Below are 118,193 nucleotides of genomic sequence, written 5' to 3' on the forward strand. Positions count from 1 at the left end.
GGTGAGTTACATGTCACAGGATTCCTAGGCTCTGACCTGCTTTTGTAGCCACAGTATTTATATGGCTAGTCCAGTTCAGTTTCTGGTCAATGGTAACCCCCAGGATGTTGATACTGGGGGCTTCAGTGATGATGATAATGCCATTGAACATCAAGGGGCGATGGTTGGATTCCCTCTTGTTGGAGATGGTCATTGCCTGACACTTGTGTGGTGCGAATGTTACTTGCTACTTGTCAGCCCAAGCCTGGATATTGTCCAGGTCTTGCTGCATTTGGACATGGACTGCTTCAGTATCTGAGGAGTCGCGAATGGTGCTGAACATTGTGCAATCATCAGCAGCGAACATCCCCACTGACCTCCTGAGGTGAGGTGAGAGTGACTGCCCTTGACATCAAGGCGGCATTTGACAGAGTGTGACATCAAGGAGCCCTAGCAAAACTGGACTAAATGGGAATCAGGGGAAAAACTCACCGCTGGTTGGAGTCATACCTAGCACAAAGGAAGATGGTTGTGGTTGGTGGAGGTCAGTCATCTCAGCTCCAGGATACCACTGCAAGAGGTCCTCAGGGTAGTGTCCTCGGCCCAACCATCTTCAGCTGCTTCATCAATGACCTTCCTTCCTTCCATCATAAGGTCAGAAGTGGGGATGTTCGCTGCTGATGATTGCACAATGTTCAGCACCATTCGCGACTCCTCAGATACTGAAGCAGTCCATGTCCAAATGCAGCAAGACCTGGACAATATCCAGGCTTGGGCTGACAAGTAGCAAGTAACATTCGCACCACACAAGTGTCAGGCAATGACCATCTCCAACAAGAGGGAATCCAACCATCGCCCCTTGATGTTCAATGGCATTATCATCATCACTGAAGCCCCCAGTATCAACATCCTGGGGGTTACCATTGACCAGAAACTGAACTGGACTAGCCATATAAATACTGTGGCTACAAAAGCAGGTCAGAGCCTAGGAATCCTGTGACATGTAACTCACCTCCTGACTCCCCAAAGCCTGTCCACCATCTACAAGGTACAAGTCAGGAATGTGATGGAATACTCCTCACTTGCCTGGATGAGTGCAGCTCCTACAACACTGAAGATGCTGGACACTGTCCAGGACAAAGCAGTCTGCTTGATTGGCACCACATTCACAAACAAACATTCACTCCCTCCACCACCGACGCACAGTAGCAGCAGTGTGTACCATCTACAAGATGCACTGCAGGAATTCACCAAGGCTTCTTAGGCAGCACCTTCCAAACCCACAACCACTACCATCTAGAAGGACAAAGTTAGCAGGCACATGGGAACACCACCACCTGGAAGTTCCCCTCCAAGTCACTCACCATCCTGACTTGGAAATCTACCGCCATTCCTTCACTGTCACTGGGTCAAAATCCTGTAACTACCTACACCACATGGTCTGCAGCGGCTCAAGAACACAGCTCACCAGCACCTTCTTAAGAGCAACTAGGGATGAGCAATAAATGCAGGCCCAGCCAGTGAAGCCCACATCCAGTGAATGAATAAAAAAAGACTGTTTCTTGTCTCAGTCAACTTCATATTCATGCTACAAGATTCCATTTTAATCCATGGTCTTAAACTTTGTTGGCAAGTTTGTTAGGTGGGCACTTTATCAATTACCTTTTGAAAGTACATATACACCACATCAATTGCATTATCTTCAATTATTTCTGTCACCTCATTAAAAAAACTCAAATCAAGTTAGTTAAGCACTTTTTGTCTTTAACAAATCTGTGCTGTCTTTCCCTATTTAATCTACACTGATCTGAGAAACTAATTTTATCCCAGCTTATCCTCTCTAAAGGTTTTCCCACCACTGAGGTTAAATTGACTTGTTTGTAATTGCTGGGTTTATCCTTGCACCCTTTTTGAACAATGATGCAATATTTGCAATTCTCTATTTCTCTGGCACCAACTCTGTATTTATGGACTGGAAGATTTTGGCCAGTGCCTCCGCAATTTCCACCCTTACTTTCTTCAGCACCTTCTGATGCATCCCATCCGATCCTTTTGACTTATCAGCTTTAAGTGCAGCCTGCCTTTCTAACACTTCAAATTTCAAGATATAATGAAGTTTGAATTTGTATTAAAATGCTTGACAGTTACATTGTTTGACAAAGGTGTTTTAAAAGAATTCCAGGATAGTGCTTTAGTGTTGTCTGAAAGGACTGTTGCCAATGGACTTATCCGCTCATCTATATCCACGGAAAGGCAAAAGTAGAAATATATGGACCACCCATGCCAAATTTCCAGCATTGCATTTGTTATCAGGATCCCATTTTATTTTCTTGGTTGTTGTTAGGACAGATTTCTTCAGAAACCTTCCAACCATTTGTAAAATTCCAAAATAGTGTGTGCATTAGGCTGCCATTCAAATTATTTATGCACAATCTTCCCAACACAAACAAATTCTATTTGCAGGTTGAATATTACCATTGCTGTTGTATTATCTTTGTGAAAAGGACAAAACCACGATTCTGGAGCGGGTCTGTCACCTTTAAACCCCCTTCGAGTAGCTGCTACTTACTTTCCATGTAACCTAACTCCCGCCTAAATCAATGTATCACTATTGTTATCATATCACAAAATATATTTAGACAGCTTTGTAAAACACTAGCGGTTAAGCAATTCAGAATTCTGTCCTTTTAAATTTAGTCTTACTTAGTAATACATAAACAACATTGTACTAGGTCAAAACAAAAAGCTAAAAGCTACTGCGGATGCTGGAAATCCAAAACAAAAACAGAATTAACTGGAAAATCTCAGCAGGTCTGGCAGCATCGGTGGAGAAGAAATCAGTTGACGTTTCGAGTCCTCACGGCCCTTCGGCAGAACTGAGTATAGTTAGGAGAGAGGTGAGAACCTCTCACCCCTCTCCTAACTATACTCAGTTCTGCCGAAACATTGTACTAGGTCAGCCTTTTAAAATTTTTAAAAATTCATTCATGGGATGTAGGCTTCGCTGGCTGGGCCAGCATTTATTGTCCATCCCCAATTGCCCTTGATAGGTGGTAGTGAGTTGCCTTCTTCAACCGCTGCAGTCCCTGTGGTGTAGCTACACCCACAGTGCTGTTAGGAAGGTAGTTTCAGGATTTTGACCCAACAACAGTGATGGAACGGCGATATATATCAAGTCAGGATGGTGAGTGACTTGGAGGGGAACTTCCAGGTGGTGGTGTTCCCATGTATCTGCTGCCCTTGTCCTTTCAGATGGTATTGGTCATGGGTTTGGAAGGTGCTGTCTCAGGAGCCTTGGTGAATTCCTGCAGTGCATCTTGTAGATGGTACACACTGCTGCTAATGTGCGTTGGTGGTGGAGGGAGTGAATGTTTGTGGATGTGGCGCCAATCAAATGGGCTGCTTTGCCCTGTATAGTGTCAAGCTTCTGAGTGTTGTGCAAGCTGCACTCATCCAGGCAAGTGAGGAGTATTCCATCACACTCCTGACTTGTGCCTTGTAGATGGTGGACAGGCTGTGGGGAATCAGGAGGCGAGTTACTTGTCGCACGATTCCTAGCCTCTGACCTGCTCTTATAGCTACAGTATTTATATGGCTAGTCCAGTTCAGTTTCTGGTCAATGGTAAGCCCCAGGATGTTGATACTGGGGGATTCAGTGATGGTAATGCCATTGAACATCAAGAGACAATGGTTGGGTTCTCTCTTGTTGGAGATGGTCATTGCCTGACACTTGTGTTGTGCAAATGTTACTTGCCAATTGTCAGCCCAAGCCTGGATATTGTCCAGGTCTTGCTGCATTTGGACATGGACTGCTTCAGTATCTGAGGAGTCGCGAATGGTGCTGAACATTGTGCAATCATCAGCAGCGAACATCCCCACTTCTGACCTTATGATGGAAGGAAGGAAGGTCATTGATGAAGCAGCTGAAGATGGTTGGGCCGAGGACACTACCCTGAGGAACTCCTGCAGTGAAGTCCTGGAGCTGAGATGACTGACCTCCACCAACCATAACCATTTTCCTTTGTGCTGGGTATGACTCCAACTAGTGGAGAGTTTCCCACCCCCCCACCCCCCACCCGCCTCCCCAATTCCCATTTAGTCCAGTTTTGCTAGGGCTCCTTGATGCCACACTCTGTCAAATGCAGACTTGATGTCAAGGGCAGTCTCACCTCACCTCGGGAGTTCAGCTCTTTTGTCCATGTATGAACCAAGGCTGTAATGAGGTCAGGAGCCGAGTGGCCCTGGTGGAACCCAAACTGGGCGTCAGTGAACAAGTTATTGCTGAGCAAGGCTGAATGGCCCACTCCTGCTCTCAAGTCCTATGTTCCTATGTAAATCTCAAAGTTATTAATTTACGAGATGTGGGTGTCGCTGGCTAGGCCAGCTTTTATTGCCCATCCCTAATTGCTCTTAAAAGGGGTGGTGAGTTGTCTTCTTGAACTGCTGCAATCCCAGTGCTGTAGGTACACCCATTGCGCTTTTAGGAAAAGAACTCCAGGATTTTGACCCAGCGACAATGAAGGAACGACGATATATTTCCAAGTCAGGATGGTGAGTGGCTTGGAGGGAAACTTCCAGGTGTTGGTGTTCCATGTATCTGCTGCCCTTGTCTTTCTAGCTGGTAGCAGTTATGGGTTTGGAAGATGCTGCCCAAGGAGCCTTGGAGAGTTTCTGCAGTGCATCTTGTAAGTGGTACACACTGCTGCCACTGTTCTTCGGTGGTCGAGGGAGTGAATGTTTGTGGAAGGGGTGTCAATCAAGTCCGACAACAAAGCACTATCCTGGAATTCTTTTAAAACCCATTCCCAGCCACCTCAGATCACCCAATTCTCCTTCCTGTCCCCTCCACGTTAGCTTACATTGTCAAAAGATCGAGCTCCCAAGGAACAATTCCCTTCAAAACCATCATCATTAAGCTCCTCCTGAAAATTTCTACCCTGGACCAAGGGTGGATTTACAAATGGGTCCCAAACTAATATGGTGCACCCATTCGGTCTCAGGATCACAATATTCCAGTATTTTAAAGTAGTCAGAAAGGGACAGAGTTTTTATATGAACAGATTAGGTGGTGGGTGTGAAGGGGCCCCAGAATGTTCTTGTTGTCTCTGCCCTTAACTCTTCCATCCTCAACAACTATTGCTCATTTCCAAACTCCAGTTTTGCGATCCTCCAATGCCTTGCCACTTGCCAGCTCTATGCCTATTGCTCCTGTAAAACCCTGTTGAAATCTCTCCATTCCAGTTTCTGCATTTTGCAGAATTAAGATCAGCACTATCCAGTTATAAAAGTTGTTACATCGTTGCCTTGTTGCATTATCCCTCATCTTCATTAATCTCTCTCCTAACATTTCTTCCATCGTCCAGCTACAAAATTCTAACCAGTGCATCATCATCATCATCATCATAGCTTCCTTCCCTGCTCTGAAAAGTTCCCTGGAGTACCTCAAAAATCTATTGTTGACCCCCTTCTCTTCCTCATCTACATACTACCCCTCAACATCATCCATATGAACTGGGTCAAGCTGTTCTGATAACATCAAACTCTACATTTCTACCACATTGCCTGACACACCAAGGCATTCAGTTTTTTTGAGTCATAACTTCCTTCACCTCAACATCAAAGAACAAAGCCATCATCTTCAGCTTCTATCACAAAGTCCAATCTGCATCTTTTAGAAATTCCATTAACACTCATTTCATCCACCTGCACAGCCATCATCGCAGATTGGACGCGAGTGTTCAATAAATTGGAAATCTGTTCATCCAGAGCTGAACTTCGGACTCTGTATTACAAAAACAGCTTGCTTCCACCTCCTCAATATTATCCACTTCCACTTCTACAGCAGACATTTTGCTGCTGAAACTCTCAATACATATATTCATCATCTTTAGGTTCAACTACTCCAATGTTCTCCTTGCTAGGTTCATATTCTCCATGAATTTAACTTCCAAAATTCTGCTGCATGTAACTTGTCCTGCAATAGTTCCCTAACCACTTAAAAAGGTACAGACATGCTCAGTCTTCAATTAGAATAAAAAAAGCGTAGTCACTTTCCATTTACATATGATATTATATCAGCTAGATAAGACAAATGATACAGTAAAATCTCAATTTATCATTTCTACAGTCTTTATATGCCTTAAAGACTTGGATGAAGGGACCGAATGCAAGGTAGCTAAATTTGCTGATGACACCAAGATAGGTAGGAAAGTAAGTTATCAAGAGGAAATAAAGTCTGCAAAGGGATATAGACAGGTTGAGTGAGTGGGCAAAAAATTGGCAGATGGTGTATAACATGGGTAAATGTGAACTTGTCCATTTTGCTAGGAGGGATAGAACAACAGTATATTGTTTAAATGGAGAAAGATTGCAGGACTCGGTGGTACAAAGGGATCTGGGTGTCCTGGTATATGACTCTCAAAGTTAGTGTGCAGGTATAGCAAGTGATTAGGAAGGTAAAAGGAATTTTAGCTTTTATTGCAAGAGGAACAGAATATAAAAGTGGGGATGTTTTACTGCAGCTATACATGGCCTTGGTGAGATCATATCTGTAGCCTGTGTACAGTTTTGGTCTTCTTATTAGAAAAAAGATATAATTGCTTTAGAAATAGTTCAGAGCAGGTTCACTCGACTCATTCCTGGGATGAAGGGCTTATTTTAAGAAGGTTGAACAGATTAGGCCTATGCATACTGGAGTTTAGAAGAATGAGGGGTGATCTTATTGAAACATACAAAATCTTGAGGGGATTGCATGGGGTGGGGGAGAAAGTGTGGGGGAAACTAGAACACAGGGAGATAGTTTAAGAATAAGAGGCCTCCCTTTTAAGACAGAGAAAGAAAAGAATTTTTTCTCTCCTAGGGTCGTTAAGGTAGAGTGTGAAGGTAGAGGAGGTTGAGTTTAAAATTCATTCAAGGCCAAGTTAGATTTTTGTTAGGTAAGTGCAGCTGAGACGACAACCCGATCAGCCATCGTCTTATTGAATGGTGGAACAGGCTCAAAGGACTGAATGGCCTACTCCTGCTCCTAAGTCCTATGTAAATCACACACCATAACCTAATGACATTCAAAAGTTTTGCTTCTAATGCACCCCTCCAGTTGGCTGACATTCCCTCTGATGGTTCGACTTCTGCACATTATGAGTTTGGAAAAATTGAACTAACGCGGAAAATTCTGCCCAAATATAGAGTAACAACTGATTATGCCATGCGTGTGTGTGTGTGTGTGTGTGAGGCGTTGGGGGGTCAGAAAGAGAAAGAGAGAGAGAACAACACTGTATCACTTTACTTCTTAGGGCCCTTCTCTTTCTCACATCATCAATGCTATCACAATTGTATTATGGACTTCAAACTCTTGGATGAATTATTTTATTATATAAGGATTCAAAAATGTCTCACTTTTTCAGTTTTGCTGAGGTCAGAAATCCAAGATTAGAGTTCTTTAGATTTTTTTAATATATAGATTCAGTTTTAGAGAGAGATTCAATTTTAATAATTGTTTAACATAAAGATTCTACATTTGGTAGCAGCTAGGAATGATTTCTTTCTAACAATTTAATTGTCTAACTGAAGAACATGAGATTGGTATTTTTCAATGAAGTATGCATTACCATCTTGATTACTTCAATAATATTAATAGCGGTGTTTTTTCCTCCTCAAAAGATAAATAAATTATTCATTTAAATGGGGCATAAAACAACTCATCTGACTTTTGTAATTAGTTTATCACACTTGTGTTAATATGACTATAGATGTTATATTGTAGATTCTCTTCAAGATCAATATTATTTAACAGTCTCTCATGCTGTTGATTGCGTGGGTATAAAAGTTGCCCTTCTCAAGGGCAATTCAGGATGTACAATAAAAGCTGCCCTGGCCAGCAACACCCACATCCCGTGAACAGAAAAAACCTAAAAACTGGTACATTAAATTGAAGAAAGTTTTTACATTTTAATGGGTTTTTAAATGAGTCAAGTTCTAGAAAGGCTAGTGATAGCAATCTCTCAGTAATTTAAGTTGCAAGCTTTGAATGCAACCACAGTATGAACATATAAAGTTTCTTGGCTGAACAATTGGAATTAGAATTCATGTAGGTCATCAGAACAGCTCTGTCAGCACAGTCTCTGTGTCTGTGCAGGCAGTGACAATACTTAGATCAGAGTGCAGCTTCATTTAAACAGCCCACAAAAGATTGCATTATATATTCAAAGAAGAAGGTTTACTAGGCTAATACCAGGAATGGGCTGATTGTTTTATGAGGAAAGGTTGGACAGGTTAGGCTCATATCCACTGGAGTTTAGAAGAGTAAGAGACAACTTGATTGAAACCTTTAAGATCCTGAGTTGTCTTGATAGAGTGGATGTGGAGAGGATGTTTTGTCTTGTGGGAGAATCTAGAACTAGGAGGGGTCACTGTTTAAAAATAAAAGGGCTGCTCATTTAAGACAGAGATGAGGAGAACTTTTTTTCTGAGGGTCATGAGTCTTTGAAAACCCTCTTCCTCAAAAAGACAGTGGAAGCAGAGTCTTTTAATATTTTTAAAGCAGAGCTAGATAGACTACTGATTAACAAGGGGGTGAAAGGTTAGTGGGGTAAGGCAGAAGGTTACAATCAGGTCAGCCATGATCTTATTGAATGGCGGAGCAAATTTGACGGGCCAAGTAGCCTACTCCTGCTCCTAGTTCATTTGTAGGCTGAACAAACAGATAACCTAAACTGGGCTTCAGAAAAAAAAATAAAGAATTTGGATCAACACCTTCTCAAGAGATCATTCTTTTCAAAGTCTTATCCCTTCTCTTTGGAACACCAATGCCTTACTTTCTGTGATTGCTGTATGTATATGTTCCCAAATAAGGTTTGCATAGTTTTTTCTAGTACATGGATTTTAGAATTTTATGCAAGTCCATTGGTTTCCCCTCAACTTCAAGGACTAAAAGTTTACTGTTTAAAAAAAACATTACTGCCCTACGCTAGCATTCTTCCCATCATCCTTGACTTGTGCAACTCGAGAGCTACAATGGAGCCACTCTGCTCCCATTGAACGAGAGTACCTTTCTGGATGTCATCTCAGAGATTGGAAGTCCTCCATTTGTATTACAGTACCAGGAATAATTGACAAATTTAAGTGTCCAATTAATGTCACAATTCATCAGTTGGAATTCCAATACATATGCTTTATCAAGCAGGTGAAAGCCATGTTCTTTGCCATCTCTTAATCCTTTATTCCCAGTTCACTTTTTGGAAATTTGTTTATGTAATTTCATCTGCAAGAAAGATGGTTTTCTGCAGGTCTTCCATGGTGATCTTATTCCTTAGGTTATGGACTTCTCTCATGTCGCTCTGGGACACTTTGGTAAATTACTTGTCATTACCTTAGTCACCCCAAAGCCTTGAAGGGTATGCAATAGCACAACCTTATGCAGTTATATGATGTTAACTCTCACTAAGACTACATTCAAGAATCAATAGATCTCTGCATCAAATCTAAAGTGCAATCCACTATCCTTACTAGTCTATGATCAATTAGTTTTCTTTTGCATCAAAAAGGCAGTATTCAGACACGCCCACAGTGAAACCAATGTATCAGGAATGGAACTGTATGCACTGAAAACAAAAAGGAAAACATTACAAAGTTGTAGAACATAGTGCTTCGGCTTATAAGTAAGAAAAGTAGAAACCAGTGTAAGCATCAAGCAGAAGAGTCACAGCCATATGAATTTCCAAAATGAGGATAATGGCAGTTAGATTGAATAAATTGTGGCTGCCAACAATATAAAAAAAAAAATCACCATAGGTGTACAGTCAATGTCCTATCACAGAAGCAATACAATAGAATAGGGGTCAAGAACATTAACTATTAAACTAGCATCTTTCATGAAACAAAGGAAGGCCAGATGAACAGAAGAACCTGGCTGTCACCCACTGAGAAAAGCATGTTTTGAAATTCCAATTGTTGAATTGTGACATCAATATGACCCAAATTTATTTCAACTATTTCTAGTTCTGTAATATAAAGTCAGGATTTCCAATCTTTGAATACAGAGATGAAATCCAGAAGGGTACACTCATTCAGTGAGAGTAAAGCTCTATTGTAGCACTGCAAGCAGGGCTTCCCCTCCCCAGGAATCAAACATAGCACTGTCAAAGTAACATTCAACAGCTTCTAGTTCAGGTAGAATGGAAAACAACAGTCTATATTCAACTTCCACTATACTGGACCTCCCTCTGCTCCCAAGAAGAAATTCAAGTCTTTTCTACACTTGGTGTTACATCTTTCTATACATTAGCTTTCCTGCTATGGAACACTCATAACTTGACAGGTATTCTTTTTCAAGCAACTGTAATTATGACTTCAAAGGCTCCACAGAATACATATTGCTGACTAAAGAATGGCACAGATTTTGCCATCAAAATAACTTGAGGTTAATGCCACTCACCAACATTTATGTGCAAACAGCATAGCACCTTTAAATGCACATCTGCCCTGAACCTAAAGTCAAATACCTAAAGGTCACTGTCCAAGATGTGTGAGTCACCATTAACTTCAGAAAAACAGCATCTTGCTACCTGCCTCAACAGACAACAGAAATGCATTGATTTGTGCTGCTGTATTTATGCAGTAGATACAAACTAAGCTTGCCACAGAAAGTTAAGCTTTGTCCATTCCAGTCAAAGTACCCTTCCCATGCAACCACAGAAGGTGCAACACCTGCCCCTTTACTTCCCCCCTCCTCACTCTCCAAGGGCCCAAACACTCCTTTCAAGTGAAGCAGCATTTCAATTGCACTTCCCTTAACTTAGTCTACTGCATTTGTTGCTCCCAATGCGGTCTCCTCCACATTGGAGAGACCAAACGCAGACTGGGTGACCGCTTTGCGGAACACCTTCGATCTGTCCGCAAGCATAACCCAGACCTTCCTGTCACTTGCCATTTCAACACACCACCCTGCTCTCATGCCCACATGAACATCCATGGCCTATTGCAACGTTCCAGTGAAGCTCAACGCAAACTGGAGGAACAGCACCTCATCTTCCGAATAGGCACTTTACAGCTTTCTGGACTTAACATTGAGTTCAACAACTTCAGATCATGAACTTCTCCTCCATCCCCTTTCCGATAATTTATTATTTCTTATATATATTTATATTTTCTTATATATATTTTTCTTTTCCCACCTATTTCCATTGTTTTCAAATGTATTTTCATCCATTGTTTAATCTCTACCTTTTAGCCCATTTCGATCCCTTCCCCCCACCCCACCCCCATTAGGGCTATCTGTCACTTGCTCATCCTGCTTTCTACCCTTAATGTCACCATTAACACATTCCTCAGCTAATATCACCACCGTCAACACTCCTTTGTCCTTTTGTCTATGACATCTTTGGCAACCTCTTCTTTGCCTCCACCTATCACTGGCCCTCTATCCAGCTCTACCTGTCCCAACAACCTCAAACAGCTTATATTTCACCTCATTTCTATATTTCTTAGTTCTGATGAAGAGTCATACAGTCTCGAAACGTTAACTGTATTCTTCTCCGCAGATGCTGTCAGACCTGCTGAGTTTTTCCAGCTATTTTTGTTTTTGTTTCAGATTTCCAGCATCCACAGTATTTTGCTTTTACCCTTTTAATGTTGTTATAAATATTAAATTACTGTCAACTAACCTCTCTGGCACAAAATTAATTATTTCAAGTGTGGAGTTTCATTCCTTCAAGTTTGAATTGCTGTTGAAAAATTTTGAAAATGTAACATTAATTAGTTTTATATTTAATTTATTTTCTTTTCTCCTTGCCATCTTAATCTAATCTCTGTCCTTCTCTTTCTGTAGCTGATTTGACATTGAATTCACACACTCTGGTTTACATTTCCTTCTCAGTCCTGCACTCTAATTTCACAACCCTTTAATTTGATTAAGGACAAAGACAACTGCTTGCCCTGTTTCACTTGCTGTGCCACTATCTGTTCACATTTTCACCAACTTGCCATACAGAAAATGAAAACCCTGGATATTCAATGAGATTTAACTACAGAAATTATTAGATATCCTCCTACTGTAAAACCAGGCCTATTTTGTTTGAAGCAAGGTCAGTACGAGTTTGTTGATTTTTAACGGTACCTTGTTGCAGGTAGGCATATAAAAATCAAATATGCAAAATAGACAATTCTGAAAGGAACACTATAAAATTCAGCCACAACTTTTTGATTAAAACAAAGATCAATAATATTGTAATTGAGGATTCCGATTTTTAAAAAAAATTAGGCCTTAACCAGCCACAGAAATGGAAACAAAAGTGAATTTACGGAATTTGCAACAGGAATAAAGGTGTTTTTTTTTTAAAAAAGGCCCTAAAATAAAAAAAAAAATGTCTCAAGTCATACTCATCCTTTCAGTCCCCTTTCCCTAGTTCCCATCTTAGAAGCAACTTGTTTCTGGTTCCTTTTGTTTTACCCCAAATTCTCTCCAGAAACATATACAGAACTTCTACATTTCACCAGGTATGGTCCATGGAAACCAACACAAGGAACAATTCAAGCAAATTAGCTGTACACTGTCTCCTTCATTTTTCAAGAAGTGTTTCCTGTGCAGTGTTATATAAACAGATCCAACTCAACCAGTCAATAAGCAGCATCCAGAAAATAAATCCCATAACCATCTATCATGTTATCCATCTACTTCCATTTAAGAAAAAAAAATCAGTCCAGGAATTTCTCACATTCAGAGTGCAAACTCAAACAAAAGATCCTTAGCAATATCACCAATTTACACAGAAGAGATTAGTTTAGTGCTATTTTATTGGCCAATACCAACTGTTACATGCACTAAATCAACCGCATCTATAATAAAATAAAGCAAAAGAGTGTCAGCATATAATTTACTGTCAACATAAATCTTTATAAGATTCTGTAATAGCCTACCATTGTTAATAACCACATACAGTAGTATATAACAATTGTCACATTAATGTCACTAATTTAGTACAGAGCCATCTGGCGGTATCAGGTTTTAAGCCATGAATTGTCTAATATGTGGGAGTACACAATGAAGATGCATTGACATTTTGTCTTGTTTAATAATAATGTTTTTCTATGTATTTACTCTTTCTGACATCTCTCTTCAGGAGAAAATTGGCCAGCTTGTTCTCAAAGTAGTAATCTGAAAAATAATTCCATTGGTTAGTATTTCACAAAATAGATTGTTCAAAATAATTAACTGCTTAGAAAGAAAGTTATGAACATTTATTGTGGTTAACATATCCATCAGCAGAGTTCCTCAGATGCAAAACATAGTCCAAATATATGCAAGATATTACTTCAGAGCAAGTTTATTTCAAGAATTATATGCAATAACATACAGTAGCCATCTGAATAAAAAAATAGTTCAGACTATTTTTGAACTTCAACCCCACACTTGCTGCACTTTGCAAAATCCAATAATTTTGAGAATTTTATATCCTAGTCATTTTGTGCATCACTCTCTCCTTTGGCCTCTTGACCAGACTTGATTCTACTCCTCTCAGCAGGAGTAACACTGCCTTTGATAAAAGCTTTGATGATTTTTTAAAAAAAATTATTCGTTCATGGGGTGTGGGGGGGGTCACTGGCCAGGCCAGCACTTATTAACCATCCTTAGTTGCCCCCTAGTTGCGAGGGCTTTTAAGAGTCAACCACATTGCTGTGGGTCTGGAGTCACATGTAGGCCAGACCAGGTAAGGATGACAGATTTCCTTCCCTAAAGGACATTAGTGAACCAGATGGGTTTTTTTTACAACAATCGACAATGGTTTCATGGTTATCATTAGACTTTTAATTTTTATTGAATTCAAATTCCATCATCTGCCGTGGTGTGATTCAAACCTGGGTCTCCAGAGCATCACTCTGGGTTTCTGGATTATTAGTCCAGTGACAATACCACTACGCCTCCTTTTTAAAAAAAATATATAAAAAAAGCAAAATTTCTGAGAAGTCTGAAATACTGAAGTCCCCTCAATTATTAAGAGATAGCATTTAGCAAAGCTCCCATTCGATTCACAGCTTCTACTGACTTAGCCAATCTCAACACTGCAAGAGGGCTGCAATTGGCTTCGGTGCCTTTGGCAAGGTGGTGAAAAAGCAAGGGTTTTCATCTTATTGCTATCCCTTGATCCTCCAAGCTACAAACGGCATTAACTTTGAGGAGACATAATTAGTCTCATGTAATACCAGTTGAATAACTCAATGGGCTCATATGAAGAATGGTTAATTCAGCAAAGAAACAACAACTATATCCTAATAGGCATCAGTACCTTTGGGATAGTGGGGGGTAGCAGGGTAGAAGAGAAAATTGAAACAATGAGATCAAGTGCACAGTTATTCATGCATTTTACATATTGAAAAAGACTAATAAAAGCAAAGAAAAACAAACATAAACTCAGGGTAAAAACATCACAACATTGAAGTACAGAATTGCTTGCTGCCCAAGTCATAGTGAAAGAGGAGGTAGTGAGACACTTGGTGGGCTAGAAAATGATAAGAATTATTATATAGGCTGGTTGTACTTAAAGTTGATAAGTCACCAGGACTGCATGAGCTGCATCTAAGGATACTGAGGGAAGAAAGAAAGGAAATTGGGGAGGCACTGGTCATAATTTTCTAATCCTCCTTAGATACAGGGGTGGTGCCAGAGGACTGCAGAATTGCAAATGTTACATTTAAGGGTGTAAGGATAAGCCCAGCAACTACAGGCCAGTCAGTGAAACCTCAGTGGTGGAGACACTTTTAGAAATGATAATTTGGAACAAATTATCACTGGAGCAAATGCAGATTGTTTAATAGTGCCATGAAAGTATAACAATTTTCAGAATATTTGTCTGGTTTATTGTGAAGTAGGTTTATGGGGTAAGTAGAGCTGTGTCTGTGTGTGGGTTAATTACTTTTGCAGTCAAGTAGACTGCAAGTTCAAATCATCAAAAGAAGCTAGGCACTTGACATGCTAATGAGGAAACATGGATGATGGCTTAGCAACAGAAGTGTGAAGGGAATTTGCATTTTTAGATAAATGAAGGAATATTTGGATTTCAAAGGGATCTCAGTCTGTTTACAATTATCTAGATAAGCAAGGCTAAGGAATGTGTTTATTTTTCCCCCAAAGGTTACTGGCAATATTGGCATCATGAAAGTTATGTTATGATGAAGATACAGTTTCAAAGGCAATAGAAGCAATAGAATTCACTTATTAAAAAAGAGATACATACATAAAAGGAGAATGAAGGGCTATGTGAAAGGAGGTGACCATGCAAGATCTAACAGTAATGTGTGAAAAGCCTTAATGAAGCCTCCAACATAATTCTGCTGGCTAACTAAAATGAAGCTGGGAGAAAAGCCATTTAGAATTCCACTGTCCAGGGTAGTGTTAGCTTTCTCAGTTTGTTTTAAATCTAAAATCTATTTCAGACTGTTGCCTTAAAGGGAATGTAACTGGAGGTCAGGTTAATTAGGAATTTTAGGAATTATTAAAGTAGTAATTGTAGTCTTATGTATATGCTTGACATCTTTTATTTTGTTAATAAATATATTAAATTAATTTAAAAAAAATTTTTTTAAAAAAGGTCTTGGCAGACTCATTACTTCTGAATTCAGTGCACACATCTTGTAAGAAATACAAATTACAAAACCGTTGTGATAGCGCAACCAAGTTTCCTTCATGGATTTGGTCTGCCTGGCACATATCATCTGCTGCGTCATAACAAAAGCCAGCACGGATTTGTTAAGGACAAGCTGTGTTTGACTAAGTTTAACACACTAGTTCAGCCTCAACTGGAGCAGTGTGTCTAGTTCTGGGCACCACGCTTTAGGAAGGATGTGAAGGCAATTGAGAGGGTGTAGAAAAGATTCACGCGAATGATTTGGGGGTTGAGGAACTTCAGTTACGTGGATAGATTGACGAAGTTGGAGCTTGGAGAAGATTAAAAGGAAGATTTGAGAGGAGGTGTTTAAAATCATGAGGGGTCTGGTCAAAGTAGACAGGAAGAAGCTTTTTCCATTGGTGGAAGGATCAAGAACCAGAGGATACAGATTTAAGCTGATTGACAAAAGAAGCAACAGCCACATGAGGATTTTAAAAAAACACAGCAAGTGGTTAGAATCTAGAATGCACTGTACTAAGTGTGAGGTGGAGGCAGATTCAACTGAGGTCTTCAAAAGAGAATTGGATAACTATCTGAAGTGAAAACTTCAGAGCTATTTAGGCAAGGCAGGGGAGTGGGACTAAGTGAGATGCTCTTGCAGAGAGCTACCATGGACATGACAGGCCAAACAGCCTCCTTCTGTGCTGTAACCATTCTATGAATTCTAATTTCATTACTTAGTGTGCAAAAACTATGCATCTTTTGTTCCTGAAACAGGCAATTTAATAAACTGCACTCCAAAAACACTCACTTAAAATTTCAAATGTTTCAATATAATCTAAATTTCCATCAAACATTTTCTATTTTCAGTATTTAAAATTAATGGTTCAGGAAGATAAAGTATTCTTGTTTTGGCAGTTAGCAGAGGAGACAACTTTCTAGTAGCAATTACATTTCATTCTTCTAATATCTAGAATACCAGAAAGTAATTGTCACATTTACAACAATCCAACTACAAATAAAATCATGATCACCAATCTTTGTACTATATTTAATCATTTACAGCTTAAGCAACTATTGTGTTAAGTTACTGAATATGGAAATAATTGTGCTTTCCAAATAAGATCTATACAACTCACCTTTACCCACAACTTAAGCGAAAGGTTAGCATGAAATTTAACTTGCAGGACAGTAGGCACTAGCAGGCACACTTTTCTTTGATTTTGCCATGGTTAGGTCAGATTTCCATAGGACCCAAAAAAACACAACCTGCTTAGGTACGAGTGGAATTCTTGTGCAATAATTTTGTGACTCCCATAAACACAGTTTGAGACAAGACAGTCCAAGAAAGATTATGCACAGTGAAATGTCTGAAGTTGAACACGTGCACTGCCACTCCAAGACTGACAAATGACAGCTGCGCAGACTTCACTTTTACTTTAGCATTCCCATTGGCAGCCTGTGTCATCTTCAGATGTCAGGCTAAATGAAATGGAATGCATTTGGACACTACCCATTATATTTCTACTGTTTGACGAATTTCACACTACATGTAACTAGACTGAAGCATGGTAAAACCACTACCAGCCCTCCAACCCCCACCCCACCCCCCCAAGCAAAGTAATCAAGTTATCAGTCATCAGTCTTCACTGCTGTGTCCAAATCGCAAGACTTCATGCTTTGTGGAGGAGAAGACTCTCTGCGCTATAGAATCATAGAGTTGTACAACATGAGACCATTCAGCCCATCGTGCCTGTGCTAGCTCTTTGAAAGAGCTATCCAATTAATTTCACTCCCCACCTCTGCCCGCATAGCCCTTCAAGTATTTACCCAATTCAGGTTTGAAAATTATTATTAAATCTGCTTCCTTTCAGGCAGTGTGTTATTGTCAATCACATTAAATCTGTGCCTTCTGGTTACCGACTTTTGCTACCAGTAGAGGCAGTTTCTCCTTACTTACTCCAACCAGACCATTCAATACATTGTGAGTTACTCCATTTATATCTGAAGCCTTTCAGCAGGAAATGTTGCCTCCTGTAGCCACTGACTGCAAGAAAAGGACCACACGACCTCTGATGGCCACCACAAACTAAAGAATTCACGGTTCAGACACTCCGGTTTCAGTCAATTTACAGATGGATAACCCAGCTGAGAGCTTTAACTCGAAAGCGCGTGCGCACACACCGTATACAGCAGTGTGACTATCCCAGGGAGGCGCCAGCCTGATATTATGGGCTGGGGTTACCCATGGCAACACGCTCACCCCGCCCCTGAGAGCGGCCGTCACACACGCGCTGACCGCCCACTCACGTGACTCCGGTTCCAAACCCTCCCTCCCTCTCCACGCACCAACCGTCACCGCGAGCGGACAGCCCCGCCCCCTCCCTCCGTCACGTCCCGCTTGCTCATCCCCACGCACCAACCGTCACCGCGCGCGACCAGCCCCGTCACTCCCCCCTCCCAACCCCTCTCCATCTTGCCTCCACGCATCAACCGTCACCGCGAGCGCACAGCCCCGTCCATTTCTCCAATCAGCATCTTCCTTATCGACATCCGAACCCTGACCTACGACCTGTGAAACCCACTTCCTGTTTTTTTAACAGGCTTCAGACGCTGTGAATTATTTTGTGTGGAATCTTATCTGTTAACATTTACAATGGTACGTATCAAATCACTAATTAAAATGGTACTAGAGAGGAGGTGGAACATGTTTCTCTTCCCCCCACCCCCCCCCCCGATTCTGCTCTCTGGTTGGAAGATGTGTACGAATCTTCCACATGTGCCTTTGGGTTGAAGTAATCGCGACATTGCTGCTGTACTTCTCTGCATGGCTACTGCTGACCTCCCCGCCCCCCCCCAATCAATTGTATCCGCCAATTTTCAGTTTCTAGGTTGGCTATGGAACATTTATTCACAGACCTAATGAATAAAGGTGGTAAAACCCCCACTACAATATATTATATTGCAATAATTATTGCGATATTTATTGTACTAAGCTGTTTACGTGAATTAGGGTTTAGCACATATTTGAGGTGATATATCGATGTAGAAAAAAATTGCATGTTCAAGCACACATTGTATAATTTGCAGGTTAGAAATTGGTCCATCATGCTAACATTCCAAGTGCAACTATCAGTTCTAATCCCATTTTCCTGGCCTTTCCAAGTTTTTGTTTCCCCGGTAGGAAGAGCCTAGACCACTTTCTCCCTCTTCCCACTTGTCCCCCCACCATACCCTCTGAAGTTGTGGGTGATTGTAACAGCACTAACACCAAGATGAGCTAGTTTAGCTCAGATAGGGATTAATCTGGGTCCTTCCTGGTCTGTATTGTTCAGGTGCTCACTTGGTGAACTTGGGAGAGCTTGACAAAGAAAGGTGGACATTTAAAATGAAACACTTCTTCAGATATAATGAAGAGACCAAGATGTTTTCTTTCAATTTTTATATTTATGAAGATTAATATGTTTAACACAGTACTGGTTTTGTACTGCATGTTCTTTAGTGAATTGTGGAAGATTAATGTAGAAATGTTTACACATTCTGCATATTTTTGTAATGTCCTTAATGTGTGAATATAATCCTGCTTCCGAGTTATATGGTAAAAGTTTGACACTTTAATATCCGAGATGATAATGTGAATTTATTTAGGGTGGCTATACACAACATCTAGGAGCTCAGCATGAAGTGCATCCATCATGTATTCTATTCATATATCCTCCTTGTGAACAATTGACTTATTAATACTTTATTTTAATAAAATCACGTTACAGAAAACCTCCCATTCTCCTGTTACAGAAGTGGATTAATGACTTCATGATAATTGTGATTTCAATGCATGTTTTCAATAAACTACACTGTCGGCTTGATGTGTGCATTTGCTAATTGGTTGAAATGGGTTTATAAAACTGTTGCCATTTTAAGTAGACCTCTGGTACTTTTTCTATAGGTTCGTAGTGAATTAAATAATGATGCAAAATTCATTATGCCTATTTCCTCATACAGGCTCGAAATGCAGAAAAGGCGATGTAAGTACATATTCTCACTAACATTTAATGACAAAAATGAAATACATCTTTCAACAAAGTAATACTGCTCTTGTGAATTTATGGATTTGCTGTGGTCACTTTTTCATCTGATTGGGCTTATGGTATCCAATTTAAATTTGGTTGTTTGAAGTATTTTGAGAACAGGATCAAGTCATAAGCGCAATAAGCAAATTATTTGGCCAAATTGCAATTTATAGTGTCAGGAAAATTAATTTTAACTCTTAATTCAGTACTTTACTCATTGCCAGCAGTATTTTGGCTTTGTTAATACTTGCAATGACAGTGATAGAATAGGATTGTCTTGAGGATGATTTGTAGTTGCCTTCATTTTCATATGATTGCAAACAATATTTCTAGGATATGTTCAGGCATAGATGTCATCACACTTTTCTAACAGCATGCATCTAGGATGGTGTGGGAAGTAATCAGTCAATAAAACATACTAATTGTGGATTGCCCTTTAGAAAGTACTCTTGGGCTATGCTTGATTCAGGTCACACTGAACTAAATAGTGTTTGAGTCTTTTAATTCAGTTCCTTGATATTTGAATCCATTGCATGAAAGTGGCCTTTGACAATTTGTCAATTTTTCTGAAGAAAAAATCCATAGATGTGAGGTGTAAAGTTTAGAACTTGCAATAGGACTGCTATTTTGAAATCCGAGTTAAGGAACATTGATGGGTGAGTGCAGTTGGAGCTTAACCCAGTATCTATTCCATGTTACACTTGATGCTCATGCCAGGTGGAAAATATTTTATTTTTTGTATTTTTAACCCCAGCTTTGAAGATTAACATTTTGTAGATTTGACATCTGAGATTTTGAGCTACTTTTGGTTTTCAAAATTCAATTTACGATCCCTTGTATCTCTTTCTAACTTGCTGTGTGGTGTGGTTTCAGTACCCAGATGTTGGGGTTGGTGTTTCTCGTTTTGGAAAAGTAATAAGCCACCTTCATTCTCCATGCTTTGAACTCTGTACTTTAAGCTCCATAAGAGCCAACGTGGAATTATACTTCCTGATGAGGTGATCTCAGACTTGTGTAACTTATTTATTGTCAAGTACAAAAGCAAAATACTGCAGATGCTGGAATTTTGAAATGAAAACAAAATGCTGGAAATACCCTCCTGGGAGACCACTGGGAAACCTGACAGGCTTTGCTGGATGGCCTTCCAAAGGTGCAGGAGATCCTTGTGGTCTGTGTTTAATCCCTGAGTCACCATTAAATTGCAGTTGCTCAGGGATATTGTGTGTCAGTTGGCTCACCAATGACCCTAATTGACAACCCCAGGACAGGCATCCGAGGTCCCCCGTTAGTCCCTACTGCCCTCTGATTTAATCGGGGAGGCTTACCAACTACTGGAAGACTGAAGTGGGACCCCTTACACAATTGAGTGAGTTTGGCTGCCATGGTTGCCGCCGCACCGGGCTGCACTAAATCCAGCTCAGAGTTAATGTTCCGGACCATGTTAACTCTGTTTCTATTCACAGATGCTGCCCGATCTGGGCTTGAGTATTTTTTGGACTCCAATGCAACATCCTCGTGGATTTTTGAGAGGTTGATTAGTAACTTATAGTAATTGTTTTGTTTTAGGACTGCTCTGGCAAGATTTCGCCAGGCCCAGCTAGAAGATGGAAAGGTTAAGGTTGGTAAATTGTGTAATTGTTTTCAAGCAAGATGCAGTAAAGGGGATCATTTTGCCTAACAAAATAATTAATATAAATTCAGTATACAAGTTGTTCCAGTATATAAATTGCTCCTTTTATATTTACAAGACATAGAAACATGCACAAATGTGCAGCTTATGCACCAGATTTTTCAACAATTGACCTGTTAAATTATGCTGCAGTGGGAGTTGCCTGGCTAGCAGATCACTTTCTAGCAAAATAAGCTCTTAGTGCAACAGACTTATTCCAATATCTTCATTGTTTGCAGTTGAATATTGAAGTGCTGATCTCTTCATTATTTTGGTTGCTTCGCAATAAAATTGATGTTAATGTGGTTTTGGTGTTGACTTTGTGTTGATTACTGTGTCTCTATTCAGTAGGAGAGGAGACCATTCCTTGCATCAGAGTGTAATGATTTGCATAAAGCAGAGAAATGGAGGAGACAGGTAAGCAAAGCCTTCTGTTTAAATGTAAGATTCTGTAATTCTCTTCAGCTCCTGTAAGGATTTAGCAAAAGAATATTTTGATTTCATTATTAAAGCCTTAACTATATATCAAACTTTCTTACCCAGTGCTCAAATTTATTTTAACCAGAATTTCAGGTTGGTTGGAAGAGAAAGGGAAAGGGCATGGGCAATCTGCACAGCTTCTAACTCCGTCCCTAAAAATGTGCCAGTGTTAAACTAAAAGATAACACTGAGGAAACAGCAAAGCCACAGTGAATAACGTAGATGTTTGTGGAAATAACTAACATCCACACTGTTGTAGCTTTACAGCATGAAGATGAGGTTCCTTAGTCTGCTGGATGGCATTTTAAAATCTAGTAGCTGATTTCCTACAAACTGAAAATAATGGTCAAGGTTTTTTACCCATTCCTTTAACTGAGAGGAATATTATGGATTGGTAATAGACCACAATTCCTATGAGTTAACTACAGTTCTGCATTGTCTGACCCAATTTAATTTTAATAACCATTTTGCTTAAATCTCTGACCATTTAGTGATTTATTACATATTTGATAGTAACATTTGCATTATAGATATACACCGCATGGGGGTACATTATTAATAAATATAATAAATTAATTTTTAAAATAGAACTTTGGGTACTGTATTTGTATTAATTATTGTAATTAAAATGTGCAATTTTTACAATGCTAATTATATACACATACATATTTACTCTTTTGTTTCTCTAGAAATTCTGTGACTATTTCCTACTTTAAGTGGATACAGAAAGATGAATGCTAAAATGGCACATAATTGAGTGCAGCCACAACAAAACTAGTTAGATCATTGAGCACAAATGAGTAGTCCATAAAAGTTGCTTTGGGGCTAAGAATAATTGCATTGACCATGATTGTCAATATAGACACTGTGCCACTTTGGTTAAAAAATGAGCAAATTGTATCAAGTAATGAAGCCTTAGTTAATTATTGCTCAAATGTTTTGCATTATTTCACAAGCTTTTCGTAAAGCACAATTATTTTTGTCAAATAGCACTAATGAACATTTTGTGAATTGACAAATAATTGTGTGATCCTATTCAGTGTTTTTTATTTCTTCATGCTCTGATCAACATTAGCCAAATCACAGAAGCATTAGAATTGCAGATTTTAGCATTAATTTGACCTTCGTTTTACTGGAATTCCACAATGTAGCTGGTATAATGTGTCCTTCAATGAAATGACAGTGAACATCCTTACATTTTTCTTCAATTTTTAAAAAACTATATCAAGTAGTAGTTGCAACTATAAGCTTTCATTCACATATGGAAAAGCAAAAAAAATCAAGTCTTTTAAAAACCAAATTATAGCCTTGCAGTGCAGGGAAGTAAATAGCGTAATGAATTCTAATGCTGTCTAATACTTGCAGCATTTGTTTCAATAATACACTATTTACTATAGAATGAATTCTCACTAATATGTTTGTTAGGGAGAAAGTTTTGTATTTTGATTAATGAAAAATAACATTGTTTTATTTATTTAAGTGTATTGTTATAAATTGCTGAATTTCAAGTCAGCAGTGTACTGCACCAGTGTAGCATTTGAAACAATTCTGAGTATTGTATAAGTAGCTTCACTGATCACTTGCACGGTTCTGCCAGTGTAATCTCCATTATTAGAAAGTGCAGTTTTAGGGTTTAGTTTAAGGGATATAGATGCTTGAATATGTTAATCTGTTTAAACTTGAGGGCATCTCTTCCATGTGATCTTGCCTCTTTACTGATTCTAGAAATAAAAGCATCTAGTTGTGCTTTGTAAGGATATACTCATTGTGTAAGCGAATAGTATTCATAGTATCTGTAGTTTGTGAGCGTTTAATTACTAAAGCTTTATGTTGTTTTGTAGATCATAAGTGAAATTTCAAAAAAAGTGGCACAGATACAAAATGGTAAGTTTCTGAAATTCTTCCAACTTTAAATATTTATTTTTACAGTATGCATTCATATAATGCAAATACATTTTTTTCACTTAAAGCTGGTTTGGGAGAATTTCGGATACGTGACCTAAATGATGAAATCAATAAGTTGCTACGAGAGAAAGGCCACTGGGAAGTTAGAATAAAGGAGTTAGGAGGCCCTGACTATGGAGTAAGTAACATAGAAAGCTTTGTTAATATCCATTCCTGTCTTCTGAATAATGGCAGCAGTAGTTGTTAGAAAATTTACATTTTCATATTTTGATTGAAGATTTGAAGCTCACTACATCTATTAGCAACTCTTTCAGCTGTCAGTGTGAGGTGAGTGAATATTTGGCACCCCACCCACAAACATTCATTCCCTCCACCACCAACACACATTGGCAGCAGTGTGTACTATCTACAAGATGCACGGTAGGAACTCACCAAGCCTCCTTAGGCAGCACCTTTCAAACCCATGATTACTACCATCTGGAAGAACAAGGGCAGCAGATACAAGGGAACAGCACCACTTGCAAGTTCATCTCTAAGTCACACACCATCCTGACTTGGAACTATATCACCATTCCTTCACTGTCGCTGGGTCAAAATCCTGGAACTCCCTCCTTACAGCACTGTGGGTGTACCTACACCACATGGACTACAGCACTTCAAGAAGGCAGCTCACCACCACCTTCTCAAGGGCAACTAGGGATGGGCAATTAATGCTGGCTTAGCCAGCAACACCCACATCCCATGGAATGAATTTTTAAAAATTAAACAAGCTTAGAAAACCTCAGCTTATTAGATGCAACTCCACCAGTCTATGTATATATGTCTTTGTTTGAATCCTTTTAGCTTCTGTCTCCAAGGTAGGCAAAACTTTCTTAAAAGCAATTAAGGTGCTTAACTATAAAAAGCTGGTTTCTGTCAGTACAAGGAACATCACCTTTCTAACTTTCTAAATAGGTTACTTGTGTTGGCTGGGGGCCCCTTGTTATCCTATTTAAATAATTTGATTTTCCAGTTAATTACTGAAACAGCAATTTTCCATTTTTTAAATCTTCAAGGGGAGGGAAAATAAGGAATCTCTTTCACCCTTGAGCCCTGTTCCTGCTGCAAGCAATATACCTGCCCCTTGCTCCTTTCTTCCTCTATCTGCCTTGCTCCACCGCTTCTGTGTTCATTACTTCATCAGTCATTCTGCTACCCACCCACCCCAAGTACTTTTACTTCCTATGTTTCTTCCTGCCACACATCACTGCTGTTGCTTCCCCACCCTATATCAAACACCAGTGCTTTTTCCCCCACTTGCCATTGCTGACTACCCCAGCCAGCCTCCAATATTGCGCTTTTCTGCACAGCATCCTACAAGTTCCTTCCTGCTGTTGACAGTCACTAGGATTCACATCCCAACATTTCTGCACCTAACTACCAGTGTCCCTCATCGTGATATATTGTATAGTACATGGCATTGAACAGCCTATCCCTCAACTCAAAAATGTTGTACAGGTGTAATATCGAATTTATATTTTGATTTTCATTTTATGAATTTAATTTAGCGATTCCTTCTGTTGCATTTCATATGGCACACTCTAAATGGCACACAATCTCCAGCATAGAAGATGAGTGGCCTCCTCTCAGGCTTTTACCATTGCTATTCTAAAACTGGTCACTATGAAGAATTCAAAAAAATGGGAGTTGACCCCCTGCCCTTCACTGAAGCAGCTAAAATCAGGAAGTCAACACTGCTATGGGTACATATGCAACTGACTTGCATTTTCTCCAGCTCTGGCACTGTGCATTGATTATCCAGTATCCTGTGGTGTTGTACCTGTTAACTTTAATGCAACATTTTAACCAATATGAGCTGATGGTTAGTTAATTGAAAAGTTTGGGCAAACCCATGATGTAGATGTACTTTTTTCAACTGTTGAGAATTTCTTTTCCTTGCTGTATATTTGTTCTTTATGCCATTTTTATAAGATGCAGTTTTTTAACATTTAGAAAATTGGACCAAAAATGTTGGATCATGAGGGAAAAGAAGTTCCAGGCAACAGAGGATACAAATATTTTGGAGCAGCTAAAGATTTGCCAGGAGTCAGAGAACTGTTTGAAAAAGAACGTATGTTTTTAAAAAAAAAATCTTTTCATTTTCTCACCATGTTTTCTCCACCTCTTATGCTGAAAACATTAACCTATTGGAAAGTTTACTGGGCCTCAGTCACTCATGATGCCCTGCTCGTGTTCCCATCTTTCACGTATGAGCCTTGATGGTGATTGTTACCATGCTATTTAATCATAGGGACCACACAAATGAATCCAAATCTTATTCTCACCTAATATTCATGCGCACTTCTGCAACCTGTTAGTTATGTTGCTTGATAACAATCAGATCTGCTGGTCGATTTCATCCATCTCCATGGTGAGACCAGTTGTCACACTCCTACTAATTGCTCTGGTTAAGATGCACTCATTCAAGTAATGAATGTTAAATCTTTTTTCAGGATTATACTGATATTGTTTAGTAAGCTGATCAAAATTATTCAATAAGTAATATGGTGAGACCACACCTGGAGTATTATGTACAGTTTTGGTCTCCTTACCTAAGAAAGGATATACTTGCCATAGAGGGAGTGCAGCGAAGGTACACCAGACTGATTCCTGGGATGGCAAGATTGTTGTATGAGGAGAGATTAAGTTGACTATGCTTGTATTCACTGGAGTTTAGAAAAATGAGAGGGGATCTTATTGAAATGTAAAAAATTCTGACAGGGCTGGACAGACTGGATGCAGGGATGATGTTTCCTCTGGCTGGGGGGGTGCGTCTAGAACAAGGGGTCACAGTCTCAGGATATGGGGTAGGTCATTTAGGATCTTATGCTGAGATAAGGAGAAACTTCTTCACTCAGAGCGTGGTGAACCTGTGAAATTCTCTACCACAGAAAGCTGTGGAGGCCAAGCCACTGAATATATTTAAGAAGGAAATAGGTAGATTTCTAGACTCTAAAGGTATCAAGGGTTTTTTTTTTAAAGAAAAGTCATGCTCCTTAGATCCATCTTTGGGATGTGTCTGTTCTGCCTTGCTGGTAGATCTCTGCACCCTTGTGTTGGGTTCTCCAGTTGGCTGGCAGGTGACATTCATCAACTTGTGGTTGTACAGTCAAAGGTGCTTGAGTCATTGGCATGTTAAAGTAATATACCTGCACAGTAGCCCCTCAGTTCTGATGTGAACAACCTGTTACTCCAGGCTGTTGCTGCCATCAGGACTTTGCTGCTGTGTGGACACGTTTATCAAAATCCATCTGGTTTAAATATTGCAATGAAGTGTGAGAGAGCCGGAGTATGGCATTGAGATAGAGGATCAGCCATGATCAAATTGAATGGCGGAGTAGGCTCCAGGGGCTGAATTGCCTACTCTTCCTATTTTCTATGTTTCTATGAAACATAATTTGTCTTTTTTATAGTATACTAGCTTCCAATTTGCTGTTATCTGTATTCTTGATTCACACATCTCATAGAACCAAGTGTATAGGAGCCCTGCTGTCAGGCTTCTACATCCCCAATAGATGGCACCAGCCATATGACTGATTTCAGGAACAAACTATGGCGCTGCATGTTTTGTGCTCTGATACAGTGTCCCATTGTGCTAATGCACATTATCGTATTAGACCTTAAGCAGTATTACCTACACCATGTCACTGCATTTTTATAGTGTTGGTAAAATAAGTTAACAATGAACAATTTAAATGCAAATTTAAAACTAAGTGTATAATTATAGGTAGTGTAATATAGAAGAGAATTTTCTCCCCGTCGGGCGGGCTGGTTGGGCACGGGAGCCAATCGCCGCCCGCAATCAGCTGCACGCCACCATTTTACCTGGGCAGGCCAATTAAGGGATACCCAGTAGTGCTCAGCACGGAGCTGCCTAAGGGAGATTCATTTCATATTGAGAATTGTAAATAAAAAAGGAATAAATCATTTACACATGTCTCCTCATGTGACAGTGTTCGAAATGTTTGAAAAATATTTATTAATTTAATAAACCCTTCATGAAACCTCATCCCGCCCATGGATGAGGTTTCAGTGCAAAATGCAAAGGCCGCCTGGGCTCTTCGCCTGCCTGCCAACCTTAAGGTTGGACGGCAGCCGTGTCAACTTCTTTAATTGGTTTGTTAATGGACTTAACAGGCCTTTGACAGTTTGGCAGGCGCGCAGCCGACTCTGGTGCGCGCCCGCCGAACGGAAGATCGGAATGACGCACGGTGACATCGGGGGACACACCTGATGTCACTGCGCATCATTTTACGCGTCAGCATGTGGGGCCCGCCCCTGCACGCCGAAGAGAAAATTCTCCCCATAGAATCTATACTTTATTATTCTAAGAAATTACAACATGGCTTTTAATCATGTGTTTGCTTGCAGCACCTGCCCCACCACGGAAAACTCGTGCTGAGCTAATGAAAGACATTGATGCAGACTATTATGGTTACAGAGATGAAGATGATGGGGTCCTTTTACCTCTGGAACAAGAGCTTGAGAAGCAAGGTACATAAATCTTAAGAGCAATCCTGTTATGGTTTGGAAGCTATAACATATCGATAGAATTAGGTAATAGTAGTATGTATCACTTAATTTTCTGTTTTGAAATTACAAATGCAAATTATTGGCATAATGAGCAAATATCTTAAATTAGAATAGTGTTTTCACACATATATCCAATTCCAATGTATTTTTATTTTGTAGTATTTCATTGTTTTTCAAAAGAAAAATGCATAGTAACACGACTATCTTAAATTAATACATTCTCCATGTTGCTGTTACTAGATGGTACATCAAAAATATATTAACTGAATAAATGAAGTCCCTGTTTATAAATATGAAGTGAGTCTTCAAAACAATGTGTATTTGTTCTTGCTTATCATCCTCTATACCACTTTACTTTCTGCCTCAATTTGGGGTGGTCATTACTGCTCTTGTAGAGACTAGACTGGCTAGGTAAAAGCAAAATACTGCGTATGCTGGAAATCTGAAACAAAAACAAAAATAGCTGGGAAAACTCAGCAGGTCTGACAGCATCTGTGGAGAGGAATACAGTTAACGTTTCGAGTCTATCACCAGAAATTGAGACTAAGAGGTCAAGGAAGGGGAGGGAAGTGTCAGTGATGGACCATGTGAAAAGGTGTGGCTATGGGTACCCATATGGGCCCCAGTTATGCCTGCGTCTTTATGGGGTATGTGGAACATTCCTTGTTCCAGTCCTACTCAGGCCCCTTCCCACAACTCTTTCTTCGTTACATCAATGACTGCTTCGGTGCTGCTTCATGCTCTCGTCTGGACCTGGAAAAATTTATTAATTTTGCTTCCAGTTTCCACCCCTCCATCATTTTCACATGGTCCGTCACTGACACTTCCCTCCCCTTCCTTGACCTCTCAGTCTCAATTTCTGGTGATAGACTGTCCACCAATATTCATTACAAGCCTACCAACTCCCACAGCTACCTCGATTACAGCTCCTCACACCCCGCTTCCTGTAAGGACTCCATCCCATTCTCTCAGTTCCTTCACCTCCGTCGCATCTGTTCTGATGATGCCACTTTCCAAAACAGTTCCTCTGACATGTCTTCCTTCTTCCTTAACCGAGGTTTTCCACCTACGGTGGTTGATAGGGCCCTCAACCGTGTCCGGCCCATCTCCCACGCATCCGCCCTCACACCCTCCTCTCCCTCCCAGAACCATGATAGGGTCCCCCTTGTCCTCACTTATCACCCCACCAGCCTCCGCATTCAAAGGATCATCCTCCGCCATTTCCGCCAACTCCAGCATGATGCCACCACCAAACACATCTTCCCTTCACCCCCTGGCGGCATTCCACAGGGATCGTTCCCTCCAGAACACCCTGGTCCACTCCTCCTTCACCCCCTACACCTCAACCCCCCTCCCACGGCACCTTCCCATGCAGCCGCAGAAATTGTAACCCCTGCCCCTTTACTTCCCCTGTCCTCACTGTCCAGGGCCCAAACACTCCTTTCAAGTGAAGCAGCATTTCACTTGCACTTCCCTCAATTTAGCCTACTGCATTCGCTGCTCCCAATGCGGTCTCCTCTACATTGGAGAGACCAAACGCAGACTGGGTGACCGCTTTGCGGAACACCATCGGTCTGTCCGCAAGCATGACCTCCCTGCCGTTTGCCATTTCAACACACCACCCTGCTCTCATGCCCACATGTCCGTCCTTGGCCTGCTGCAATGTTCCGGTGAAGCTCAACGCAAACTGGAGGAACAGCACCTCATCTTACTACTAAGCACTCTACAGCCTTCTGGACTTAACATTGAGTTCAACCACTTCAGATCATGAACTCTCTCCTCCATCCCCACCCCCTTACCGATCCCCCTTTTTCCAATAATTTATAATTTTTAAAATATATTTTTATTTTCCCACCTATTTTTAAATTTATTTCAATCTTTCGTTTTATCTCCACCTTTTAGCCCATTTTGATCCCTTCCCCCCCACCCCACCAGGGCTATCTGTCACTTGCTTGTCCTGCTTTCTACCCTTAATGTCACCATTAGCACATTCCTTAGATAATATCACCACCGTCAACACCCCTTTGTCCTTTTGTCTATGACATCTTCGGCAATCTCTTCTTTGCCTCCACCTATCACTGGCCCTCTATCCAGCTCTACCTGTCCCACCCCCCTCAACCAGCTTATATTTCACCACATTTCTATATTTCCTTAGTTCTGATGAAGAGTCATACGGACTCGAAACGTTAACTGTATTCCTCTCCACAAATGCTGTCAGACTTGCTGAATTTTTCCAGCTATTTTTGTTTTTGTTCCAGACTGGCTAGATGTAGGTTATATATTCTTCTGGTGAGGATGCTTGGTACAAGAATATTATCTTACTGGTGTGAAGTTCATAATTTATAGTGACATGGATACAATACTGGAGACTTTTCTTCTTTGAGCATAAATGACCAACTGTTGTATTTGCAATTTCCTCTATCATGAGGATGTTACAATGCTGTCGTTATTTTCTGTGTACCGACTATGATGAGCTTATTGGAGGAAAAGGTAAAGTTCTGTGGTGAACTAGATGAGCCGATAGCTGCAGCCATGTTCCTGATGAGCTAATAATTATGGGAGATTTTAGTACACATATGAAAGGCTGCTTTGATCCGATGGTATCTTTTAGGTAGGCATGGCACTGATGGAGTAAATTGGGGAGCTTCCCTGCTCCTTGGTTTGCATGCTACGGAGTAGACTGGTCACCGCAAACACAATGTTGTGGGTAAGTAAAAGGCATTGTGGGTGCAGCCAAAATCCTGACAATAGCACCAGATGGCCTTATGTCATTGTGCGTCCGGGGAATTCTCACAATGTCAGGGTAGCATCTTCCATGCTTGGTGCTGACTGCAGGACAGATCACTGAATGATACTCTTTAGGATGTCCTTTGTTAGTGATGCCAAGGCACCATGTTTTAGCTGCAAAACTTCTGAGACAATAGTCCAAAGGATGGTGATGTTCGAGCTGTATTGTGGAAGGTATCAGAAGCCTGACTATAGTAATCTTTGGGGCATCTAAGTTCTATCTAGAGCTAGGAAGACTCTTAGTCATCTTGATCACCTGCTGCTGAATATAATGCACAGAATACTTTCAAAATCACACTGCGCTTTAGGGACAGCCACTAGAACCACAGACTTGATCATTGTTATTCAGCAAGTTCATGAAGTTAAGCGACTAAAATTTGTGGCATTTATTGATGACCGAAAGCTTCTCATATGTCAGTCAAATTTGAGAGATTTTTGAAGAAATTAGGTTGTTTGGAAAAGCTCATGTCAATCCTGAAACAACTCCATGATAAGTTGCAAGGCAGAGTGCGTATTGATGGTGTTCTGCCTGAACTAGTCCTTATCTCGAATAATGTGAAGCTGTTTTATTCACCCTTTTTTATGTGGTTATGCTGGATGGTGCAATGAGAGAACTTCAGATAGAAATTGGTATACAAAGCTGCACAATTGGGAAATGTTTGTTATATCAAGACTGCGAGCTTTGATTTAAAAACTCCCAAATTATGCAAGAACTGTTACATGCTGGCGACTGCCAATATGATGCATTATAAAGAGGGCCTTCAACTGATGATGGATAGACTCACAGCTTCCTGGTAGATCTAGGCTTATGGCTTCCCAGGACCTGGCTGTATGTTTGACCATCGTTCAGTATTTGGAAAACTGAATTGATGCAGTCAAAGAGTTCACTGATCTTGGAAGTATACTAAATGACTATGCAAGCATTGATAAAAGCAGTTTCAAGTATTCCATTCCATTATTCTTTGTATGTCTAGGACTGCTGCTCATCTCTGATTTCTTTAGCAAATAAAGCAGATATTGAGGCCTTCCCAAAAGAATATTTAAAAATATATTCTTGCCAGAACATAACAGCCATTTGATAGCCTTGGTGAGAAAAACAATTGTGTAATAAAATAGAAATTTATGCATTTTTTAAAACTAGATTTACTACAAATATTTGCATCTAATACTGCTAAATCACAGAAAATGTGAAAAAGCCAGAAAACAACAAGCTCTAGCAACGATGACCCAGATTTTATGGTCAGTGGCAAAAAATAGCACTTGCCGCTGCACTCAAAGAAAGCTGCCTGCAAAGATCTGATGATCTCTGTGGCATGGATTTCATTTTTCCTGACATCAATTTGATTCTGGCACCCAGTATAGGGGATCTCCAACATCCAGCAATAGCAATGTCATCAAACAGGCTGAGTAACCAATCACATTGAAGAGGTCTCGGATGGCAAACCAGGAAATAAAATGTACTGATTATCCTTCACTTTTAATCATTTTACATAGAGCAAAAATAAAGAATAGAACATTGACATAGGATTAAGATGGAACCTGAAATATAAAGAAACATTTAAAAAAATTATAAACCTATGGAATTTTTTTAATAAAGAGATTAACATTTTAAAAAATAATTTTTTCAGGGCCAGAGAGGTTGTTCAGTAAATATGATTTATTATGCTGCTTAAAAAACCCAATTGCATCTCATTGAACAGGGGGTAACTTTTTCATTGGCTTTTGTAGTGAAGTTAGAGCTTAAAAAATAATGGAAGGTCATGCAAGTTCAAATGATTTCTAAAGATTTCCATCTGCAGGACTTCAGCAGTGCACTCTGTGGAGGAGCAGGAAATCACTGACGGAAACTTCTGGATTTCTGCATTTAACCACGAATGTGCAGTCGCCAGAAGTCACTGTCAGTTTCACAATTGTAATGACTGTTTCACTGTCATTGACTCGTATTTTGGGCTTGTAATGTGTTGCGTATACGCCACTTAATAAGATTTACTACCTGTGCGCTTTTGAATTGAGCAGACTTGTTTTGTGGTGACACAGTCCAATAATTTGATAAACAAATGGATAATCTTCTCCTGCCCAAGAGTGATTTTTTTTTAAACATACATGGTTCTAGCCATTCCCATAAGCAGTCTGAGTGTCTTACATTTAGGCAAATGATCATGTTGCCAAATAATGGTAATAATGACATTGGGGGGTGCAACAATAAGAATCCCCTGAGATCTTGAGTAACATTTGCATGTGCTTTTGTGCATCTCTCCAGCCTTTCCGAAAGTAGACTTAAATATTCAGTGAGACAAAGCCAAATATGAATCATTAATCTGATTTAATCATTAAAGTTCCAAAATGTAAACCAACACCTTCCAGTCTTTTTTTAAATCTGACTGCCTGTGTGCATCTTTTCCCCTTTATTGCTCTGTTACCAGCTAGAAATGGGACTGTGATGCTGACTTACTCTCTGGTCACTGATTTACCAGTAGGCCTGCCAATAAAACCAGTTTTTCACACCTCTTGGTGTGTGGCTTGAAAGAGAACATTTCCTACTATTCTCAAAAGTGAATGTGAGCTAATGGGCTTGGGAGGGAATTATTGACTCTCCTTGTAGAAATTTGTAGCTGACTGTGGGCATTCAGGAACAACTTCTGTCTTTATCCATTGTCCATACTAATTGGGAGACAGTGCCATAGTGGTAATGCAGAGGCCCAAGCCTCTGGGGACATGGACTCAAATCCCACCACGGCAGCTGGTGGAATTTGAATTCAATTAATAAATCTGCAGTATAAAGCTAGTCTCAGTTATGGTGATGATGAAGCTATCATCAATTGTTGTAAAAACCCATCTGGCTCATTAGTGTCCTTTAGAGAAGGAAATCTGGCATTTTTACCTGGCCTACATGTGACTCCCGGACCCACATCAGTGTGCCCTCTGAAATGGACTCACAAGCCATTCAGTTCAAGGGCAATTAGAGATAGGCAACAACTGCTGGTCTTGTCAGCAAAGCCCACATCCCAAGAAAGAATAATGAAAAAAAAACACATGGGCACTCACACACCACTCTTCCAGCCAAAGTTGCTGGGAGTGAATAGAAGTGGAAATGGAAACATTATATAATTTGAGCTCCATCAAATGAGCATTGAGATCAGTTATAGCACCTGTACCATCATCTTGGCTGAGATTGAATCACAGGGACAGATCTGCAACTTTCATGTTCTACGTGGCTCAGCTAGTTACTGTATTGCTGAGCTGAATTTTATTAAGTTTGTTTTTCAGTTTTGATCAGTAGACTTAACATTCTATGTTATTTGAATCTTTACAGCTTGTTCTATTCCTACTAGAGTTTTTTTGACTCTGCCAGACTAATCAAATTTTTGTTTATTTTGATTGTATTGGGTTCTAGAAAATAACTTTTTATTATACATTTCGAGTCCATATGACTCTTTTCAGAGCCATACAAACTCGAAAGGTTAACTTGTTTCTCTCTCCACAAATGCTGTCAGACCTGCTGACCTCCGGCATTTTCTGTTTTTATTTCAGATTTCCAGCATCCGCAGTATTTTGCTTTTATTTTATTATAACCTTTTATTAGCTGTTTTAAATGACTACATTCAAGAATATAGTTTAGTATGTTAAATAGGAAAATAATTTATTAATGCCATTTATGAATGGTTTTCTTTTATCTTTTGCATGCTCTGATTTTAAAAATAGTTGTCTTCCAGTCACTTTGTAGATCATGTGATTCTCCTTCAGTCCCAAATCAATGGCTCAATCAGTTAAATTCCACGTGCTTACAGCATTGGCAGCTTGTTTAGCGTTTCTGAATCAGCCTCATTTATTCAGACCCAAAATAACCTCTTACAAACTTCATGGTAAATGCAGATTAAAAAAAGAACAACAGGGCTATCTCATTTAGGATGAAGTTATTGCATTGATTTATTCTTTCAGTACAGTAGTACGATTTTTTTATTGGGCATTCATTCCGATCAGTGTCCTCCTTAAGAGCCACTCTTACAAATGTTCTATTGTGTAGCACATTGAGGAGGGGTGGGGGGGGGCAAGCCGACATGCAAAATTAGCTGCTGACTTCAGCTGAGATGCTTTGGGAAATGTTTAGTGGCCATGAGTGTTTGATTAAGGTGATGTTAAGTGAATGAATTCTGTAGTAAGTATGTATTTGAGTGTGGGAAATGTGTTTTTACAATGCTCCCTGTATTTTACATGATATTACAGTAATGCTCTCAACTGACCACACCTAAATTCTGAGGCTACATTCCCATCTTCTCTCGCAGATGGAAGGATGTCGTTCAGACTAAATCCCAAATTAGTTTCTCTAATGTTGCTATTTTTTAAACTGGATACATTGCTTCTGTCAACTTTTGATCTTCTGTATGGTGCCTATGCAATCATAATCCTTAGAGTCTTGCTTAATGAGCTTCTGCAGCAAAATGCATGATTGCAATATGTCAAAGGTTTAGATTTTAATGAAGCGTATAAGTGACTTCCTCTCATCAGACATTGGATTAGTTTAGTTAATGTAGTAAGAAATTTCTATTTATGTGCATGTGATTGCCAGTGTAATTTCATTAATTTTGATAATTTGTGCCATGACAGATTCCCAAAAGCTAAATGCATGTTTAAAAAATACCCTACAAAGTACAACGGCAGTACTCACACAGTACATGCAAGAAAAAATACTAAACATTTTGCATGCTGATACCATAGGAGCAGGAGTAGGACCTTTTAGTCCCTCGAGCTTGTTCTGCCATTCAATGAGATTGTGGTTGATTCTGCAATCTCCATATACCTGACCTTGCTCCATATCTCTTAGTATATTTTAGTTAACACAAATCTATCAATCTTAGATTTAAAATGAATAATTGTTCTAGCATTAACTTGAGTTTGCAGAAGAGTTCCAAACTGCTACAATCCTTTGCAAGTAGAAGTGCTTCTTAATTTCACACTTGCAAGGTCTGGCTCTAATTTTTAGACTATGACCCTAGTTCTAGATTTTCTGATCAGTGGAAATAGTTTCTCTTTTTGCCTTATCTGTTCCCCTTAATCTCTTGAAAACCCTGATAAGTCAACACTCAGCCATCCAAATTCCGTGGAATACAACTCTAGTTTGTATAATCTCACCTCATAATTTATCCTTGGTGTCCAGGTATCATTCTAGTAAATCTAAGCTGCACTCCCTTCAAGCAATATATGTTTCCTATGGTGAGGTGCTCAGAACTGCTCACAATACTTCAAATGTTGTCTAATCAGTGCTTTGAATAACCAAAGCATGACTTCTACTCCCTTGTATTCTAGTCCTCTAGATAAAAGGCCCGCATTCCATTAGCCTTTTTGATTATTTTCTGTACCTGTTCGTGACGGTTTAATGATCTCTATACCAAGACTCCCAAGTCCCTTTGGACCTCCAGTGTTTCTCGCTTCTTGCCCTTTAGAAAGTATCCCATTGTATCCTTTTTTTAAGTCCAAAGTGATTGACCTCACACTTCTTTACATTGAAATCCATTTGCCATAGTTTTACCGATTCACTTACTCTATCAATATCTCTCTCTAATTTTATGCTTCCATCTGCAATGCTTACATTGCCTATATTTGTGTTACCAGTAAATTTGGATATGTGGCTTTCTATTTCATTATCTAAGTAGTTAATAAATATGCTGAATAGCTGAGGCCCCTGTAACGATCCTTGTAGGACACTACATCTTGCCAAATAAAGTTTATCCCTACTCTCCGCCTCCTGTCACTTGGCCAATTTTCTGACCAGTCAATAATTTGCCTTCAATTTCATGAGCTTCAACTTTAGCTAATAGTCCCTCTTATGAGGGATTTCATCATGTGCTTTGGACTTGCCATTCATAAACTTTCATAAACTGCAGTGCAGACATGCAACCTGCTGTGCCACATCTTAATGTAGATGATTTATATTATTTATATCTACTTTTTAGATTATTGTAAGTTCTTTTTATTTTTATACACACTATCTTGCACTAAGCACTAAAATACTAAAAATTTTAAATACTGCCTCAAGCTTATACCAACCACTGCAGGTATTTTAGGCAAAAAGCAGCACCTCTTTCTCCCTCTGCACTGAATTCCCAATCTCACCTAATTGCCAACTTTTACACGTTGTTTATGATTCAAACTGTTTTATGAACACTTTGTATGTCAACAGATATCAAAGTCTTAGACAATCGTCATGTATGAATGCATTTAAAACTGAGATCCAAAGTCCTAGGTCAGAAGTGAATTATAGTGTTACGATAGTTTGTTTCATAAATGTAACATACCAGCATTGGATTCCACACTTCCCAGATGCTGAATCCTGGAAGTCTTCATTTATCATCAGTTATATCTGTCCTGGTTTCTCAGCTTTCCAGGCATGTAATCAAAGTGAAACATGCTAATACACTGAGAGGAAACTGTGACCGAGAGATCTGCATCTCAAGATGAGCATGAGCATTTATATTTTGAGCGTAGGCAAATAAACTGGGAATAAAATTTGCATTTGAATTGAATATTGCAAATATTTCAACTTTCTTTCCACTTTTTAGTCATAATGGAAGCTGTGCAAAAATGGAAGGCAGATAAAGAGGCCAGACTTGAGAGTGGAGGTGACAAAGAGGAGGAGGAAGAAGAAGTAAACATTTATGCAGTGAAGGATGATGAGGTAAATGCTGTCTCAGAAATTTTAATCAAACTAGTAATTGTCTATTTTTGGGACAATTTCTGTCGCAGGGTAAAAGTGAAGAAACAGTGCCTTAGTTATAATGTTGCTCTTTCATCACTCTTGTTTCTCCTGTACACAGATATACAGTTTTCCAAATTTAAAATAATTTACCTAAATCACAGCAGGTGTTAACACCTGGCTAAAACAGTTGTAAATCCTTGAAAGAATAGGTGCTTACTGCAATGTAATTACAATTTGTTTGTTTTTATAACCAAACCTCACATTGTCAAAATCAGGAAGGTAAAAATTCAAAGGAAAATTTCAGGATTTCTAATGAATGTAACATAAGAAACAGGAGCACCAGTTGGCCATACAATCCCACAAGCCTGTTCTGCCATGTAATAAGATCATGGCTGATCTTTTACCTTAACCCCACTTTTCCAGTACAGCTACAACACTGGCATCTACATGACAATGTGGAAAATTGCCACAGTATATCCCCTCCACATAAACGAGGGCAAGTCCAATCTGGCCAATTCTTGCTCCATCAGCCTCTTTCGATCATCAGTAAAGTGATCGGAGGTGTCATTAACAAAGCTATCAAGTTGCACCTAGACAGCTATAACCTGCTCACTGTTGCTCATTTTGGGTTCCGCCAGGGCAACTCGACTCCTGATCTCATTACACCCTTGGTCCAAACATGGACAAAGGGCCGAATTCCATAGGTGAGATTGACTGACCTTCAAATCAAGGCAGTATTTGACTGAGTGTGGTTTCCGTGAAGCCTAGCAAAATTGAAGTCAATGAGGGGAAGCTCTCAACTGGTTGGAGTCATACCGAGCACCAAGGAAAATGGTTGTGGTTGTTGGACGCCAGTCATCTCAGTCCCAGATCATTACTGAATGAGTTCCTCAGTGTAGCGTCCTAGGCCCAACCATCTTCAGCTCCATCATGAGGTCAGAAGTGGGGATGTTTGCTGATGATTGCATAATGTCCAGTACCATTTATGACTCTTCAGAAACTAAAGCAGTCCGTGTCCATATGCAGCAAGACACGTACAACATTCAGGCTTAGGCTGGTAAGTTACATTCGCAGCACAAGTGCCAGGCAGTGGCTGTCTCCAACATGAGAGAATCTAACCATCTCCTCTTGACATTCAGTGGTATTAACATCACTGAATCCTTCACTATCAAAATCCTGGGATTACCAGCTATATAAATACTTGGGCTACAAGAGCAGGTCAGAGGCTAGGAATTCTGAGGCAAGTAACTCACCTCCTGACTCACCAAAGCCTGTCCACCATCTACAAGGAGTCTGATGGAATACTCTCCACTTACCTGGTTGAGTGCGGCTCCAACAATACTCAAGAAGCTCGACACCATCCAGAACAAAGCAACCTGCTTGATTGGCAACCCATCCACCAATCTAAACATTCACAGCCTCCACCACTGACGCATAGTGGCAGCAGTGCATACTACATAGAAGAGCACTGCGGAAAGGCTCCTTCAACAACATCTTCCAAACCCCAACCTCTTCTACTTAAAAGGACATGGGAAGCAGATGCCTGGGAACATCACCTGCAAGTTCCCCTCCAAACCACACACCATCTTGACTTGGAACTATATCACTATTCCTTCATCCTCACTGGGTCAAAATCCTGGAACTCCCTTCCTAACAGCACTGTGGGTGAACCTACAACACATGGACTCTAGCAGTTCAAGAAGGTGGCTCACCACCGCATTCTCAAGGCCAATTAAGGATGGGTAACAAATGCTGGCCTTGCCAGTGATGACCACATCCAAAAAAAATTTTTTTTAAAAACCTTTCTGCCCTATTCCCATATCCCTTAATTCTCAGGTTCCATAAATCTATTGATCTCGGTCTTGAATGTACTCATTAACTGAGCATCTTCAACCCTCTTGGTTAGGGAATTCCAAAGACCCACAAATGCTCTGAGTGAAGACATTTCTCCTCATCTCAATCTTAAATGGTCTACTCATCCTTAGACTTATGAACTCCTAGTTCTAGACTTTGCAGCCTGGGATAACAGGCTCTCAGCATCTACCCAGTCAAGCCCTTTAAGAATTTTATACATTTCAATGAAATCACCTCTCATTCTTCTAAACTCCAGAGAATATAGGCCCATTCTACTCAATGAGCCTGTACACCAGTTAACATTTTTGGGCAAAGTACATCCCCCGACATTTTAAAATTCATTTCTCAAGTTACAAACTATAGAAATGTTTTCTATATTATGTATGGATTTTGACCTGTAAGATATGATTATGCATATATTGTTTTGATTTATGTATTATTGATAAAATATATATTACTTTCATTTTTACTATTTGCGCTTATTGCTTATTTTGGATTTCCAGAGAACTGGGCATACAAAAGTGTAAGACATATGAACATATGAACAAGGAGCAGGAGTAGGCCATTCAGCCCCTTGAGCCTGCTCCACCATTTAATAAGATCGTGGTTGATCTGATAGTAACCTGAAATCTGCATCCCATCTACCACCGATAACCTATCACAAACATGCTTACCAAGAACCTATCCACCTCTACCTTAAAAATATTCAAGGACTCTGCTTCCACCACCTTTTCAGGAATAGAGTTCCAAAGACACTCAACCTTCTGAGTGAAAACATTTCTCCTCATCTATCTTAAATGGGTGACCCCTTATTTTTAAACAGTGACCCCTAGCTCTAGATTCTCCCACAAGCGGAAACATTCTCTCCACATCCACCGTGTCAAGGCCCCTCAGGATCTTATGTTTCAATCAAGTTGCCTCTTACTCTTCTAAACTCCAGCGGACACAAGCCTAGTCTGTCCAACCTTTCCTCATAAGACAACCCACCCATTCCAGGTATTATTCTGGTAAACCTTCTCTGAATTGCTTCAAAAGCGTTTACATCCTTCCTTAAATAAGGTGACCAGTGCTGTACATGGTACTCCAAATGTGGTCTCACCAATGCCCTGTGCAACTGAAGCATAGTCTCCCTACTTTTATATTCAATTCCCCTCACAATAAATGATAACATTCTATTAGCTTTCCTAATTACTTGCTGTATTTGCATATTAGCCTTTTGTGATTCATGCATTAGAACACCCAGATCCCCCTACACCTCAGAGCTCTGCAATCTCTCACCATTTAGATAATATGCTTCTCTTTTATTCTTCCTGCCAAAATGGACAATTTCACATTTTCCCACATTAAACTCCATCTGCCAGATCTTGCCCACTCACTGAACCTATCTATATATGTTGGTAGCCTCCCTATGTCTTCTTCGCAACTTTCTTTCCTTACCTATCTTTGTGTCATCAGCAAATCTGGCAACCATCCCTTCAATCTGTTCATCCAAGTCATTTATATAAATTGTAAACAGTTGAGGTCCCAGCACTGATCCCTGTGGCAGACCACTCATTACATCTTGCCAACCTGAAATAACCCATTTATGCCTACTCTCTGCTTCCTGTTAGTCAGCCGATCTACTATCCGTGCCAATATGTTCCCTCCTATACCATGAGCTTTTATTTTCCGCAATAACCTTTGATGTGGCACTTTATCAGATGCCTTACGGAAATGTAAGTACAGTACATCCACTGGTTCCCCTTTATCCACAGCACATGTTACTTCCTCAAGAACTCCAATAAGTTGATTAAACATGATTTCCCTTTCACAAAACCATGTTGACACTGCCTGATGACCTTGAGCTTATCCAAGTGCCCTGTTATAACTTCTTTAATAACAGCTTCTAACATTTTCCCTATGACAGATGTTAAGCTAACTGGCCTGTAGTTTCCCGCTTTCTGTCTCCCTCCCTTTTTGAATAATGGAGTTGCATTTGCCAGCTTCCAATCTAATGGGACCTTCTCTGAATCTAAGCAGTTTTGGAAAATTAAAACCAATGCATCAACTATCTCACTAGACACTTCTTTTAAGAAAGACCCTAGGATAAAGTCCATCAGGACCAGGGCTCTTGCAGCCCACAGCTCCAACAATTTATTCAGCACCTCTTCTCTGGTGACTGTAATTTTCCTGACTTCCTTCCCCACTTCCATTATCTGGTTTATAGTTGCTTCTGGGATTTTACTTTTATCCTCTATAGTGAAAACTGATGCAACATACCTGTTTAATTCATCTGTCATCTCTTTGTTTTCCACTTATCAATTCTCCAGACTCGCTTCCTATAGGACCAACACTTACTTTGTTAACTCTTTTTTAAATATAAAAACTCTAATATCTATTTTTATATTTCTGGCTAGCTTTCTCCCATACTCATTTTTCTCTCCTTATTAATCTTTTAGTCATTCTTTGCTGTTCCTTATATTCTTTCCAATCATCTGGCCTTCCACCTATCTTTGCACAATTATATGCTTTTCCTTTAAGTTTGATACTATCTTTAACCTATCTAGTTTGAGATTGAGAGAGTGCAGAGAAGATTTACTAGGATGTTGCCAGGTCTTAAGGAGTTGAGTTACAGGGAAAGATTAAACAGGTTAGGACTTTATTCCTTGGAGCATAGAAGAATGAGGGGAGATTTGATAGAAGTTTACAAAATTATGAGGGGTATAGACAGAGTAAATGCGAGTAGGCTCTTTCCACTTAGCTTAGGAGAAATAAACATGAGAGGACATGGCTTTAGGGTGAAAGGGGAAAGGTTTAGGGGGAACACTAGGGGGAACTTCTTCACTCAGAGAGTGGTGAGAGTGTGGAACGAGCTACCATCTGACGTGGTAAATGCGGGCTCACTCTTAAGTTTTAAGAATAAATTAGATAGATACATGGATGGGAGAGGTTATGGAATAGGTGCAGATCAATGGGACTAGCGGAATAATATTTCGGCACAGACTAGAAGGGCCGAATGGCCTGTTTTCTGTGCTGTAGTGTTCTATGGTTCTAGTTAACCACGGATGATGATGTCCGTCCATTGGACTTTTTCGTACTCGTTGGAATGTATCTATTCTGTGCATTCTGAAATATCCCCTTAAATATTAGCCACTGCATCTCTACTGATCATGTTGTGGCGCTACCACTATGCTAAATGGGATAGATTTCGAACAGCTCTAGCAACGCAAGACTGGGCATCCTTGAGGCGCTTTGGGCCATCAGCAGCAGCAGAATTATACTTGAACACAATCTGTAACCTCATGGCCCGGCAAATACCCCACTCTATCATTACCATCAAGCCAGGATATCAACCCTGGTTCAAAGAAGAGTGTAGGAGGGCATGCCAAGAGCAGCACCAGGCATACCTAAAAATGAGGTGTCAACCTGGTGAAGCTATAACACAGGATTACTTGCATGCCGAACAGCAAAAGCAGCAAGTGATAGACAGGGCTAAGTGATTCCACAACCAACAGGTCAGATCTAAGCTCTGCAGTCCTGCCATATCCAGTGGTGAACAATTAAACAACTCACTGAAGGAAGAGGCTCCACAAATATCCCCATCCTCAATGATGGAGGAGCCCAACACAGCAGTGCAAAAGATAAGGCTGAAGCATTTGCAACAATCTTCAACCAGAAGTGCTGAGTGGATGATCCATTTCGGCCTCCTCCGGAGGTCCCCGTCTTCAGATGCCAGTCTTCAGTCGATTCGATTCGCTCCACGTGATATCAAGAAACGGCTGAAGGCACTGGTTACTGCAAAGGTTATGGACCCTGACAATATTCCAGCAATAGGACTGAAGACTTGTGCTCCAGAACTTGCCACGCCTCTAGCCAAGCTGTTCCAGTACAGCTATAACACTGGCATCAACCGACCATGTGGAAAATTGCTCAGGTATGACCTGTACGCAAAACGCAGGACAAATCCAACATGGCCAATTACCGCCCCATGAGTCTACTCTCGATCATCAGTAAAGCAATGGAAGGGGCCATCAACAGTGCTATCAAGTGGCATTTGCTTAACAATAACCTGTTCACTGATGCCCAGTTTGGGTTCCACCAGGGCCACTCAGCTCCTGATCTCATTACAGCCTTGGTTCAAACATGGACAAAAGAGCTGAACTCCCAAGGTGAGGTGATTTTGACTGCCCTTGACATCAAGGCAGCATTTGACCAAATGTGCCATCAAGGAGCCCTAGCAAAACTGGAGTCAATGTGAATCAGGGGGAAAACTCTCTGCTGGTTGGAGTCATACCCAGCACAAAGGAAAATGACTGTGGTTGTTGGAGGTCAGTCATCTCAGCTGCAGGACATCACTGCAGGAGTTCCTCGGTAGTGTATTAGGCCCAACCATTTTCAGCTGCTTCATCAATGACCTTCCATCATAAGGTCAGAAATGGGGATGTTCACTGATGATTGCACAATGTTCAGTACCATTCACGACTCCTCAGCTACTGAAGCAGTCCATGTCCAAATGCAGCAAGACCTGAACAATATCCCAGCTTGGGCTCACAAGTGGCAAGTAACATTCACACCAAACAAGTGTCAGGCAATGACCATCTCCAACACAAGAGAATTCAACCATCGCCCCTTGATGTTCAATGGCATTACAATCATTGAATCCCCAACTATCAACATCCTAGTGGTTACCATTGACCAGAAACTGAACTGGACTAACCATATAAATACTGTGGCTACAAGAGCAGGTCAGAGGTTAGGAATAGTGCAACGAGTAACTCACCTCCTGACTCCCAATGCCTGTCCACCATCTACAAGGCACAAGTTAGGAATGTGATGGAATACTCCCCATTTGCCTGGATGAGTGCAGCTTCCACAACACTTGAAGCTTGACACCATCCAGGTCAAAACACCCTGCTTGATTGGCACCACATCCAAAAACGCACAGTAGCAGCAATGTGTACCATCTACAAGAGGCACTTAAGGAATTCACCAAGGCTCCTTAGACAGCACCTTCCAAACCCACAATCACTACTATCTCGAAGGACAAGGGCAGCACTTACATGGGAATACCATCACCTGGAAGTTCCCCTCCAAGCCATTCATCATCCTATCATCCTGACTTGGAAATATATCGCTGTTCCTTCACTGTCGCTGGGTGAAAATCCTGGAATTCCCTCCCTAACAACACTGTGGGTGTACCTACACCACGTGGACTGCACAGTTCAAGAAGGCAGTTCACCACCACCTCCTCATGGGCAATAAATGCTGACTCAGCCAGCAAAGCCCACATCCCATGAATGAATAAAAAAAACCTCTCCTTTAACCTAATTTAACCTAGAATATAAAAGCAGGGATGTGCTGCTGAGGCTTTATAAGGCTCTGGTCAGAGCACATTTAGAATATTGTGAGCAATTTTGGGCCCTGTATCTCAGGAAGGATGTGCTGGCCCTGGAGAGGGTTCAGAGGAGGTTCACGAGAATGATCCCAGGAATGAAAGGCTTAACATATGAGGAACGTTTGAGGACTCTGGGTCTATACTCGATGGAGTTTAGAAGGGTGAGGGGGGGATCTGATTGAAACTTACAGAATACTGAAAGGCCTGGATAGAGTGGACATAGGGAAGATGTTTCCATTAGTAGGAGAGACTAGGACCCGAGGGCACAGCCTCAGATTAAAGGGAAGACCTTTTAGAACAGAGATGAGGAGAAACTTCTTTAGCCAGAGAGTGGTGAATCTATGGAATTCATTGCCACAGAAGGCTGTGGAGGCCAGGTCATTGAGTGTATTTAAGACGGAGATAGATAGGTTCTTGATTGGTAAGGGGATCAAAGTTTACGGGGAGAAGGCGGGAGAATGGGGTTGAGAAACTTATCAGCCATGATTGAATGGCGGAGAGGACTCGATGGGCCGAATGGCCTAATTTCTGCTCCTATGTCTTATGGTCTTATAATTTGCCAATTCACTTTCACCAGCTCAGCTTTCATGCTCTCATAATTTTCCTTATTTAAATTTAAAAACTTAGTCTCAGACTAAGTCTCCACTTACTGATCGCGTACCTCTTACTGATCATGCGCTTAAAAAGTCCCTTTCTTATATAAATCTGAGCCTTTCTCGTCTAGCTTCCTGCTACGGTTATCAACACCTAGTTTAGGCCCTATTCAGTCTAAGGGCTTTCAGTTGATTGACAGTTAACTGCCACTAAGACAGTTGCCTGTTTAACTAGGCTACTTAACTTACTTAAAGGCTGTTAATTCTGGGTTGTCAGTTCTAGGTCAGAATCTGACTTTTATTCCAAAATTGAGCTTGAAAAAGATTTACCAGTTGAATTCCCACTTGAGAACCAAATTCCCAAAAACACTGACTCGGCCTCTGTCTCACTCAGGCCGAAGTCTCCACTCTCTGAGCGTGCGCCTCTGACAGTGATCACATGATTTCCATAAGGCAGAAGTTTTAGCAGAAAATGCACTTCAGGTGATAAACATTTTTAAGTTGTTAATCAGTAAGTTCACTTAAATTACAAATAAATAGGAAGATCAATTAAGTTGTCATTTAGCTTGTTTACATCTTTATTTCAGAATTGTGATTTCTAGTCTGTAGTGCAATAGTACAGTTAATGGATCAGAGTTTCACAATAAGATTTTTTTTTATCTAATCTGCAAACAGCATTTTGTATTTTCCTAAAATTTTATATTTTAGGAATTGATGAGGTGTAGAACCATTTGGTGGCCAGCTGTTTAAGCAGTGTGTGTTTGACTTCAATGTAAGTGAAATTTAAAACGCACTGGAGAGCTGTATCTAACCTCCCATATCCCTCCTAACCCCACCAGCTAAGTATTACCTCTACTTACCACTATAAACACAACAGGCTTGTATGAAACACCATGAAAAGTAAACTCTAGAAGTCTTAATCCACTGCTGGATATATGACAAGCTGGGACTTGTGCATTGCCCAAGTCTGAGGTCATTTGAATAATAATGGTGGATGGCTGTGCCATTATCCGTGTTTCTTGATTTCTCACCCCAGAGAGCTAGTGGGGTTTCAAAGCCATCCCATGCCGATCAGACAAATACTATAAGGTCATAATTTTGCATTCTCCTCGATCCCTTGTTGGTTTGCCACCTACCAAATAATAATTGATCTCTCCATTGTGGGGTCCATTTATAGGTCTTGGAAGGTATGCTCACCTGGGTCAAGCAGGCGAACTTGCTATTAGGCACCCAGCGAACAGAACTGCTGGAATCCTTAGGAAAGCTCAGCATCCCATCCATTGTGATGTTGCGACTGAGAAGTAGGACTAACAATGCAACCAAAAGGATGGAAACCCATGGGAATAGTTTTGGCTGTAAATCATTTTTCCAGTGGCATAGAAAGATGATCATTTGTGTGTTAAGGTGCACTGTTGCAAAAGATTATTCGAGCACTTCTTGTCGTGTGGTATTTTTATGCCTGCTAGACTTGAGCAATCTTGCAGCATAAAATTGTTGGTATCACCCATACACAATAATCTCCATGGATGCTGTTCTGTGTATTTGTTAAATATTAAATGCCATTTCTCCCGTTAATTTTTGCTCGTTATTATTTGAGCCTTTGTGCTGTCTATGCTGAAGAAAACAATGTTTAGCAGCAAGAGAAAAGAAACAAAATGTTAATGTTTCTTTCATCAGCTAAAATTTGTGTTACGTCATGAACGCAGAGCTTTTAGAATTTTGTTTTAAAAATTGCTTTCAAATAATTTTGTATACAGAATAAGGACAATGATTTTTTCCTAATTTATTACATTTATTTATGTTTCACATGGTTCAGTCTGACGACGAAGATGAGGAACCTATGGAAGGAGAGGAAAACGAGCAAAAATTTATAGCTCATGTTCCTGTACCATCTCAGAAAGAGGTAAGAGAACATTGAAGAAATTTGAAGTACAGTTACACTCTGTTTGAAGAAGTATAGATCGTGCAAAGTCTTTTATATTTTTTATTTTAAGTTGCTCTGTGTGAGTATAGATATGGGTTGCAGGAATGGTGCCCTAAAAATGAGCATCAGATGTTGCCCAAAGGCCATTCTTAAGAAAGTATGAATCACGAGTACTTCAAATGTGTCTTGTTTCAAGGTGGTCTTACAGTGGCGGATTGTTCTGCTTTACAGCATATAATTTTATTTAGTACTTAATTATCAATTTGGATTACTTTTTTAGATGAAACAATTTGATAATATTTTTAATTTCATCATTACAGATTGAGGAGGCTCTTGTACGACGGAAGAAAATGGAACTCTTACAAAAATATGCCAGTGAAACTTTAATGGCTCAAAGTGAAGATGCTAAAAGACTCCTGGGACTCTAACAGAAAAATATTTAATAACTCATTCACAAGGACTTATTTTATATAAAACTAATAATATAAATTTCATATAGATTGTCGACTTCTTATATGACTTCCAACCCTTGTTTTGATACACAATGTTTACACAGTGGCCAGAAATACCTGATTTTGACAGGTGATGTGGTGGTTCTGGTAGAGACCAGACAATGCTTTCTGTAAATAACAAACTTTTTTTACTTAATGTGAATTGAATAATTTGTCATTTCTAATTTTAATAAAATGACCTTTTATAGATAATCATGCATGCTCATGATTATGCATCTGGGCATTTTTTATATACTTAACACAATAGAAACTGTACAACTTGTATTTCAAAGTAAGTCATTGAACTGAATCATTTCTTAGAGGAGTGGCATGGCTTTAAGCTTTTATGTTTAAAACTTCAGACTCTAGATCTGGTAGGTTTGTGAGAAAATCATTTTTGAAACTCTTTGTAAGGGTGGAGGAATGAGTAGGGGGCAAAGGGAGAAGTTGAGCTTCCATTCACTTCCACTCCATACTTTTGAATTTATGCCCCGATCCTTGAACATCAAATTATTGATAATTGGATGACGAGGAATGGTGAGAAAATATGGCCAAATGTAAAATAGAAAACAGAAAGAAGGAATAGCCTAGCAATTGAAAAGATGTTTTAAAGTTTACTGTCAAGATTCAGAAAGACTGAATAAATAGTCATTTAATCTCTTCCTGCAGAAACTCACCAAGGCTCCTTAGGCAGCACTTTCCAAACCGCTACCATTTAGGACAAGGGCAGCAGATAGATAGAAACACCATCCAAGTCACTTGCTGACTTGGAAATATATCGCTGTTCCTTCACTGTCACTGGGTCAAAATCCTGGAACTCCCTCCCTAACAGCAGTGTGGGTTTACCTACATCACATGGACTGCAGCAGTTCAAGAAGGCAGCTCACTACCACCTTCTCAAGGGCAACTAGGGATGGGCAATAAATGCTGGCCCAGCCAGCGAAGCCTCATATCCTGTAAATGAATTTTTAAAAAATTCCTTATATTAAATGGTTATCTCTTTATACCAATTGAACTAAACATTTTAAATAAATGTGAAAGTAAAAGACTGTGATTTTAATGAGCTGGAAATGAGCTACTCCATGTCAAAGTGTGCTCTGATGATGAAGGGATATGAACGGATAGTCAACCGACCTACTGGAACAACTCCACAAGAGTTGTCTGTATTTAAACAAGATCTCCATATTTATGCCAGGAATGCAAACACTAATGTAGCTGCACCTCAACATTTTGTGTCAGACAAAAAGTTCTCACAAAATGTTGGTGGTAAGGTATTCCATGGTTCTGCTGCCTGCCGATTTCTCTTTGACGTAAAGCAATTGCTTGGAACTCTGTTCCTTGTATATAACATTTCGATGATTATGGTGACTTACTTCCCTCAGTCCTGCTGCTAACTGCTCAAACCCCAAATAAATGATGAAGAAAGGAATTCTTTTAAATTTCAAACTTTTTTTTGGATAAGTAAAACTCTATTTTGTTACTAATCAGATTGATTTGATAAATCTGTCAATCAAAAAATCTTATTAACATGTTCCTGCGAATGATTATTAATACCTGTTAATTGTATTATTACTAGATGTGGTCATCCCGAAAATCTTGGTGAATAACTGAGCCTATAAGAGCAGAAAGGACCCAAGTTTTGTACCTTCCCTGTGCTGAGTTAGTGGATGTCAGTGCTGGAAGCTTAGTTGGCCTGGGGTGTGGAAACCTGGGTCGGGTGCCATTCCTGAACATTGGCCCCAGCTGGAAGTGAGTGTGTGTGATTAAGCTGAGAAGATCAGGCTGTTTTATGTACCCTTTGGATCAAATAAGATATCAACACTCACTTCAAGGCTTATACATGAATAACTGATACTTGGGAAAACTACCAGTTGGTGACTTGGCACACTTGGACTGGTGCACCAGCAAGTAGTCATCACATTCATAGAAGGGAAGAAATTGGGCAAAAAAAGTGGACAATTTTATTTTTTTACTATTTTTATAAGATTTACTAAATGCTTTATGGCTTTGTTGCCTTTACTTAAATGAAATTGCACTTTTTCCCTAGTGTGTAGCGTGTGTCAAGAACTTGTTCTAACAATGGTTTCCTATTGTTGTTTTCAAATTAGTTTTAATACTGCTGTTATTTGTACAATTTCACCCTAATATGTACTTTTGCTCAGTGGGGATGTATTTTGCAACAGAATTGTAAAATAGTAGAAGAAAAACAGTTGATCCTCATAGAAACATGCTCTCTACTCTGTCAAATTCAGTGATCCCCCAGTACTAGATGAGTGCTTTCAAATCTAAAAAGATTTAGATGTATTAGGGGAGTGGGCCACACAATGATCAAAGGATATTTCATTTAGATAAATTAGTGTCATGCTTGTTGGCAGGGCCAACACAGAATACACATCATTTACAGGGAACCAGAACGAAATGTTGAGCGAGAAAAAGATCCTTTTATTGGAAACAAATCACTGAAGGTTCTTGACCGATTTAGAGAAACTGTAGCTAAGACTAGCAGGGTATTGGGTTGTATTAATAGAATCATTCGCTCAACACCATTTTGGCACTGTACAGCTTGCTGGTCAGAATGCATCTATCGTACTGTGTCCAGTTGTGGTCCCCTCTACATGGTGCACAGTATAGTAGCCTTGGACAGGTTCTGAAGGGAGCTACAAGAATGATTCCTAACTTAGCAAACCTCATATTCTGGTTCAAGGATCTTGGCCTGTTTAGTACAGACCAGATGGAGGTCTGTGGTGTGGCAGCCTTCTGTCTTGTTAGATGATGGTTTGTGCCGTGGTGGTCAACTCTGAGTTAAATGTCGCCTGTTGGGGCTCAGGAGCACGGTAATCTCTACTGTATTTGCACGATTCTCCGGCTTCTGTTTTTTCTGGGCCCTCGGCCAGCTGAACTTTTCCATTTTGCTCACTTCTTCCAGTGCCCTTCCAAACAGTTAGCCTCAAGAGGTCACAGCTGTCAGCAACTGTCTCGCAGTTGAGTGTCAATGTCTGCCATCTTTGTATCTTGCCTGTGCCAGAGGTATGGACATCCCAGGAGTTCATGAACCAGTGTTCAGTTCACTGTACAGAAGGTCCTTGGGTATACGGCTGTCATCCAGCCAATGAACATGGCTGAGCCAGCGTAGATGTCATTGGCTTAGCAATGAATGTATGCTGATGGAATTAGCATACTCCAGGTCTTCTGAATTGGTGATCTTGTCCTGCCAAGAAATGATGAGGATACATCTGAGACAGCAAAGGAAACTGTTCAGTGTTTTCTCCTGCCTAGCAATTGTTGCCCAGGTCTCTCTACTGTAGAAGAGTGCGCTGAGGACACAATATGATGTTCTCAGTCAGATTACTGTTGTTCCACACTCTCTTACTCAGCTTGGACATAACAGCTGCACTTTTCGTAATGTATGAGTTTTGATTTCAGCATCAAGTGATAGATGGCTGGTGATAGTGGAGTCTAGAAATGCGAAGCTATCAACAACCTCCAGTGTCACATTGTCAATGCTGATAGATGGCAGGATGGCAACATCCTGGACCATGCCATTTGTCTTCCTGATGCTGATGGTCAAACTAAGCTCTTTACAGGCATGAGAGAGACTGAAAAAGATGAAAAAAACAGAAAATGCTACAGGTCAGGCAGCATCTGTGGAGAGAAACAGAATGTCCCCGACCTGAAACATTAACTCTGTTTCTCTCCAAAGATGCTACCGGATCTGCTGAGTATTTCCAGCATTTTCTGTTTATATTAGGGCAAAATACCTAACTGGATAGATTAATGGAAGTTCACATGTAGACGAGTGTAAAATAAAGCACCTAGAAGAAAATGAGCATTACAGTACTCATTGAACGGTTGAAATAGCTTGGAATGAATTTGAAAGAGACACTTAATGCTCAATATGTCCAAACAATATGGAGCAGCAATTAACAAAGCCAATAGAGCATTAAACTATAGAGCCAAAACAAGTCAGAGGAATTCATGATCAAACTTTAGAGTATTTTGGTCAGATTACATCTTAACTATTGTTCCAGGCCTGTTCACCATGATTCAAAGAAGACAAGCATATTAGGCACAGTGTAGAGTAGAAATAGGAATATGGCAACATAGGACTTAGGAACAAGAGGCCCTTTGAGTCTGCTCCACCAATCAATGAGATCATGGCTGATTTGGTTGTGTTCTCAACTCCACGTTGCCATCTGCCTCCCCTTAACCCTTGATTCCCTTTTCTATCAAAAACCCCAACTCTGTCTTGAATATATTCTATGCACTGCTTTCTGGGGAAGAGAATTTCACATACCAATGACCCTCTGAGAGAAATAAATTATCTTCATTTCCAACTTAAACGGTAGACCTCTTATTCTTAAACTGTGTCCCCTAGTTCTAGTGTCTCCCAGTATCTACCCTCTCAAGTCCCCTCAGGATCTTACATGTTTCATGTTTTTAAACTCAATGGGTTTAGGTCCAACCTGTTCAACATCTCCATAAGATTAGCCCTTTATCCCAGGAATGAGTCGAGTGAACCTTCTCTGAACTGCTTCTAATGCAATTATATATATTTTTCAACTAAGGAGACCAAAGCTGCACATAGTATTCCAGATGTGGTCTCACCATGGCCCTGTACAGCTGCAATAAAACTTCCCTACATTTATTTATTTATTTTTATCCTTTCATGGAATATAGGCGTCACTGGCTAGGCCAGTATTTATTGCCAATCCCCAATTGTCTTTGAGAAGGTGGTGGTGAGCTGCATTCTTGAACTGTTGCATTCCCTTCCATTCAATTCCCTTTGCAATAAATGCCAACATTCCATTTGCCCTCCTAACCACTTGCTGTACCTGCACCCTAACTTTTTGTGATTAATGTTGTAAGGAACATACATTTTTATGTCTGTTGGACTGTTGCAAAGATTATATCTTTTATTTTCTGTTGGACTGTGGATTAAAATGACAATGGCTGCAGTTTGAAAGACATGTTCACTGGAACAGGATGAGAGATATATACAATGTTGCAGTCCTGGAACAAAGTGTGCCATGAAAGACAGGATAGTGCTGGAAAGGAGTTCTAGACCAAGGGAGCTGCCTGGTGACAACCTTTTAATTGGCTCCTGACCAAGTGACTAGGTTTTGTGTGAGGGCAGTACAGCAGAATAGCTCCTAACCTGAAAGGAACAAGACCTAAAACCTCTGTCTCTTGTGTGTGTAAGATTCCAGTAAGCCTACAATAATAGCTAGCTGGCTTTTTCTCCTCATATCTCTATAACATGCTCTCTCTCTCTGAAAACCCCTGCCAAGAGGCAAAGAGGAAAATCACTTGGAGACATTTAAAGGCAAGTGCTGATACAGTGAACTAAATACTGAAAGTGCTGGAAGACCACCTTGTGTCATCAACAAGAACTGAAAGGAATTTGGAAGACATCGATCAAAATCAACCCACTGAATCCTGTACTCTGGAATTGGTGCTATTGAACAATTTTATCCCACCCTTAAAATTCATGTTTTTTTGTGTGTCTTATGTTTCTTGTATGCGTTTATATAGGGATTTAAGAAGGGGTAGAGTTTAGGTTGTAGAGTTGGATCTTAGCAATTCATATTTCTTTCTTTTGCCAATGGTTAACGACAGTTTGTTCAATAAACAGTTATTTACTTATTAAGTTTACAAACCTGGTGCTCGTAATCTGTTAACCTAAATTATGTTATGTAGAATTGGGACAATCTGGTGGTTTGGTCAAATGTTTCACATTTGTCCCAGCTCGGGGAACAGTGGGGCTTGATATTACAGCGCACTATCCCCAGTGAGTCGTGACAATATACCAGGGCACACAGATTCCTCTGTACCATTGAGTTCTGCAATTTTTCTCCATTTAAATAGAATACTGCTTTTCTATTCTTCCTGCCAAAGTGGACAAGTTCACATTTTCCCACATTATACTCCATCTGCCAAATTTTGGTCCACTCACTTAACTAGTCTATATCCCTTTTCAGCCTCCTCTTGACAACTTATTTTCCTACCTATCTTGGTATCATCGGCAAATTTAGCTACCATACATTTGGTCCTTTCAACTAAATCATTGATGTAGTTTATAAAAAGTTGAGGCCTCAGCACTGATCCCTGTGGCACTCCACTTCTTACAGCTTGCCAACCTGAAAAAGACCCATTTATCCATACTCTCTTCCTGTTTGCAAACCAATCCTTTATCCATGGTAATATGTTACCCCCCTCCCCCCACACCATATAATCTTTATCTTGTGTAGTAACCTTTGATGTGGCACCTTATCAAATGCTGTAGTAATTATAGTTTTGATAAGCATAAGACTGTAGCTTTAAGAATAATCCTGTGTTGTAAGATCACACGATTTTTGTAAACCAATCAGTTTGTAGCACAGGGAATCTCTAGGAGGGAGTTCTTCTTTAGATATAGAGTTAAATGCCCCCATGTAGCTGCTGCTGCTGTCTTGTAAATAAAGCTCAACGTTTCCACCATTTCCGCCTGGAAATTCAACTCTATAACAAATGCCTTCTGGAAATCCAAGTAAACTACATCTACAGTATCCCCTTTATTCACTTTGCTGTTACTTCCTCAAAAACTCTAATACATTAGTTAAACATGATTTCCCTTTCATAAACCCATGTTGACTCTGCCTAATCAAATTCAGATTTTCTAAGGATCCTGCTATTACCTTCTTAATAATGGATTCTAGCAACTTCCCTTTGACAGATGTTAGGCTAACTGGCCTGTAGTTTCCTGCTTTCTGTTTCCCTCTTTTCTTGAATAAAGGTGTTACATTAGCTATTTTCCAACCCAGAGACCTTTCCAGAATCTAATGAATTTTGGAAGATTATAATCAATGCATCTTCCATCTCTGCAGCTACTTCTTGTATGACTTTAGGGTGCAGCCATTTGGTCCTGGGGACTTGTCAGTCTTTAGGTCTAATAGTTTTCCCAACACATTTTCCCTAGTGATGGTGATTGATTTAAGTTCCACCCTTCCATTCTCCTCTCGATTTTTGAGTACCTTTGGGAATTATTCCAAGTGTGAGGCTGTTCCTGATCTCTGATGAGTAGGCCAAGTTTAAACAATTGTTATGGCACAGCCAATGGTAAATGCTGAGCTGCTCAAATCCCAAAGGGAAACTTGAAACAACTGCCACAATTGTTTTGCAATTTGTATAAATCTCAAGATGTGTGCCTTGAATTCAGTAGTAATAAGACCACTGAGTCTTGTAGGTTTCTTACAAAACTAAATTAAACATTTATTAATTAATTAAAAAATGATTTTAAGCACATACATAGGCTTACAAATTACTACTATGATAACTCCTAGCTCCCCTAATTAATCTAACTCCCAGTTACACCTCCATTAAGGCAACAGTAAAACAACATAGATTTAAAAAGATCCAGGCAAAGTAACACGATACCCTGAACAGTTGAATTCAAAGTGAGTTTTTCTCCGCTTTGGTTGCTTGTAGGCAGCAGCTTGAGGCTTAGATGCTGGAGGCTTTTCACACTTGTTAGATCTTAGAATCCCTTCTTTCCTACACCCAACCTCATCTCCTTTATACAGATTTTGCCTTTGAATGCAAATTCCCATTGTTTCACTATGTCTTTGGACTTTACCTCTCTAATAATAAAATCTATTATAGTACCAATTTTACCAGTAATCTTTGGGAAAAATAAATGCACTGTTTCTTAACTTCACCCCCTCTTTTGAATTCAAGATAGTCTGCTTTATTTAAAAATGCAAATGTTCCCTTTACACCTCACATTCTAAAACTTCACCCATGTTTACCTACTTAACATTTCAAACCTAGCTTATCTTCTGATACATCAAAGCCTTCAGACCAGCTGCCTTTAATTCAATTAAGTCCCACACACACACACACGCACACACACACACGGACCCATAGACATAGACCCCACTATTACTCTACAATAAATTCCAATAACATTATGAAAATTATTATATCTTCCTGACACTAGTAAAAGGCAATGGTGGATTTATATCAGCAAGTTCTTAACAGAAATCGATTAATGCATGGACCAAATGGCTGCCTTTATCCATAATTTTATATAAATAAAAAATATGGCCCCTTTGCAGTCCAGTAATTAAATGCTCTGGTTTCTATCAAGACTGTAGGGTATCACTGAGGGTATTTCTGGAACTGTGTGTATCCCAGCAGAAGAAGATGCAAATATACATGAGTCTTCAAGGAAAATCTTGACCTAACATTATATCAGCGTGATTTGTAATTGATTAAAACTAATCTCATCATCAATCATATAAATTGGTCCATGTGACATAATTAGGAACGTGCTTTTAATTTAATAGACAAAGTATCGTCTGCTAGATTTCATTTGCTCTACTTTATATAATTATCAAAGTTAAGTGAACACGTTGTATCATTCAGTAAATGCCAAAAGTGTTTCCTTCAGCATTCAATATTTTTTATGGAGTAGTATAAAATAGCCTTAAAAAGATAACTTGGGTTATCAGGAAGGGCCGGATTTTGCCACGGGCTTTGGATCTGGATGTCAGAACCAACTGGGGGTCCAGAGCCTGCATTTGCCAGGAGTAAGACTGATGGAGCTATCTTCCCAGAGGAGGCGCCCTAATTGGCCATCTCTGCACTTGCCGTTGAATTAAGGACAGTGGGCGGGCTCTTGTCTCGAGACTGTCGATTCAATCAGAAGGCCGGCAATTCTGTAGCCTCGGCAGCCCTTTTGGGAGAGATATGTGCTGGGGAATGTTGGGGACCATGAAGGCATTTCACCATGGAGGCGCCCTTGCTGGCCTGCAAAGCAGAAATCAAATGAAAAGGATCCAGGCCTTTAGGACATGTGAACGGAGGGGAAACCCCTCCCCTGAGTTGGTTGCGGCCCAAATTGTGGCCTTTTATGCATGCAGCCCCTTCATTGGGGCATGGAGGCTCCAGCTCCAATGACAGCTGCCTGACAGTAATGGAGAATGCGTGTCATATGAACATACAAACATACAAATTAGGAGCTGGGGTAGGCCACCTTTTTTTTCCATTCATTCATGGGATGTGAGCTTTGTTGGCTGGGCCAGCATTTATTGTTCATCCCTAGTTGCCCTTGAGAAGGTGGTGGTGAGCTGCCTGCTTGAACCGCTGCAGTCCATGTGGTGTAGGTACACCCACAGTGCTGTTAGGGAAGGGGTTCCAGGATTTTGACAATGAAGGAACAGCAATATAGTTCCAAGTCAGGATGGTGAGTGACTTGGAGGGGAACTTCCAGGTGGTGGTGTTCACATCTATTTGCTGCCCTTGTCCTTCTAGATGGCAGTGGTAGTGGGTTTGGAAGGTGCTGTCAAAGGACCTTGGCGAATTCTTGCAGTGCGTCTTGTAGATGGTACACACTGCTGCTACGGTGCATCGGTGGTGGAGGCAGTGAATGTTTGTCGATGTGGTGCCAATCAAGTGGGCTGCTTTGTCCTGGATGGTGTCAAGCTTCTTGAGTGTTGAGGGAGCTGCACTCATCCGGGCAAGTGGGGAGTATTCAATCACACTCCTGACTCATGCCTTGTAGATGGTGGACAGGCTTTGGGAGTCAGGAAGTGAGATACTTGTCACAGGATTCCTGGTCTCTGACCTGTTCTTGTAGCCACAGTGTTTATATGGCTAGTCCAGTTCAGTTTCTGGTCAATGGTAACCCCCAGGATGTTGATAATGTGGGATTCAGTAATGGTAATGTCATTGAACGTCAAGGGGCAATGGTTAGATTCTCTCTTGGTTAGAAATGGTCATTGCCTGACACTTGTGTGACGTGAACGTTACTTGCCACTTGTCAGCCCAAGCCTGGATATTGTCCAGGTACCGCTGCATTTGGATATGGACTGCTTCAGTATCTGAGGAGTCACAAATGGTGTTGAACATTGTGCAATCATCAGTGAACATCCCCACTTCTGACCTTATGATGGAAGGAAGGTCATTGATGAAGCAGGTGAAGTTGGTTGGCAGAGGACACTACCCTGAGGAACTCCTGCAGTGATATCCTGGAGCTGAGATGACTGACCTCCAACAACCACAACCATCTTCCTTTGTGCTAGGTATGACTCAACTAGTGGAGAGTTTTCCCCTTGATTCCCATTGACTCCAGTTTTGCTAGGGCTCCTTGATGCCACACTCTGTCAAATGCTGCCTTGATGTCAAGGGCAGTCACTCTCACCTCACCTCGGGAGTTCAGTTCTTTAGTCCATGTTTGAATCAAGGCTGTAATGAAGTCTGGAGCTGAGTGGCCCTGGCAGAACTCAAACTGGGCATCAGTGAGCAGGTTATTGCTAAGCAAGTGCCACTTAATAGCACTATTGAGGACCCCTTCCAGTACTTTACTGATGACGCAGAGTAGAACTGTTGCGGCGGTAATTGGCCGGGTAGGATTTATCCTGCTTTTTGTGTACAGGACTTACCTGGACAATTTTCCATATTGCTCGGTAGATGCCAGTGTTGTAGCTGTACAGGAACAGCTTGGCTGAGGGCACGGCAAGTTCAGGAGCACAAGTCTTCAGTACTATTGCCGGAATATTGTCAGGGCCCATAGCCTTTGCAGTATCCACTGCCTTCAGCTGTTTCTTGATATCACGTGGAGCGAATGGAATTTGTGAGGCTAGGGACTTCCGGAGGAGGCCGAGATGGGTCATCCACTCAACACTTCTGGCTGAAGGTTGTTGCAAATGCTTCAGTCTTATCTTTTGCACTGATGTCCTGGGCTCCCCCATCACTGAGGATGGGGATATTTGTGGAGCCTTCTTCTCCAGTGAGTTGTTTAATTGTCCACCACCATTCACGGCTGGATGTGGCAGAACTGCAGAGCTTAGATCTGATCCATTGGTTGTGGGATCGCTTAACTCTGTCTATCACTTGCTGCTAATGCTGCTTGGCATGCAAGTAGTCCTGTGTTATAGCCTCACCAGGTTGACACCTTATTTTTAGGTATGACTGGTGCTGCTCCTGGCATGCCCTCCTGCACTCTTCATTGAACCAGGGTTGATCCCCGGCTTGGTAGTAATGGCAGAGTAGGGGATATGCTGGGCCATGAGGTTACAGATTGTGTTCGAGTACAATTCTGCTGCTGCTGATGGCCCACAGCACCTCATGGAAGCCCAGTCTTGAGTTGTTAGATCTGTTCGAAATCTATCCCATTTAGCACGGTGGTAGTGCCACAATGACTGTGTGGTGGTCACTCCTTCCGATACTATCAGAGATAGATGCATCTGCAGCAGGCAGATTGGTGAGGATGAGGTCAAGTATGTTTTTTCCTCTTGTTGGTTCCCTCACCACCTGTCGCAGACCCAGTCTTGCAGCTACATCTTTTAGGACTCGGCCAGCTCGTTAAGTAGTGGTGCTACCGAGTCTCTTGGCGGTGGACAATGATGTCCCCCACCCAGAGTACGTTCTGCACCCTCAGTGCTTCCTCCAGGTGGTGTTGAACATGGAGGAGCATTGATTCATCAGCTATGGGAGGGTGGTACGTGGTAATCAGCAGGAGTTTCCCTTGCCCATTCGGCCCCTCGGGCTTGCTCCGCCATTCAGTAAGATCGTGGCTGATCTGATTGTAGCCTCAACCTCACATTCCTGGCTACCCTGATAATCTTTCACTCCCTTGATAATCAAGAATCTATCTAACTTTGCCTTAAAAATATTCAAAGACTCTGCTTCCACCGCCTTTTGTGGAAGAGAATTCCAAAGATTCACAACCCTCTGAGGGAAAAAATCTCTCCTCATCTGTGTCTTAAATGAGTGACCCCTTATTTTTAAACAGTGACCCCTAGTTTTAGATTCTCCCACAAGAGGAAACATCCTCTCCACATCCACCCTGTCAAGACCCCTCAGGATCTTAAAGGTTTCAATTAAGTCGCCTCTTACTTTTCTAAATTCCATGGATACAAGCCTAACCTGTCCAGCCTTTCCTCATAATACAACCCACCCATTCCTGGTATTAGTCTAGTAAACCTTCTCTGAACTGCTTCTAAAGCATTTACATCTTGCTTAAAATAAGGAGACCAGTACTGTACACAATACTCCAGATGTGGTCTCACCAATGCTCTGTACAACTGAAGCATAACCTCCCTACTTTTGTAATCAATTCCCCTTACAATAAATTATAACATTCTATTAGCTTTCCTAATTACCTGCGGTATCTGCATACTTTTGTGATTCATGCAGTAGGACACCCAGATCCCTCTGAATCTGAGCTCTGCAAACTCTCACCATTTAGATAATAAGCTCCTTTTTTATTCTTCCAGCCAAAATGAACCATTCCTCATATGCCCACATTATACTCCATTTGCCAGATCTTTGCCCACTTACTTTATCTATGTCACTTTGTAGCCTCCTTATGTCCTCTTCACAATTTATTTTCCTACCTATCTTTGTGTTGTCAGCAAATTTAGCCACCATTCCTTCAGCCCCTTCATCCAAGTCATTTATATAAATTGTAAAAAGTTGAGGCCCCAGCACTGATTCCTGAGGCACACCACTCATCATATCCTGACAACCAGATAAAAACCCATTTATGCCAACTCCCTGCTTCCTGTTAGCTAGCCAATCTTCTATCCATGCCGATATATTAACCCCTACGCCATGAGCTTTTATTTTCTGCAAAACCTTTCACATGGCACTTTGTCAAATGCCTTCTGGAAATCTAAATACAGTATATCCACCATTTCCCCTTTATCCACAGCACATGTGACTCCTTCATAGAACTCCAATAAATTGGTTAAACATGATTTCCCTTGCTCAAAACCATGTGGACTCTGGCTGATTGCCTTGACTTTTTCTAAGTGCCCTGCTATAACATCTTTAATAATAGCCTCTAACATTTTCCCTATGACAGGTGTTAGGCTAACTGGCTAAGCCCTCTTCAAGCTTTACTAAGTTGAACATAGATGCTATACCTGGGGGAGCTGTTGGTGAAGAGGAGAATCATTGAATAGCAGCAGTCAATGAGTGATGCACTGACAGGACTTCAAAGTTGAATTACCACCACTACAGAGAGTTCAGTGCAGTCCACCTCAATCACGACAGGGTTGTTGTCAGAAACCTCTGAGTTGATATCTTCTCTGTGTATAGAGAGAACAGTGCCATCAACTGTCATATACTCCAATTAAATGAGTCCATGAACACCTTCAATGCCACTGTGAAGATTCTGGATACCAACATGTCTGCAACCTTAAATAGCTTGACAGATACCTTAGCCCTGGCCTTACAGTGCTCACTGATTTGTGACAAAGTGTTTTCCAGCACAAGGATAGCAATGAGGTGCAGCTTGATCAAAAGAAGAATGATGTTGAAAGGGGTCATGGAATTGGGGACTCGACTCAAAGCAGCTCAACTGCTCACCCACGCCCAGTTTCAGTCAAGAGCCCACAAGCTGCCTCATCTCTAGGGAAGAGTTAGCAGAGGCATTACTACACATATTTAATAATTCATTAGAAAAAGGCATCGTGCCAGAGGACTGGCGGATAGCTAAGGTAATTCCTACATTTAAGAAGAGGGAAAGAACATGTCTGGGGAACTATAGACACAGTCAGCTGAACATCAGTGAGTAGGAAAAATAATGGAATCTCTTCTAAGGAAGCAAATAAAAAAATCTATAAATTTATAAATGAGAAATATAATAATGAATAGTCAGAATGGAATATTCAAAAGGGAAAATCTTGCTTGACCAACCTTATTGAATTTTTTTGAGAAGGTAACAGGGTAGACAATGGTAATGAAGTAGATATAATGTAAAAACAAAAAGCTAAAAGCTACTGCGGATGCTGGAAATCCAAAACAAAACAAAAACAGAATTACCTGGAAAAACTCAGCAAGTCTGGCAGCATCGGCGGAGAAGAAATCAGTCAACGTTTTGAGCCTCCATGGCCCTTCGGCAGAACTGCAGCATACTATGCTGCAGTTCTGCCGAAGGGCCATGGAGGCTCGAAACGTTGACTGATTTCTTCTCCGCCGATGCTGCCAGACTTGCTGAGTTTTTCCAGGTAATTCTGTAGATATAATGTATCTGGATTTTCAAAAGACCTTTGATCAAAATAGGCACCAATTGGGAAGCAACAACATGTTCAAGAACTTTGGAGAACAAAGGGAGACTGGAGATAGGGCAGTAGTTTGCAGGAACAAAGGGATCAAGGTTGCATTTTTACAAGAGCAGGGAGTGATGACGGCAGTTTTGAAAGGAAGGTGGAGACTAGCTGAAGAGGGTTTTTATAATGTCAGCTATCGTGGAAGCCAGGAAAGAAAAGTTGGGAAGTCAACAGTCTAGTGGGAGCAGGGTCGAGACAATAGGAGTTGGGTTTCGTGGGCAAGATAAGCTTGAAGAGGGCATGAGGGGAGACAGGAGAGAAATTAGGGAAAGATGCCAGTTCAGGGCTATGGCAGGGGTAATACTAGGGGAAGTTTGATGTTGAAGGAAAGGGAAATGGCAGAGATGCAGTAAAGGTAGCTCAATAGATTGTGAATTTAAATGACAAAGATTTCCATGAACTAATTAGGTTTGTTCGTGGGTTGGGGGAGGGGGGGTGGGGGGGGGGGGGGAGAGCATAGGTCAGGGAGTTAAGGAGAGGATTGATGGTGAAGAAAAGAAGCTGGGGGTTAGCTTTGCACTCCAGGATGATCTGTTTGGCAGAGGAGAACAGAGCTCAGTAGTGCTTGATCTGGTGATGAATGGCTTGATTATTTGTGTGCCAGATCCACTTAAGTCCCTGCCCCTTGATCTTGAGAGAGTGAAGATCGGGGCCTGACCAGAAGGAATGACAGGCTGGGTGAGAGTAAGGGTTGAACTTGGGACAAGGGGAACAAAAGTAGAGTTGAGGGAGTGATTGTGCAGATTAAAAGCTGCAGAAATATTGTGAAAAATTGAGGGTCAAAGCTTGAGCAGTTAGGTCCCTAACAGTTGTTAGGGAGTTGGAGTAGGATTTTTCATGAGGCAGATACAAAACAAAGTGTTGTTAGTTGAGGGAAGGGTGAAGAGTGAGTGGTGAAGTTCTCAGAGATGGCCTGGTCTGTGATTGAGACAAGGGAACAGAGAGGCCACATAAGATTACTAGGTCAGTCAGTGGGCGGGAGTGGGGGGTGGGGGGGGGGGATGTGGCAGTGACTGTGAGTATGGACAGGAGAGTATAAATTGAGGAAATAGGTAAAGGAGGATAGTAAAGTAATAACCATCAGAAGAGAGAGAACAAGGTGAGTTGAGATGGAGTCAAAATCATGAAGGATGAGGAGACATTCAGCGAAGAGGCTAAGGGACGAAAGGAGTGAGGATATCTCAGTACAAAAGACAAAAGATGAGGTTTGGGTCAGTGAGGATTTTAAAAGAGGTGAGATGGGTGGAACAGGGTTCTTAAAAGAGGAGAATATGTCAGAGAAGCAACGGGAGAGACCAAGCTGTATTTGGTGATAAGATCTACACTGCCACAATGGCAGTTTGGATGGGGCAAATGGTAGAAAACCAAGAAGCCTGATTACTGTCTTAATGGCCTAAGATACGTCACTGCTACTTTGACTTGTGTCTGGACATCAAAGTCCATCTGCTCCATTTCAGATCTTACCATTTAAGGAATATTCCTTCCCCTACATTTTTTCCCCCAAAATTTACTTTATTCTTGAAATTTGCAAAGGTACATTACAACACAATTCAATTGTGACAGAACCTAAAGTGCATTACAGGTCAATTTGGTTCAATACAGTACCCATGGGTGCCTCACTCCACTTACAATGCATTTACATTACATTGAATGTACAGACTTAGGGATTTTACATAAATCTAGCTCCTCGGTGTACGATGGTGGGAGGCTCTAAACAGTGGCTTTTCCCCATTAAACCTTCGTGGTGGTTGCCCCAAGCTTCAATGCATCCCTCAGCACATAATCTTGTACCTTGGAATGTGCCATTATGCAACTCTTGGCTGTGGGCAGCTCTTTGCATTGGAAGACCAACAAGTTTCGGGCAGACTGAAGAGTATCTTTCACCGAGATGATGGCTTTCCAGCAACAGTCATGGCTATCTTGGTGTATATCCCTGTGAACAGTCCATAGTGCACAGAGTCCTGTGTAATAGAGCTGCTCAGAAGGAATCACAGCAAAAATTACTACATCTGTTTCCACAAAATCATTGCAAAGGCATATTCTGGAGAGATGGGTGTTGGTCTCTTCCGGCAGCAGCTGCCTCAAAGGCAGCATGTGGCGGCGCTGCTACTACATGTGTCCCTTATTACTTCAAATATATATTACTTTCACATTGAAATTGGTATTCACAAAATCAGACACCCTGGTACAATCTGTATGTGGATGTAATGAATACCGTTAAGTTTTCTTGAAAGAAACGTGATCTCAGCACGTCACATGGGCTCTTGTTTATCTGGCATTACTGGATGCCACACAAATTTATTTTGAGTATCTGACAAAAGTAGGTTATAATTGGTCCAATAACAATAAACAAACTGCCACATATGTCACCATGTATGCTATATTAGAGAATAAATTGTTAACAACCGTCGCCTAAGTCAGAAGAACCTCGTCATTTGGTTCAACAGATAATGAAGCATTCCGAATTACTCCTTGTCTTTTCTTCTATTATATCTGGGCTCACTGTGTCCTTTTGTTTTTGGATGCAAGAGAAGTCCGATCACGATCCGCGAATCATTTTATTTGAGGCAGCATCGTTTCCATCTCGGCTCACTTGCCTGATGTCCGCTGCAATGTTGCTTGGATCTGTGTTCTGGCCACTTCCATTAGGTTGTTACATTGTGTTGTTGCTATTATGTTGTTACATTGTTACATTGTGTTGTTGCTGTTAGGTTGTTACATTGTGTTGTTGCTATTAGTTTGTTACATTGTGTTGTTGCTGTTAGGTTGTTACATTGTGTTGTTGCTGTTAGGTTGTTACATTGTGTTGTTGCTATTAGTTTGTTACATTGTGTTGTTGCTGTGATGTGGGGTTTTTTTTATGCTCTGGCCGCTCACGTTGGGCACGTTGATGTGATCTGTGCCTTGGCCACTTACACTGGGGCCTGTGTTGTTGCTGTGATGATGTTAATGCGCTTTGTGCCCTCACTCGTAAGGGATGAGGAAGGCTGAGCGTCACTCTCAGGAGGCGCTGCAAAAGCCACCTGGGCGGGGGTGGGTGTGTGGGGGTGGGTTGGGGGAGGGTGTGTGGGGGGGGGTGGGGGGAAGGGCATCTGTCAATCAGCGGGGGCAGTGACGTCCGGGAGAGGGGGGTTGATAGCTGCTGCTCTCGGGCTCCGGGAACACAATGAGCCGGCGAGCGGCGGGCGCTGGGTGACCGGCAGCGGCCGGGAACAGACCGCGGCTGCAGCGCACAAAGCGGCGGCACCGCCACCGGCACCATGAGGGCATTGCTGTCGCTCAGCCGCGTCGCTCGCACGGCACTCCGGAGGCTGAAAAAGGAGCGAGCGCCGGCAAGCTGCAGGCTCGTAGGAGGCACAGCCGAGTCCCAGGTAACAAACAGTGGCGGGGGGAAGAGAGGGGGTGGAGGAGATCCGGGGTGTGAATGCTCCGCTCATCCAGCGCCACTCACTGCCCCAGCTGGAGGGAACTCCGGGGACACATCTTCCCCCATCTATACCAGTAACCAAAAGCTGCAGAGTGCTCATCAAACAGTGCAACAGTTAAAGGTCAGGGAACTTGCCTCTCGCAATAGACTCAAATATCTTGGCGTCTAAATTGGCAACTTTAAATGTTACATTTAGAATTTTTGTTAAAAAAAGTCCCAGTGGTACTTAAATTCCTATATTCCACGCACAGTAAGTTAACCTTAAATGACATTGTATGAACAACTGTTCAAACATTTGCACGGTCAGTTCTGAAAATATTTCAATCACAATCCGTGCGCTGCTGCTGTTGAGATTATTTTACCGACTGATGGTCTTAATTGTTTTTTATAGCTTGCTGTGAATTCCTTGCAGGGTGAGTTCCGCATTTACAGTAATGGAACCCCTTTCTGAAACTCTTCGCCTTCTCGACTCCTATGAGCAGATTTTTAAAACCTGGCTCGTTGGTCGTTAGTTTTGTGGCTCGGTGTCAATATTCGTCTGAATATAACCTCCTGTAAAGCGCCTTAGGACATTTTACTACATATACTCTGTATAAACGCAAATTGCTGTTATATTTGGGACGACTATGTAATGTTGCATTTGTCCATAATCAGCGGTTTGTTTCACGTGATTGGCGAACATAGCTGGGAAAAATAGCTGTATTCTGACAGAACAAACAACATGTCTCTTTCTAATCCTTGTAGGTGCAATTAACACATGTTAAATTCCTTTACATTCCATTTTCAATCCTGGTCATACTGAATTTTGATAATTAGAAGGGGCAAATATGATTGAAATTGGTTATCAGATCTGAACTACCTATTGTGGTTTCCACGTTGGCCAATTCCAGAATAAATCCCAGTGTACCTACGATCTGGTTGCAGTATATAACAGTGGTTTGATTGTGTGCAGTAGAATGAACTGAGTGGTGCTTCTGATGTAATGCACCTTAGGGTGATCTCCAAGACCTGTAAACGTAAGATTTTGTGGAACTTGTGCAACTAGTGTGTATATTGAAGAAATGTACCCCTAGTGGGATAGCAGCAGATCTGCTGTGCTCTGTTCAAAAATGAGCTTTTGTTTTTAATAATTAGCCAATCTCCTGTTGCACTGTTAATGACGAGTTGGGAAATGTGCAACTTTAAAATTGCACAAACCTGGTATTATAATACAGTTGACCTCCTATGACATTGCTCTTGAACAATATACAGTATAGGGTTAATTTGAACCAAGATCAGATAGGCCATCTGTTTTACACCCCAGCTGATTTAACTTTCCATTGAAGTGACTGGAAGATAAAATTTTGCAGGGTATAAGATGGACAGCTGATCTGGCTCCATTGGTTTGCCGCTGGAAGTGTTAGATTACCTTTCCTGTACCTGCCTCTCTGTTTCTCTCCCGCAAATTACATTTGCCTCTTTCTCTCTCTTCCTCTTGCTGTGATGCTCACTTTCTCTTTTTCACTTGCTCTTACCCCAATATTCTCACTGTGGTATTTAAAACATTGACTCTTTTTCTCATTGTTTCAGTTTCATTTTTTCTGTATGTCTTTCCTGAACCCTTTTCTCCCACTACCAATCTTACGTCTACACTGTTTATATTTGGCTCTCAAGTTGTCCCTCTACTGCTTTTTCTATGTTACAAGTTAGAAAAGATGGGTAACTGCCTCTCCAGAATGAGTGGAGCCTCTAGAGAGTGGGTGGAGAAGGTGCTAGTAATGGGTATCATTTGGTAGGGAGTGGGACCATTCAATGAGGAGTATGAAGACTGAGGTGGCTAGGGGTCGGGGGAGGGTGGCTAGGGGGTGGGGGAGGGATTTATGATTAGCTGAAGTTTTTGGTGCACTGGGACCTTAGTGCATTGAGGAACTGAGAAGACTGAGAAGGAAGTATGGATTGTCCAGGGTGTGAAAGTACTGACGTTGCGTGCATTGGAAGGGGGATGAATTTTCAGGGTCTTGAGGGGGCGAAAGAGCATTGAAGGAAAAATGAAGACTGAAGTCGAGCAGCTCTTATGTTCCTCAAGCTTATTTCTTAAATTTCTTGAGTTGCACTAATGTCATTTCTAAATGTTTTTCGTGGCTTGTGTGCATCGCTGGCTAGGCCAGCATTTATTGCCCATCTCTAATTGACCTTGAGAAGGTGGTGGTGAGTAGCCTTCTTGAACCGCTGCAGGCCATATGGTGTAGGTACACCCATAGTGTTGTTAGGAAGGGAGTTCCAGGATTTTGACCCAGTGACAATTAAGGAATGGTGATATATTTCCAAGCCAGAATGGTGAGTGGCTTGGAGGGGAACTTTCAGGTGGTGGTGTTCCCATGCCTTTGCTTCCCTTGTCCTTCTGGGTGGTACAGGTATTGGGTTTGGAAGGTGCTGTCATAGGAACCTTGGTGAGTTCCTGCAGTGTGTCTTGTAGATGGTACACACTGCTGCCACTATGCGTCGGTGGTGGACGGAGTGAATGTTGAAGATAGTGGATGGGGTGCCAATCAAGCGGGTTGCTTTGTCCTTGATGGTGTCAAGCTTCTCGAGTGTTGTTAGAGCTGTACTCATCCAGGCAAGTGGACAGTATTCCATCACATTCCTGACTTCTACCTTGTAGATAGTGGACAGGTTTTGGGGAATCAGGTGGTGAGTTATTCGCCACAGAATTCCCAGCCTCTGACTTGCTCTTGTAGCCGCAGTATTTATATGGCTGGTCTATTTCAGTTTCTTGTCAATGGTAACCCTCTAAATGTTGATATTGAGGGATCCAGTGATGGTAATGCCATTGAATGTCAAGGGGTGATGGTTAGATTCTCTCTTGTTGGGGATCGGCATTGCCGGGCACTTGTGTGGCATGAATGTTGCTCATCACAGGTCTTGCTGCATATGGATACGATCTACTTCAATATCTGAGGAGTCGTGAACAATGCTGAACACTGTGCAATCATCAGTGAGCATCCCCACTTCTGACCTTATGATGAAGGGAAAGTCATTGTTGAAGCAGCTGAAGATGGTTGGGCCTAGGACACTACCCCAAGGAACTCCTGCAACGATGTCCTGGGACTGAGATATTTAATCACCAACAATCACAACCATCTTCCTTTGTGCTAGGTATGACTCCAGCCAGTGGAGAGTTTTCCCCTGATTCCCATTGAGTTCAGTTTTGCTAGGGCTTCTTGATGCCACACTCAGTCATATGCTGCCTTGATGTCAAGGGTAGTCACTTTCACCTCATTTCTTGAGTTCAGCTCTTTTGGCCATATTTGGACCAAGGCTCTAATGAGGTCAGGAGCTGAGTGGCTGTGGCAAAACCCAAACTGTTGTCAGTGAGTAGGTTGTTTCTGAGTAAGCGTTGTTTGATAGCACTGTCAACAACCCCTTCCACTGAGAGCAGACTGGTGCGGTGTAATTGGCCAGGTTTGATTGTCCGGCTTTTTGTGTACGGGACACACCGGGGCAATTTTCAGCATTGTTGGGTAGATGCCAATGTTGTAGTAGTACTGGAACAGCTTGGCTATGGGCACATGAGTTCTGGAGCACAAGTCTTCAGTAGTATTGCCAGAATGTTGTCAGGGCCCATGGGCTTTACATTGGTGGACTGGCATCAAGTAGCTGTACTCAGATGGCAAGCTTGGAGAAGGAAAGGTAATTTTAGTGGAGTAATATTTTTCAGGAAAACAGGACTGACTCGGACTGAGTTGGCACTGGAGCTTTATAAGTAGGAGTGGATAAAAATGGGTCTGGGGAGTATGTTGCAGCCTGGGGAGCAGCATTTAAGTGGATCTGCAAGCCAGGGGTGAATGATACTTGGTGACTTTGCTGTGATCAAGGTTAAGATAATTTTAGCTTGAAAAGTATGTCTTGTTGCTGTTAATGGATTTTGCAGTTGCAGCTTTTGGTACAATCTCTGAAATGTTAACTGCTCTTTAACTGAATTCTATTTGCACAGTTGTGAAGTGAAAGCAGGACAATATTTTTAAAATTGTAAACATTTTTCAAGATTTTTGCTGCATTTCACGTAAAAGCACAATGTTCTTGAAATAAGTGTTGAGGGAAGAAGGTGACAAATGGGACGAATGTGTGCAGAATTGCTGCATAGCTATTTCAGCTTGATTCTCTGTGTAGCCTGTGACCCAAGGTGGCTTATGTGACTGTTTTAAAAATGTTGGTGCTGTGCTGAGCTGAGCTGTCTTTATGGAATCTAAAGTTCAGGATGTGTATTTTTTTATACAGTCAAGTTGAAAAAAGATAGAAAGTGTAATAACCCTGCTACTCATTTTGCTGATTGGAGTAGATCTTGCACAGGTGACTTTTAGCTCTGTTGTGAAAAACCTTGTGGCCATACAATTAATTGAGTAAATAAAATGGCAAAAATATTATAGGAGGAAAACAAAGTAGGAGGGTTGGAGCTCATGTATTGGGTTTTGTAACATGTAATGGGAAACCTATGTGCCAACTTCGTTGTGACAGTTCATCACAGTTAAGCTCTTTGCTTAGTTTCAACGTAATTTCTGCAATAAGAGGACTTTGTACAATGTTTTGAATTTCATTAAGGCTTTGAAAATCTGGAAGAAGCTCGCAGTAAATTTACTCAACACTCTGAGACACAGCTTTCAATTCTTCTCTATTAAAAACCTTACTCCAAGGGTGATTTTGTGTAAATACCCATCCATGATAATGCAACTATTCTACACCCAGGTAACAGGCAGCTGTTTTGGGTGCCCCCTTGTAGTAAGGGAAAAAAAAATGATAGTGAAAAGGAAAAAAAATGATAGTGAAAATGCTGTGTAGATTCATTGGCATATTGTCAAAGTGGGGTTACAGTTATGAAGATAGAATTGAGAAACTGAAGCTTATTCACTGGAGCTGAGAAGATTGCGGGGTGACCCAGATCTTCACAACCTACAAGATTATGCAGGGCTAAGACAGGATAAATAGTGACAGATTATCTCTAATGTTTGGTAAAACAGTAATATGAGGGCATAAATTGAAGATAATGAAGTATTAAAGGGAAAGCTGGAAAAAAAATTTCCGCACTGAAGATGGTCAGGTTCCTGACTTTTCAGCCACAAACTGTTGTGTGAAGTATAATCGATTAAGACCTTTATAAAGAGAATCAGATAATGGCTTGAAACAGAGGAGTATTGTGCTACTAAATATTGAAACCTTGGGTAGGGATATCGAGAGAGTGAGGAACTTAAGAAAACTATCTGATGTCAAGCACCTGAACTTGAAGCATATCATGAAGATTGTTTCCGAAATGCTGAACTCCATTAAACCCCAAGCATTGAATCACAGCAATTCAGAGATCTGAAGAGTTCAACGAAGGAGACCTCCCATTGGAAATGGTGCTACACTGTGCAATGTTCTGACTTTCTGGAGGAAAATCGACTTGTTGTTTTTGGACTTGCTCGATCCTGTGACGATGTCCTCAGAAGAAAACTCACTGAATTGTTAGGCACCCAGCAGGTTTTGGATTTGACCTTCCCAGCGGGCAAATTGCTGAATTGCAAATCCAGAATTGTGAATAAAGATTAAGATGTTACCTCAACCTGCACAGAGTAATTTGCATTTGCAAATAAATTTGCTTCTGAGGTTCTGTTTTCGTGTTTGCCAGCTTGAAATTTTTTGCCCATTTAAAATGAATGAATGGGAAATTGCTGGCTAAGGACAACTGGCCTGCAGAAAAAAGCAAAAGACTGCGGATGCTGGAAATCTAAAACAAAAACAGAAAACGCTGGAAAAACTCAGCAGGTCTGACAGCATCTGTGGAGAGAGAAAAACAAAGCTAATGTTTTGAGTCTGTATGACCCCTCTCCCCAGCATTTTCTGTGTTGGTCTGCAGAAAACTTGTTTTGGCGATTTATATTCTGGGAAAAGTATCCAATTATCAAAAACACTACTGTTTATCGGACTCCCTTATACTGTTTTAGTTATATGTGAAAATCAGTTTCTTTGATCATCAGCATGTAAAATCAGAGGATAAATCCATTCTGACTGGTGTCACATTAAACGAGTACAAACCAAATTGTAAGAAAACAATGAGAAAACATGTCAAGTCACATTGATTTATATGCCTGACTGCCTCTTTTGCAATGCAGTTGTTATTTTTCTAGTTAGCCAGTGAATTGAGGATGGGGACAACTGAGTGGGTGGTTGTTGGCTTAGAAGCACTGATTGTGGGGGTTGGAAACAGGTACACAGCGCTGTGCCTCTGATATACCCCCACCTCTAAAGTAGCAAGGTCTGGGAATGGAGTAGTGGCACAGGGCAGGAACAAAATAGAGGTACCTCATCAAAATTAAGATGATGAGAGGGACTTGCACTGGTTAGCACTGAAAAAACCCAAGGCATTTGTAGAAAAGAAGAGGCAACTGATACCAACTGAATAATTATATCTCCAGCAGAGTAATCTAAGTGGGGCCCCAGGTGTAGATGGAGTAGATGTCTCTGAGAAAACAACATTTTATAGACTCATAGAAGTTTACAGCACAGAAAGAGGCCATTCAGCCCATCATGTCCACGCCGGTCAACCAAGATCTGACTACATTAATCCCATTTTCCAGCGCTTGGCCCATAGCCCTGGAGGCTATAGCAATGCAAGTGAATATCTAAATACTCCTTAAATGTTACGAGAGTTTCTGGCTCAACCACCATTTCAGGCAGTGAGTTCCAGACTCCCACCACCTTTGGGTGAAGAAATTTCTCCTCAATTCCCCTTACAATATTGTAAGAATTAGCATTTTCACATTGATTGTTTAATTTTTCATGGGCTTATTGTATTGTAAACATTATCAGTAAATTTGGTCAGTTTCTGCTACATGCCAGTTTGGGATGATAATTTGAAATTTTCCCCTCTGTGAATTGTCTTGAGGTGATCTTCAACGTTGAAGGTGTTTATTTAAATGCTAGTAGCTGTTGATAGTTTACAGAAAATAAATTGCAGAGTGCTATTTTCCATTGCTTATTTTTATTTATCAATAAGATATTTGGTAATATAGCACATCCTTATTTCAGCTGCTGAGTAATTTTTGCATTATGGATATGTGATGTCCTGAAAAGGCATGATGCTATACAGATAAGTGTTGGGTGTAAGGCTTTTAACTTTATAGGTAGATGGTTTCTGGTAAATCCATTATGCTTGTGACATTTTACTAATGTATTTAAAACGGATCTCAAAAGCCTTGCGGTAGGTTTGTGCAGGCACTTATGATTTTAAGCATTTGTAGAGACACAGTTATTCGCTAGGGCCAACCCTGCCTCTGATCCAGGAGCTCCGGGTTCAAGTCAAACTCTAGGACTTGATGACCAAGGAAGTTGCATTCATAATGCAGCCATACAGATTACCAATCTGTAAACCCTTCCAACATATGCCAATGGCAGGTGGTAAAAGTGGGAGATTCCTGGTCAGCCATAGGATGCAAAACAATTGGAACCTCAACTGTCACTATTCATAGCTCCAGACTACAGCATGCACGTAATAGTGCATGTCGCCATAGCACCTTGGAGGGGGAAGGGAGTGGGGGAAGGGGTGGGGGTAGCCGGCCAGTTGGTTCAGTTGACTGGATGGCTGGTGTGGATCAGATTGGTGCCAAAGACAGGGGTTCGATTCTCGTTCCAGCTGAGGTGAGTCCGGGGCCTACCTCGTGGTGGAGAGGTTGTGGTGCCTTGGGTTGGACCTGCCTTCGGGGAGAGAATTGAAGAAGAAGAAAAGCTGAATCAATCCTCATGGATAGTCATGTAATGATTGATACGAGTGACTCATTTATAAAATCTAATGTGGATAACAGAATCTGTGCTGAGTTGGGTAGCTGATTTTATTGTATTCCCAAAAACATTTCTGAAGACGGACTAACCCTTTTTTCTGTTGAATTTCCAGCCCTACTTTGGCCTCCTTGTTGACATTGATGGAGTGCTGGTGCGAGGAAAAACACCCATACCAGCTGCCAGGAAAGCTTTCAAGAAGCTAGTGAATGTTAAGGGGGAATTTTTAGTGCCTGTGGTGTTTGTCACCAATTCAGGAAACTGTGTTCGACAAACAAAAGCTGACCAGCTAACTCGGGTATTGGGCGTACCAGTGAGTATCTAAATTGGTGCTATATAAAGATGTTATAATTGGTGGAATTAACCTTTTAATTAAATTTACAGCCCTTTGTCATGGTGACCAAATTGCCTAACAGGTTGCAGTGCACTAATGCTTTTACACCATTTTATCCTTTACCTCACACAATTTTTGCTTGAAGGAGAAAGTGACTGCTTACCCATATATTACCCACTTGCCCTGGTTGTTATTCATAACCAGTCCTATGATGCTGAGGATTAAATTTGTGCCACTTCTATCTACTGTATCCAGAACTTGAATAACTTGGTGACAAAGACTGAAAGTAGTACTAAAGGTGTAGCCTGACATGAGAGCTGCATGGGTATAGTTTGTTGATTGGAATCATGCATTTCTGTAAAGATGAACAGTTTAAATTTGCATGAGTGATGCATTTTGTATCAGTTTTGTATAAGTTATGTGTCTTTTTTTTCATTTTCGGAAAGAGAGATTAGGGGTAAATGTAATATTGCCTTCCTTTGGTCACCTTGTTTACGCCTCACAGCTGTGAGCAAGCTATTTGCTTGTAAGTCATGGAATAGGAAACATGATTTAATTACAAAGCCTATTCACTAATTGATACTTCATTTGAAGGACAAAGATGTGGAGGAGCTGTGTTGTAGAGGACTGGAAGGGCTGTAGGGCACAATGACACAGTTTAAAAATAAGGGGTCTCCCACTTAAGATAGAGACCAAGAGAAGTTCTTTTCTTTCAGAAGGTTGTGAGCCTTTGGAACTCTCTTCCTCAGAAAGTGGTAGAAGCAGAACCATTAAATATTTTTAAGGCCGAGGGAGATAGATTCTTGTCTAAATGGGGAGTCAAAGGGTATTGGGGTAGGCGGGCATGTAGTGTTGAGTCCACCATGATCTTATTGAATGGTGGAGCAGGCTTGAGGGGCTGATTGGTCTACTCCTGCTCCTAATTCGTATGCATGTATATGACATAAAGTCACATAGCATGTAGTTGAGCACCCAACAGCTTCGTTTGCGGTAAGTAAGCCCAGACCAGAACACAGTATTCTGCAACTGAGTAGAAGAGTTATCAGCACGCTTGAATGGTTATATCTTGTTTTGACTTTCTCAGCAGTTTTCAGGTTAATGAGGCTGAAGCTCATTGACATATAAACATACGAACACTCAAATTAGGAACAGGAGTAGATCACTTGGCCCTTCGAGCCTGCTCCGCCATTCAATAAGATCAAGATAGATTTGATTTCAACCTCAACTCCACTTTCCCCATCTACCCCCGATAACCTTTCACCCCCTTGCTTATCAAGAATCTATCTACCTCTGCCTTAAAAATATTCGAGGGCTCTGCTTCACCACCTTTTTGAGGAAGGGTGTTCCAAGACTCAAACTTCTGAGAGAAAAAAATTTTCCTCATCCCTGTCCCTTACTTTTAAACAGTGGTCCCTAGTACTAGATTCTCCCACAAGAGGAAACATAGGGCAGCATTTTCCCCTCATTGGGGGGGTTTGTGTGGGAGCAGGCACGTTCCCGATCAGCGCCCCCTGATTGGGGGCGTGCCTCCATTTTACGTGGGTGGGCCAATTAAGACCCACCCAGTGTGACGTCCACCTGGAGGCGCTATGCGCTCCCTATGCAGGCGGGGGGATTCCTTGAGCTGGGAGTGTGCTGTTTCGTGCATGTGTGCAGAAGAGCGCACAGATCTCTCTGAGGCAAAGTGCCGCCTCAGGGAGATCGACTCAAGATTCAAAAATTCATCAAAGGCAGAAAAAAATATTCCTGACATGTCCCCTCATGTGACACTGTCACGTGAGCTGGGACATAACAATTTCTTTTATTTAAACATTTTATACAAATTTTTGAAACCTCATCCCACCCGTGGATGAGGTTTCATGTTTTTTCTGAAGGCCGCCTGGGCCCTTCGCCTGCCTGCCGACCTTAAGGTTGGATGGGCAGCTCAGTTGATTGTTTTAATTGCTCGTTAACTGGCCTTAATAGGCCTTTGACAGTTCGGCGGGCATGCAGGCAAATCGGCTGCGTGCCTGCCGAACTGAAAATCTAAATGACGCTCGCCGAAGGGAGAATTCTGCCCATACTCTCCACATCGACTCTTTTAGGACCCCTCAGGATCTTATATGCTTCAATCAAGTCGCTTCCTACTCTTCTAAACTCCAATGGATACAAGCCTAGCCTGTCCATGCTTTCCTAATAAGACAACCTTCTCATTCCAGGTATTAGTCTCATAAACCTTCTCTGAACTGCTTCCAACGCATTTACATCCTTCCTTAACTAAGGAGACCAATACTGTACACAGTATTACTCTCCATAAAGCAACGGTAGAAGAATTGATGTGCCTCTGAGTCTGCTATTCGATTATGGCTTCTGGTTTACATGAAAAAGTTAAAGGAAACCAACCCTATGGATTTTAACTTTGTCCTCCACATTAACAGAGGAGCCCAGTGCTACACCAGGGATCGCCTTCCCAACAAGAATTGTAAAAATGAGGGAGCATCACGTGGACAATTGTCTCTCAGGACACTCGTATCAAACAAATTATAAAGATAGATTGATGTACTGTTGATTGAGAAGGCAATATTGGTATTGCTTCTAATTTCCAGTCAGAGCTATTTCCTAATAGGTTGTAATAGCTGATAGGATGGAGTTAAGTGAAGAGGAGGGTGAATTTCATAGCAAATAAGTCATTAGAAAAATAAGAATCTGGAAAATTAAACCAGCTCCTGAGGATGGAGTCGTGTAATTGGTTCAAATCTTACAGTGATGGCAACTGTGTATGAACTGAATAAAGGCTTTTATTTGACCTGCTAGAACCAAGGTCTCCACCTATAATTCCATCTTCTCCCTCGTTCACCCATGTTTCACCCTGCTGCAATTCCTGATGTTATTTCTAGGTGTCCAGTATTCCAGAGGTTGAAAGGGACTGCAAAGAGGGGATTTAGGAGTTCAGTAATTAAAAAGTTAAAAGTCTTCAGAGCAAAGGGAAGAAGAATATCTCATTAGAAGTTTATGTTTATGCTTGTGTTGTAAATAGAGCATACAATAATTGTCTAACTAGCGTAAGCCTAATGCAGGCACAACCTCCAATGTCGTATTCTATTGAGTCTACCTATTGGATAAATAACAGTGACGTTTATGAAGAACTGCAGTGGAAATAAAGGCTTGAGGGTAACTTAATGTTCAACTTCAGGGCATTATTTAGACTTCCCAAAAGTAAGTGCAAAAGAATGTAGCTGATTTTGAGTTTTGATTTTAAAGAATTTTAAGCAGAACTGCAGCTTTGCATGTGGTTATTGAATAGTGGTATTTACTCTCTCTTTTATATGAGCGGCTGCTTGTTAGTTGCATGTGGTTCTTCTCAAGTGTTGTTCCTCATGATGGTGGTGAGGCTCCCTAGAAGCCGCAGGAATCATGTGCTGGCATAGTTTGAATGGGAAGTGTTGTTGCTTTCTGTGCGGCAACCTTTTTGAGAGAGTGCAATTTAGCAGGATTAGAATCAGTACTTTAAAAATGGGCAGTTGTGGGATTGGAACTTTACAAATGGGATTCGCATTTACTATAAAATGGGGAGCAACATGAAATGTAGTGAAGGACAGCATTGGGAGTGAAGCAGCTGACAAGATGGTCTACCTGTGCCAAGCATCGAATATCTGAAGAGTATAATTTGATTTTGATGATGGGGGTTAATTCAGTTTTGTTTGAAGAATGGATGTATGAAATGAAACTTTCAAAAGAATAACATTTTTGAAAGCATGAATTCCTGTCCTCCTATGTCAAATATGCTGTTCATGGAATAAATCTGTTCAGGGGTTGCCTTAAAATTGAGATTAACTTATGTGTGACAGTTAAACTTGACATTATGGAAGAATGGGATGTTTAACATTTTAGTGCACAGCCCAATCACCTTTAAATCACTTTATTACCTGAGATCAACAACAATGGATCATCAGGTGCGGAGTAAATCTTGAGTTGAGCCCAAACTGATAAGCTAAATGCAGTTTTCTTTGTCAGCTTCAAGTGATCTTCAAGTACAGGTACTTGTTGGAACCCCCTGTGATTTACCATCAAACTGGTTAGGTCACAATGGTGTCCAATGCTGAGAGTGAAAAATGCCTCACTTGCACAATAGAATTTGTTTTTCCAATAATGAATAAATCTGTGGGGTTTTTGGTGCTGCATGCCTGATGGAAACTAGGAATGATTTTTATAATTCGTTCATCTGTGTGAAAGATTGTCATGAAATTCATCCACAAAATCTAATGCTTCCTTACAAAATTAAGTGGTGGCTATAGATAAGCTGCTTGTGCTCATGTATTTTCTTTTGAATGTCTAATAGATTTCTCAGGATCAAGTTATGATGGCTCACAGTCCACTGCAGATGTTTAAACGTTACCATGACAAATGTGTACTGGTCTCTGGGCAAGGCCCAGTCATGGACATTGCTAAAAAGTATCCTTTTGGGAGATTTATACTGGAATAATGCTACAAGCAAGAATGATTTGTGTGTGTGTACTCTAGAGTAGCCACATTTTGGAGATTTAATCTTTTATCAAATTTCAAGTACATGTTTTTAGTGAACATTTAGAAAGCCATGGGCCAATCGGAAGCAGTCAACTTGGATTTGTAAGGAGAGGTCATGCTTCACTGATTTAATTTGTGTTTTTTTCTTGCAAAAGTTGCAGCATTTTGAAAAATACAGTAGACTTGACATATATGCATTTCAGGAGACATCTTGTAAGCTATCATTTAAGAGACCTGTTGCAAAATTTAATGCAGATTTTACTGAAGGGAATATAATGCATTAATAGAGAGACAATACTGTAATCAGTTGTTTCTCGTATTGGGAGAATGTGGTTTTATGGTGTGCCCCAGAGGCTTGTGCTGGCATTCCCTTTATCGTATGCATAATTTGACATAGGCACAAGAGCCATATGTTGAAGTTTGCTGATATCAAATAAGGGGCTCAGCAAACTGAGTAAGAATGCAAGAAGACAAAGCAGTGGAATGGACATTCTTCACAAATGCAGTTCAGTGCAGAGGTCTGGGGAAGAAAAGAACAAATGAATGGAACTATATATTTTAATGGTAATATGTGGAGAAACAGAGTTATGCTACATAACTTTAGTTATGAGAGGGCAGGGAGAAAAGTTCTTCCTTCCTTTCCACCCACCTAGTCAACCTTTCATTCAGTACTTCACAGCTTTCTTTTTCAAATAGCTTCAATACCTGTGTTTGTTTCTGTCTTTTTACCACGTGCCAAATAAGGTCAGGAAATGATGACCTGTGATAATTCTTGTCGGATACAAGACCATTAACTCACCAACACATCCTGTGTGAGATTTTTATGAATTACCATGGCAAGTTAACAAATTGATATTAATAGTCTGAGGAAGCAATATTAAAGTTAGTTTATTATCAGCTTAGCTATCTATTGTCCCTTACTTCCTTTTGCTAACTTGCATGAATATACTATGATTTTTGATAGAATCATTAGCAAAAGGTTATTTCCACTGATTGGTATATCAGGAACAAGTGGTTATCACTAGAAGAATGAAGAAGGAAGTTTTATATTGATGTGATTCAGAAGTTGTACAGGTAAGGCAGAATGTGCATTATTATATGCAGTTTCCTCACATTGAGTTCCACATTTTGCAGACACTGAACCGTGTCCAGGCTGGATGTTCAGCAAGGGAATCTAAAGGCCTTTCTTCCATGGCTTCTAGTAGCATTCTTGAGAGCTGGGAGGGAGGGTAACAAAATACCACTAGTCTGCGCCCTTGAGTAAAGGGAGTCACAAATAATACTCACGTGAATTTTCTTCCCGACTCATGGCCCATCACCCCGCTGCCCCAAAACAAATATTAGGGGGATAAGACGATTTTTATTACCACAACTTACATTTATATAGAGACTTTAACATTGTAAAACATCCCAAGGTGCTTCATAGGAATGTTAGCAAAGTCATTTCAGGAAAAATTAAGGTAGGTGATCGAAAGCCTGGCCAAAGAGGTAAGCTTTAAAGAGCATCTTAAAGGAGGAGAGTAAGTTAAAGAGGCGGAGAGGTTGATGGAGGAAGTTCCAAACCTAGAGCCCAGGCAGCTGCTAATGACGGAGCAATTAAAGTTTGACGTGCAGGACACCAATATTAGAGGAGGGCAGATATTTCAGAGGGTTGTAGAACTGAGGAGGTTACAGAGATTTAATGGAAACTTTCTGCTTGTAATTTTTTTTCCTTGTTCAGCAGTTGCACTTGGTGAACTCACTGACATGATTTTACAACTTTTATTGCTTTGTTTTCTTTCAGAACTTGCATCTACATAACTTCCATCTCATCCACATATGCAGTTCTCGCTAGTTTTGGTTATCAATTAGGGATTCAAAGGCTCTTGTCTGCTGGGGTGGGGATGACAGTTGCCCCCCTGCAATCCTTTGTGCTGGGCTATCCTTTTCTTGTGCTGGGCTACCCTCTCCTTCTCCCACCTGATTTAATCCCACAAGTCTCTCCCCATTCTGTCCCCTTCCGCAACTTCATACCCTTCTCGATCCCTCTTCTATTGAGATTCATCACCCGTCACTGGGATCCGCCACACCTTTCTCACCAACTCCTCCCAATTAATATTTAAGACCTAGCTGTCAGCTTGAGATGGGCTGACAGTGACTTTTGATGACCTGTTCTTAATGTCAGTTTAGTAAAACTTATTATAAAATCAACAAATCCTGACATCCTTGTCTTTGGGTTCATTATTCACTTAAATAAAAATTGCTTTGGATTCTTTACTCTTCTGCCTACAAGTTAAATTGAGACATATTAAGAGTTCTGACATTTTTCTATAAAAGAACTCCCTTAGCTATTTGTGTTTCCTTTTGATAAAACTAATGATTCTTAACTTTGTGTCAGTATTGGGTTTACCCATGTCATTACTGTAGAAATGCTGTGTGAGGCATTTCCCTTGCTGGACATGATGGATCATGATAGGAGACCTGCATTGCCGGTGAGTCTCAGCTTTACTTTAACCTCTTGGCTTCAGCTTATTAATGGTTGCTACATTCGGGCACCTTAAGTGCCTTTTTGCTCTGACGGTGTGAAAAAGAGATTTTCTTCCTCCTCGATCCCCTGAATTTCCTTTTCAGTCTTATTGGAGAATTCAGTGCACTTTCTTATTTCTGGTAACTGGATCTGCTCAGAATTGCCAACATTGGCAGTTTTTAAAGAGTGCTGCTATAAATATATTGCCACTTTTTTTCTTTGTTTTATGTTTTTGAGGCAGTTAAACCCTTTGGTAACCAGTAAAGTTCAGACTGTAAAAGTTTAGCAGTCTGTGTTGTATTGCTTACATTTTGCAACTTTTTATTCATTTAATCTCCTGTGTATCTATCTGCATGAAGTTACAAAATGGATAATGCTCTTAGTTAATTCCACATAGGGTTTATAGTATAGTGACACTCCTTTCACAGTGTTCTCATAATAAAGATCTTATGCCATTGTAATGTGCTAAGCAACACTTGTTCTAAAAGTTCTCTTCACAAAACAATTTAGAGCCTTTCGAGTGCCTGTATTTTAATTACAATGATTTTGTAACACCTGCTAATGATACTGGAACAACAAAGTGGTTTAAGAATTCAGTATTTGTGTAAATTGGTTTTAAATTGTAAAGTTTAGGTTTGCTCACATAAATAGTGCTCAGACAGATCAGTGTGGTTCAATCACAGACTGAAATGAAACTGAAATAAATGCACATGCTGACTCAGTGTACATTTTGCAACTGAGCTTCAGTTAGCCTTCTCACAAAGTTCTTCTGAAAATATAAAGAAAAACCAGGAGGAAGAATAAAGCTGTATGTTTTTTGATTAACAGAGATTCTATATTGTACTAAAATTTTGAAATTTAATGTTCTGAATTTTCTGTTGACTGTAGCTGACATTTTTGTATTTCATTGACTTATTATACAATAACTTTCTCTGATTCAGTTGGTAAATAAACCGAGCCCTAGAGACCAAAAAATTCTCTAATTCAAACCCTAATATGTGATCCTTGTTGAAATGTGTACATTTGAGACTAGGGAGATGTATTTGCTGTGTTGCCCGATAATCAAATAGCTCACTGTACACTCTGACAGGAATACTGTGCAGCTGAATAAGGTAGTGAAGACTAGAACCATAGAAAAGTTACAGCACAGAAGGAGGCCATTCAGCCCATCTTGTCAGCCCGAGGACACCCAGGTGCCCTTTCTAATCCCACCTTCCTGCACCCGGCCCATAACCCTGCAGTTTACAGCACTTTAGGTGCAGATCCAGGTACTTTTTAAAAGAGTTTAAAGTTTCTGCCTCTACCACCAACTTGGGCAGCAAATTCCAGACACCCACTACCCTCTGCGTAAAATAGTTCTTCCTCATGTTCCCCCTACACCTTCTGCCACTTATCTTGAATCTATGTCTACTGGTTCTAGCATTCTCCATCAAGGGAAACAATTTTATCCTGTCCACTCTATCTATTCCCCTCATAATTTTGTTCACCTCAATCAAGTCACCTCTCAGCCTTCTTTGTTCTAAGGAAAATAATCCCAACCTATCCAATCTCTCCTCGTAGCTACACTTTTCTAACCCTGGCAACATTCTTGTAAACCTCCTCTGCATTCTCTCCAGAGCTATTACGTCCTTCCTGTAATGTGGTGATCAGAACTGCACACAATACTCCAGTTGCGACCTCACCAGTGTTTTATACAATTCCAACATTATATCCTTACTTTTATATTCTATACCTCTGCCAGTGAAGGAAAGCATTCCATATGCCTTCTTTACAACCTTGTCTACTGAACTGCTGCCTTCAGGGACCTGTGTACTTGTACGCCAAGATCTCTCACTTCATCTACCCCTCTTAGTATATTCCCATTTATTTTGTAATCCCTGTAACTGTTTGACCTCCCTAAATGTATGACCTCACACTTCTCTAAATTATAATCCATCTGCCACTTTACCGCCCACTTCACCAACCCACCTATATCGTTTTGGAGACTATGGCAGTCCTCTACACTATCCACTACTCAGCCGATCTTTGTGTCATCTGCAAATTTCCCAATCTTGCCCCCCACGTTCACGTCTAAATCGTCAATATATAACACAAACAGCAAGGGTCCCAACACCGAGCCCTGTGGAACACCAGTTGAGACAACTTTCCATTCGCAAGGGCATCCATCGACCATTATCCTTTGTTTCCTGTTACAAAGCCAACCTTTTATCCAGTTTGCCACATTACCCTGAATCCCATGGGCTTTTACTTTCCTGACCAATCTGCCATGTGGGACCTTGTCAAATGCCTTGCTAAAATCCATGTACACAACATCCACTGCACTACCCTCATCAACCCTTTTTGTCACTTCCTCAAAGAATTCAGTCAAATTTCTGAGGCAAGACCTTCCTTTAACAAATCCATGCTGATCATCCCTGACTAGTCCATGTCTTTCCACATGACAGTTAATCCTATCTCTCAGGATTGATTCTACTAATTTGTTCATCACCGATGTAAGACTAACTGGCCTATAATTGTTTGGCATTTCCTTTGATCCCTTTTTAAACAATGGAACTATGTGTGCATTTCTCCAGTCCTCCGGTACCTCCCCTGTATCTAGTGAAGATTGGAAAATCATCCTCAGAGCATCTGCTATCTCCTCCCTGACTTCCCTCAGCTGCCTCGGAAACAATCCATCTGGCCCTGGTGACATATCAACTTTCAAGGATTTCAACCCTTCGAATACTTCCTCTCTCTTTATGACTATCCCGTCCAATATCTCACAAGGTTCATCCGAAACTACTCTATCTACATCCTCCCTTTCTTTTGTAAACACAGAGACAAAATATTCATTCAAAACCCTTCCCACAGCCTCTGTATCTACACATAAGTTTCCATCTTCATCTCTGATAGGTCCCACTTTTTCCTTAACTAACCTTTTAGCATTAATGTATTGGTAAAACATCTTTGGGTTATCTTTAACTTTACTTGCTAATCTTTTTTCATGCCCTCTCTTTGATTTCCTTATTTCCTTTTTTACTTCGACCCTGCACTTCCTATATTCGTCTAGGCTATCTGCAGTGCTTATTGTGCCTATCGTATGCTTCCTTTTTCTGTTTGATCTTCCCCTGTATTCCTCTAGACAACCAGGGAGGTCTAGATTTGGCAGTACCACTCTTATTTTTGTAGGGGACATGTCTACTTTGTACAATTAGGATCTTGCTTTTTAGTGCTTCCCACTGGTTTTCCACTGTTTTATCCTCCAGTTGGTGCTTGTGTAACTGTGTCTCTGTGTGAGCTACCACATTAAATCCGGGTAATGTTTTGGCAGCGATAACAGGTCCTATGGCGCTTTTTTGGAAGACCAGCTGGGAATTGTCCTAGTATCCTGACCAACATTCATCATTCAACAAACAACACCAAAATAAAACAGATTAACTAGTATTCACCTCCTTGTTATTTCGTGGGAAGTTGCTATATCTAAATTGGCTATTGTGTTCACCCAAGAAACAATGGTTATATTTTTAAAAATAATTATTCATTGCCATAAAATTGCTTTGAAACATTCTGAACACTGAAAGGCATTATATAAATGCAAGTTTTCTTTCTTTTTTCCCTCTGCTCATAGTGCTTCAGTGGCCATTGATAGTATATTACTTCTCGCTATTTTTCTTGTGGGCAGGCAGTTCAGCTAGTTACTACAACATCTGCCCTCACATATCTTCCTCTACATACTTCCCAGCAAGCTAACTCGATAACAGTCATCAGCAAGAATTGTGGCCAATTTTTCTCTGTCTTCCTCTCCTTTAATATTGAGATTAATTTTAGGTCCTAGCTGTGGATTGGAAGTCATACCTTGGACTTTTGTGGTTTGAACATAGCTATTAGTGATGCCATGATATCACAATGGGGCAAGTAGAAGAGGTCAGCCCCACGAATTACCTCAGCTGATACGCGGATTGACCCCAGACCATTGGTGCTCCATGCTCTAACCAGCTGAGTTAATGGGCCTTACCTAGATTCCCCTCACCCACATAAATTCACCCTCAATTAATCTCAGCACAAAATGACTATTTATATATTTATAATATTTTATGAACTTTTGGATGTCATAATTTTTATATAGCTGTTATTTAATTATATAGATGTTAATATTACAGTATTGAATATTTGAGTGGCTATAATTCTGTAATGTTTCAGGAAAGCCAGTATTCTAAGGAAAAATTGGGTTTAGGTTTTATGCAGCTTATTTGCTCCAATCATGTTCTCAGCATTGAAGGAAAAATAGGTCATTTGACCCAGGGCATTATCCACTCTTATTTGTGTCTCTGCAATGAATCTTAGCAATGTCTCTTTTTTTTTCTTCATTCATGGGATGTGGGCGTTGCTGGTTAGGCTAAAACTGTGTGACGTTTCACAATGTAATAGCTGGTCTGTTATTCGGTTATGTAAAGTATTCTGTTCTGGCTAATTTATAAACTATGATATTTCAAAACCCCCAAAACTTCTGTACTGACCTTTATAACAGATATTCTGACTTACAGCATCAATGTCATTGCCTACTCAGCTTCCCTGCTCCCCTCCTTCTCCCACCTCCAAAATAAAGCAGGAAACTGAAATGTAGGTTACTTCGATGGTACTGAGTTTTTTTGGCTTCCGTGTCCCAGGCTAACATTTAAGTCAACACCAGATTCTAAGAATGACCTATACCACCAGAGGGAAAATCAGTATTGCAAACCCATTACTGCTTACTAGGTGTGAGATGTTGACACTTTCAATTCTGCAACAACAGCTTGTATTTATATAGTGCCTTCAATGTCATGAAACATCCCAAGGTGCTTCACAGCAGCATTATAAAGCAAAATTTGACACCGAGACACACAAAGACACATTAGATGACCAAAAGCCTCAAAGAGGTAAAGGCGAAAAGAGAAGTAGAGAGCAAGGGAATTCCACAGCTTGGGGCCTTGGCAGTTGAAGGCACAGCCACCAGTGGCGGAGGAGTTGAAATTGAGGATGCTCAAGAGGCCAGAATTAGAAGAGTACAGATATCTCTGATATCTGTGACACCATCCAGGATAAAGCAGCCCACTTGATTGGCACCCCATCCACAAACATTCACTCCCTCCACCACCGACAAACAGTGACAGCAGAGTGTACCATCTACAAGATGCACTGCAGAAACTCACCAAGGCTCCTTAGGCGGCACCTTCCAAACCTTCGACCACCATCATCTAGAAGGGTTGTAGGCCTGAAGGAGATTACAGAGATAGGGTTGGGTAAAGCTATGGAAGGATTTGAAAACAAAAATGAGAATTTTAAAATTGAGATGTTGCTTAACTAGGAGTCAATGTAGGTCAGCGAGCACAGGGGTGATGGGTGAAGAGGACTTGGTGCAGAGTTTAGATGACCTCAAGTTTACAGAGGATAGAATGTAGGATGCTGACCAGGAGTGTTTTGGAATAGTTCTAGAAGTAAAAATGGCATGGATGAGGGTTTCAGCAGCAGATGAGCTGAGGCAGAGATAGCATCAGACAATGTTATAGAGGTAGTGATGGGCAGTCTTGATAGTGCAAATAAGTGGTTGGGAGTTCATCTCAGGGCCAAGATTGCGAATAGTCTGGTTCAACCTCAGAAAATGCTGAGGAAGAGGAGTAGAGTCAGTGGCTGGGGAACAGAACTTGTAGTGGGAGCCAAAGACAATGGGCAGAATTTAACCTTTTCCCCGCAGGCAAGTGTGGAAGCGGGGCTCCATTTTATCAGCTAGCAGGGTTCAGGGCGAAGATTCCACTGTCCTCCTGCCTCCCTCTGATCAACGCCAAGGCAGGAAGGCTTGCAGGCAGCCTTCAAGCGCAGGGGTCCTGAAGTGTCCACTTTCCCCTCTGTCCACCCCCGCCACTGGTATTCTACCAGTCCGCAGCAGACAGCCTATAGTTTCCTGCTTTCTCTCTCCCTCTTACTTGAATAGCGGTGTTATATTTGCAGTTTTCCAATTTGTTGGTATCTTTTCAGAATCTGGGGAATTTTGGAAGATTACAACCAATGCATCCACTATCTCTGTAGCTACTTGTTTTAAGACGCTGGGATATAGGCCATTAGGTACAGAGGACTTGTCAACCCTTAGTTTAGTCCCATTAATTTTCCTAGTATTTTTTGTCTAGTGGTAGTGATTGTTTTAAGTTCCTCCCTCCCTTTGCCCTTTGATTTTTCTATACGTCTGTCTGGTGGATTTTTCTGCACAAAAAACCATAAACAAAATCTTTTGTCAGTCACTAATGGATTTTTGAGTGCCTTTGTTTTCCTTGTTTTTTATTCATTTACGAGATTTGGGCATCGCTGACTAGGCCAGCATTTATTGTCCATCCCTAATTGTCCTTGAGAAGGTGGTGGTGAGCTGCCTTCCTGAACTGCTGCAGCCCATGTGGTGTAGGTACACCCACAATGCTGCTAGGGAGGGTGTTCCAGGATTTTGACCCAGCGACAGTGAAGGAACGGTGATATATTTCCAAGTCAGGATGGTGAGTGGCTTGGAGGGGAACTTCTGGGTGATGGTGTTCCCATATATCTGCTGCCTTTGTCCTTCTAGGTAGTAGCAGTCGTGGGTTTGGAAGGTGCTGCCTAAGGAGCCTTGGTGAGTTCCTGCAATGCATCTTGTAGATGGTACACACTGCTCTCACTGTTCGTCGGTGGTGGAGGGAGTGAATGTTTGTGGATGTGGTGCCAATCAAGTGGGCTGCTTTGTCCTGTATGGTGTCCAGCTTCTTGAGTGTTATTGGAGTGTTGTGGATTATAAAACTCAAAATGATTTTTAAAAAAAATAAAAGTAATTAATAAGTAAAATAATACTATTATTGGGATGCTTTTTGTACCTTCTACCATGAAGCCAGATACAAAAAATACTTGTTCAAAGCCTGCCCCATTTCCTTGTTTCCCATTATCAATTCCCCACTTTCATCCTCGAAGGGACCAAAGCTCACTTTCGCTACTCTCTTCTTTTTATACACATGTAGAAGCTCTTAACTGTCTATTTTTATATGCTTTGCTAGTTTACTGTCATACTTCAATTTCTCCCTTTTTTTTTAGTCATCTTTTGCTGATTTCTAAATTTTTTTCCAATCTTCTGACCTACCACTAATCTTTGCAGCATTTTTTGTCTTTTCTTTTAATTTGATATCACCCCTAACTTCCTTAGTTAGGAATGGTGGATCCTTCTCACAGAGTCTTTCTTTCTCAATGGAACATATCTTTGTTGTGAGTTATGAAATATCTCCTCAAATATCTGCCACTGCTTCTCTATCCTCTTAACCGTTTAACCCAGTTTCACAGTGTTATGAACCCCCTAGGAAGCGATGACATTTAAAAAGAAATCTGAACTTCCAGTTCATAGCTGATTAGCTGAAGTGGATGACACAGGAAGATTTCACATTTTTAAGGTCTTTACTGTAACAACTTACTAAAACACTATTAACTAAACGCTTTTTGTAGGGAACTTATACATTAAAATACAGAAAGGGACGTTGCCCTTTCATAGTTACCACCTATCGCACTCTTACAGAACTACAGTCCTTTAACAAACAGTCCACAATTTCTCCCAGCTTCCAATGGATGCCCATATTCCTGTTTCGCTGAGTAATAACTCTGAGTGACTGTCTCCAGATGCTATCCTCAGTTTTCAGAGAGTTTCTTAAATTCACCACCAGCAGTAGAGCCTGCTCCAATGATTCTTCCTCCCCTGGCCATGCCAGGATGAATCCTAGAGGATCCTTTATGATAGGATCATTAATTAACCCTGTCTCAGTACACATTACCTGGTCTAAAATAGCCTATGACCTGGTTAGCCTATTACCTGGTTAGTTCCAGAATTTATTGTTCTAAGAAACTGTCCCCATACACTCTTATGAACTCATCCTAAAGGTTCCCTTTACCAATTTGATTTGTCCAATCTGTATGAAAATTAAAATCGCCCATGATTATTGTAGTACCTTTTATTACAAGCCCCTATTATTTATTGATTTATACCCTGTCCTACAATGTAGCTACTTTTATGGGACCCATAAACTGCTCCCAACAGTGACTTCTTTCCCTTGCTATTTCTCATTTCCACCCAAACTGATTCTACGTCTTGATCTTTTGAGTCAAGATCATTTCTCACTACTGTACTGATTTCATCCTTTATTAATAAAGCTACGACACCTCCTTTTCCTTTCTTCCTAGCATCTGAAATGTCAAATATATTGCTATTCCTTCACTGTCACTGGGTCAAAATCCCAGAACTTCCTCCCTCTTAGCACCACATGGACTGCAGCGGTTCAAGAAGGCAGCTCACCACCACCACCTCCAGGGCAATTAGCGAGGGCCTAGACAGCAATGCCCACAGGCCCTAAATGAATAAAAAATATCCTTGAGTATTCAGTTACCAGCCTTGGTCACCTTGCAGTCACATCTCTGTATTGGCCAACATTATCATACCCATTTATTTCAAATCTGTGCTATCCATCTTGTTACAAACACTGCATGCATCAATGTTCCCTCTAAGGTGCGTGCGTGTGGCTGAGCAGTTATTTGGAATACCCTGTGCATTCTAATAGACAGTGAGCTCGAGTGGGGGAGGGGAGGAGCTGAGTGTTAACCCCAACTGCAAAAGCTCAAACAGTTTTTGGAGAGAGAGCAGGTAAAATGCAGCTGTGATTGGAGGCGTTTTGAGTGTGGGAGGGAGGGAATCTGATTGGAGGGGAAGCAAGGGCAGGAAAAAGTGCAGCTTTGATTGGACAAGCAGCAAGGTTGAACTGGAGGTGTTTCCTGAAGGGAGAAGGCTGGAAAGCGAGGGGCCAAGCAAAGTCTCAGAACCCCATGATAGACTGTGCTTCAGAAGCTGAGTGTGCTCCAGATTCACAGTTTGGGCCGGGGGTTGGGGGGGGGGGGGTGGTGACTTGAACCAAATGAAAGTGATGAGACCTGCAGAGTGTCTGGCTGCCAGCCCTGGGTTAAAGATGGATCACCATTCACCCAAAGCTCAACCTAGAGCCAAATGGATCAGAAAGGCTCACAGCAACTAAAGGAAACAGAGCCAGTGGGCCAGGTCCATCATCAGTCATGACCAGATAAAAACACAGCCTGGGATGAAGTTCATCAGTTGATTTTGTCTTAGTGAGCAGCTAATGCTTTCTGATGGGCATATTTAGGATGCAGCTTTAAGATTGATCATATATAGCAGCAAGACCAATGAATACTTACCTTTATCAATGACTGACCCAGTCTGGAAGCTGAAGGTTAATTGAAGCTGTCTAGGTCAATGGATGAGAGATCATCTGATTGTGAGATTTATTTAACTTCAGCAAAGTGAATAGATGTTTAAGATTCTTTATAATTTAAGCCCAGACTTCCAAGGTTTGTGCATCCTCCCTGCTCCTTTCACATATTATCACCTCTCCTGAAAGGGCAAACACTTGTTAACAAGTCCACATGTGGGATGTGTCAGGGCAGGAAAAATGGGGGGGAAATGAGAAGGGATATAAGGAGATCTGTGAGCAGAGGGAGAACACAACCAGAGAGCAAAGAGATGTAAAAGTAGAGATGGAATGGGATGGGTGGGAGAATGGGGCGGGCGAGCAGGGAGGGTGGGAGAATGGGGCGGGCGAGCAGGGAGGGTGGGAGAATGGGGCGGGCGAGCAGGGAGGGTGGGAGAATGGGGCGGGCGAGCAGGGAGGGTGGGAGAATGGGGCGGGCGAGCAGGAAGGGTGGGAGAATGGGCCGGGCGAGCAGGGAGGGTGGGAGAATGGGGCGGGAGAGCAGGGAGGGTGGAGAATGGGGCAGGAGAGCAGGGAGGGTGGGAGAATGGGGCAGGAGAGCAGGGAGGGTGGAGAATGGGGCAGGAGAGCAGGGAGGGTGGGAGAATGGGGCGGGCGAGCAGGGAGGGTGGGAGAATGGGGCAGGAGAGCAGGGAGGGTGGGAGAATGGTGCAGGAGAGCAGGGAGGGTGGGAGAATGGGGCAGGAGAGCAGGGAGGGTGGGAGAATGGGGCGGGCGAGCAGGGAGGGTGGGAGAATGGGGCAGGAGAGCAGGGAGGGTGGGAGAATGGTGCAGGAGAGCAGGGAGGGTGGGAGAATGGGGCAGGAGAGCAGGGAGGGTGGGAGAATGGGGCGGGAGAGCAGGGAGGGTGGGAGAATGGGGCGGGAGAACAGGGAGGGTGGGAGAATGGGGTGGGAGAGCAGGGAGGGTGGGAGAATGGGGCGGGAGACCAGGGAGGGTGGGGGAATGGGGCGAGCGAGCAGGGAGGGTGGGAGAATGGGGCAGGAGACGAGGGAGGGTGGGGAAATGGGGCGGGAGAGCAGGGAGGGTGGGAGAATGGGGCGGGAGACCAGGGAGGGTGGGGGAATGGGGTGAGCAGGGAGGGTGGGGAAATGGGGCGGGAGAGCAGGGAGGGTGGGAGAATGGGGCGGGAGACCAGGGAGGGTGGGGGAATGGGGCGAGCAGGGAGGGTGGGAGAATGGGGCGAGCAGGGAGGGTGGGAGAATGGGGCGGGAGACCAGGGAGGGTGGGAGAATGGGGTGAGTGAGCAGGGAGAGTGGGAGAATGGGGCGGGCGAGCAGGGAGGGTGAGAGAATGGGGCGGGAGAGCAGGGAGGGTGGGAGAATGGGGCGGGAGAGCAGGGAGGGTGGGAGAATGGGGCGGGAGAGCAGGGAGGGTGGGAGAATGGGGCGGGAGAGCAGGGAGGGTGGGAGAATGGGGCGGGAGAGCAGGGAGGGTGGGGGAATGGGACGGGAGAGCAGGGAGGGTGGGAGAATGGGGCGGGAGAGCAGGGAGGGTGGGAGAATGGGGCGGGAGAGCAGGGAGGGTGGGAGAATGGGGCGGGAGAGCAGGGAGGGTGGGAGAATGGGGCGGGCGAGCAGGGAGGGTGGGGGAATGGGGCGGGCGAGCAGGGAGGGTGGGGGAATGGGGCGGGCGAGCAGGGAGGGTGGGGGAATGGGGCGGGAGAGCAGGGGGGGTGGGGGAATGGGGCGGGAGAGCAGGGAGGGTGGGAGAATGGGGCGGGCAAGCAGGGAGGGTGGGGGAATGGGGCGGGAGAGCAGGGAGGGTGGGAGAATGGGGCAGGTGCGCGGGCGAGAGAACGAGAATGGGACCAGTGGGAGGAGAACAGTTTTCCTTCTAAGGTTTGCCCGTGCCTGGCCACATAGTAATCTGGATGCCAGCACCCCCCGAATTGAAACCCCTTTTTCCCACACCGATCTTTGCGCCAGGCATTCAACTCTCTAATTTTATTTACCTTTTGCTAATTTGCTTGTGGTTTGTAGCATTCCAGAGATTACCTTTTGTGATTCCGCTTTTTAATTTAGCCTCTAGCTGCTCATACTTCCTTGACACAACCTCTTTCTTCATTCTACCTGTGTCGTTGATGCCTATGTGGACCATGACAACTAGTCCCTTTCCATCCCAATACAAGCTTCTCTCCAGGCCTGCGGAGATGTCCATACTGGCAGGCAATTTAGCCTTCAGGACTCTCGCTCCCGGCTGCAGAGAACAATGTCTATCTGCCTAATTCTGTCCCCTACTACCACTACATTCCTGTTTACTTCCCTGACTTGAATGACTCCTGCACCACAGTGCTGTGGTCAGTTTGCTCATCCTCCCTGCAGTCTTTGCTTTTGTCCACACAGGGAGCAAGAATCTCAAACCTGATGGATAAGTGCAAGGGCTGCAGCTTCTCCAGTGCTACCTTTTGGATCCCCATACCTCACTCATAGTCCTGTCCCTATCCAGGGGCCAAATCTGAAATATCTAAGCCTAAGGGGTGTGACTACATTCTGGAACAAAAGTAACTTTGTCCCCCTCAGATGCATCAATATCCAAAGCTCAGGCTCCAGCTCATCAACTCTGAACTAATGATCCTCGAGCTGCAACTACTTAACTGCAAATGCAGTTGCTGTGGATAACACCAGTGTCCACAACTCCCTCATGCTGCCCTACCATCTCCATTTTATTTTAGCTAGAGTTTCAAGTTTAGAAATAGCACTCAATGCTTATTTGTAGTTATATCAAGTAATTTAAACAGTTAAGCAACACATTTAATACATTAATTAAATATCCCCAGTGTTATTTTAAACTACTGTCCTAGTTTAGAGAAAAAAAGAAAAGTGTAATGACCACCAACCAATCACCTACCTGCTTACCTGATTAATGCTTCTGGATTCCTGCTCTTGATCTCTCGCTGTCACTTGGATCATTCCTTGTTCAAATTCTCCTAGTTAAGCAAGTATCTTGTCTAGCAGTACACTAAGCTGGATTTCGTGCTACTAATTCAAACTATTTTCTTCAAAAGATTAACTGTGAAGAAATATGGACTAAGTCATTTGAATAAAAAGTGCATTTTGTTCCATAATTAACAGATAATCTTAGTTAAACAATTTTGAATTAGGAGGGGACTGTGCCTGTGTGTGACTGCAATACTTTGCACATTGTAATTGTGGAAAAGTCTCTTCTGAAAAGCTTGATAATGTTATCTTTGTCCTCAAGTGACGTGGCAGTAAGCTTTTAACACTAGAATTCTTTATTTTCCAGTCACCTAAACCTGTGAAGTTTCCTAACATTGAAGGTAACTCAAATGTGTGTGTTTTGTGCATTTAAATTGTTTGTGTTAAATGGCAGTTGTCTTAAAGTCCATTTCCATTCTGACTGCAGTATTAGTGCGAAGCAATTTGACTTTACACTGATACAGCAGTTACATAAACCTACATACAGCATTGGGGTCCAACCTGACACCAGAATGAAGCTACGTTCAACTCCCTGGAGGAGAGAGTCACTCAAATAGGTTTGGGCCATACAGTCTTAAGTTTAGAATCACTTTACACCAATGCTAAACTTGAGTAGAATGCACCCTTATACTTGCATTAAAGGAATGGTTTAAGAAGAAGCAGGTCTGGAATACTGTAGGCTGTTAGCTGTATTGAATTTGACCTGTTTATATTAAGGAGGAAAATTCTACATAACAGTGCACAAACAACTGTTGAATGTCAACCTCAATTACCACTACGCATTAGCACACTGTCTTTGAATGGTATTGTGTAAAAGCTGGTGGACAAAACTGGTTTTTAATTTGCAAATTTAATTTACAAAACTACTGGTTTTCGATTTTCTTGGAGTATTCAGAAGTCACTGGCCACCTGGAATTTTCTGCTAGAATCATGGGTGTTGTGGGAGACAAAGCAAGGACATATCCTCCATGTTAATTAAGTTTAGAGTAAATACCAACTATGTCACTGCTGATTGTGCTCCAAGAGCAGAAATAATGGGAAGTGCTGGTAATACCATTAAGTTCTTAGTTAATATGGAAGTCTTGCATTCCTTCCTCTCCATAATTCTGTTACTAAATTTATTGATTCCTCGATTGGCTGGTTGCACAGCTGGTTTGCAAGTTTGTTCTCTGCCAAATGGTTCGCTGCTCCAGTTTCTGTTCTGAGTTTCATTGCTGGCTATTCTTGGATGTCTGACAGCTATTAATGTCAAAAGATAACTATACGCTATATGTTTTAAAATTATATTTTTAATCTTTTCCTGGCACTGGTGCGTGTATTTATTTTTGCAATATTGTAAAGACGTTACAATGCCAAACAAATCTTACTAAGAACAACTTAGAAATGCTGTTCTCAGACAACATTTCCCTCATTTTGTTTTGGAGTGTTTGGGCATTGTATGTTTTTTCCTACGCTGTTCCTACTCTCCCATGGCCATTATGACATTTTAAAGGTATTAAAATTCCAAACAAAGAAATACAGTAACTAATAACTACTGGAAAGCTATGCAATGTTAAACTGTAACAATGCAGCAGTCTTGTCAAGCCCAGAATTTCATGTAATAAAAATGATTTGTTCAGTCATTGCACACCATAGCTTTTCAAACTGAGATCTGTGAGCACATTGCAGGGGGTCCACAGATTAACAAACTTGTGTCTGTCAGGGGCTCCGCGTATTACACGGTATCTCAAATTTTGCATTCTACCATTTTCCGTATTTGTTGCCGTAAACATTATTTCTGTTGCTGCATGCTAATGATTTATTTTGGGAGTTTTGATATAGGCACATTTGAATATTTGCATTGAATCTACCGGCTTATGCCATTTGCAGGGACTCCCATACACATGGATGGAGGTTCCAGATAGGCCATTTGCTGTTCCCTTCGGATAAATAGTCACAAGTTCAAATTTTAAGGGTAGATATGGGAGAGAAGGTATCCTTCTGTCAGTATTACATTTCATAAATGTCTTTGTATTTGGTTTGTTCACCTCCCGTGCAGTGAGACTCTGTTTCTCCCCCTGGTGGCTGACTAATAGAAGAGCATGGCCAAAAGTCGTCATTGCACATCTCTGTATTCTTCACGATATTTTAACTTGCTACAGGCTTTCAGCATGTCTCACAGAATGCCTTTTTGAGTGATTATAGCCTGAATTTTATCTGCGGTAGATTGTGAGTTGAAGTTACTGACATGCATTGGTGCACAGTAGTAATCTCAATAATTGAGTTCCATAGTACTATCTCCAATCAAAAATCCTTTCTTAAACATGACTCTCAGTGTTTTATTATACTTCCAATATGCCTTAATTAAATGTACTTTTTCTTCCCCCCTACATTTTTTAGCTATTATCCTGTTTTGTGAGCCTATCCATTGGGAAACACATCTTCAGCTGATTATTGATGTCCTCTTGACTGCTGGAAATCCAGACAGCATTCCTCGGCAGTTGCTTTACCCTCATATTCCTGTAGTGGCTTGTAACACGGACTTGATGTGGGTAGCAGAGGGCAAGTCACCAAGGTATGATAAGGCATCCACATAAGATGAAACAATTAAAGGTAGACCTAATTCAGATTAATTTCAAATATGAGGGTTAATTTTGAGGTCAGGCTGCAATGTGGGGACTTGCTGTATGAGAGTACAGATCACAATGGACCTATAATGTTATAGCTCTTTTGCTGGCTCCTGTTCTAGTCTAAGGTACCAAGCTCGGAGCCTTACCTTGCCAAGTACCACTTTGTTCTGAATTCCAACTCTGCAACATACAATCCTGAGAGGAACATTGGTTGCAATAATAAATGTCAATACTTATTGTACAAACTTCCCTGAGTGATGACTAAGTGTTAGCTGTCACTGGGTTCCTTTTCCGTAGGCTAAATTTTAAGCGTTGACTATGCGGGGGTGAGGAGGCAGGAAAAGGAGTGGAAAGTATTTGATATGTTTGAAATGTTTTGCAATGGAAAAGCTCTGAAGGACAAATAGCATGAGGAAAACACCACTTCCTTGTGGCACTCTTCCCTCTGGGAATTCTATTAATGTTTTTAAATAGAAGTGAGAGATGAAATGTACTTAAGGTCATGTGGAAGATATCATGACTCTCTCCTCTTTCTGTTTCTGGCCCCAGCTAAAATGGCAGGTATGAGAATGTTTTATCTAGAATTTGGAGGGCTATAAAGCCTGGGGGGGTATGGAAAGATTTGGGGCTAGATTTACACGCTAAATGCAACATCCTTATATTCTGTGACAATTAATTACTGGAACAGATGACTAGTGCAGTGAATCCTGAATTAGCTGATTCTTTTAAAAAAAAATCTGACTTCAGGGAATAAAGGGTTATGGCCATGGCACCTGGGGAAGTGGATGGAAATGGGGAGACCCCAGTATCAGCTGAATTTTATGGGCCACCCATGGGCAGGAATGCAGGCAGGCGGACCTGTAAATTAGGCTCTGTGCCATTGGCGGCATGCCTGCCTACCCCCACCACATTTTTAAGTGTCAGTGAAGGCCCATCAGACCGGAAAATAGCACATCTAATCCCTCTATTCAAGAAGGGAGGGAGGCAGAAAACAGGAAATTATAGGCCAGTTAGCTTGACGTCAGTCATGGGGAAGTTGTTAGAATTGATCATTAAGGAGGTTATAGTGGGCACTTAGAAGAGCTCAATGTAATCAGGAAGAGTCAGCATGGTTTTATGAAAGGAAAATCATGTTTAACCAATTTATTGGAGTTTTTTGAAGGAGTAACATGCGCTGTGGACAAAGGGGAGCCTGTAGACATACTGTGCTTGGATTTCCAAAAGGCATTTGATAAGGTGCCACATCAAAGGTTATTATGGAAAATAAAAGCGCATGGTGTAGGGGGTAACATATTAGCATAGATAGAAGATTGGCTGGCTGTCAGAAAGCAGAGAATGTGCATAAATGGGTCTTTTTCAGATTGGCAGGATGTGACGAGTGGAGTCCCACGGGTCTGTGCTGAGGCCTCAACTTTTTATGATTTACATCAATGACTTAGATGACGGGAGCAAAGACATGATAGCTAAATTTGCAGATGGAACAAAGATAGGTAGGAAAGTATGTTGTGAAGAGGACATGAGGAGGTTGTAGATGGATATAGATAGGTTGAGTGAATGGGCAAAGATCTGCCATATGGAGTTTAATGTGGGAAAATGTGAAGCTGTTCACTTTGGCAGGAAGAATAAAAAAGCAGAGTATTAATTAAATGGAGAACGACTGCACAAATCTGAGGTGCAGAGGGATCTAGGTGTTCTAGTATATGAGTCACAAAAAGTTAGGATGCAGTTACAGCAAGTAATTAAGAAGGCTAATGGAACACTATACTTTATTACGAGAGGGAGCGAACATAAAAGTAAGGCTGTTATGCTTCAGTTATACAGAGCATTGGTGAGACCACACCTTGAATACTGTGTGCAGTTTTGGTCTCCTTATTTAAGGAAGGATGTGAATGCATTGAAGGCAGTTCAGAAGAGGTTTACTAGAGTGATACCTGGGTTGTCTTATGAGGAAAGGGTGGATAGACTGGACTTGTTTCCACTGGAGTTTAGAAGAGTGAGGGGTGATTTGATTGGAGTATACAAGATCCTGAATGTCCTTGACAAGGTGGATGTTTCCTCTTGTAGGTGAGTTTAGAACTAGGGGGCACTGTTTTAAAATTAGGGTTTGCCCTTTTAGGACAGAGATGAGGAGAAATTTTTTCTCTGAACATTGTGCAACTTTGGAACTCTCTGCCTCAGAAGGCGGTGGAGGCGGGGTCATTGAATATTTTTAAGGTAGGGGTAGATAGATTCCTGTTAGGCAAGGGAATCAAAGGTTATCAGGGGTAGATGATATGTGGAAATCGAAACACAAGAAGATCAGCCATGATCTTATTGAATGGCGGAGCAGGCTCGAGGGGCTGAATGGTCTACTCCTATTCCTATTTCTTATGTTCTTATGGGCTACCTTCAAAGAGGAGATGGTTTGGGCACAAGGTATGTTCCCTCAAAAGGGAAGGGTAGGACAAAAAATCCAGAGCTCCCTAGCTGACAAAGGAGATAAAAATTAAGTTGAAGGAGAAAAAGTGTGCTTACGACCGGTGTCAGGTAGCAAAGACAATTGAGAACCAAGCTGAATACAGAAGGGATGTGAAAAAGCAAATACAAGAAGCAAAGAGGGATTATGAAAAAAGACTGGCAGCTAACATAAAAAGAAATCCCAAAGTATTCTATGAGCAAATCAAGAGTAAAAAGGTGGTAAAAGGAAGAGTAGGGCCGATTAGGGACCAAAAAGGGGATTTATACATAGAGGCAAGAGGCATGGTTCAGGTGTTAAATGAATACTTTGCATCTGTCTTTACCTTCGAGGCAGACGCTGCCCGGGCCATGGTGACAGAGGAAGAAACTCAGTCACTAGAAAGGTTTAAAATTGATAAGGAGGAGATATTGGATAAATTGTCGGTACTTAAAGTTGATAAGGCACCGGGACCGGATGAGATGCATCCAAGAATATTGAAGGAAGTGAGAGCGGAAGTTGCAGAGGCACTGGCAATAATCTTTCAATGTCCCCTGAATTCATGGGAAGTACCGGAGGACTGGAGAATGCAAACATTATGCCCTTGTTCAAAAAAGGTTGTAAAGATCTGCCCTGCAATTACAGACCAGTCAGTTTAACTTCAGTGATAAAAACAAAAAACTGCGGATGCTGGAAATCCAAAACTGTTTTGAGTTTAACTTCAGTGGTGCGGAAGCTTATAGAAACAAAAATAAAAACAAAAAACTGCGGATGCTGGAAATCCAAAACAAAAACAGAAACAGAAATACCTGGAAAAACTCAGCAGGTCTGGCAGCATTGGCAGAGAAGAGTACAGTTGACGTTTCGAGTCACCCCCAGTAGAGCTATCTGTACCTTGCTTGTCCTGCTATACACTCTTAATTAGCACATTCTTTTAGATAATATCTCTTCAACACCTCTTTGTTCTTTTGTCTGTGACATCTTTTGGCTATCTCCTCCTATCACTGCTTGCTTGTCCCAACAACCACCCCTTCCTTCTCTCCCCCCCCCCCCCCCCCCCCCCCCTTTAAACCGGCTTATATTTCACCCCTCTCCTATTTTTACTTAGTTCTGTTGAAGGGTCATGAGGACTCGAAACGTCAACTGCACTCTTCTCCGTCGATGCTGCCAGACCTGCTGAGTTTTTCCATGCTTATAGAAACATTTATTCAGGATAAAATTAATAGTCACATGGAAAAATGTGGATTGATACAGAAGAGTCAGCATGGATTTGTTAAAGGAAAATCGTGTCTAACTAATTTGCTGGAGTTTTTTGAAGCGGTATCAGAGATGGTTGATGAAGGCAAAGCCATTGATGTGGCGTATATGGACTTCCAAAAGATGTTCGATACAGTGCCACACAACAGACTTGTGAGGAAAGCCATAGGTCATGGAATAAAAGGGACAGTAGCAATGTGAGTACAAAATTGGCTGAGGGATAGGAAACAGATAGTAATGGTTAATGGGTATTTTTCGGGCTGGAATGTTTGTAGTGGAGTTCCCCAGGGGTCGGTACTGGGACCCTTGCTCTTCCTGATATATATAAATGATCTAGATCTTGGTGTGCAGGGGACAATTTCAAAGTTTGCAGACAACACAAAACTTGGGAGAATTGTAAGCTGTGTGGAGGACAGTGTAAAACTTCAAAAGGACATTGACACATTGATGGACTGGGCAGGTAGATGGCAGGTGAAGTTCAATGCGGAGAAGGGTGAGGTGATACACTTTGGTATAAAGAACATGGAGAGACAGTATAAAATAAAGGATACTATTCTAAGGGGTGTGCAAGAGCAGAGAGACCTGGGTGTATATGTACATAAGTCATTAAGGGTGGCAGGACAGTTAGAGAGAGCTGTTTCTAAAGCATACAGTATTCTAGGCTTCATTAATAGGGGCAGAGAGTACCATAGCGGGGAGGTTATGATGAACTTTTATAACACACTGGTTAGGCCTCAGCTGGAGTATTGTGTACAGTTCTGGGCGCCGTACTATAGGAAGGATGTGAATGCATTGGAGAATGTGCAGAAGAGGTTTACAAGAATGGTTCCAGCGATGAGACATTTCAGTTATGAGGAAAGATTGGAGAAATTGGGACTGTTTTCCTTGGAGAGGAGAAGGCTAAGAGGAGACTTGATAGAAGTTTTCAAAATCATGAGGGGTCTGGACAGAGTAGATAGGGAGAAACTGTTCCCACTTGTTAATGGATTGAGAACCAGAGGGCATAGCTTTAAAGTGTTTTGCAAAAGTAGCAAATGTGAGATGAGAAAAAACTTTTTCACACGGCGAGTAGTTAGGGTTTGGAATGCACTGCCTGGAAGTGTGGTGGAAGCAAGTTCAATTGAGGCATTCAAGAGGGCATTGGATGATTATTTAAATAGAAACAATCTGCAAGATTACGGGGAAAAGGCAGGAGATTGGCACTAAGTTAAAATGCTCAGAGATCCGGTGCTGACACGATGGGCAGAATGGCCACCTCCTACACTGTAACAATTCTGTGATGCGTCGGGTGGGCCACCTGCCATGGCCCAATTGAGGCCCTTAAGTTGGGCAATTAATAGCCAATTAAGTGCTTCATCCAGTATTGAGCACTGGCCTCTTCCGCTGCTGCTCTGATTTAACAGATGGCAGGAGAGGTCAGTGCTCAATATGCAGCCCGGCAGAAAGAAGAGTAATATGAACGGCTAGGAAGAAATCAGGAAAATGTAACTGTACAAAATCCCCTAAGGTTCTAAATTCAGTGCAGAAAAAGAGATTTGATTGGTCTATTCCTGTGTTAAATCTTTCCGTTTCCCTTTAAAACTCTTCATCCCTCTATCTCCCTGCCCTTTTTAGGACACAGCTTAAAATCTGCCTCATGGACCAAAGTTTTGACCATCTGTCCTAATGTGGATCTCCTTATGTGGCTTGTTGACAAATTTTGCTTGCTGTTCTTATGAAGTATCTCAGGATGTTTCACTATGTTAAAGGCACTGCGCAAATGTTGTTTTCTGTTTCTCCCTCTTCCACAATAGTTGGCAAAGAGGCACCCAAGTGAAGTAAATTTCTCTTGTGATCAAAGTTGAACTTCCAGTTAGCAATCCAGTCAGTTATTGGAAGAGAAAGCAATTTTCTGCGTTGTGATTTTTGACACTTCCCCTCTGGCCCAACAGGTTCGGTCATGGAATATTTGTGCTGTGTCTTGAAAACATTTACAAGAAAATCACAGGCAAAGATCTTAAATATGACCTCTTACTAGGAAAACCAAGTGAAATAACCTATCATTATGCAGAATGTCTTATAAGGGCTCAAGCTGCAGGAAGAGGATGGCAGAAACCTATTCACACACTTTACGCCATTGGGTAAGTGGCTACAATTATGGGAAAAATGCATTTGGTTCTAATTTGTAGAGACAAAAGGAAAACTTTATTTTACAAGGATATTTTCCTTTTTAAAATATCTTGTATGCTGATTGCAGCAGCTGTCTAGCATCTCAATGTATAAAGACCTTTTACAAACTGTGAATATTGTTTTCAATGATATAAAATCCAAGTCACAACTCTTGCAATCCACTTGGTCTTAAAATTGCTTGTGGTGGGGGGTGGGGAGGGGGCAGTGGAGGGGCACAGCTCTGACTTGTCTTTAGGCTTTCAGTTGTCTTTCTAGCCTCCTTACTTGCCCATTCTGCTCATGCCAGATGAGTAATATGTGCTGTGGAAGGCAGAGTAAATAACCACCTTTCAGTCCTTGTATATCTGCCATAAATTTGTTATTCCCTGGACCCGAGTATCCAAATGAAACTTAGACCACTCATTTGGAGTTGGGGAGAGGAGCAAAGGAGGAAAGTGAAATGGTCTCAAGATGGGTAAGCAGGCTTGATTACAAATTTCGCGAAGACAGACTCCAGATCAACAAGAACAGGCCTGACTTCTTTTTGAATTTATTATTTCACAGGATGTGGGCATCGCTGGCTAGGCCAGCATTTATTGTCAATCCCTAATTGTCCTTGAGAAGGTGGTGGTGAGCCACCGCCTTAAATCACTGCAGTCCATGTGGTGCAGATACACCCACAGTGCTGTTAGGGAGGGAGTTCCAGGATTTTGACCTAGCGACAGTGAAGGAATGGCAATATATTTCAAAGTCAGGATCGTGTGTGACTTGGAGGGGAACTCGCAGATAATGGTGTTCCCATGCATCTGCTTTCCTTGTTGTTCTAGGTAGTAGAGGTCACAGGTTTAGAAATGCTGTTGTTGGAGATTTGGCGAGTTGCTGCAGTGCAGTGCGTCGGTGGTGGAGGGATTGAATGTTGAAGGTGGCGGATAGGGTGCCAATTAAGCGTGCTGCTTTGTCCTTGATGGTGTTAAGCTTCTTGAGTGTTGTTGGAGCTACACTCGTCCAGGCAAGTTAGGAGTATTCCATCACCCTCCTGACTTGTGCCTTGTAGATGGTAGTCAGGCTTTGGGCATCAGGAGGTGAGTTACTCGTCGCACGATTCCTAGCCTCTGACCTACTCTTGTAGCCACAGTTTATTTGGCTAGTACAATTAAGTATCGAATCAATGGTAACCCCAGGATGTTGATAGTGGGGGTTTCATCAATGGTAATGCCATTGAATGTCATGGGGAGATGGTTAGATTCTCTCTTGTTGGACATGGTCATTGCCTGGCACTCGTGTGGCACGAATGTTACTTGCCACTTGTCAGCCCAAACCTGGATATTGTCCAGGCCTTGCTGCATTTGGACATGGACTGCTTCAGTATCTGAGGAATCATGAATGGTGCTGAACATTGTGCAATCATCAGCGAACATCCCTATTCTGACCTTATGATGGAGGGAAGGTCGTTGATGAAGCAGCTGAAGATGGTTGGGCCTAGGACACACCCTGAGGAATCTCTACAGTGATGTCCTGGAACTGAGATGATTGATCTCCAACAACCACAACCATCTTCCTTTGTGCCAGGTATGACTCCAACCAGCGAGAGTTGTCCTCTGATTCCCATTGACTCCAGTTGTGCTTAAGTTCCTTGATGCCACACTCACTCAAATGCTGCCTTGATGTCAAGGGCAGACACTCTCACCTCACTTCTTGAGTCCAGCTGTTTTGTCCAAGTTTGGACCAAAGCTGTAATGAGGTCAGGAGCTGAGTAGCCTTGGCAGAACCCAAAATGAATGTCAGTGAGCAGGTTATTGCTAAGCAAGTGCCGCATGATAGAGCTGTTGACGACACGTTCCATCACTTTGCTGATGATCGAGAGCAGACTTACGGGCCGGAAATTTACAGGGTTGGATTTGTCCTGCTTTTTGTGGACAGGTCATATCTGGGCAATTTTCCACATTGCTGGGTAGATGCCAATGTTGTAGCTGTATTGCAACACCCTGGCTAGGGGCACGGCTAGTTCTGGAGCACATGTCTTCAGTACTATTGCTGGAATGTTGTCAGGGTCCAAAGCCTTTGCAGTATCCAGTCCCTTCAGCCATTTCTTGATATCACGTGGAGTGAATTGAATTGACTGAAGACTGGCATCTGTGATGCTGGGGACCTCCGGAGGAGGCCAAGATGGATCATCTACTCGGCACTTCTGGCTGAAGATTGTAGCAAATGCTTCAGTCTTATCTTTTGTATTGATGTGCTGGGCTCCCCCATCATTGAGGATGAGGATATTTGTGGAGCCTCCTCCTCCTGTTAATTGTCCACCGCCATTCACGTCTGGATGAGGCAGGACCTCAGAGCTTAGATCTGATCCATTGGTTATGGGATTGCTTAGCTCTGTCAATTGCATGTTGATTCCGCCATTTGACATGCAAGTAGTCCTGTGTTGTAGCTTCACCAGGTTGATAACTCCATTTTTAGGTATGCCTGGTGCTGCTCCTGGCATGCCCTCCTGCACTCTTCATTGAACCAGGGCTGATCCCCTGGCTTGGTGGTAATGGTAGAGTGGGGGATATGCCTGGCCGTGCAGTTGCAGATTGTGATTGAATACAATTCTGCTGCTGCTGATTGCCCACAGCGCCTCATGGATGCCCAATTTTGCATTGCTAGATCCATTTGAAATTTATCCCATTTAGTACAGTGGTAGTGCCACACATGATGGAGGGTATCCTCAATGTGAAGACAGGACTTTGTCTCCACATGGATTGTGCGGCGGTCACTCCTACCAATACTTGTCATGGACAGATGCATCTGTGACAGGTAGATGGGTGAGGACAAGGTCAAGTAGGTTTTTCCCTCTTGTTGGTTCCTTCACCACCTCCGCAGACCCAATCTAGCAGCTATGTGCTTTAGGACTTGGCCAGCTCAGACAGTATTGGTGCTACCGAGTCACTCTTGGTGACGGACATTGAAGTCCCCCACCCAGAGTACATTCTGTGCCCTCGTCACTCTCAGTGCTTCTTCCAAGTGGTGTTCAACATGGAGGAGTACTGATTCATCAGTTGAGATGGGGGGCGGTAGATGGTAGTCAGCAGGAGGTTTCCTTGCCCATGATGCAATGAGACTTCATGGTGTTCGGAATCAATGTTGAGTACTCCCAGGGCCAGGACAACCCAAGGATATTGCTGGTGGTGTCTGGACACTGTCCATAAGGTTTGATTTGGTGAGTATGACTATGTCAGGCTGATGCTTGACCAATGCGTGAGACAGCTCTCCCAGTTTTGGCACCAGCCCCCAGATGTTTGTAAGGACTTTGCAGGGTCGACAGAACTGGGTTTGCCATTGTCGTTTCGGCGCCGGATGATCCGTATGGTTTCAATCCTTTTTTTTGTAGGCTTTGTAGGGGTTTGATACAACTGATTGGCTTACAAAGCCTTTTCAGAGGGTATTTAAAAGTCAACCACATTGCTGTGGGTCTGGAGTCTGTTCCAGGCCAGGTAAGGTTGGCAGATTTCCTTCCCTGAAGGGCATTAGTATCCAGATGGGTTTTTACGAAAATCATTTCATGGTCACCATTAGACTGGCTTTTAATTCCAGATTTACTAATTGAATTTAAATTCCACCAGTTGCTCTGGTGGTATTGAACCCATGTCTCCAGAGCATTCGCTCTAGATTGCTAGTTCAGTGACATATTTTTAAATCATAGAATGTGGGCTTCGCTGGCTAGGCCAGCATTTATTGCCCATTCCTAATTGCCCTTGAGAAGGTGGTGGTGAGCTTCCTTCTTGAAGCGCTGCAGTCCATGTGGTGTAGGTACACCCACAGTGCTGTTAGGGAGGGAGTTCCAGGATTTTAATCCAATGACAGCGAACAGCGATATATTTCCAAGTCAGGATGGTGAGTGACTTGGAGGGGAACTTCCAGGTGGTAGTGTTCCCAAGCGTCCGCTGCCCTTGTCCTTCTAGATGGTTGCGGTTGTGGGTTTGGAAGCTGCTGTCTCAGGAGGCTTGGTGAGTTTCTGCAGTGCATCTTGTAGCTGGTACACACTGCGGCCACTGTGCATCGTGGTGGAGGGAGTGAATGTTTATGGATAGGGTGTTAATCATGCGGGCTGCTTTGTCCTGGATGTTGTCAAGCTTCTTGAATGTTATTGGAGCTGCACTCATCCAGGCAAGTGGGGAGTATTCCATCACATTTCTGACCTGTGCCTTGTAGATGATGGACAGGCTTTGGGGAGTCAGGAGGTGAGTTTCTCGCCACAGGATTCCTAGTCTCTGACCTGCTCTTGTAGCTACAGTATAATGTGGGAAAATGTGAAGCTGTTCACTTTTGCCGGAAGAATAAAAAAGCAGAGTATCAGTTAAATGGAGAACAACTGTAGAATTCCGAGGTGCAGAAGGGTCTAGGTGTTCTAGTGCATGAGTCACAAAGTTAGTATGCAGGCACAGCAAGTAATTAAGAAGGCTAATGGAATGCTATCCTTTATTACAAGAGGGATTGAACAGCAAAATAAGGATGTTATGCTTCAGTTATATAAGGCATTGGTGAGACCATATCTCACAGACCACATCTGCAGTTTTGGTCTCCTTATTTAACGACGGGTGTAAATACATTAGAGGTGGTTCAGAGGAGGTTTACTCGATTGATACCTGGAATGAGTGAGTTGTCTTATGAGGAAAGGTTAGACAGACTGGGCTTGTTTCCACTCGAGTTTAGAAGAGTGAGGGGTGACTTGATTGAAGTATAAAAGATCCTGAATGGCCTTGACAAGATGGACGTGGAAAGGATGTTTCCTCTTGTGGGTGAGTCCAGAACTAGGGGGAACTGTTAAAATTAGGGGGTGCCCTTGTCTGACTTTGGAACTCTCTGCCTTAGAAGGTGGTGGAGGCGGAGCCAATGAATATCTTTAAGGCACAGGTAAATAGATTCTTGTTAGAGAAGGGAATTGAAGGTTACCGGGAATTTGGAATACAAACAGATCAGCCATGATCTTATTGAATAGTGGAGCAGGCTCAAGCGGACGAATGGCCTAATTCTGCTCCTATTTCGTATGTATATTTGTGATGGCGTAGAGGTATTGTGTTGGACTAGTAATCCAGAGACGCAGGGTAATGCCATGGCAGATGGTGGAATTTGGATTCAATAAAAATCTGGAATTAAAAGGCTAATGATGATCATGAAACCATTGTCAACTGTTGTTAAAAACCCATCTAGTTCACCAATGCTCCTTTTAGGGAAGGAAATCTACTGTCCTTACCTGGTCTGGCCTACATGTGACTCAAGATCCACAATGATGTGGTTGACCCTGAATAAGGGCAATTAAGGATGGTCAATAAATGCCAGCCTAGCCAGCAATGCCCGCATCCCATGAATGAATAAATCTAGTTCAGTTTCTGGTCAATGGTAATCCCCAGGATGTTGATAGTGGGGGGTTCAGTGATGGTAATGCCATTGAATGACAAAGGGTGATGGTTGGATTCTCTCTTGTTGGAGATGGTCATTGTCTGGCACTTGTGTGGTGCAAATGTTATTTGCCACTTGTCAGCCCAAGCTTGGATATTGTGCAGGTCTTGCTGAATTTGGACATGGACTGCTTCAGTATCTGAGGAGTCGCAATCGGTGCTGAACATTGTGCAATCATCAGCAAACATCCCCACTTCTGACCTTATGATGGAACGAAGGTCATTGATGAAGCAGCTGAAGACAGTTGGGCCTCAAGACATTACACTGAGGAACTCCTGCAGTGATGTCCTGGAACCGAGATGATTGACCCCCAACCACCACAACCATCTTCCTTTGTGCTTGGTATGACTCCAACTGGCGGAGAGTTTCCCCCGATTCCTATTGACTCCAGTTTTGATAGGGCTCCTTGATGCCACACACGGTCAAATGCTGCCTTGATGTCAAGGGCAGTCACTCTCACCTCACCCCTAGAGTTCAGCTCTTTTGTCCATGTTTGAACCAAGGCTGTAATGAGGTTAGGAGCTGAATGGCCCTGGTGGAACCCAAACTGAGTGTCAGTCAGCAAATACTTCTTGATAGCACTGTTGATGATCCCTTCCTTACTGATGATGGAGAGTAGACTGATGGGGCGGTAATTGGCTGGGTTGGATTTGTCCTGCTTTTTGTGTACAGGACATACCTGGGCAATTTTCCACATAGCCGGGTAGATGCCAGTATTGTAGCTGTACTGAAACAGCTTGGCTAGGGGCGCGGCAAGTTCTGGAGCACATGTCTTCAGTACTATTGACGGAATATTGTCAGGGCCCATATCCTTTGCAGTATCCAGTGCCTTCAGCCGTTTCTTGATATCACGTTGAGTGAATCAAATTGGCTGAAGACTGGCATCTGTGACGCTGGGGACCTCCGGAGGTTTTGTATTTTAAACTTCCTAATTTTAAACTTCCTAAATACCGCTACATCACCACCTCCCCTTTATTGGTGAAAAATATACATAGTTGCCTTTTTGCTCTAGATCCTTGTGAGGGGGAAGAGGAAGTAGCATTTAAACTAATCTTGAGGAGAGAGCTAAATTTTCTCAAATAAATTGCAAAATGAAGGGTATTCAACAATCAAGAAAAGTGCTGAGGGACGTGGTGGCAGTCAGAGTGAATTAAAAACTCTAGTTTGCTCCATTGTTGTCCTGGGACTCCAGGGACAAAGAACTGTAGCTATGACGATAGATTGGAGAGGTTGGGACATTTTTCCTTGGAGAAAAGAAGGCTGAGAGGAGACTTGATAGAGGTATTCAAGATCCTGAGGGGTATGGACAGGGCAAATAGTAAGAAACTGTTGCCACCCAAGAGAGCATCAAGAACTAGAGGGCACAGATTCAAAATAATTGGCAAAAGGAGTAAATGTGGTGTGAGGAAAAAATATTTTCACCCAGAGGGTGGTTAGAATCTGGAACAAACTTCTTGAGAGAATGTGGAGGCAGGTTTGATCGAGGTATTCAAAAGGGTATTGGATGGCTACCTGAAAAGAAAGAAAGAATGTGCAAGGTTGTGGGATAAGGCAGGGGAGTGGGACTAGGTGGATTGCTCTTTCAGAGGGCCAGTGCAGATTCAATGGGCCAAAAGGCCACCTCCTGCACTGTAACGATACTATGCCCGTCTCTTGCTTATGGACTGCACTGATTCTGTTAGCTAAAACTGATTTTTTTTTTTAAAAGGGATAACCCAATGACTGACATCTATGGTGCTAATCTATACAACCGCTACCTCGAAGAGAAATCTTCTACAAGAGGCTCACGGGTGAAAGCTATAGTTGCTGCAGGAAAACAAACAGCCACAGTTCCCCAGGATGAAGATCCTGATGTAATTGCAAGTGAACTGACACCAGGTTCTGCTACTTGCTGTAAGTCTGTGCTGGTTTGCACAGGTGTGTACAGCCCCTCTAAAGATGCTATGGTAGGCCATGAGAAATTGACCACAGGGACTGTATTTCATGGGCACAGGGACTTTACGTTTGATGCTGATTTATCTGATCCAGACTATATAGTACCAGATATTGACGCTGCTGTGGAACTGATCTATAAGCTGGAAAATTATGTGCCTAAGTAACCTTTTTTAAAAGCAAAGTCTCTACTTGTACACTGAACTTACGTCTGGACCTAGGGGGAAAAAAGAGTTTTAAAAAAAATATATAAAAGCAAGTTGCCAAGTTTAGTTCAAGCAACCACCAAATTGTCTTCTGTACTGTGTATTACAGTGACCCCACCCCAGAATAAGCCAGTTTGGAAATACTGTAGCAAAATATTAATTTTTCTATTCAGTGTGACCGGATTCTTGGATATGTGACTTGCACATGTGCTGATCCCACTACCTTTATGAAAATGTAGGAAATGTGTAACTTGTCCTCTCTGTGAATTTTCTTTACAAGAAACATTTTATTATTTTAAAAAAGATTCCGGCCAAACTCAGTTGAAACCCTCATGTGATTTCACTTCTCCTCACTCCGGCCTTACCCAAACTACTAATTTGTGCAGCTTTTTTGGCATATTGCTAAATGATCTTCCAGACACATTGTACGAAATATTTAAGTGCTTATAATTTAATTTGAGCTGCTGACAGTCATTAGTTGCAAGGTAGGGGGAAGGAACACATTTGCTGGAACTTACTAGAACTTCGTTTAGAGACAGGAGTAAGGGAACTGTATTTGAAAACTATGGTATGAAAATTTTATTGACCTGGCAATTTTGTTTTGGCACTGTTACGTTTAATGTATAAACACGTCCATCATTAGTCATAAAGTTCCCTCTCTCTTTCATCCCCATAAATCTAAATCATAGGACACATCAGGTGAATATTTAGAAATGTAGGTTGACATATGTGTAAAACCAGTAAAACCAACGCAGTTTGGTATCTGTACAGTTTTCTACTTTTCTCTTGGTGTGGTTAGGTAGTGCAATAGTAGCATCTTAAAAAGCACCCTTAATTATTCTATTATGAAAGTATGGTCAACTCCCAATTTTTTATGGAAGTATTTTGTTACAAAAGTGTAGAAGTGAGGATCAACCTCTTTTTATAAACGTTCTGTTAATTTCCCCAGTGCAGTCTCTGAGACACAAGTAAGCATTTTCAGTTTAATCTTTTATGGCTGCGTGTGAACATAGAGTTGCCACTTCAATAAGCTAAATTTGAAAATAAAGTGAGTGACATGTTATCTTCAGCAATCTCTCGCTGTCCAACACTAGACTTTTTTTTGGAAAAGGGTGCAAATGGAGCAATTGGTGATCCATCTGAAGGATCCATCTACAATATAACTTCTAAGTGTTTTGTATTTTAAACTTCCTAATTTTTAAAACTCCTTTAAACAGGCTCTTTGCAGAAATTTCACAGTTAACAATTAAAGCCTTTATTTACTTTATAATGCTCCCTTTATTTCATTTTTTTCTGAACTGCAAAGGGTTGATTTAAAATATTTTGGATTGTAAAAATTCTCACACGTTACCCCTTCAAGTTCTTTTTAATGCTTTGCAGTTTAAACACCTCTTCCCCTGTTTGCCATGGCAACACATTAATTCGGTGCACTTAGTTTAAAAGTGAAAGGTGGATATTGTGACTGTTCAGAATTGTCTCCTACCTGGTGTTGCCAAGTTCATAAACAATGAAGAGGCTGAGACAATCACTAGTTTTTCTTGTCTTATTTATGGTGAAATCAGTGTCTCGGATCACCATACTACTGCAATTTTGTTCCTGTATAGCTTTTAAAGCAAAATTGCCTTGCTCGCTCCCAATCTCACACCCCCTACAGGCCAGTTGTTGCTTATCATGCCAAACATACAGTGTCAGTCAAACGGCCTTCTTCAAAGTACAAAGCAAACAAGATATTAGGGGCTTGAATTTCACCCCATCTCGGTACGGGAATGGAGGTAGGCGGGTGCTAAAAATAGTGCCTTCAGCCTGTATGCCGGTTCTTTGGCTCCATCCTTCCCCTGGGCCATTTTCCTGGAGGTAGAATGGGGGAACAACAGGGCCACCCAGCAGATACCTGATTAAACCAAATAAGAGTCTATTAAGATAAAAGCAAAAAACTCCGGATGCTGGAAATCCAAAACAAAAATAAAAATAAAAGGAAAAACTCAGCAGGTCTGACAGCATCTGCGGAGAGGGACACAGTTAACGTTTCGAGCCCGTATGACTCTTCAACAGAACTAAGGAAAAATAGAAAAGAGGTGAAATATAAGCTGGTTTAAGGGGGCGGGTGGGGGAGGTGGGACAGGTAGAGCTGGATAGAGGGCCAGTGATAGGTGGAGATTGCCAAAAGATGTCATAGACAAAAGGACAAAGAGGCGTTGAAGGTGGTGATATTAGCTAAGGAATGTGCTAATACGTGACATTAAGGGTAGAAAGCAGGACGAGCAAGGTAGATAGCCCTAGTGGGGGTGGGGTGGGGGGGAAGGGATCAAAATAGGCTGTCCGCAAGCATGACCCAGACCTCCCTGTCGCTTCCCATTTCAACACTCCACCCTGCTCTCATGCCCACATGTCCATCGTTGGCCTGCTGCATTGTTCCATTGAAGCTCAATGCAAACTGTAGGAACAGCACCTCATCTTCCAACTAGGCACTTTCACCTATCGCTTGCTTGTCCCTACAACCACCCCCCACACCAACTTCATTCCCTCCCCCCCCACCCCCAAAACCTTAAACCAGCTTATATTTCACCCCTCTCCTAACTTTACTCAGTTCTGCTGAAGGGTCATGAGGACTCGAAACGTCAACTCTTTTCATCTCTGCCGATGCTGCCAGACCTGCTGAGTTTTTCCAGGTAATTCTGTTTTTGTTTAGGCACTTTACAGCCTTCGGACTGAATATTGAGTTCAACAATTTTAGATCATGAACTCTCTCCTCCATCCCCACCCCCTTTCCGATCCCCCCTTTTTTCCAATAACTTATATAGATTTTGCTTTTCGCACCTATTTCCATTATTTTTAAATGTATTTCCATCCATTGTTTTAGCTCTACCTTTTAGCCTATTTCGAACCCTTCCCCCCACCCCACCAGGGCTATCTGTACCTTGCTCGTCCTGCTTTCTACCCTTAATGTCACCTATTAGCACATTCCTTAGATAATATCACCACCTTCAACACCTCTTTGTCCTTTTGGCTATCCACCTATCACTGGCCCTGTATCCAGCTCTACCTGTCCTACCCCCCCTTAAACCAGCTTATATTTCACCTCTTTTCTATTTTTCCTTAATTCTGTTGAAGAGTCATACGGACTCGAAACGTTAACTGTGCTCCTCTCCGCAGATGCTGTCAGACCTGCTGAGTTTTTCCAGGTATTTTTATTTTTGTTTAAGAGTCTATTAAGACTTGTCGTAGGCTGACTGGGATTTTACAATTGGCCTTGAGGGTCCTGGATATGGAGGGGGCCAGCTGAGCTGCCTGGAGACAGCCACTCAGCGACAGACCGGGGAGCCAGCATTCAAAGCTGGCTTAGAGGCCCCCTCCAAGCCTGTTAGCTTGTACAGTAGTTACAGGCTGCCATGTAGAGGGGTTCCCACCCCAGCAACCCCCCTACTGCCTCCACAATGTGGCTCAGCTGTTTTTACATTTTAATAAGTTTACAGAGGGTGCCTCCATTTGAAGCACGTTTTGCATCTCTTATCTGCCATGACATCTGCTCCTGATTCCAAGCTGGAACGCCTCTGACAGCAAACCCTGTGGCTTAATTAATTGACCACCTCGGGGGAAAATCACAGTGAGTTCACAGATTTACACACACTGCAGTTCTGACTCACATTTGAGTCTGTAGGTACAGTTCTGAAGCCTGCAAGGAAAATCCTGCCCTAGCTGCCTGAAACGGAAGTATTCCTTCCCACTCTGTTTTTTCCTTTCTGCTGATGGAATTAGTATCTTGTTTCTGTATATTTGCTTCTGTCATATATATATATTTCAGGTTAGGATTGGGTTTGCATCATCAGGATCAAAGGCTTCAATTGTTCAATTGTTTCATTACATAGGAACTGGGTCGCGCTTTGGGTTAGACACTTTTTTAAGCGCAGTAACATGAGTTCAAATCCAGTCCAGACTGATGGAATGAAATTCTCCTTTAGGAAAGCTTCTATGTGAAATGAGGTTAGGTAGGCTCAATCTAGTCCCTAGCAGACATGGGCCTGCATTACATAAGTGTCTTTCAATTCAACTTTGGTAAGGTCACTCAGAGGGTTCCAAGAATGATTAGTGTAGGAGATGAAAAATGCCACCAATGCAGTAAAGGGCGCTTGTCTAAAGTTATAGCTGAGGCACATTGTTGAGGCCCGATGACAATGCGCTGCTGATTCCATTCTTCACAAATCCCTGGCTTTGAGCGCACAAAACTAGGGAGGAAAAAGCTTTAGTATTAATCCAAGCAGAGTAATACATTTTGAAGATGCAACAAAATTTTCAATAAATATGATCAAATATGGTTGTGGAGAAAACTGCTGTGGTATGTTTTTGATTTGCATAGTGTCAAAACCTGAGGAGTAATTTTATCTTTAGCCAGAGAGTGGTGAATCTATGGAATTTATTGCCACAGAAGGCTGTGGAGGCCAGGTCATTGAGTGTATTTAAGACCGAGATAGATAGGTTCTTGATTGGTAAGGGGATCAAAGGTTACGGGGAGAAGGCGGGAGAATGGGGTTGAGAAACTTATCAGCCATGATTGAATGGCGGAGCAGACTCGATGGGTCGATTGGCCTAATTTCTGCTCCTATGTCTTATGGTCTTACCTCCTGATTTTCTACTTTGGGGCAGATTTTTAGTTTAAGTATAATGCAACTCTTGGATTTTGGCTCTCAAGCCAAGGTAGGGGAAGTAATACTGAAGGGGGGAAAAAAGTGTGTAACCAGGTGTGTACTGGAATACATTTTGTGAACTGAATTAAATGCAGCCCAGATTAATGGGATGAAATTCTGTGTCTCTTTCACCTCCCCAAACGCCCAGCCTATTTACTGGGTGTAGTGAAATAAGTTTTGGGCCGTCAAGGCCCATTTTCATGGGGTCATGAGCAGACAGCACAAATCTTCTTCTGGTTTAGCACTGCAATATCGCTGAGACTATTAGGAGAGCTGGTGTGGGAAATGCTATTTCTGACTTGAGGGTGCTCGACCCATCTCCTAATACAACATCCCTGAGCACAAAAAAAGTTGCTGAGAAAGTGACTCTACAGGGGAATTTGTCTGTTTTGTTTTCCTGTAGTAATCCTAGTGAAGAAACAAAAAGCATTATAAAAACAGACTAATATATAATGCATCTTTGAGGACCTCAGGATCTCCCAAAGCACTTTACAGCCAATGAATTAATTTGAAGTATAGTCACAGTTGTAACCAAGGTCAAACAAAGACTTTTTGATGAATTGAGTTAGCTAGACCTGGCCTAGGGTTGTGTGAAGTCGAGGAAATTGAAATGGAATTAAAAATTGGATGGAGCCTCTCCTTGATGCATCCAACTGCAATGTGAACTGGTACAAATTAGAACTCAAAGAATGACATTTAATGGTAAAAACTGTAGGAACGGACTTTGTTGCAGCTAATCACCGGTTTCATTGCTAGTATGCTCTAGCTAACAGTAAGTTTCTTCCTCTGTATCTGTTTGACTACATGTGGAATACATTAATTTTCTGATGCACATTAAACCCCTTGCAAATGGAATGTCAATGTTTTCCCACTTCTCTCTCCCCTTCTCTGCACCCCCTTTTCCCTAGGTCAGTAGGTCACAAAACTGGGAGTACAAATAAACATTCAAGATTGGGTTTGTGTGTTATGTATTTATGCTTATGTATTTCTCAGACTACTTGTACTTCCGTGGCTAAGTCGTGACATAAGCAACAAACAATTTGCCCTTCTGAAAGGATTTGTTGAATTAGCAGACAACTTCCCTTTTAAGTTTGTTTTATTCCACAGTGACTAATACATTTAGGTGGGTTGCATCAGGAAAGGCGTAAATCTACCATCAGCACACTTCAGGATTTCATCGTTTTGTTTGATTTTAATAACACTACTTTTGCTCTAGTATTTGAACTTTGGTAACTTATTTTCTGATTTACAACTTCTAAGTTTGAAAAAAATTCTGATAAGATTTTGCAGAGTACTTATACATTTCTTATGACATTATTTTCTTTTTTTTAAAAAAAATACCTCGGCTAACATTGGACTGTTTTTTCAAACACTTCTTATAAAGCCAAAACGGTTTATAAAAATTGTGTAGTAGGAAATAATCTACATGTGAAACTAGTTTGAAAACCTAGTGTATGTTCAAGTCTGTAATGCATAAGCTTTTTATGAGCTTATAAACTGAGTTTTTATTCTTATGACCTACTGTATATCACATCTCCACACTTTTATACCACCGAATGTCCTATTATAAATGATGTAGAGAAACCAATGCTCTGATCCTTATGTTTTCTGAATCATACATGTATAGAGATTACCTCAAAAATGTTTTATATAATAAAATTTAAATTTTTGCTGTTGATCGATTCTTCAAGAATTTGGGGATGAAGGCTATTTATACTGTGTAACAATCTAACTGCAGAGATTATGATGCCAGGTTATTTTATTAAAGGACACAGAGGGGATTTATTTTTTCATTCGTTCATGGGATGTGGGTAACACTGGCAAGGCGGCATTTATATCCCATCCCTAATCACCCTTTAGAAAATGAGCTACCTTCATGAACCACTGCAGTCTGCGTGTTGTAGAAACAGTGCAATTTAGGGAGGGAGACTGAGGATTTTGATCCACCAACAGTAAAGAAACGATGATATATTCCAAGTCAGGACAGCGCATGACCTTGAGGGGAACCCGCAGGTGACAAAAGTGAGGAGTTTACAGGGCAGCAGTGGTCTCATCCACCAGCTAGAAAGTCAGGGGCAACCACATCACTGCATTTTATGTTCCCATCAGGCAAATAACCGCCTGCTTTCATCCCTTTAAATATAAACAGTCCCTGACAGGATTGTCATACCCAATTCTTTAAAGAGAAATCCCAACATCCAGTAATAAAATCTACAGAACTACAACACAAGATTCCACGTTTTCCAACAAAAACAAACATTGCTTGTTTTGCTTAATTCTTTTGAATACAATGTTTTTAACACTATAGCTTATAACTATGTACTCCTTACTATCTCTCCACCACAAGCCGTTTCCTTATAAGACACATCAATCTTAGTTATTTACCTCTGTAGGGACCACACATAAATATGCCACAGTCCTTTGGAAACTACTTTAATTCTCAATTCCAGCTATTCTCAGAAGTGAAACTTTCATTTACCATCCCTTGAATGTGGACACCGCAGTCCCTTGTTCTGGTTACTTTTTCAATCCTTCCAAGCTAATCTGCTGGCTGCTTTCTTTTGCCACGAGACTCTGAAGCCACGAGCTGCAAGCTAGAACAAATCTTCCAATTTCTGTTCTCTCATCTGCATTCCATGCATTGAATGAAGTCAGCTTAAGCTGCAGACCTAACTAACTGTCATTTACATTGGCTACCTTCTCCGTGAGCTGCACCACACAAAATCCAATTTGCCACTAACTCTCTCAACAAACACCCAGTTAAGTTGAAATAACAGAATTAACCTGAGCTCCACCGATCTCCATTACAATGTGGAATGCTCTGGGATGCCCTCAAACAGACCTTTAGGTAAAAGGCTGAAGCACTTGTTACAATCTTCAGCCAGAAATGCTGAGAGAATGATCCATCTCGGCCTCCTCCAGAGGTCTCCAGCATCACAGATGCCAGTCTTCAGCCAATTTGATGAATGTTCAGCACCATTCGCGACTCCTCAGATACTGAAGCAGTCCATATCCAAATGCAGCAAGACCAAAACTACAACCAGACTTGGGCTGACAAGTGGCAAGTAACATTTGCATCACACAAGTGCCAGACAATGACCATCTCCAACAAGAGACAATCTAACCATCGCCCCCTGACATTCACTGGCATTACCAACGCTGAACCCACTATCAACATCCTGGGGGTTACCATTGACCAGAAACTGAACTGGACGAGCCATATAAATACTGTGGCTACAAGAGCAGGTCAAAGGCTAGGAATCCTGCAGCGAGTAACTCACCCCCCGACTCCCCAAAGTCTGTCCACCATCTACAAGGCACGTCAGAAGTGTGATGGAATACTCTCATATTGTCTGGATGAGTGAGGCTCCAACAAGAGTCAAGAAGCTAGACACCATCCAGGACAAAGCAGCTCATTGATTGGCACCACATCAACAAACATTCACTCCCTCCGTCACCAACACACAGTAGTAGCAGTGTGTACCATCTACAAGATGCACCGCAGAAACTCACCAAGGTTCCTTAGACAGCACCTTCCAAGCCCACAACAGCCACCATCTAGGACAAGGGCAGCAGATACATGGGAACACCACTGCCTGGAAGTTCCCCTCCAAGCCACTCACCATCCTAACTTGAATGTCACTGGGTCAAAATCCTGAAATTCCTCCCTAAATTCACTGTGGGTGTACCTACACCCCATGGGCTGCAGCAGTTCAAGAAGGCAGCTTCCCATCACATCTCAAGGGCAATTAGGAATGAGCAATAAATGCTGGCCTAGCCAGCGAAGCCCACATCCCTTGAATGAATTTTTTAAAAATCCATGGTTTACAATTCCTTCTTCGATTTAAAGAAATTGGTTTTATAACCTTTCAGGGTTTACCAGAAGCTTTTTAAACTAATATAGCCCTTAATCTAAAAACAAAAACACCTCTCTAGACTGCACTTACTGCAAGGATTGCAGATATGCCTCCACCAAAAGACCCAGATAGGTAATCCATGGTTTACATTTCTCCACCTGCTGTTTAATTACTCTTCCCCTTCTACTCTGACCTTTTGAGTCAACATGACCCATCCTTCAATATACATGCCCCATTCTTTGAATTGAACTGAACTAAGGCTTGCTTCAATTCATTCATATCAGAGATTTACAAGTTTTAAATGAGGTTTTCCCCCAGTTCTCTACAGTCAAACTTTAATTTCTAAAACCAGAAGTTATATTTTAAAACATTAAATTATGAACTAAGTATTCCTGACACCACCCCAAGAGCTGATCACTCGGATGGCTGGCAGCTCTTCAGTCACAGCAGCACCACCAGGAGCCGTGGTCACTTCTAGGACTACGGCAGGTCGAGATGAGCCACAATGGAGGAGGCCCCAGAATTAAGGTGAGTTTTTGGGGTTTGCCAGGGCCAGTCAGGTAAGTCCCAGAAATTGGGAGGGCCCTGAGGGAAAGGCAGGTGGGGGGCAAAAGAAAAGAGAGAGAGAGAAATCAGTCTTGAGGACAGGTTTGCATCTTTCAGTGATGGCAGCTCACAAGGGCCCTACGTGGGCCACAAGGTACCCGATCCAAGAAGGCTACCCCTGTTCGGAGCCATGGTAAAGGGTATACCTG

The 118,193-nt window shown here is 41.7% G+C and overlaps 2 protein-coding genes and 1 non-coding gene across 3 annotated transcripts; all 3 read left to right on the forward strand.

The window, feature by feature from the left end:
* Positions 1 to 18,097: 18,097 nt before the first annotated feature.
* On the forward strand, positions 18,098 to 48,204 carry isy1 (ISY1 spliceosome associated protein). Its single transcript, XM_078543442.1, has 11 exons — positions 18,098 to 18,237; positions 19,581 to 19,603; positions 21,215 to 21,266; positions 21,669 to 21,734; positions 23,639 to 23,681; positions 23,768 to 23,880; positions 25,695 to 25,812; positions 28,113 to 28,235; positions 37,619 to 37,734; positions 47,393 to 47,479; positions 47,821 to 48,204. The coding sequence occupies exons 1-11, from the start codon at positions 18,235 to 18,237 to the stop codon at positions 47,926 to 47,928; spliced, it is 852 nt and encodes a 283-aa protein (XP_078399568.1). The 5' UTR covers positions 18,098 to 18,234; the 3' UTR covers positions 47,929 to 48,204.
* LOC144682372 (small nucleolar RNA SNORA53) lies at positions 26,728 to 26,977 on the forward strand. The gene has a single exon (XR_013577019.1). It is a non-coding gene; the product is annotated as a small nucleolar RNA SNORA53 (small nucleolar RNA).
* A 17,016-nt stretch (positions 48,205 to 65,220) lies between the features above and the next one.
* On the forward strand, positions 65,221 to 110,864 carry LOC144681652 (haloacid dehalogenase-like hydrolase domain-containing 5). The gene is made up of 8 exons (XM_078543443.1): positions 65,221 to 65,458; positions 73,418 to 73,615; positions 77,955 to 78,067; positions 80,517 to 80,610; positions 93,179 to 93,212; positions 95,251 to 95,425; positions 101,103 to 101,291; positions 108,470 to 110,864. Exons 1-8 carry the CDS (start codon positions 65,348 to 65,350, stop codon positions 108,858 to 108,860), a joined length of 1,305 nt encoding a protein of 434 aa, XP_078399569.1. The 5' UTR covers positions 65,221 to 65,347; the 3' UTR covers positions 108,861 to 110,864.
* The last annotated feature ends 7,329 nt before the right edge of the window (positions 110,865 to 118,193 follow it).

The sequence above is a fragment of the Cetorhinus maximus genome, chromosome 6 (genome assembly GCF_964194155.1).
Source record: "Cetorhinus maximus chromosome 6, sCetMax3.hap1.1, whole genome shotgun sequence".
NCBI lineage: Eukaryota > Metazoa > Chordata > Chondrichthyes > Lamniformes > Cetorhinidae > Cetorhinus > Cetorhinus maximus.

Coding starts and splice junctions, on each gene's coding strand:
- isy1 (XM_078543442.1), top strand. Junction 21,267..21,668: donor TAGAAGATGGAAAGGTTAAG/GTTGGTAAATTG, acceptor TCTATTCAGTAG/GAGAGGAGACCATTCCTTGC. Junction 25,813..28,112: donor AGAACTGTTTGAAAAAGAAC/GTATGTTTTTAA, acceptor GTTTGCTTGCAG/CACCTGCCCCACCACGGAAA.
- LOC144681652 (XM_078543443.1), top strand. CDS start 65,348: ATGAGGGCATTGCTGTCGCTCAGCCGCGTCGCTCGCACGGCACTCCGG. Junction 80,611..93,178: donor ATAGGAGACCTGCATTGCCG/GTGAGTCTCAGC, acceptor TTTATTTTCCAG/TCACCTAAACCTGTGAAGTT. Junction 93,213..95,250: donor GAAGTTTCCTAACATTGAAG/GTAACTCAAATG, acceptor TACATTTTTTAG/CTATTATCCTGTTTTGTGAG.